The 123,772-nt window shown below is 42.0% G+C and overlaps 1 protein-coding gene across 1 annotated transcript; it reads left to right on the top strand.

The window, feature by feature from the left end:
• The first annotated feature begins 3,125 nt into the window (after positions 1-3,125).
• Positions 3,126-111,421, top strand: DCHS2 (dachsous cadherin-related 2). Its single transcript, XM_083456970.1, has 20 exons — positions 3,126-6,206; positions 56,378-56,569; positions 59,987-60,218; positions 68,356-68,592; positions 71,385-72,404; positions 74,229-74,416; positions 75,190-75,289; positions 79,265-79,422; positions 81,197-82,037; positions 82,892-83,131; positions 87,218-87,352; positions 87,639-87,848; positions 88,529-89,386; positions 96,960-97,070; positions 100,777-100,988; positions 101,802-101,953; positions 103,284-103,414; positions 105,627-105,913; positions 106,011-106,149; positions 107,172-111,421. The coding sequence occupies exons 1-20, from the start codon at positions 4,395-4,397 to the stop codon at positions 109,814-109,816; spliced, it is 9,900 nt and encodes a 3,299-aa protein (XP_083313096.1). The 5' UTR covers positions 3,126-4,394; the 3' UTR covers positions 109,817-111,421.
• Positions 111,422-123,772: the final 12,351 nt, after the last annotated feature.

Raw genomic sequence — 123,772 nt, 5'->3', positions numbered from 1 at the left:
TATAATGCTTTACAATGTCTACTGACCTTGGGAAAATATCAGATTTAGCTGTACAAGAGACAAACCGGGAGAACTGAAGGGATATAATCTTCCATCACCTGGTGGTGGGATTTGTCTTGAGGGGAAAATATGTTCTCCAACTATAAAGTAATTTTTTTACTTATATTGACTCTGTACCATCTAAAACTGATTGCCCATCTTTCTAATATAAGGACTTTATTTGCAATGCCCTCTGCCTTACAAGCTACCTGTATCTTCTGGTTAGAGTGAACCAAATAACTGCTTGCCTTTTAAAAGAGAGAGCAATCATTGCCCAGCATGCTGTGCTACAGTCTGTCAAAGTGTTTGGGCGCATCTACTCTCAGGAAGCTCTGATAGGAAAACAGGAGGCTGGCTCATTTAGCTCTGTATTGCCTGGACTGATTTGCAGCAGTTCTCCATTCGTACATACCTTATTTGGTACTTCCAGAAAGTTATCTCTGGTCAACAAAATGTGTAGGATGGATCATATTTATTTTCAATTGTTAATGAAAATAGGACAGAGTTATGCAACACACAGCATAACACACAATATTGACAAGTTGCTACAATGGATTTGCGCTACAGACGTCTGCATTTTATTTTTTATTCTCAAATTTTTTTAATTGGTTTTCACAATATTATAAACAAACAGACACATAAGACAAACAAACATAAATCATAGCCTTATTGAAAATTACACTTATTAACTTTGTTAAGTGACTTCCCCGCTTCCCCTTGGTTGAATTTCATTGCATATCCTTTTAACGGTTTTCCCAAATCACAATTCTTAAAAAAATTAACTTAAACATTAACATCCTTAAATCTTCACTTTATGAAATTAACCATATTAATTCATCACTTAACATAAATAAAATCCTAAGCCAATTAAGTATCTGCAAGCTGTTTTCAGTTAATTTAACTTACCATATTTAACTAAATAATCATTAAATTTAATCCACTCTTCCTGATACTCCTCCTCCTGCATTTTAAATCCCTACTGTACCAGGAACACTTTTCAATGACCACTTACCCCCTTGCCACCCAAACTTCAGCACATTCACTCAGCAGCAAGTCCTGCCAATGTTAACTGAATTTACTTCCCAGAAATGTGCAAAGGGCAGCAACTTTGACCTCAGTTTCCCATCTCTAAAATGGGACTACAACCTGTACTAGCAAGGCTGAATGAACTAATTACTGTAATGAAGCATCATTCACGCACTTAAGGACTACAGGGCTTGCAATGGCAGTCTAATATTACAGAACGCATAATTTTGCAATGGTGTGTTTGTACAAGTCAAGCAGAACCCTCCCCTAAAAACCCCCTCCTTTTAAAGTATTGTAATTTCCCAGCTGGGGAACATATATTCTCTTTATGTGGTTTGGACTATTATTCGGTTAACTATACTGTTATATCACACTTACCTCAGTGTGCAGTTTCGGATGCTCAGCAGGAGTTTCTCTTTCTAGGGTTTTCATAAATAAACCATGCCAATATGGGCCACATTAATCACTTAAAAGGATGGAAGAGATCTTAACTATGGGAGGGAGCTGCAGTTTGAGTCTGCTAATGGCTTTGATTTAATAAAATTTGTAAAGTGCTTTGGCTTCGATGTGGTTGAGAGGTTATATTAAAAATGCAAGATTCTTATCGTTATGGACATCCTTAGTCTGGAGGATTAGAAATCACAGACCAACTACATCTCAATGAAAGTGAGGTACCGGGGGGGGGGGGACGGGACGGGATGGGATGGGACTCAGAGACGGTTAGAAACCTTCACATAGCTAACATTAAGTGTGGCTTTTTCTCCAGCAGAATTAAGAGATGTGAGCTTAAAGCACAAATAGCCCAATCACAGGCTAAACATTTAACCTGCATCTTGTTTTTTTTTTTATGAACTGATATTTAAAGCCCTAAATGGCCTCTGTCCAGTATACCTGAAGGAGCGTCTCCACCCCCATTGTTCTGCCCGGACACTGAGGTCCAGCGCCGATGGCCTTCTGGCGGTTCCCTCACTGCGAAAAGCCAAATTACAGGGAACCAGGCAGAGGGCCTTCTTGGTAGTGGCGCCCGCCCTGTGGAACGCCCTCCCACCAGATGTCAAAGAGAACTACTACCAAACTTTTAGAAGACATCTGAAGGCAGCCCTGTTTAGGGACGCTTTTAATGTTTGATGTATTACTGTATTTTAATATTTGGTTGGAAGCTGCCCAGAGTGGCTGGGGAAGCCCAGCCAGATGGGCCAGGTATAAATAAATAAATTATTATTATTATTATTATTATTATTATTATTAGACATAGTGGAAGTCCCTGGTTCAAATGTCACCTCTGGCATGAACTCACTAGGTGGCGCTACGTCAGCCACTCTGTGAGCCTCAGTCTCCACATCCACAATATGGGGATTAATACTGTAAGAAGCTGCCTTACACCATCAGATCACAGGACCTTCTAATGCAGGATGGTCAACAATGACTGGCTGCAGTTAATCAGGGTTTCAGGCAAGGAATATCCCAAACCCTACCTGGGGATGCTAGAGATTGGACTTGAAACCTTCTGCATGTAAAATAGATGCTCTACTACTAGGCAGTGATACAACTCCCAAGGTGTAATAGGATTTTTCACATTCTTCACCGCAAAAGCAGCTGAGTATAAAGTGGTACCTTGGGTTACATATGCTTCAGGTTACAGGTTACTCCGCTAACCCAGAAATAGTACCTCGGGTTAAGAACTTTGCTTCAGGATGAGAACAGAAATTGCATGGCGGTGGCGCGGCAGCAGTGGGAGGCTCCATTAGCTAAAGTGGTGTCTGAGGTTAAGAACAGTTTCAGGTTAAGAATGGACCTCCGAAACGAATTAAGTACATAACCAGAGGTACCACTGTACAGTGGTTCCTCGGGTTACATATGCTTCAGGTTACAGACTGCGCTCACCCAGAAATAGTACCTCAGGTTAAGAACTTTGCTTCAGGATGAGAACAGAAATCGTGCAGCAGAGGCAGCAGGAGGCCCCATTAGCTAAAGTGGTGCTTCAGGTTAAGAACAGTTTCAGGTTAAGAACGGACCTCCAGAACAAATTAAGTTCTTAACCCGAGGTACCACTGTAGTTCATTAATAGAAGCTGCTCAGAGCCAGATTCTTACCTGGGGCGTCACAATATTTCTTCCCACCACTGAATGCCATATTTTGAAAACTCCTTTTCTATGAATCCCATATATTCTCCCCAAGTCAACACTGCCATCTTGGCAACAGCTCATCCAGGTTTCAGGTCAGGTTGTCTTCTAGCCTTACCTGGAGGTGCCCGGGATTGGCCAACCTTGGGACCTTCTGCATAGAAGCAGATGTTCTGTTGCTCCATGGCAGCCCATTCCCAGTATTCAATCTTATAAGAATGTAAGTATAGCTCTCCCCTCTCCCTCCTCTAAATTGGCTTACAGGGCTATTGTTAAGGCTAGTAACTAGCCAAGGCATCTAAAATGCTTTGAATCCTTGAAAGTGCTTTACAAATGTTAATAATAACGATGATTCAATGAACTGGTTGTGCACAGGAAATTCATGGAGTGTATGTACAGTGTGTGCAGAGAGGGTACATTTCTCCAGCCAGTGCGATGTACCTTCACACGCCATCATTCCCTACCTAATCCATAAGTTCCTAATGGGCTCAGGAATGACTACAGACCTACCGCTGCTTTGTTAGTATTCCACACCATTGCTTCGCAGAGAGAGCTTTCCAGGGGGGATCCGGCTCGCGTTTGCGTTGCTGTTATTATGAGCTGGGGTTTGCCTGCTCACCGGCTGGGCGCCTGCCCCCCCCCGCGCGCGCGTCACGCTGCTCCCGGCTGGGTAATTAGGGACAGCCCCCTGCTGCAAAGTGGCTGTCGCCGTTTCTCCCAGGCGCGGAGTTTGCCCTTGCCTGCTGTCACATGGGGAGGGGGTGTGTTAGCAGCTCAGAGACGCGGAGGGGAGCAGCCGGAGCAAGGCTGCAGCAGCAGCAGCAAGCAGAAGCCAGCAGCAGCAGCAGCCTGAGCAAAAAGGCAGGGAGCTGTCCTCTCTCCTGGTTGCCTCCGGCACTTGTTATTCCCAGCCTGAACTTTTATGGGTGTGCTGGAAAGGAGGGTGAGGAAGGAGGCTTCTTTCTAGAGGAGCATAAGGGCTGCAGAGCACCTGATTGCAAACGATGAGGCCGGTCGAAGCTGGGCAAGGCATAATCAAAGCGGCCAGGGAGCAAAGGAGCGCCCGGCACCGGCTGTGGTCACTGTGACTTGGCTCAGCCACAGGCGCGCCTGCCTGCTGGGAAGAAGACTCGCTGCACCCAGGAAGAAGCCACCCCCCGGGACGCTGGCTGGGTTTGCTGGTGAGACGGGCGGCGTGAGAGGAGCATGGAGCCCCGGCCACCGGCCCCCGGGGGCATAAGGGGGTGCCGGAGGAGGGCCCGGGAGTGGCTGATCCCCCTCTGGCTCTGCGTGTGCGCCGCGGGGAGCTGCAGGGGGCAGGTGTATAAGCTCAGCCTGGCGGTGGACGAAGGGCTGCCCGCGGACACGCTGGTGGGGGACATCAGCGCAGGGCTGCCCCCCGGCGAGGGGCACCCCGGCGGCTTCTTCCTCTCGGAAGGCAGCGGCGAGTCGGCCGTGTTGGCGGATTTCCACGTGCACACGGACACGGGCATCATCCGCACGGCGCGGCTGCTGGACCGAGAGCGCCGGGCGCGCTACAGCTTCGTGGCGGCCACGCTGCGGGGGGAGATGGTGCAGGTGGAGATCACGGTCAGCGACGTGAACGACCACGCGCCGCGCTTCCCGCGGGACTGGGTGCGCCTCAACATCTCCGAGCTGAGCCCGCCCGGCAGCGCCTTCCGCTTGCCCGCTGCGCGCGATCCCGACGCCGACAGCTTCGGCACGCAGGGCTACTCGCTGCTGCCGCTGGATCAGGACCAGGATCGGGAGAAAGGTCCGCTTTTCCAGCTGCGCTACGGGACCCCGCCGGATGCCCTGGACCTGGTGCTGCTGCGCCGCCTGGACCGGGAGCGGGCGGAGACGCACCGCCTGCTGGTCGAGGCTTGGGACGGCGGAAGCCCCCGTCGGAGCGGCCGCCTGCGCGTGGAGATCCAGGTGGTGGACGAGAACGACAACGCGCCCGCCTTCGGGCAGAGCGAGTACCGCGCGCGCCTGCGGGAGGACGCGCCGGTGGGCAGCTCCGTGTGCCGCGTCTGGGCCAGCGACCCGGACCTGGGCGCCAACGGCGAGGTGCGCTACAGCCTGGCCCGCCGCCAGGGCGACCCCTCGGCCGCCTCCTTCTTCGAGGTGGACGCGCGCAGCGGGCTGCTGCGCCTGCTGCGCCCTCTGGACCGCGAGGTCCGCGCCCTCCACCGCCTGGCCGTGGAAGCCCGCGACGGCGGCGCCCAGCCCGAGCTGGCCACGGCCCTGGTGGCCGTCGAGGTGCTGGACGTGAACGACAACGCGCCCACCATCCAGCTGCTCTACCTGACCGAGGGCGGCGCCAGCGTGTCCGAGGGGGCGCAGCCGGGAGACTACGTGGCCCGCGTCTCCGTCTCGGACCCGGACGAGCCGGCGGGCGGCGTGGCGCTGAGCCTGCAGGGCGGCAGCGGCGCCTTCTCGCTGCGGCCGTCGGGCGGCGGCGACGGCGGCGTCTACTTCCTGTGCGTCGAGGGGCCCCTGGACCGCGAGAGGCGCGACGCCTACGAGCTCCGCCTGGTGGCCGTCGACTCGGGCGCGCCGCCCCTCTCCTCGCAGCGGGCGCTGCTCCTCCGCGTGGCCGACCTCAACGACCAGGCGCCCGCCTTCGCGCAGCCGCGCTACCGGGCCGCCGTCTCCGAGGCCGCCTCGCCGGGCACCGTGCTGCTGCGCCTCAGCGCCGCCGACGCCGACCAGCCGGGCTCGCGCAACGCCCAGGTGCGCTACGCGCTGGGCCCCGACCAGGCGCCCGCCGCGCTCCTCTTCCAGCTCGACCCGCTCAGCGGCGCCCTCAGCGTCCGGGCGCCTCTGGACCACGAGCGCCAAGCGGCGCTGGAGCTGCTGGTGCTGGCCCGGGACCTGGGCGAGCCGCCGCTGTCCGCCTCGTGCGTCGTCAGCGTCGCCGTGGAGGATGCCAACGACAACGAGCCCGTCTTCCAGCACCAGGTCTACAACGCCAGCCTGGCCGAGCACGCCCCGGCCGGCCACTGCCTCCTGCAGGTAACGGGGCGCGCCAGCCCGCGCGAGAAAGAAAGCGGGGCCTTGGCTCCTTGGGTGTTTGGAGGGGAAGGGGGGGGGGTGCAAGGCCCTGAAGGTGCACCTGTTGAAATTCCTTCCTCTGCAAAGGAAGAGGACCTGCTGGTACAGGGCGGTATGCAAATTTAATAAATAAATGAAATACATAAAGGCCCTAAAAGTCTTGCTCAGATGCTGTGGAGAGTCCAGGGATAGAAGCCTTTCTCTCCATTGCATCTGAGCAGCCTTTGCAAGGTTGAACTCCACAAAGAAAATCTAGGGGCAGTTGTTCATAAGCAGCCAGTTGGGGCCTCAAGCGGCATGTGGCACCCAATGCCAATGGAGCTATTTGGCAGCTTGGGAAGAAAATTTCTCAGGGGCCCTGGCAATACAAAAACCACAATAAATAAATACAGTGGTGCCTCGGGTTACATACACTTCAGGTTACAGACTCTGCTAACCCATAAATAGTACCTCGGGTTAAGAACTTTGCTTCAGGATGAGAACAGAAATTGTGCTCCAGCGGCGCAGCGGCAGCAGGAGGCCCCATTAGCTAAAATGGTGCTTCAGGTTAAGAACAGTTTCAGGTTAAGAATGGACCTCCGCAACGAATTAAGTACTTAACCTGAGGTACCACTGCAACTGTTTCTGGCCCTTTCATTACACTCCAAATCAGCCTCCTGAGGTGACGTTCTGCCTCAGTCTCCCTCTTGGCAGGGCTGGCCCGCCCTTGTCATGTGCAGCAGCCATTGCAGAGCAGATTGCCCCTTTTGCATGGCAGCCCAAACTTACTTTGTCTGTGCAGGGATATGTGCAAAGTGTGATCCCATGTGTGGCAGCAGAGAAGCACAGCTGACTGGCATTTGTGTTGTGGGCCTGTGCCCCTGAGGTACCTAGCAACACTCCTGGATGAATGGTTGCAGACAGTGATGCAACAGTTTCAGCTGGATTCAAACAAAGAGGAGAAATGGTGACGTCTCCAAGGGATGATTTGGTTTGGCATGATGACAGCTTCTTTGACACTGTATGTTTAAGTAAGTGAGATAGCAGTGACCATTTCCTGGAAAAAAGATTTTTCTCTCTAGGTAGTGATGATCTTGCTGTTGGACCATGGTCTGGCCAAATAGCTTTTACCTTTTAAGTCACACAGTGATTCCTTCACTACATCCTAGTTATTTGCGTAATTTAATATTGAGTCTTCAAATAAAAAGATCATTGCTAAGGAAGAATAGTTTCCTCCGGTTATAGCTTCTGTGCTGTTCCTTTTCTTTGTGATTCCTGAATACCCTTCTCTCTTGACAAATTGTCTGACTAAGCTTAGTTATGGAGTGAGAATTGACATTCCTGCATTATCCAAAGAGCAGGTGACTTCATATTTGGGTAGGGTGGTCGCCACTTGCAGCTAATTTTATGTTATCAAAGTATCATGACTCCCTTTTCCATCTTCAAATTTTGTAAGCTCTTCAGTTGTTTCCATGCGCTGCTCTGGTTCGCCAGAAGCGGCTTAGTCATGCTGGCCACATGACCTGGAAGCTGTATGCCAGCTCCCTCGGCCAATAAAGTGAGATGAGCGCCGCAACCTCAGAGTTGGTCACGACTGGACCTAATGGTCAGGGGTCCCTTTACCTTTACAAGCTGTGAGACCATCTTATTCTATTGACAAAACCAAAGTTTCAGGGCTAAATTCTGGCCTTGCTTGTAATGTGTGTTGTAGTGGACTTTTAAATGTACAAAATGCTGAAACTGACTTAATTGCATATGAATAGCTCAGTCCCAGGGACTTGGACTGAATGAGTGAAGTTCAGTACTGTACTGGCGTTTACATTTCCCACCTCCTACAAGCTCAGGCAAACAATTTGCAAGAGATACATGCAGGTGTTAACTGTTCACTTATGTGCTCTCAGACGATTCACTGAATCCTTAGTGCATCCCTGGGGAGTCCTGTGGCTGTCAAAATGGCCCAGTTTGTTCTGCTCATATGATGATTATGATGGTGACCTACTGTTGCCTCTCTTTATTCTCCTGTTATGCACTACAGTATCAGCACTGCATACAATGTTTCGGTCCTAGCTTGTGGAAACCTCTGTTTATAAACGAAAAGTGTAGCCATCAGTTCAAGCTCAGCCTAAACTCAAATTAGGCTTTAAATGCAGTTTACAAACTGAAGTGGAGGTGTAGAGCTCAGTTCCATTTAAAAGCTCAGTGTTTAGTTCAGTGTTAAAATCTAGGGTGTGAACTTGAATAAGAGTGCATTGAGTCAGATCCTTGCATTCGCAGAGATGCTCTATGTAATTGCCATTCATTGTCCTCTGCTTTGATAAAAATCACTATCCCCACAGGACTCAGCTGACCTAAAGCCACCTTTAAATTTCTAATCACAGGTGTCAGCAGCTCAGTAGATCACACTCTTATTTTTAAACGAGGTCCTCTTAATCTAACTGGTGGTAAGCAGAGGTTGTGGGGAGGTATCCAGGGGTATAAAAGTAAGGCAAGCTTATGAGAGACTGTACTTCACTGTGCTTAAGGGAAGCAGCAGCTGACAAAGTGTCAAGGCAAACAGTTTAGCAAATGGGCAAGTTAAGGCCCTTTCCAAGAAGAGGTAGCCCACCTTACAGACCCCAACTTTGCACGTGAACAAACCTAATAAACAAACAGTTGTGAAGGTAGAAAGCAAGCACTGGGCATGAAGGCTATCCAGTGTATCTGTCTGGTGGACAGAAATTACAGGTGTGGGCTTGGTACAATGAGCTCCTGGTTCTCGGGGGACAAATTTGTTCCCTTAGATGGCCAGGAGAGGGCAATTGCCCCTTTGTCTTGCTTATGGGATTCTCAGAAGCTTCTCATTGACCACCGTGGGGAATAGGATGCTGAATTAAATAGGCTCTGTCACAATGCCAGCAGCAGTGTGATCCTAGCAGGTAAGGAACTTGTTGGACAAGATCCACATTGCAGGTGTGCATTGGCCAAGAATGTGACTTACGCTATCGATTTTGTTTTAAAATATTTTATTGAAGTTTTAAATACAGAGAAACAACTTGGGGTTTGAAGAAGCTAAACACTTGTACAGGTGACGTTACGGAACTTATTGCCATTTATTCTGCTATCAGTCTTCACTACTTTGATGGTAATGATGCTGTTTGGTTGTGGAGGTCTTCTACAGGCATTCCTATTATTGGTCGTCCCTTTGCATTGTATGCAGGTCCTATTGACTTACTCCTTGGTAAGCGTGTATCGGGTTGCTGACTTGGTCTCCCTTAATGTATGGCTATCAGATTCTTCTTCGGAATTGCCCTTAAGCTTGTGGTTGGCAAGAGGTGTGCAGGGCACTGGATCAATAGAATGGAGTAGAAACTACATCAGCAACAGCATGAATGGAGCAGATATATGTGACTGGACAGGCTCCAAACCGAGTGGAGTTATTACCACAGCAGAAAGCCAGGCCAACAATGCACTCTAAAGGAAATATTTCATCAGTAGAAGAACACATTACTTGCACAGGGAAAGTTTGAGTAATTTCTATAAGCACAGCCACATGCTAGTTGTTCTTACGCATTTTGAATGGGCCAGATATTTTCCTTGTCTGTAATTAATGAGCACCATTTGGCAGAAAGGTGGGGTGCAAATTTAACAAATAACTGATATAAACAAATACAGATGTAGTAATTGAATAATTAAGCTCTGGTGTGCTGTGAATTATGAAACAGTGTTCTCCTAATGTGTTAAGTTTGATAAGGTGGAGCACTGCTCTAAAGCAATCCAGACAAATGCGATAAGATTTTCTGATTTTGAAAGGTTTGTTGGGAGCCTCTGAATGTCATTTGAGCCTCATTTCCTTATCTTTTCAGGTGAACTGTATTGTTTGTTAGTGTGGATGTGGTGTCCTCCGTGTATGGATTCACCTACCTTAATGTAGGTCTGACGATCTTTTTAGCCTTTCCCTGAAAATCTACATATTTAGTTGCTATTGTCAGGAACTTTCTTAACATACAACCCATATCTACCTGGCTGTTAACTTCAATCTTGCTTCTTGTGCCATCAGTGAATCCAGCAATCAGTTGTTCTGTCTTCTAATATGCTTTTTATTTTTCTATAAACCAGGGGTGGGGAACCTCAGGCCTGGAGGCAAAATGTGGCTTTGCAGGCATCTCTTGGGACCTTCTCTAGGCCAGTCCTGCTCCATGCCTTCCTTGAAAACTTTTGCCTGATTGTCATGTGGTCTTGAGCTGTAGTGATGCATCTTCCTTGTTTGGGTGGAGAGAGGTGTGTGTGTGTGTATAAACCTCAGATTCATATTGTACAAAGGTAAGCGTTACATCCATCGCTCCACCTACCTCTGCCTCTGGCTTCACCAACCAATGGCGTACGGTCCCTGGAAGGTTCCCCACAAAGGAATGTTGCCCTTGGATTGAAAGAAGTTCCCTGCTGCTGCCATAAGCTGTTAGCAAATTGTTAAATATTTTCTGTGCTTAACCCCAGGCAGATCCTTCAGCTTTTTGCTTTCAGAATCACTTTGTAGATCTTTCATGACCCATAAAACTCTCTCTATGATTTAATGTACCAAGCACTTTATCCTGCTTTGTGTGAGCTGATAGAATGTTTTCTAAGTTCGCCAATGGATCCAGTGTGTTCTGTTGATGATATGTAGATAATCTTACGTTTGATTTTATGAAGTGTGTTGCCATATAGATTAATAGCGCAGTGGTGGGGAGCCCTTTTCAGCCTGAGGGCATCCTTCTATGATGGGCAACTTTCAAGGGGCTGCATGCCAGCTGTTGGGGCAGGGGGACAGCGGGAAAAGTGGATGAGGCCAGAGACGAAAGATGGGAGGGGCAACAACTGTGAGTTTTTTTATACTACGCCGCATTCCAGCTGGACAAAAGCCAGAGGTCTCTCTACCCCCCCCCATCTATCTGTGCTGTTACACAAGGCACATTGTCACAGGTTGACACATTTCCAACCAGGCAAAAGCACTTGACGAAGATGCAAAACTGGACTAGTGAGGGGTTTAGCTTGAGGAGAGTCCTGAGGGCTAAAGGGAGGGAGGCCCATAAACTGAGGTTCCTCTCCCCTGCTTATAGGTAAACTGCTAGGAATAGGAAATTAATTTACACCATCCCCAGGTCTCTAAATGCTGGATTTAGATCTATGTGTGGAAACAAAAGAATTGATGTAGATTCCAGAGATCAATATCAGTGTTGTAGATCTGAGGAGTATTGAAGCCAGTTGCTAATTTATGGTATAAGCCAGAGTTTCGGTGACTTCAGATGCTGCTGCCCACATTCATTGTCCAAAGCCGAAGTGTTGTATTTCCATGGGGAGATGTGTGTGCTACAGATGTGGAAATGCTATAAGCACAGTCCTTTATGGGGGGAGGCGGTCTCAGCTTGGGATAGCCTTAATAAGCGTGCAGAAAGGACAGTTCGCTCCTTCTCACTTTCTCTTGTTTAGAACATCTGAAGCCACGCAGGCCAGCATTTCTTGTAAGCAGACCTTGAAATCTTGTTAAGATTCAGCTCTATAACTCTAGGAAAGGAGAAGCTGCTCTGGCATCCACCCTTGTTCCTCCTATAAGAATGGAACATTTGCAGTCTGCTGAAAAAGAAGGCATGTCTTTCAGCATGAAGATAGTGTGGGGTTTTTTACCAATAGGCAGCACTCAAAGCTTCCAGCAGCACCAATGGAAATAATTTTTAAAATAAAATAAAATAAAAACATTCAAACTATGCTTAGTGCTTGCTGTTGGTGAAACCTCTGATCAGAAAAGATTCCATCTGCATGCAATTTTGATATAATCTATTTTCATTTGGGTTCCATGGTGTAAGAGATTTAAAGTACTTTTTTTCCCTTTAAAAGCAACGGGACAAACTTTTATTATTGAAAGGCTGCAAATGTTCCAGACGAGAAGGCAGGCAATTGTAGGTGGCTTTGCGCTAAAGGTATTCCTAGTCTGTCAAAACCATTATGCCCAGGCACAGCAGTAAATGTATTTCATCACCCCTACTCCTAGTGATTGGACAACTGTCCGGAGCCTCTTTGTGAGATGCATAAGAACCTGTTGAAACTCTATGACAGACAGCATAGATACAGTGGTGCCTCGCAAGACGAAAAGAATCCATTCTGTGAGTCTCTTCGTCTAGCGGTTTTTTCGTCTTGCGAAGCAAGCCCATTAGCGGATTAGCGATTTAGCGCTATTAGCGGTTTAGCGGCTATTAAAGGCTTAAGGGATTAGCGGATTAGCTGCTAAAAGGCTATTAGCAGCTTAGTGCCTTAGAAAAAGGGGGTGGGGAGCGGAAAAAAACCCCCAGGAATCGCAAGACATTTTCGTCTTGCGAAGCAAGCCCATAGAGAAATTCGTCCTGCGAAGCACCTCCAAAACGGAAACCCTTTCGTCTAGCGGGTTCTCTGTCTTGCGAGGCATTCGTCTTGCGGGGCACCACTGTACTTGTGTTTATTGCTCCTGTCATTATGCATGTGTATGTATTGGAAAGGTTTCTGAATCTGGGAGACTCAAGGAATATGAAATAGAGCCCTGGGTAACAGTTTTGCATCCTCTTTGTGCCATGCCTTTGTGCAATAAGGTTTTAATTGTACCTCTTGAACATTGCCATAGGCGTAGGGATTTCTTTTTGTTTGTAGATTTCCATAATCAAAAATTGAGCATTTTTGTTTTTGTAGTTTTTATACTTTAAAAAAACCAAGCCTTTTGGATGAATGGCAAATTTATTAATTTCCCCCTGAGCATCTCAGAATTCCATTGAACTTGCTCCATGTTATTACTATTACATTAATAATGTTAATCGGATTAATAATGAAATATCTGGGTGTTGTTTTTTTTTGCCAAACTAATGCAAATACTTAAACAGGGAGAAATCATTGATTCCAATGGGTGTGGGGCAATGCTCTGCTCATTGCTCATTCTATGCTGTGTCACTTGGTACCCTAATTTACATTTTACTGAATTTCCTGGTCCATGACTTGAATTAAGGTTCAATCAATTGGCTGCGGCAATATGACCTTCCCAAGGTCATTCTGTTTTCTGCTTACAAGCCAATCTTTTCTTGTCACCGTAGTCTTGATAAACACACATTTTGAAGTGGAATTAAAAGACAGCCAAATATATCTCATTAGCATTTCCCCCCCCTTGAAGTTAATGTGCCTTTTCAGATTTAAATAAATCTTCCACGTCTGCATTAAATCTTTCTTGTGGTGCTTTTATATGGGTACATGGACATTTGACCCATTGTTTCAGCTTGGCATTAGCGACCGTGTATTGAGGAAAAAGTGCTGAAGCTGATTCATTTTGTTTCAGGCAGTGTTCTTTTAAAAAATACAATAAATTTAATGGGAGTAGTTGTGATATGATTTCAGGTTCATTGTTACAACTTCCAGAGGGGTAGTTTGCTGCAGTAAAAACAATAAAGTCTTGTTGTACTTTAAATATTAATTACATTGCCCAGGACCCAATTTCCTGTTGAGCCACCTTTTCCTACATTAATCCACCTGTTGGTTGAAATTCTGCTACCTAAGTATGGTGGGTGGTGACCAGGCAAGGAACCTTTCTCACTTTCAGAATGGCCTTCCCAGGAAGGCCCACCAAGCTCCCTCATTACTATAATTTAGATGCCAGGAGAACACATTTCTGTTTTCCCAGCATTTTAAGTATGGTTAACATTTGCATTTTTAACTGAGAGCATCATTTATCTTTTACTATCAGTTTGAATGGACTGTTGCTATTTAGTATGCTGTATTACTATGTATTAGGGACGCAGGTGGCGCTGTGGGTTAAAGCCTCAGTGCCTAGGGCTTGCCGATCGAAAGGTCGGCGGTTCGAATCCCCGCGGCGGGGTGCGCTCCCGTTGTTCGGTCCCAGCGCCTGCCAACCTAGCAGTTCGAAAGCACCCCTGGGTGCAAGTAGATAAATAGGGACCGCTTACTAGCGGGAAGGTAAACGGCGTTTCCGTGTGTGGCTCTGGCTCGCCAGAGCAGCGATGTCATGCTGGCCACGTGACCCGGAAGTGTCTTCGGACAGCGCTGGCCCTTGGCCTCTTTGAGTGAGATGGGCGCACAACCCTAGAGTCTGTCAAGACTGGCCCTTATGGGCAGGGGTACCTTTACCTTTACCTTTATTACTATGTATTATTTATTTAATTATTTGCTATTTTTATGGTACTTCTGTTATATCTTACTACTTTGTTAGCTGTGCTGGAAACTTACGTTTATATATTCAAGAGTATTATTATTTTGCCCTATAGCTCTGCTTCATCAGATGTAACCATACCATGTTATCGTTGGTTTAGAGCAGGGGCTCATGGTCTGCAAGCCTCATGCTGGTGGTCTGTGAAGTGTCCGTGAAGAACGGTGGGAGGATCAGCAGCCCCACCATTCTAAGGTTTTACACTGTATGTTGTTGCAGGATAGAAGTAGGTTTTCATCCTCCCCACTGCAGTTGGCAGGGCGGCCTGCATTCCCCTTGTCTCATGCTGCCTTTTCTTTCTGAGTCTACTTCATTTTGGAGGCAGGGAAGATTACTGGATGTGGAAAGTCCCTGAGAGGAGCAAAAATGGTAGCAGTGTCCTTTGCCATCTAACTCTAGAAGGCAGGTAGCTGGCATTCAAGAAGGTTGCACTTACATGTTCTCTCCATGATTGTCATCTCTTCTGGTGGTTCTGGTGGCTCTTCCTTTCACTGTTGGTGCATGTGTGCCAGGGGCCTGTCAGTCAGTCATTCAGACAAGCAAGGGCTTGACAAACTGTGCTGTTAATTCCCAACTGCAACTGTGGTCGCTCCAATCTCCAAAGTGTCCTCCCTTTGTTTTGTAGCCCCCTTTAAGGTATCGTGGTTCTCCCCATGCACTTCAAAGTGGAAATCTCCTTTCTTCCTCAAGAGTCTGGATGTTCTCAATGTGAATGGTATTGTCTGCATCAAGGGACTACGATAACAAGGGATAAAACTAATGAGAGGTTTCAGAGCTGCAAACCATGATGCTTGCAAGTAAGCACTATAGAACAACTATTAGGCTTCCTTTTGAGGAAAGGTGCATGGGATCAAGCTTCTAAGGCTGCAGTCCTATACACACCTACAACTGATCTTGGTGGAGCCTACTTCCAAGTAAAAACTCATGGCATCAGTGTAACAGAATTCAGATTCTAATCCAACAAAATGCAATAGAAATAAAAGAAGCAATAAAAATTCAATTACACAGCATTCAGCACAGTGCATTACAATTGCTACAATAGACAGAAAATTCATCAAGTGGTCTGCCAACAATTTTCAAGTGGTCCATGGGCAGTGAAGGAAATCCCTGGTTTAGAGATATTACATCCTCGTCTCTAGTTTGGATTGGGGGGTAGTGAGGTCTGGGAGACTTCAGGTTGGATTGTTGGCTGCTACAGCTGGGTGTTGGCAAAAGGTTTGACAGTTTCATTTCTTGGGATGCTCTTTAAAGGAGTAATTTTTGGCAATTACTGACAACACAAGTTAGTCCAAATCTGCCTGTTTCCTGAAACTTCAGCTTTACACTTTGTAAGCTTTGCCATTATTGTCACTCCTACCGTGGCAACAAATTCATGTTAAATGTTCTCTATTTCTAAGAGCAGTGATTTAAAAAATGCAGCTTAGGGGAATGGGAAAACTGAATAGGATTCAGGATTGATCTTCAGTTTAGTTGATACTATTTTTTTACCTCTCTTTCTGTCTCTGTTTTTCATGGGCAGTAATTACTACATGGATTTGCAACAGTATTATGCTATGCTTCTGTTGATAAGCTATACAGGGCACCTTCTTAAGTCAGGTACAAATGAACACGATCAGATGCAAAATCATGGTTCAAGAGGCAGAGATAATTGTCCGCAGTACTCCATGAACCATAAACTAGGATGATCTGCACACGCATGTAATAATAATAATAAAAAAATAAAAAGAACCTGTGAAGGCTGCAGAGTAGTGGAATAAATTGTAAAATGAAAGAAAGGATACTCACAAATTCTCCACTCATGAGAATTTCACTGAATTTTCCCCTCCTCTTTGATACTTTTAAAATGCAATTTATTTGTTTACTAACAGATGCAGAATGGTTGATAGGGAGAATGTAGGATACATTTTTGGCACAATGCTACCTTCATTAATCTCCAGTTATCTCTGTTTAATCTTTACTCCAGATTGGAGAGTTCACAGGCACACAGATGGTGGGCCTCTTTTCTCCCCTCATCTTTTTCTGAGTTGATTTCTGTCCCCAGTTGATGACAACCTCTGGCTTCATCTGTCATAACCTGGGGAAAGAGAGAAGAGCCATGGGTAGATCTTTTTTTTTTTTTTTTAGTGTTTGTAGTCTGGACCATAGGTATTTGCTGGACTGGACTGATTAACAGTATGCTTCATTTAACAGAATCCATCCCTGGGTTCCTGAGCATCTTTTGTACACTGTTTATGTCCTCATTGCCTCAAGATTATTTACCTGATCCAAATCTGAGACAGGCATTCCACTTGAACATGTGTCCTTGCAACCTCTGCAGGCTTGTGTGTGAGAGAGAAGTGCTTCATTTTTTCTTCATGTGCCTGAAATAAGCTATGATAAACTTCATCCCTGAGGAAAGGAACTAAGAACAAATTAAACCCAGCACTTTAGAAGGTAAACAAACAGAAATAAAAAAGAGGAATTGGAAAAACAGCAATGGCACCAAATAATAAACAGAAATTGATGGTCTCTTGAACATTTCATGGTATGCACAGAAACAACAAATAAGACTTTATTAACATTTCTAATAAAGGCAGCTGATGTTCATAATGCTAATGTCAGCCAGGTCAGCATGGGTAATAAGTTTGCCTTTTATCTTAGAAATTTGTTATAGATTGACAGCCTGAGCAGAAACCCAAAGCTATTATTCTTTCTAAATGAGGGCTACAGAACATTTGCTGTAGCTGTTCTGCAGCTGCGGGACAGAGAGTGTATGATCAATAGGAAAACAATGTCCTTCTGGTGACTTGTTTGATGAGCACGAGGACACATTGACTGACTCAATAAGTAAGTTTGACTGTGCATCTCACCTCTATTCCTAAAGCAGGAGTAGGGAAATAGATCTGGCTGGTGGGCTGGATCCTTATCTTCCCCCATCTCCTGCAGGTCAAGTATGACAGGTGAGAGTGGCTACCTATCAATCACATGATGTCAAAACGATGTCACAAGTCGAGCATGTTAAACCAGCAAAAAAGCCACAAAATTATTTTGCTTCATTTCTAAAACAAATTTAGTAAAATAGCAAAAAAATACTTTTTTTCTTTTTTAAAATTTGAGAAAATAAATAAATTCTAAACGAAATAGCTCATGCTCACAGGTCCCCCGCCCCCATTAAGAACCAGCATCTGGGAATCTTGTTCTTCCTCCATACTCCAAAATCCTGTATGGAGTAGCTTGGTAAAATGATGTTTACTATACATTTGTAAAGTAATTTATGTACAGGCTGTGATATACTTTCACTTCTGAATAGCCTTTGAAATGTTATGAGACACAGTAAAAAGTAACATGTTTTATCTTATGCCAATAACCACTCATTCTAATGACGTATGTGGTGATGTGATAGCTTTTGTATGAAGGCAACCATAAAATGTATTGTATGACACATGGATTTTTAATACTGGTTTAGTTAATTTAAGGAATCATAAACTCTGTGATAGAATAGATGTATTATATAGGATCCAGCCCACAAAACTGTTAAAGCTGAACTATTAGCATGTGAGATCAGGACTGGAGAAATTGCCTATGAGCTGGTATAAAAATGTGGATGGGGTTAGCTCTGCTCCAGAATCTGTTTTTGATTTTTTTAAAAGGAAAATGTGTAGGCACCATCCCCGTCAAGAAAGCATGTGTTTATTTATTTAATATATTTGTATCCCACCTTTCTCCCAAGTTGGGATTCAAGGTGCCTTGCAATGTGTAAAACACAAAGCAACAAAAACAATAATTAAAATACATCAAAACACACTTAAAAATTAGCATTGCCTGACCGTAATTGTCGCAGGCCTGTCTGAATAAGAAAGTCTTAGGCTGCTGGCAGAAGGATAACCAAGAGGGAGCCATTCTAACCTCTCTTGGGAGGGAATTCCATAGTACGGGATGAGCCACAGAAGAGGCTCTCCCTTGTGTCATCACCAGCCATGCTTCTGATGTTGATGAGACTGAGAGAATGTGCTCAACGGAGGATTTTAGCACCTGGGCGGGTTTGTATAGGGAGCGATTCTAGCAGTGATTCTCCTGGTTCTCTGGCAGCAGTCTTTCCCTGGCTTACCTGGAGGCACTAAGGAGTGAACCTGGGATCTTTTGCAACCAAAACATGTGCTTTACCACAGAGCTATGGCTCTTCCCCAGCCCCACCACTAGAATTTCTTCCACTGGTATATTTCCGAATCCAATCCATTCTTAAGTTTCAGGAAGACGGAGCAATTCTCCTCTATAATAAACCTAAGATTTTTATTATTTTGGTATGATTTTCTTTTGCCAATTGTGTTTATATAGATTTTATATCAGGCATATAGAGTTTATATTAGGCATAGGCAAACTTGGCCCTCCAGATGTTTTGGGACTACAACTCCCATCACCCCTAGCTAATAGGACCAGTGGTCAGGCATGATGGGAACTGTAGTCTCAAAACACCTGGAGAGCTGAGTTTGCCTATGCCTGGTTTATATTATACATAGCTAAGGGGTTTTGTATCAGTGGTGATAAAGCCTATTGCTTAGCTGCTCTTACACTATGGTGAAGGGAGCTGAAGGCACAAGTGCCTTTTCCCATCATTTGATGGTACTTTCGCTGACCTTGGCTTATATGTGTCTCCAATAGCCAGTTAGATCCTGAATGGCTCTTCTAGAGCAGGGGGCAAAGAAAGCATTAGGCCAGGGCTGGGGAACCTATAATCACCCAGTTGTTTTCTGCCAGCATTGCCAGTGGTCAGGAATGGCAGGAGTTGTGGCCCTTCAGTTGCTATTGGACTCCCAAGTTTCCAACCCCTGTTCTAGACCATGGAAGGATTGCTTTATGCACAGTGAAGTTGTTGACATCAGCTGCTATTTTGAGGGTCCAGAAGTCAAAAAGGCCGAGCCGAAAATGGTCGGGATAAGTTAATGCATTTCTCTCACAGTTCACATAGCCCTGTTAGGTTGCCATGTTTTTCAGTTCATGCTATATGATTTGTGACTTCTGCTATGTCTGCTCATAACATAAGCACAAGGTCACTGTGCAGCCCATGTCACATGTTTTGGTGATGATGTGTTACCATTACTGTTGGCGTGCTTCTCACAAAGTAGCTTTCATACTGTTTCCCCTCTAATGCATGGCATCTAGGACACTGTTATTTATATAAATATGCTGCAAATGTGTGCACTACCAGAATGGATTCAGCAAAGTTCAGTTATTCATGAAATTAGAATGTTTTAAGAGAATTCTCTTCCTGAAAACATCGACCCAAACCCAATATTCTTTGTACTCTTCTTCCTTATCACTTCTGCTGTGCTTCTGAGAGTGCAAAGTGCTTATTTTTTTTTTTAGCAATTAGACTCTTCAGACTTTTTGGAGATGAAGGAATTCTTGAACTCATCATCATTATTATTTTTCTGCCCGCAGAAGCAAAGGACAGATAAAGCCTGAATTTGCAAAGCATATTCGTTTGTATTCCTAAGACGAAAGTTTTCAGTGTCCATTAAATATTTTGCTGACTTAGTGAATCTAGATTAATGGCTAAAAATAGAGTTTTGAGAGAAGTGGGCAGGAAAGGCTTTGATTAGGTGAAGAAGAGGAAATACGATGGATGATGAGTCTTCCACAGTTAGCGCTTAAAAAAGACAAATCTCCCTGGAGAATTCCACATTCTTTTAGTGTGCCATAAATGTCAGGCGCAGTCGAGACCACAGAAAATGGATAGTATGGAACGTTCCTAGATTTGCCTTAAAGAAAGAAGGCTGAATTCTGTAACTGAGTAACAGTGATAATATTCTTTTCCTATACTTATATTTTCCCCAAGAGGCATAATAGGCAGTCAAAAGCTGTTGGATATATATATATATATATATATATATACATTTGTAATCTTTGAGCTGGAGGGGACTCTTGAGAATCCCATGGACTGCAAGAAGACCAAACCTATCCATTCTTAAGGAAATCAGCCCTGAGTGATCACTGGAAGGACAGATCCTGAAGCTGAGGCTCCAATACTTTGGCCACCTCATGAGAAGAGAAGACTCCCTGGAAAAGACCCTGTTGTTGGGAAAGATGGAGGGCACAAGGAGAAGGGGACGACAGAGGACGAGAAGGTTGGACAGTGTTCTCGAAGCTAACAGCATGAGTTTGACCAAATTGCGGGAGGCAATGGAAGACAGGAGTGCCTGGCGTGCTTTGGTCCATGGGGTCACGAAGAGTCGGGCATGACTAAACGACTAAACAACAAATCTATGAGCTCTTAGCAACATGTACCTTAGAAGAGTTCAGGGGTGGATGAGTTCAGAGATTGTAGCAAGTATTTTATTTCTGGGGAGGGGATGGGGGTATTCAAGCCTATCTGGAGGTGCCAGTAGACTTGGTTAGGAAAAATACAGGGCTCCTTACATTAATGCTATGCTTTTAATTACCCTCCCCCCACCCATTTCCCATTAGCTCTGCAAGTGTGGGGTTTGGATCCTTTGCTCAGCCTTTAAAGTCACTCTTCTCCAGCTCAGGAATTATCCCCCTTTAATTGCCTCTCACATTTCATGGACCGAGTCAGGTACTTGCTTTGATTTAGCAGAGAAGAGTATTGGATCTCTTAAGAATTCTAACAGCACTATTTCACACGCATTTGTGTTCAGGAGGAAGTTGCTTCGGGATTTGGAATGAAGTGGCGCCATCAATATGCTGATTACATCCTGTTTTGTTTCTCTTTCTCGCTAGCTCCAGAGTTGAGAGCAATGGATATCTGATGCAGGGATCAGTGGGTCAGGAGGATGCTGTTTAACCTGTGTTGCGTGGTGGTTATATGTGATCTGTTCTGAAAAATTAGAATCGTCTTCCAGGTGCAATTTAGCATGTTAAGTTTTAACCAAAGACCTCAGATTATTTGAAGGATTGTCTGCTCCCTTTCAATCTGCCTGGTACTTAGGCCTTAAAAAATCAACAACACCCAAAGTAATTCTGATCTTTTTACCTTTTACCACCAGGCTTTAGAAGGTAAAGCAGATGTTGACAGAAGAAACCTGTAACTCACACACCCTAGGCATCTTGCCAAACAATGTTTAATTAAGGCAATGTTGCTATTATTTAATTATTTTAATGGGTTTTTTAAAATTAATATTAGTCATTTAGATGTCAAGTGAATATGGTACAATTGTATCTTCTTAATAGGGATGTGGGATTGGACCTGTTTTGTTTTATTAAAAAAAGCTGTTTTAGAAATGCCATCTTATAGCTATTTTGCCTTGTAAAGATTATGGAATTATGAAATATGCTGACCAAAAATGATGAGTAAAAGGTAAAGGACCCCTGGACGGTTAAGTCCAGTCAAAGGCGACTCTGGGGTTGCAGCTCTCATCTCGCTTTCAGGCTGAGGGAGCCGGCGTTTGTCCACAGACAGCTTTCCGGGTCATGTGGCCAGCATGACTAAACCACTTCTGGTGCACCAGAACACCGTGACAGAAACCAGAGTGCACGAAAACACCGTTTACCTTCCTGCCACAATGGTACCTATTTATCTACTTGCACTGGCATACTTTCAAACTTCTAGGTTGGCAGGAGCTGGGACAGAGCAACAGGAGCTCACTCCGTCAGGGGGATTCGAACCGCCAACCTTCCGATCGGCAAGCCCAAGAGGCTCAGTGGTTTAGACCACAGCACCACCCACTGCAATGATCAGTATAAACCAAAAGTATTTATATTCTACTGGTCTATGTACCCTGGACATATATGGTCCTTAGCACTGCAGTTTTGTCCTGGGAGATTTCTTTCCAATCTTACATTATCCTGCTATAGCAACCTTGGATTACCCGCCCCCCCTTTTTTTTGTCCAGCCATGAAAATCCTTACAGTGTTTTTCTTACTTTTGTCTATTGGAAACTTTGCCATGTAAACAACTGTTGCTGGTAGGAAACCCTTTACTTTCTTCATAGCTTTGAAGAACCATGGGTGCAACTAAATTAAGACCACTAGTTTTGAAAACTACTTCCTCTTAAGAAAAAAAAGATGTTTTTGAAAAATTGTCCCTTATCAAAGTTGAAAATGGTTGTGACCATTCATCTCTGGTTTTCTTGTCTCTTCCATTTCCTCTTTTGGGGCCAAACAAAACATTTAAAAAATGTAAACCAGACTTTGCTAATTCTTAAGATTTCTGTTGCTTACAATCCAAACTTTTCCATAAAGGTCAGAATATTTTTAGACCTGTGTACTTGAAATAGTCCCTTCACTTTGAAGTTTGGATTATTTTAAGCATGAAGCTGTTAATAGTATTGCAACTCCTTTTTTATATACAGAACAAGCAAATGTATGAATTTCCAGACCTGACACATGTCTTAGTCTCCTGGGGTGACCTTGGAAGGCTTTTCTATCATGTTTTTCTTCCCCCCTTATGTAGAGAATTGGATTGTCATGCTTGTGTCTGCTTCACTTCCAGTGACGGTACTTACATCTGGTACTTGGAAAAGGGTGATGGGAAGGGCAGTTATTTAAACCTCCTAGACATGCTAGAGACAAACAACTTGTGTATGCTTTATTGTTCTTACCAATAAAAACAAATGCATATGGTTCAATGTAATTTCCAAAGTACTGGATGTACATTTCCACGCACAGAAACTATTTAAAGCTGTTGCACATTGAGTTGTTTTTTCTGTACATTCCATTTGTCCTTTGCTTTGAAAGTGCCGATAGACCTGAAAATAGCCGTCCAGAAATTATTCTAAATAGAATTGTCTATAGCATTCACTATCATTATACCGAACTCGTAATCTGCAGTGATTTTGGGTGATACGGTGCAAGACGTAGACTGATGCAAAAAGCTCTAATTCTGTGTTGGTGCACTTTAAATCTGATGACAGGATTGGACCTGCTTTGCTGTCATGGCATGTTTCGGTAGATAGTTGAGACAGGGAGAACTATAAGCACCTGGGATTGTTGCTTAGCAACAATCTCTTGTGCTCTTTGCTGCTTGCAAGATATCTGCAAGCAGTAGGAGGAATGTGCAGGCCACGTTGTTAGGCAGTGGCCTCAAATAGCTGCATCAGGTGAGCACATGGTAAGAAAGGGACACTTTTATCTTAAAGTCTCACTTTTTTTCAAGGGCCAGATAGCTTTCAAGCATACATTTTGTTGGGAAGGAGTGAAAAGGGTTGATGGATGGCACACACCATTTGCGGCAAAGGCAGTGATGGGGAGTTTCATAAATTATTTGGTCTAGCAAGTCCCAGTCCCCTGCTTTTTCATAATAGCCTGGATTCTGCTAGGCCTTGTGGTATCTAAAAGACTTATGCTGCAAGGATAAACTCCCACCATCTACTTCTCACTGCCCTTTCTACATTTGAACACATGTCTTATAAATTATCAATGTTTTTTTAGATACCTCTTTGGACAGATGGACTGCCTGTATTTATCTATACATTTAAATGCCTATATTTTCACAGGCATTGCTATTTTATGGCTATTCCCAAAGAAGAGTTTAGGGTTGACGGAGGCAGGTAATAATGTATTTAATCAGGAGCGGGCACCAGATATCATTGTATAAGAAAAAGAATCATAAGGGCCCATTGCTGCAGTTCTGGTCTGAAACCTACAGAGGACTGATAGTCTCTAATTTTTGAGAATAATTGCTTGCTACTATCATCATAGTGATGAATACAATATGTCCTCTACAGTGGTCCCAGTTGGGGAGATGGGTTTCTTGCTTGAGGGGAGGCATGCGCTAGGCATGGAACAAGATCATGTACCATTGATCATAGTTTAGGAACCAATATGCAAAATCAGGCCAATCTGAGGCTGAGTTGTAGCACGGCAAAGTCAAACAAGTCAGAGTCCATTGAACAGGATCAGACAAAGCAGAGGTTAGATGCTAGTGAAGTCAATCAAACAAAAGCAGAGGTTAGGCCCAGATAAGCATAGCCAGGTAAAGAAGAGGTCAAAAATAAAAATAAAAAGGTGCATACATTTAAAGCATACAGCTTGCATTTGGGAATCCTGTTAAGGGTGCTGGGAATTGTAGCTCTGTGAGGTGTGAACCATGGTTCCCAGGATTCTTGGGAAGAAGCAATGTGCTTTAAATGTGTGGCATGCAACCCAAGTTAGCACCCTGGAGAGCTCCAAGTGGTGTCTAAATTGGAAGTCTGACAAGGCAGGTTTGCAAGTTGCTCCAACAGCCAGCAAACCAGACTGAGCCTTAAGCAGGTTAGCAGTTTCCTCTGATAAGCTAGCCCTGGCCTTGCTAAGTGAAGCCTCTGTTCTTAAAGGAGCTCAGCTTGTTTTAGCAGTGATTGACTCTGGTGGTGCAACAGAGACCACAGTTCTATTATGGCCTCTAAGCGGAAGTCCTTTGAGTCTGAGGAAGGCAATGCAAGCTCTTCCAGCCAGAGAAATGCTGGCAGCCTCTGATCCTAGAACTCCCAAAGAAGTGGAGATATCAAAGGTTGGATCTGAGGACAAATCACCCGCCTAGTCCAAGATGTCCTTTGTATTCATTCACTCTTCCTCTAAGGACGAAGAATTATCATCCTGGATCATGATAATTTCCTCCGCAGAAATTTCTCTGGCTTGAAGGAGCCAGCATGTTCTGCAACAGTCCTAGATGTGGACGGGGACATCAGTCTTATTGGGCTGCATGCCTCAGAAACAGGCTGCTTCTGCTTTAACTGACAGACCTCACCTGAACTCCACCAGTGAGGTAAGGCCTGGAAGATGTACCTCTCTGCAGCATTTTCCCATAAACTTCTGGAAGCTGCAGAACAAAGCTGAAACAACATTCCTTATTACCTGATCTACACCCTGCAGGTGACTTTTAGCCTTGCCTCTAGCTCCCATAAGAAGCTGTCCTAGATCCTTATGTGGAAATAACACTTCATGCCCCTTGCTGTGTAACCTGCTGAACTCTGCAACCATGTAGGGGTTACTGAGTGGATTAACTTACATTGGTATATAACTGGTAGGTAAGGCATCAATATTTCCCAGTCTGAGAAGTGTTAAGGCTATGTGCTGTTGGCACGAAACATGATGGTGAGGACTAATTTTGGGTTGGATGAGCATTATCTCGAGTCACTGCAGTATTCAGGAAACATTTATCTGATTACGTTTGGTTTAAACCATAGTCCGATGGAGGCATGTCTGCAAGTCTGTAAGTGATGCACATTTGATTTCTAGTAGCATGGAAAGCAAAGTAGAAAAACGAAAAGGAATCTAACCGCCCCCCCCCCCAATATGTAGAAACACGATGTATGCATGGAAAAAAGGGCATGAGAGCGGAAAGAAGATGTTTTCCTAAAAACTGCATAGGAGAACTAATTCATGCTGTGGTAACGTCTTTGGTCTCTCGGTTTGATTTTACACAGATAATTTCCTTCGAAGCTGTGTTTGAGCTTTTTTCGCAGTGGCTCAAAACCAAAACATTTATGCAAAACAAAAATATATTTGGTCAGTATTTTTGTTTGTTCCCTTTGATGACACTCGAGGCAAGGCTCCATTCTCCAGGATAACGTTTTTGTTTATTCATTTTCTTTTTAAAGATGCCTTTGAAGTTCCAGCCTGCAGTATTGTTTTTGCGTCACTATAGCTCCAATAATGGTTTTATGCTGCTACTAGGCTGCTTGAGCATTCTGTTTCCATTTAGCAAGTCAAAAACAAGAGAGGGCTGTGGATTTTCTAAATTAAAAACCATAGTTTTAAATGTGCATGTCATTAATGTGGTGTTGCCAGTGATCTCCCAATTTACATTGGTAGTTTAAAAAATTGCATATGGGGCGTTTTCACGCTAAATGGCTGCGACATGGAACTAAGCAACACGTGCTTCAATCTGATAAGCGGAACGCTAGGTTGCTACTCCCGTTACCTTCATGTCCTGATTTCAACGAAAGCTCATTTTGTAGGGTCTTTTGCATGGTCAGCGAAAGCACCCAGGTAACTGGAGTCTACCTAGTGTGGGTCAGGTGGTGGCAAAAGTAACCCAAGCCAAATGTAGACCATCATCTCTGTATTTACATTCCATGTTCTGTACATTAACCCAGCCCCCAGCTCCTGCTGGCTTCCATCTGCACTTGATAAGCTGTTCTAGTTGTGTGAAAGCAATCTGTCAAATGTGGAGCTGTCTAAGCCTAGATTGGTTTCTTGAGTGCCTTTTCAGATGCTGGCAGATTTGAAACCAGGTCAAATTTTGTGGGGGGTTTTAATGATTCGCCCTGGGACAAAAACTCTCCAGAACAGACCTAGAATTTGGAGAACTTCACAGATTTGAAGCTTTCGTTGCTGTGGCTGGTCTTGCTTGCACAGGTCCAGGTGCTAAAAATGTTGAGCACTTACACAAAGTCTCTGCTACTCCTACAGCCAGCAAGTATACGCAGAGTTTGTTACTGGAGCCAGGACACGGAAACTCCGAAATGGACTCTGGCATGCATTTCCAAGTTCAGCAGGATCTAGACGGGAAAACCCAGCTCTGCCAAGTTAATTCCATATTTATTACACTTAGAGGTGCCAGTCCATGCCATCACCACTGCAAAACCAACTAGGCAAAAACTTTCCTCTATAACCAGGACTTTGGCTTTTAGCAACTATCTTTAGATTGAGGCAGGATGTTTTTAATGTATTTCTTTCTCTTCTTGGTTTTAAGGTATCTGTGTGAGGTTTTCTGTCTGTCTGATTGGATGTACCGTAATTCCTGGACAAGATAAAGCGACTAACAAATTCAATTACCGTATTTTTTGCTCTATAAGACTCACTTTTTCCCTCCTAAAATGTAAGGGGAAGTGTGTGTGCGTCTTATGGAGCAAATGCAGGCTGCGCAGCTATCCCAGAAGCCAGAACAGCAAGAGGGATTGCCGCTTTCGCTGCGCAGTGATCCCTCTTACTGTTCTGGCTTCTGAGATTCAGAATATTTTTTTTCTTGTTTTCCTCCTCCAAAAACTAGGTGCGTCTTGTGGTCTGGTGCATCTTATAGAGCAAAAAATACGATAACAACAACCACCACCACCACCAGACAGAGGCTTGGTACATAAGGAAGTAGACAGTAGGTTTAAGAGGATCTTTTCATATGATATGAACCTCTTGTTGCATGACTGAAAATTGATTACAGAAATGACTCGTAGAGACTAAAACAGGGAGTATCAACCTTTTTTGGGCCTGTTTGCTCATTTGCAAATCAGAGAAACTGTTCTGGGCAGCACACACAAAGCATCCAAGCACACACTGCAGGTGATTCTGTGGCCTGCAACAGAATGTTTTTTCAAGCCTATTTTCAGCAGGGGGAGGGCATCCTCTGGGTACCAGAAAAGGCCTCTGTGGGTACATGTGCAATGCCGGGGACCATATTTCCTTCTTCCGGTGCTTTCTCCCATAAATAATTCAACCTGTAAGGAAAAGGAACCATGATCAACAATTGCCAGAATAATTTTATATATCTGAAGATTCGCTTACAGTAGCATTACTTTGCACTGTTTCTCAAAATCATGCCCACAGACATAGTGAATAATGAAGGCCTACATGAAACACTTATTGATCCTAGTTTACTGTAGCCTTTCTAAACACTAATAAGAGTTATTGATTGGATTCATGGAGCACACCATGCTTTCTCACAGAATCTGGCATTCCGCCTGGGTATCGGCATAAGTAGAAACTTTTAGAAACTGACAAGCTGGAAACCTCCAGTGACAGGTAAAAAACTGAGGGAGAACAGCTCTGCTGCTACAACTGGGAAGCTAAGTACTATTTTGGAGATCCAGAGAGTCATGGGTTTGAGTGTGTGAGAGAGTTCTCCCAGTTCTTTTATAGGAGTCTTCTGAGCTGCTTGACAAGCATCTCAGAAGTGCCAAAAGAGGTTTCTGATGCAACATAAATGTGGGTTGTGGTGAGGTGGGTAGAGAGATGTATGATGCCTCACATGCGCCCTCAGGTCTGTCAGTTTTTGTTGTTGAGCTTCTAAATGGGGGAATTAAATGAATGTTGTGACCTAATCCCTTACCTTTCCACCCTTTCCCATCTGTTGCAAAATATAGTTGAATTAAGGGTAATGCCTAACATGTGAAATGCGTTGTGCTGCTGGTGGTGGGAACCACAGCATTTTTCACCTTGGCTGCTCTTTGTCTGGTCAGTCTCTTCCTGATTTGCTTTTTGCGAGTTTCCCCACGTCACGCTGCAATTATAAACATCATAGGAGGTCATTTAAATCTGTAGGTAGGAAAGCTGTTCACTCCCTAACAAGCGAAAGGAACGGGAACTCTGGAAAAGCTTGCAGTGAAAATAATACATAAATGGATCCATTTGAATACATTATACGCAAACTGATAGTGGCCATTCTTCAGAACAGATTTTTTTTAAAAAAATAACCTGAATTAATTTATTTGCTTATTAATAGCATTTGATGAGGTTGCTATTATTAACATAGGCGATGAAGAGCCTTCTCAAGAAAGGTCTAAATTTGAATGTATATTGGTTCAATCAGCTGGGGGTTTTTTTTGCTTCACTGAATATATAATTAAATACATGCTGACAGTATTTAATATTCATAGCTGTAAACATTTTAAACTAGTGGGATTAAAAGGGAACTTTTGTAGCTGCCAAAAAAGTGTGGCAGTTTCCTAGAACAAGAAGATCGTGTTTTCTTCTCCTTATGCAAATAATTTAGCATATAAGCAAATGAGAGAGTGAGCGAGAGAGAGCAACTATCTGGGAAGCATATGTTACAATGTAAGACTTTATTTTGTTTAAATCACAACAAAATTACTGATTTCAAAGAACCGGTCATGAAGAAAAACAACCATTTGTCATAAAAACAACCCAACCACTTGTGTTGATATAAAATATTGTTGTACACATGCTGCTATAGCCTAAAGCGCTTTGAGTAGTACCTAAGATCTTGGTTCCAAAACCTATGTGAAATATAGGAGGTGAGATGTGTAACAACTAAGAAGAAGCAAACAGGCGAGTTGATCTCACTTCTGATCTCTGAGCTTAATCTGGGATAAAAGTACTTCCAGAAATGAAGTGCTGTGAGGTAAGGTGGTGGGGATGCTTTCGCCCTCCTTATTTGCGTACTTATTTCATGTAAATTTGGTACTCCCTTTGTATATAAATAGTGGAAATGTGAATAAATATATGTGGACAAACAACAGCAGATGGAAATATAGCAAAGGACAGGATCAGGAGGGGGTGGGGAATGAATAAAAGCAGATGACCAGCTAATACTGTCAGTGTAGGAGCGGAAAAATAAACCTATGCAAAACAAAGCATAAATTTGCCAAAAGCCTAGCTAGAATGTATATCTTAATCTGACAGTGGGGTGAACTTTGGGTTGGGGCCAGACAGGCATTCTGGGGCCACAGCCCTCCACACTGTAGGAGGGGTAATCAACAAGGCCTCAGCACAAACCTTTCCTGACACCCACAATGTCCCCTCCCCTCTCCTTCCTGGAATTAGGTTTCCAAGGAGCATTCTGTTTTAGCCAGTAAATTCATGTGGTGAGCGCTTGGTTCTGGTATGAGTGTGGTGCCCACAACAGTTTCTCTGGCTTGTAAATGCTCCCACAAGCCCCACATGGTTGGAGACTCCTGTTAATACAAAAAAGGCCCTGCCACTCAACCTTTGGATAGTGTGGCAGGGCAACCCGGAGGAGTGGGGAATTAGGCGGGAGAAGGCAATCCCTAAGGCAGGCCTGACCAATCTTGGCCCTCCAGCTGTTTTGGGACTACAACTCCAATCATCCCTAGCTACCAGGACCAGTAGTCAGGGATGATGGGAATTGTAGTCCCAAAACAGATAGAGGGACAGGTTTGGCCATGCCTGCCCTAAGGTAAGCAGCAGGGCCAAAGTCATTTAGGGCTTTAGATACTAGCTACTACAGCTGGAAGCAAATAGGCATCTAACGAAGATGGAAAGTAGGCTTTGTCTGGCCAGTTCTAGATAATTGTCTGCTGGCAGCATTATGATCAGTGATGGGGAATAGCTGGCTTGTGGGTGGAGACAACCTGGGGGGCTGTTGCACCTGGCCTTCCCCCTCCCTGCCTTGGTTCTATTCTGAGGTAATTAGACTTGCAGGATGTGTGTGGAGTCCTATTTATATGAATTGCGTTGTGTGGAGAGGGGTGATTATTAGAAGGATGGCAACTGGGGTGGGGAAGTTTCAAAGACAGCCCCATGTCAGTATTAGAAATTAACCAGGCCCTTGGCACTTTTCGTAATGAGCACAGGTCCAGTGGTGACCACATGGAGATCTCTGGATACCAGGTTGGCGACTGGGGAAAGCAGAATGTCGCTTAGAGAAGGATCTGAAATATTTTCCTTGAAGCTTGAATTTGTTTTATTCTGGATTGTTTTATTTGATGTTTTCATGTGTTGTAAACATCTTTGAGTTTTTTTAAATATAAAGTGATATAGAAACAACAACAATAACAACAACAACAACAACAACAGACTCCATTGTAAAAAAAGGCAGGAAAGGATGCTTAGACATTCCATCGTGGTGACTGTAACCTAGGTTTAAGGTGCTATTTGGCAATTATATATCTGAGGTTCTAGCACTGCTCCATGTGGAGCGGAAAAGACTACAAGTTGCCCAGCCTGGAGGAGGTTCCTAGTCAAGTAATGATTGTGACAATGTCAGCCCCAGGAATGACTGCAGCTTGGTAGAACCCCCAAACTCTGAGTCACACTCTCCACCAGGAACAGCTCTGGGTCTGGTACCACATGAGTGAGTTCTCAGGATTTTAAAGTACATATCTCTCTGCCCACATTTAGCAGACCCATAAGCTTTGGGGCAAAAAGGCTTTCCTGTCCCAGGAGAGCTGGTGTGGAAATGTGTGAAGGATGGAGCAACTGTCACTGTGAGATTTTTCTGATAGTACAAAGTAAAACCTAGGTGACTGGAATATTCTGGTTTTTACTTCTGAGGAATGTGCTTTTAAAAATGCAAATGGCCTCATCACACGCTTGAAATAAATATAATGGAATCATATGCAGAGGGAAAATAGAGGGTTTTGTTGGGCATAATGAATGTTAAAAAATAATAATGTTGAAAACAAAACAATGAAACCTGAAGATTTTTACCACACTAGAGAGATAATTTCAGTGGGAAATGGCTCAATTGTTTATCTCCCAAAGATTTCTGTCCTGCTCCTGTGTATATTATTGAAAGCTTCGTGAAATTCGGAGAAAGCTCTGATTCATGTAGGCAGTTGTGCAGTAATGTAGGATGATTTGAGATTTCTTTCACTTCTCAGTGAGGGATTGAGACACCATCTGAAGCCTCCATACTGAGTGCACTTTAAAGTCATGTCTTCTTAATACACATCAAGAAACTAGGGAGCCTTTCTCTTGATGGCAGCCAGCTGTGCCTCTCTACCAAGCATTTGCACCTCTCTCTTCCTGTGTGTGCAGAAGCATTGTTAAAAATCCTGCAGGATGCTGTGCAAAGGGACTAGCACATCTCCTGAGGTTGCTTTACTAAGCCACTTTAGGACAATTGGCAGTGAAAGGTGTTGGCACAAGGTTAGTAGCCTGATTGTGTTGCAGGGGACTAGGGACTTCTGAGTTGACATGCATAGGATTCAAGTGTCTGTGTGGTTGTGGTTGTTGTTGTTGTTATGCAAATTAAAGGTTACATAAAGGTAAAGGTACCCCTGACCATTAGGTCCAGTTGCAGACGACTCTGGGGTTGCGGCGCTCTGGGGTGGCCAGCATGACTAAGCCGCTTCTGGCGAACCAGAGCAGCGCACGGAATCGCCATTTACCTTCCCACCAGAGCGGTACCTATTTATCTACTTGCATTTTTGGTGTGCTTTTGAACTGCTGGGTGGGCAGGAGCTGGGACCGAGCAACGGGAGCTCACCCCATCGCAGGGATTTGAACCGCCAACCTTCTGATTTGCAAGCCCAAGAGGCTCTGTTCGTTTAGATCACAGCGTCACCTGCGTCCCAAAGGTTACATAAGCGATCTATAAATAAACAGTGAGTTGTCAGTTCTTATAACAGCACAAGCTATATGCATTTTGAAATTTGTTTTATAAATTGTGAAAGATTAATTAAAAAAATGACTAAATATTCAAAATTCCGTGCTTTTATAATGACAAATAAGACAATATATTTTTTTCCTGAATTTGCCCTGTCATTTTTGTCTTCATTTTGTGCCTTTTGAACACACTGTGTTATTACATTGAGTGGGACTGTCTAAAGTTCTATCCAGAATGAATAAACTTGCTTATGCAAACCCAGTCTTTATGTCTTCTAATAGCAGTCTTGATACTGGCACTTTTCTAATATATGAATTTCATATGCTTGCGTTACTTCAAACAAATATTTTAAACGTACGTTTGTTACTTTAGAATATATATTTTCAACTGGATTACCTTTGATTTGGCCTTTAAATCATAGCTATAATTTTGGGAAATAAAACTACCCATTTGGGCCACTGTTTTGAGCAGTGACAATGTGTGTGGCAGCATTCGTGCCATACATTTCAAAGCACACTGTAGTTTGTTAAAGGTGCTGGGAATTGTAGCTCTGGAACTACAGTTCCCAGAATTCTTGTGGGAAGTCATGTGCTTGAAACATGTGGCGGCTATGCAGTCTGTGTGTATCATAAACTGCCACCTTTTACCCAAAACCAAATTTTAACAGTGCAAGAAGCAAAACTTGGAGCTGTGTTGTTGTGTTTCTTTTTTAGGACTTGAAGCATTGTAAAAGTTTATTTTTGGCCCACAGTATAACTGCGACTCTCCTCTTCTTCCCATTCCTCTGTCTGTACAGTGCAGAAAGTGGTCAAAAGCCAACCGTGAAGGCTCATTGGGTAACATGTAAACGTAATGACTATGCAATCCCCCCAAATATAAAGTTCCACTTCAGACCCTTATGCCACCGAAGCAACCAAGGGCAGCATTATATTGCGGCATTCCATTCACTATCTTCCTGAGTGCTGCAGCTGTAGCGTGTCCAACTGCTTTCATCTGGGAAGCTCCAAAACAAACAGTTCAGGTTCTGCAGTGAAAGAGGAAACCACACAACCACTTCCATCGTAAAACAGGATACTTCACTGTGAAATTGGGGCTTGGAAGAGTCTGAGAAATTCAGCAGCTGCTTTTCCAGCCCTAAGACATTTCCCATACCACCAGGGGACTTGCAGTCGTTGGTTTTGCATGCGGAGTGGCTTGGTCATAAGATCAAAATGCCATACTCTCTTGTTTTGGTCTCCACGAGATAACCAGTTACTGGATATTGTGTAAAATGTAGCATAATAAGCACTGTATTAATGAGCAATGTTATCTTTGTTGTCCACATTACAAAAGTGAACATTTTTCTTAATTCATGGAAAGCCTGCCCCTGCTTTACTGTGCAAATGATTTTTTTTGTTCATTGTTGCGATTAGGAGCATGGCAGAAATGATTACAGTATATGACAGAATTCTGTATATATTGTTTTTTAAGCACAAAAGCCGTCAGTGTTGGCAAATTCTTGAGACAGTGTGTGTCTGACCTGCATATTGTAGCAAGTGCTTTCGTAGGATGAGCAAGCGTTGGTGCCAGTTTCTGGTTCAGACCATTCTGTTGATTGCTTGGTGCTGCCGCATGATCCTTACAAAGAACCATTTCAACGGCAAAGTAATATTTTGCTGCATAAAGTACCAGGAAGAACATATATTATGAAGCTTCATTCACCAAACTTTCTTCTGTATGTATGTATTTGGGTGCTGGGCTAAAGGATTTCACCCAGAGATTTTTAGTATCTTCAGATGAAAATTCTCTCCAAAGATTTGTGCAGCCATCTCCATCCCTGTCCCCAAGAACATCTTGTTCTGTCCCAACTTCCAATGAGAATGTTGTGAATGGCAGCCAAGCCCCCACTTCAAGAAGTGATGAAGTTCTTGAACAATTTTTGGGAGGTGTGGGCATATCTTTAAATATGAGGGAGAAACACACACACACACACACACACACACACACTTAAAGGTCTTCCTGCCTCTCCCAAGAGTTCTTTATTTTCACCTTCCCCTGAAAATTACCAGTATTCTCCATTATTTTTGTGGGTGATAAATGGTCTCCTAAAGGTGGTTGGGGAAAATATGTATTTGGACCAATCTGAACATATGTTTGTGATCCATCTTTAGGCTGTTTGAAGGGGATGGGATGTCAGAGGTGCACAGCAGATTATTTATTCCCCACTTCTTAATATTAAAACTGGGCCCAAACTAATAGAATGAAATTCAATACGGACAAATGTAAGGCTCTGCATTTACACAGGAAGAACCAGCTGCACAAATATAAGATGGAGGACACATGGGGAAAGGATTTAGGGGCTCTCAGTAGACCGCAAGCTTAACATAAGTCAACAGAGTGATGCAGCAGCAACACATCCCCATTCTATTCTAGGCTACATCAACAGAAGCATAGTGTCCTGATCAAGGGAAGTCATAGTCTTCCTCGATTCTGCCTTTGTCAGACTGCACCCAGGACATACCAACAAACTGGAATGTGTGCAGATGAGGGCAACTAACATGATAAAGGGTCTGGAAACCAGGGCTTATGAGGAACAGTTTAGGGAGCTGGATATGTTTAGCCTGGAAAAGAGGAGACAGAGAGGAGATATAATAGCCATCTTCAAATATCTTAAGGGCTGTCAGGCACATGGAAGATGGAGCAAGCTTGTTTTCTCCTGCTCTGGAGGGACTCAAACCAACGGATTCAAGTTACAAGAAAGGAGATTCTGACTAGACATCAGGAAGAACTTTCTGATGGTAAGAGCTGTTATAAACAGTGGAATGGACTCCCTTGGAAGGTGATGGATTCTGTTTCATTAGTGGTTTTTAAGCAGAGGTTGGATGACCATCTATCATGGATGCTTTAGCTGAGATTCCTGCACTGTACGGGGTTGGACTCGCTGGCCCTCAGGGTCCCTTCCGAGTTATTAATTCTATGAAATTGCCTTCTGTAAACTTTTTCAACTCTTTCTCATTTGATCCCTGCATTTCATCCTCCTCCCCACCCCCTCTCCCCGCAGTTTGGACTTTTTGAGGCACACAACTACTTTTCAAAATTTATAAGCCCCAAATGATCATTTAGATATTTCCATCCTATGCTAGAGCTGTTTCTCCAACTTCATCATGGGTCAATTTGTTACATTGTTCTTTGTTGATTCACTTAACTGCCCTTTGCATCATCAAATGTATTCACTTTCTGAAGACAGATACAAAGTCCCGTAGCAGCTGAATTCTCTGGATTGGAATCACATGTTTCGCTCATCACAGTGTTATTTGACACAGCTATTAAACAACCAGTGACACAATTTGTCATGCCGTATTTAAGATGCTGAGTGATTAGGAGTAATTAAAGGCACAGATCAAAGTTTTATCTAGCCTGTTAATAAGAGCTAATTTTGTGGTCAGTTTGAAGACAATGAAATTCCTAAGAATAAAAATAAAAGCTTAGACATATTAATTGCATTCAGTCATTTTCAATGAATGCGCAGAGTCCTCAGTTTGTTAGTAATCTATAACATGGTGCACAAAAGCAGTTACAAGAAATGCTTTATAAACTTGGGGATTGGATTCCTCTTCTTACCCCTTTAAACTTTATGTCTTAGGATTTTGCCCCACGTAAACAGGGTGTTTAGATACATACAGTGGTGCCCCGCAAGACGAATGCCTCACAAGACGGAAAACCTGCAAGACGAAAGGGTTTTCCATTTGCAGAGGCGCTTCGCAGGACGAATTTCCCTATGGGCTTGGTTCGCAAGACGAAAAATGATGAAAAAAATTGAATTTTTTTTTTGCTCCAAAACCCCTTATTCTGAATCGCTAAGCTGCTAAAAGCATTTTAGCAGCAAAACCGCTAATCCCCCCCCTAAAAAAGCCGTTTTTAGCCCTTAAATCGCCAATAGCGCTAATAGCGCTACTCCGTCAATGGGCTTGCTTTGCAAGACGAAAAAACTGCAAGACGAAAAGACCCGCGGAACGGATTCTTTTCGTCTTGCGAGGCACCACTGTATTTGGTTTTTAAAGGATGAAATCCTTTTTAAAAATGTGACATAGGATTTGTAAAAGAGAAGTGATTCCTATTTCTATTTCTCCAGCAACTGATGAAATTTATGAAAGGGGACTCATGGGGTATTTCACAGAGTAGACCCACTAATTTCAGTGGGTATGACTTAGTTAAAAACCACCTAATGATTCCAGCCAAAAAAGATCCAGCCCCCCCCACCTAGATTGTTAGTGAACTGCTTTTCAATAATGTGTCAAGTAGCATGTAGGAAATTGGTGTAAGGTGTCTGTGGGATGTTCCTGAAGTTTTGCTGGTGAAGGATATGTCAATTTGGATGTCTCTCCATTTCATATTATTCAAAACTTAAGTTCAGTCTGCCACATTTCCAGTTCTGGTTGGGATTTTTTTCCCCTTCTAAATCCACAGAAAAAATTGCCAGCATTTTAATGCACATTTTTTCCTATACATCTGTATAAGTAATTAGAATAGATTTTTAAACTTTTTTAAAGAATAGAATTAACAGAATGCATTTTTGTATGTTATTTTCACCAATTTCTGAATTTTAATGCACACTTTGACCTAATATACACTTTTTGGAGGTTGAACAGATGCGTCACAAAAATTCAGAGAAGAGCGTATTTTGAAGAATACCTACACTATGTATTAGAATGTGAACTAAACTATATTTATCCCTGATTTTTACATGTTGAAACAATTATAATTTGGACAGAAGGATCTCTGCAACCCAAAGCAATTGATTCAGGAGTTGTTGGTGTAGCGCTAGGAGCAGATGTCAAGTAAATGAATTAAATAATCCATTGTAACAGAAGAGGAAAAGATATTGAAACACAGAACAGCAGCTGGAGCTAGGAAAGCTTAAACACAACAATGTTGTATTGTTTGGCAGGCAATATATTTCAACTATTATTGTAGAACTTTTTTTTAACAATTTAGCAGTGGGTAAGTATAGTGGTAGGGACGCGGGTGGCGCTGTGGTTAAAAGCCTCAGCGCCTAGGGCTTGCCGATTGAAAGGTCGGCGGTTCGAATCCCCGCGGTGGGGTGTGCTCCCGTTGTTTGGTCCCAGCGCCTGCCAACCTAGCAGTTCGAAAGCACTCCTGGGTGCAAGTAGATAAATAGGGACCGCTTACTAGCGGAAAGGTAAACAGCGTTTCCGTGTGCGGCTCTGGCTTGCCAGAGCAGCGATGTCACGCTGGCCACGTGACCTGGAAGTGTCTCCGGACAGCGCTGGCCCCCGGCCTCTTTGAGTGAGATGGGCGCACAACCCTAGAGTCTGTCAAGACTGGCCCGTATGGGCAGGGGTACCTTTACCTTTTTTAAGTATAGTAGTAAGTATCCCCACCTGTCATGCGGGAGACCAGGGTTCGATTCCCCGATGGGGAGGCTCCAGATAATTTTCAGGGACGCGGGTGGTGCTGTGGGTAAAACCACAGAGCCTAGGACTTGCCGATCAGAAGGTTGGCGGTTCGAATCCCTGCGACGGGGTGAGCTCCCGTTGCTCAGTCCCTGCTCCTGCCAACCTAGCAGTTCGAAAGCACGTCAAAGCGCAAGTAGATAATAGGTACCGCTCTGACGGGAAGGTAAATGGCGTTTCCGTGCGCTGCTCTGGTTCGCCAGAAGCAGCTTAGTCATGCTGGCCACATGACCCGGAAGCTGTACGCCGGCTTCCTCGTCCAATAAAGCAAGATGAGCGCCGCAACCCCAGAGTCAGCCACGACTGGACCTAATGGTCAGGGGTCCCTTTACCTTTACCTAAGGCTCAAACATCCATTTGCTATTTGTCCATTTGCCACCCTTGCAGTCTTCAAGTTGGAAGATCCCTCATCCATGTGGAATGGCTGACTTCCCACAGAAATGCTTTGGAGGTTGAGCATGCATATTTCTTCCGTCTTGCTGCAGAATGCCCACAGCAGCATAGGTTTATTGAGCAGGTGCCAGTTGCACGGCCGCTGGCAGAACGTCTTGTCTGCTTGCTGCTTCATAGCCAGCGAGGAGTTGCTGCGAATCTTCTGGGGAGCCCATTGCCGCAGCTGGAGAGCTTTTAGGATGCAGCCCTGGCCTCTTCTGTGCTCTCTCATCTCACCAGTTCCTTAGGGCTGACAGCCGCTCTGGAGCCAATCCATTATACACTTAAGATGATTATGATGTCAATATGTGTTTTGCTCTTTGATCTTCTATTTGTTGCTTTCAGTTCAGGCAGTGTGGGGAACCTACAGCCCACTTGCTGAATTAAGCCTGCCAAGCCTCCTTATTTAGCCTGTCAGGCCATTTCAGCCAAACCATATCACCTGCCCCCTAGCCTTGATATGATCATATAGGACATAAGAGGTGGGTCAGATAAAGATCTGGCTCAGCTGAGTGGTGTTTGGAGGTACCCAAAGGGCTTTTGCAAGAACCAGCGACCAGCTGATTGTCAGGTCTTGCAGAGCACTTGGTGCCCAAAAAAACCCACACTTTTTTGGGCGAGTTCCCCATTTCCACTGCAGCCCACTACTACCACCACCACATACACTATTTAGAAGGGCCCCTGGCCCTCAGGTGGGGCTTCTCAGAGATGCAATAGACCTCTGTGGGCAGGAGGCCAGCAGAGATACATAAGTGGTCTCCCGCTTTCTCAAGCCAAATCAAACCTGTTTTATTACCCTTTAAAGTTAATTGATACTGAAATACTTTCTAGTATTGTCCACCGTCCTTGACTTTTCAGTCGTGTTTATGGTTATGAATATTTTCTTTGTTAAATCTGCATTTTGTTTGGACCACTTCAGAGTGTAGGTTGGGATTTACAACCAGGAGTTGAAGAGAATTTGGAGATTTGTCCTCAGACAAATCATCTGAGGTATACCTCTCCACCAAAAAGAAAGGGTCTGGCACCATTGGGCCTGGTTCAGAGGTTCCAGCTAGTGCAAACTGTAGTGGCTAGACTGCTAACATGGACCTATTATCACCAGCACATAACTCCCATGCTCAAAAGTCTGCAGTTTCTGCCCATATGCTATTGGGACATGTTCAGGTTTCTTCCATTAATTTACAAGGCCCTTAATTTGTGTCCAGCATACTTCAAGGACTACGTAATCCCTTTTATCCCTGCCCAATCACTGAAGACTTTTTTTGGGGGGGGAGGGGGAGTCACTGTAGTAATTGCAGTAATTTAAACTGTAATTGCATTTTGACTTTGTAAGCTGCTTTAGAAACTGTTGTGACTTTTGTGGTTAACAGGTATATAAATTGTTTAAATAAATAATAAAGGTTCCTGCTCAAAACGATTGCTTTGAGCAGAAGGCTAGAGAGCACTTCTCCTTGATGTCTGGGTTTCCCTTTGCAGGGCTTTTATTCATGGGGAGGAGAATTCAGTCGTAGGAGTCCCGAAATAGTACAGTCAAGAAGATAATGCTGTGAAATGAAGCTCCTTCTTCATGCTTGGCTCCAATTAATGACTTACTTTCTTTTTTTGTTTGGAACCTGTCTGGGCTTGAAGCAGGTCACTCTGAGATTAGATTGAAATTGAGTTCTGCTGTCAGGCTGAGCTGCAGTCATTTCTCGAAGCTTGCGCTTGAAATTTCCTAACGGGATGTACCTTAAGAGAATTGCCTGCAATACAGGTTTTGCAAATGTTAATGGGCTTCAAGTTAGTGATTAGGTTGTTAAGGGGATGAAACTTGCATCAATTCAGGAAAGTGAAAATGCATGCCAAAATAAAAGGTTTCTTGGTTTTAGTGTCTATTTTCTTTCTGTAGTGTCAAATATACATTTTTGTTAGTGGAATTTCAATTATTAACAGTGGCTGAAGGAAACTTTTGTGTCAATGCATTATCTTCATTAAAAATATATAGACACTATGCTTCTCCCCACCCCCCAAAAAGGTTTAAAGTCACACAGGACTTACTAATTCAGATATTTAGTCACCTTTTAGACCATGGAGAAGTTTTCTTCTCCCCTCCTTCAGGCAAGAGCAGGAAGGGCAGAAATATTGAATAAATACATACTGATAGTAAACTCTTTATACTTTGCTGATAAAGCTTTTTGAGCCTAGTAGTTTGAGTCATTGCATAATTACTGTAATCTACTATTTGGCACCAGTCCTTTGATGCTTGGCAGTGCTATTTATCTGAGCAACTGCCAAGGTGCAGTGGTTAATAAGCTGCTTTCTTCAGTAGATGCCTGCATTTCAGCCAGTACATGTGTTTTTCTATTGATGAATGAAGCATTTAGTTCTATGGACTTCCTTGCCATAAGCTTGCTTATTGACTTTCTTGTATGTGATGCCTAAAGGCACTCAGGGTTCATTTTTTATTTAACGAGGATTATATATTTATACACCGCTTAATAATAATAGTAATAACTCCCCAAATTGCTTTTTTTTGTTGTGGTCTCAGGCTGTGCTCACTTTACTGACTTAAAGGGCAGCCGGGCTGTTTTGCTGCATTTCAGATTGCATTTGCACGTTGCTGTGCACATCAGTATAGCTGGATATGTTTCCAAGTTGCCTGCTGTCTGCCTACACTAGCAGGCAGAGAGTGAGAATGGATGTCTTCATATGGTGTATGTTTTGCAATCGGATCAAAGCCAGTTTGTGGGGAAACCCATTGAAACGCAGTATTTCAGAAGCTTTGGGATACAGGTGGCATCTGGCTAGTGATGTGTGTACACAAGTTCGCTAACCAGCTGTGGGAATGTGGTGGATGGAGGCGGAGGGTATACAGGGTATATCGCGTACGCAGTGTTAATGGAAAAGGGACAGAGCTCAAATAACGCAATGTCGAACCCAAGACAAATGCAAAGATACCCCTTTCCCACCATGACAAATAATGGCAGTTTAAGAATGTGGAACAGCTGTGCAGCCTCTTATTTGTAAAGTAAGCAAAAGTATACATGTATATGGCCAAACTCTGTTCGCTTATGTTAACCCAAGAGCTACTAAAAAGCAACAACTCACAGCTATACTGTAAGTGCACAGCGCTGTTAGTTTGCTGGCATTCAGTGTTCTAATTTCACTTCGCCACCAACAGTTGCTAGCCTCAGCTTTTATATGCAGTAAAGCTGCCTTATATTTCAAGGTTTTTGAGAGCCTGACAAGCTAATGGATACAAAGTGCTTTTGAAGATTTGGTTTATCATAAATGGTGATTTGTAATGATATATATGAAGATTTAAAACAGTTTGACTTTGTAAACAGTAAATCAATCTTTCATCACATCTATTATCTCTACTGGTCTTTCTTTCTTTCTTTCTTTCTCTCTCTCTCTCTCTCTCTCTCTCTTACTTCTATTCCCCTGTTTTCTGTCTCTCTCCTTATTTGAGGGCAGAGTCTTTCACATCTCTGCCACAATTGAGGCAGGTCCTGTGGACCACTTGTCCTCTTGATCCTTGCACATCTTGGCTTGTGAGATCCAGCAGAGAGGCATTGACCAGGTAACTCCAGATGGTGGTAAATACTCTGCCAGTATGTACTGGTCTGTGCTCTGAGATGAGGGAGGGAGGCTGTGTTTGTGGTTCCTTTGACAGATTTGACCCACATAATAGTGACATTTGGCAGAGCCTTCTTGGTGGTGGTGCCCCAGTTGTGAAATTACAGCCCTGTAGAGATCAGACACAATGCTGTCATTCAGGTGACAACTTAAAGCATACAAGTTTTTTTGGCCTTTGGGATATACTTGTAATAGAGCTCAGTGTCCCAAGTATTGCTTTCTGCTGTGTTGTATTTTATTGTTGATGTTGATTTTAATTATTGAATAAATGTATTTTTATTCTTCTTGTTAACCACCCTGGTCTCTTATGGGATAAAGGGCAGCATAAAACACAATAAATAATAATAATGTAGACGAAAAATAGAACATGGGGAGGGAAGCCCTTCTTGGATTGAATGATTGCAACTTTGAGCTCTTCTCAAAGAGAATATACTGCAATGTTAATTTCAGCTCCCACTTTTATATACTAATAGCAACCTTAGGTAGTCAAAGAGAACTCAAAAATATTGTAATGGATTCTGAATACTCTGGAGGCTCCCTATCTATGCAGAAAAATGCTGAAAAAGCTATATTGCTGATATTAGAGATTGGGGGAAAACAAAGAAAATTTATAAGAACAATTCACTTGATTGCTGAACGTATGGTTTAGCAGCACATAGGCATACATCATGGTCTTGTCTTAGTATTCAGAAGATGATCAGATACGAACTAATATTGGAAACCAAAATGATGCTTTTAATTATCCAAACATACCTAAAGTGTATTGAGTTATGATTTCTAATTTATTGCCTGCTGCTAAACCGGTAATAGTAAAGCAGCCCTAAGACATGCAAGGAATGAATAAGTCAAGTCTGGCAATCTGTGCAACTAAATAAACTAACAGTGCACTCCTGTGTATGTCTACTCAGAAGTGAGCTCTGTTAAATTCTTTGGGGCTTATTCCCAGGTGATTGTGTACATAGGATTGCAACTAAGTGAACGTGATTCGTTACATGTTCCATTATACGTTGCATGTACAGCTCCCGGCAAAAGAATTGCAACAAGGTGCTTCCAGGCCAGAAAAGCCTCCTGCCATACCCTAATCTGTTTAACAATATAAGGGATGTATGAGCAGTTCATCTCAAGGGGCAAAATAAGCAGAGGGGAGCTTTGGGATTTCCCTTTCCCAAAACTCAGAATATCAAATATTACAGAACCTTGTGAACTATCTTTAGAACACAAAGGTTCTTTTTGCTTTTCCCTCTGGACTCACAAACAAGGCCTTCACTCCTGTTCCAGTCTGTTTGAAGCCCTGAACAGAAGCTCTTGGGGAGAAGGAATACCCTGCAACATTTTAGCGCAGCTCTAGTTGTAATTTGGGATTCCTTTCCACAATCAGAAAGGCAGTACAGAACATCTTGTTTGAAGTTTAAAAGCTGAATTCCTGCTTTGCAAAGACCATTCCATGTGTCTTCAGCCTCTGTGATTGATATTTATTATGATTATGATTATTTATTATTATTATTATTATTATTATTAATTGAATTTATATACTGTTACGATATTGAAGCAATGATGCTGCAAGCTGATTGCTGGGAAAAGTCATGTGATGTTGGGAGTGTCTGTGGGAAACAGACAGCACCGGAATTAGCTCAGAGTGTAATATGAGCTGCACAGGAAGTGCTTGTTGAGTCGTCTGCTGGAGGTTGATGAGAGCAGACATGCTTTTGTAACACTGCAAAGACAGAAATAAATAGCCATGTAAATACGTTTCTGTCTTATCTCTTTCCCCTGCCGGGGGGGGCAGGAAAGAGTGGTGTGTTCTTCTCACGCTGAGAAGGATCGCCTATCGCGACCTCTGCCTGGTCCTTGCCGGGAGAGCAGACCGGGAGGTCAACAGGAGACCGAGCCGGGTGCCTGGGAGAGATGCCAGTTTCTCCTGATAAATGCTCGGAAACCAACATCTGGTAGCAGAATCCGATGGTTTCATTCCATGAAAGCAGCGAAAGAGGTTGGTGGATCGTAACTTCATCCTCTGCTTGAAGATAAGGGAAGATATGGTAGCGGGCGGATGGAATCTGCAAGACCGGCAGAGCACCGAAGGAATCAGTTTTGCTGATAAGGAAACGAGCAACGGAACCCCCAAGGTATGCTGATTTTATGGGCTAAAAGGGTGAACGCAGATTGAAGATTCTCTGGTTCACGAGAGCTGTTTTCTTGGATTAGAAACGGCACTGAGAGAGAGCCACATACTTCGCATACCAGGGCCCAGATAAAAAGCTTGTTGTTCAAGTTTGGAATGTCCAGTTGCTAAGCAACGAGACGTCAATCTTTTCAGCTACTTCGGAGATAGCTAGCTAGAAAAGGAAGTAGAAAATCACTGGCCAACCGGAAGAGGCTGGGACTGTGAAGAGGTTGGAAAAACACTGGGTAAACATTCCAGCGTTTGTTTTGACTTATCTCACTACTCTTGGAAGGGATTTTCCAGAGCTGCCTGCGTTTAGCTGCCAGGTGCAAAAAGGCAGTAAACAATCCAACAGACTCTTGGATTTTAACAGGCTCGAGAGAGAGAGCTGAGGCTTGGATTCAAAATGGATACCAAGAAGGGGGGAGGCTTACCTTACCCACCTCCACTGACTAATGACAATTATGCCTCATGGTCTGTAAAGATGAAAGCCCTGCTACAGAATCAGAGGGTTTTTGCGGTGATTGATAACCCCATCCCTGCTGCACCAACGCCAGGTTGGAATTCACAGAATGTCAGAGCCAGGACGGCCATAATTCTGTGTGTCTCAGATGATCAGCTCGTGCATGTTCAGGATTTGGAATACGCACGTGAGATTTGGGAAACGCTGCGTAGAATACATCAAAGAGATGCTGGTTCTTCAGCGTTGCTGCATTTTGAAAAGCTGACCAATCTAAGGCTAGCGCCTGATGGAGATGTGCAAGCGCATTTGACAGAGATGAAATTCTTACGCCAGCAGATGGCGCAACGCAATTTCCCTCTACAGGAAGAGATATTCTGCTTCATGATTATTAACAGCCTTAATCGGACTTATAAAACCGTTGCAAGTCAGCTTGGTTCGCTACCAGCGGCCGATTTAACGGTGGAAAGAATCTGTTCAGTCGTTCTGAACGAAAGAGACAGACTTGCTGCAATAGATGTCAAAGACAGGGGGAGAGAAGTTCGGAATCCTGACACCCCCACTGCTATTGCAAGTGAAGAAAAGGCTGTTGCTTTGAACGTTGTCCGTTGTTTCAATTGTGGACAGACTGGGCATCTTCAGCGGAACTGTAAGAAGCCACGTCAACAGAAAGGAGCTAAGGGGAGCTCTGCAAAGCCTGAGGCGTCAGGCAAAAGTCGTACCAAGTCCCAGATGAAACCTGAAAAGGCATTGCTGTCAACGAAAGCCGAAATTTCAATGGAGAACGCTTTTGTTATTGACACGGGTTGCACGCAACACATGACGTCGCGCCGAGGACTGTTTTCAACGTTTAAGAAGCAAAGCTTCACTGTGAAACTGGCCAATGGCCAGGAGCTGAAAGCGATCGGGTTTGGGACTGTGTATCTTGAAAGTCTGAACTTGACTATAAACAATGTGTACTTGGTTCCTGATTTAAAGTACAATCTGCTGAGTGTTTCGCAGATCACAAAGAAAGGACTGAAATTGTCCTATGATGAAGAAAGCTGCAAAATCTTCAAAGATGGAGAACTGTATCTTTCTGCCAGAGAGAAAGATGGACTGTATTTGTTGACTTTTGATGAAAGTGATTGCATAAAATGTAATGCTTCTGAATCTAACATGATCTCTCTTGCAGGTACGACGAAGACTACGAGAGTAACCAAAGCTTTTCAGCGAGTGTATGCTGATGTGATTGGTCCTCTAGCACCGTCTAGAGGCAATGCAAGATTTTATCTTGTGTGTGTGGATCATTTTTCTCATTACGTGTGGTTATTCATGTTGAACAGACCACAAGAAGCCTTAGAAAGGTTTAAAGAGTTTTGTGGCAAGGTTAAGGATATTCATGATGCTAACATTGATTGTCTTTTCACAGATGAAAAGCCAGTATTTCTTTTACAGGATTTTCAGGATTTCCTGCATAAGAAAGGAATAAGGCACAAGGTTGCTGTTTCAGCAGATGCATGGAACAGAAGTGTCTGTGTACAAGTGAACAAAGAATTGCAAAATGGGATGAAGGCGCAATTGCTGAGTTCACATTTGCCACATGAGTTTTGGGCTGAGGCTCTATCATGTTATTGTTACTGTTGGGTGAGAAAGGTTTCCAAAGGTATGGAATGTTCTCCTTTTGAGAAGCTGTTCCACAGAAAACCTTCTGTCGCGCATTTTAAGGTTTTTGGATCACAAATCAGGACAGAAACTCCAGATGGAGTGAAGAATGCCAGAGGCATTTTTGTAGGTTATGAAAAGGGTCTCTACAGAGTAATTTTGTCTGAATCTGGTCAGGTGATTCTCACAAAATTTCTAGAGAGTGCTCCTGAACAGGAGAGAGTAATTGTTCACACATTTCCCACTGAGGACGATTCAGATGATGATGATGATTTTACTGATTACAGTGGTACTGAGAGTGATAGTGATAGCTCGAAGAGCTCAGTTGACACAGTCATTGAGAGGAAATCTCACACAATGGCTAGACCTTCACAGGTGGAGGACGAACCACTGTTTACTATTGGAACTGGTTCTCCAAAGAGTCCTGAGTTTGCTAACTCAGCGGTAGCATGTGTTACTATTGTTGACAACTCAAGACAGGTTAAAGCTGTGTCTAAGTCAGAGACAGAGACACAACAGGGAGTTGCTAAGCGTAACACTAAATTCCCTAGCCAAGGAAATGCAGATGCACTCATTCCTTGGAAATCAGACAACCAGAGAGGTACACTGGGGAAACCAGTGGCGGGTAGTTCCAAGGGTGGAACTGAAACAACAGGGGAGTGTTATATGTATAACAACTGTTTGTTTTCTTCTCTGGATCTCGCAGCACACATTGAATCAAATGGGGGAGTATGTTACGATATTGAAGCAATGATGCTGCAAGCTGATTGCTGGGAAAAGTCATGTGATGTTGGGAGTGTCTGTGGGAAACAGACAGCACCGGAATTAGCTCAGAGTGTAATATGAGCTGCACAGGAAGTGCTTGTTGAGTCGTCTGCTGGAGGTTGATGAGAGCAGACATGCTTTTGTAACACTGCAAAGACAGAAATAAATAGCCATGTAAATACGTTTCTGTCTTATCTCTTTCCCCTGCCGGGGGGGCAGGAAAGAGTGGTGTGTTCTTCTCACGCTGAGAAGGATCGCCTATCGCGACCTCTGCCTGGTCCTTGCCGGGAGAGCAGACCGGGAGGTCAACAGGAGACCGAGCCGGGTGCCTGGGAGAGATGCCAGTTTCTCCTGATAAATGCTCGGAATCCAACATATACCACCCTATACCCAGAGGTCTCAGGGCAGCTCATAGAATAAAATCAAAATATAAAACCACAAAATACACAATCAAAATAAAAACAACCACCCACCCACCCCCCAAAAAACCCCCACATTTTAAAAGGGCATAGGATATCAATCAAATCAACCAAAGGCCTGGTTAAAAAGTAACATTTTTGCCTCGCACCTAAAGGTGTATAATGAAGGTGCCAGGTGAATTTCCCTGGGGAGAGCACTCCACAAACAGGGAACCACTGCAGAGAAGGCTCGTTCTCGTGTTGCCACCCTCCGGACCTCTTGAGGAGAAGGCATTTGAAGAAGGGCCTCAGAAGATGATCTCAGGGTCTGGGTAGGCTCATATGGAAATAGGTGGTCTTTATCGTTATGGCTTGATGAGAAAAATAGCTATAGCAAGATCCTATCCCACCCCCAAGTCTTATTTGACCATGGCTATTCTATGTCCACAGCCACAGGTAAAGGTAAAGGTACCCTGACCATTAGGTCCAGTCACAGACAACTCTGGGGTTGTGTGCTCATCCCGCTCTATAGGCCAAGAGAGCCAGCATTTGTCTGCAGACAGCTTCCGGGTCATGTAGCCAGCATGACTAAGCCGCTTCTGGCGAACCAGAGCAGCGCACGGAAACACTGTTTATCTTCCTGCTGGAGCGGTACCTATTTATCTACTTTCACTTGACGTGCTTTTGAACTGCCAGGTGGGCAGGAGCAGGGACCGAACAACGGGAGCTCACCCCTTCGCGGGGATTCGAACCGCCGACCTTCTGATCGGCAAGCCCTAGGCTCTGTGGTTTAGACCACAGCGCCACCTGCGTCCCTACAGCCACAGGTAAATTACAGCAAATGTCTTTTATTCTGCTGGTTGTCAGTAAAGGAGGTGCACATGGACCTTTTCCCATAGTTGCCTTCTTTTCAGGTTTTGCAGTTGTGTGTTTTCTCTTCTTGGACTTTTTTTTATATATAAGAGAATTGGGTTTTGACAGCTTGAGCCAGCAAGTCGCATTCATCTTCAGTTAATCTGAGTTCCCTTGAATAAACAATTTTTCATTTCTGCTAAAGAAGCACCACACTCATTCGTTTTATTGAAAGCATGCTCTTCTGAAGACTTCTGCTTCTAGTGGAAGCGTGAGAATCTGGGATCTGCCGCTTGCGTGCTACAGGAAGCTTCACAGAGATAAACTTTGGTTTAGAAGCAGAAGTGAAGGGTGGCTTTGTGACACATCCAGAGCTTTCTTCATTCCCTGCTTGATTATGAAGAACAGTCCCATCCAGAAAAAGAGGCTGACAGCTCCACATTCTTTGACAGAATGTGCGTGATGCTTGGTCAGGGCAAATGTAGGTAAAGTTTGTCATGGGGGGAAGGGGCAAGGAAAATGAATCTATATGATTACAAGATGTCTTGGAAGAAATATCATCTGTTGCCAACTGCATTATTATTTATGTTGAGAAAATGGGAGAGCTTTTTAAAAAGCAGTTTGCATAAATGAGACAAGCTGTGAGGTTGGCCATGTTTTAAATTTTCCATACACCCTGGCAAAAAAGATTAACCCAAACAGCCTGTGCTTTATGACACACTTGATTTCTTAGTGTAATTATGGCTGTGATTTACAGACTCTGTATTTTTTTACAACTCATCTGCTTCTATTGCAGGTACAAATGTGGTTCTCTTTTTCACTTTCAAATATTAAATCTAACTACAAAAGAGTGATAGTGGCAGGAGACTTAATAAAGCATTACTTGTTGTTTTTATAAATTATTGCTGTTTTCCTATACAAAAGTATCAATACATGCAGAAGGCCATATCTCTTAAGGCTCATCAAAGTAGCTATCCGCCTCAAATCTTTTTAGAACTGCTAAATCTTTCTGTATTTTTCTTTAAATCTTTCTCTGCAATTTGACATCAATTGCTAATAAACAAATATGGATATTTCAGCAGATAGTTACAGAATCACATTTGAGAAGCACTTGGTCTAGCCTGAATGTCATCCTGAGCAAAACCATGGCTTCATATGAGTATGCAGGCTCTTCCTTGTTGTTCATTTGTTGTGTTGAGCTAAAATGTGTCATCCAAACCCAAGCTTGTGGTTTAGCTCTCCTGCACAAAACACAAGCTGTAAACCATAGGAACAGACCTTGGTTCCATGTTGCATTTAGCCTGGAGAGAGCTAACACATGAGACCAGGCTTGGATGACACACTAAGCCTGGGGAAGTTGCTCCCAATACCAGTCACCATACGGAAGCTGAGAAAGGTTCAGATAGTTTACCGCTGCGGAAGATAAGGCTCAGTAAAACAGTTCTAGATGTAGATATATATAGCTTGTAGATTTTGGCAGATAGAGATATACAGATACATGCAAGTACAAAGTATCTCTGTTGCTCTACACAAGTTCAGCAATTTAAGACATAACACCAGACAAGTAACACAGACAGACTGACACACTGAGCTGACATGCATTAATCACACATATAGTCAGGGCACTGGACCATTACCATAGCAACCGGCTTAGCTGACCTTGCACCTGCAATTTGCTCATCCATGGGGTGAGGTAATTTACACTCATGAAGGAAATTAACCCTTTATCATGTCCAGTTACTCCAACAAGCCAAACTCTGTTAATTCAGTGCAGCTGCAGAAAGCTGGGGAGGAGCAGAGCAGCCACTATCTCCTCGTGAGGAGCCTGCATGCTCATGCATTTGCACTAAGCCATGGCTTGGCTTCACATGACATGTGACCAAGCCTGTAAATATTAGTAATTAGTAAAGACAGGATGCATATAAATTCCATAAAGCTTGAGTATCACATATTACAGGAAAAGCTCTACATTCCCCTCTCCTCAATTCAGGATTACACTTCAAGCATCTGATGAAGCGGCTTGTGCTATAAAAAATGCATTGGTCTTTAAGGTAGAGAGTTGGAGTTTGAGCAAGGAGGTTTTGAGGGTGCCATTGTGGGGTTTGCAGGCTTTACCTATGGTGTTTCAAATATACTGGATTTCACTGTGTGCAGTGCTTTGGAAAGTAACCCCTGCATAAATGGGAAGTTGCCTGTATTATGTTTCCCTCCCCACTTCGTACTAACATATATAGTGGTGCCCCGCAAGACGAATGCCTCGCAAGACGGAAAACCCGCTAGACGAAAGGGTTTTCCGTTTTTCAATGCGCTTTGCAGGACGAATTTCTCTATGGGCTTGCTTTGCAAGACAAAAATGTCTTGCGATTCTTGCGATTTTTTTTCGCTCCCCACCCCCTTTTTCTAAGGCACTAAGCTGCTAATAGCCTTTTAGCAGCTAATCTGCCAATCCCTTAAGCCTTTAATAGCCGCTAATAGCCGCTACACCGCTAATAGCACTAATCCACTAATAGCGTTGCTTCGCAAGACGAAAAAACCGCTAGACGAAGAGACTCGCAGAACGGATTCTTTTCGTCTTGCGAGGCACCACTGTATATGCAGACTTTTGCATGTGTTTTTGCAGCTAGAAAAGTACTAAAGTATACTATATTGTATAATCTATTTTGGATCACAGGATCTGTGAATTCCTATGTGTTGTTAGAATAGATAAGCGGGGAGAAAGCACCCAACTGGCTATGGGTGATCATGTCATTGTCAAGGCCTTCCAGTGATGGTACGAGACCATCATAGACCGATTCAACTAGATTCTCAGCATCTGCTTAAATATTGATCTTCCTGATGTTTGCACATGGGTTGTGTATTCCTCCAGGATTTATACTGAATAAATCAATGGATAATACGTTCCAACAGCTTCTGTCAGCGTAGCAAGAGTCACATCCTACTTGGTATTCAGTACTAGGCAGACACATGCACTGCTTATAATTTACACATGATTAGCTATAGTGTATTGTGTATCACTCTCTAAATGCAATAATGGCTTCAGTTCTTTTAAGCAAAACATTCTAATTGTCCTAATTAACTTCAGCAGCCACACTGGTGTTTGTAGAAAACAAAAACCAGTTCTGACTTTTTTTTAAAAAAAGGAATGCCAAGGAGGAAAATGTGATTAATGGGAGCCATATGTTGCTTTTACACGTTTGTCCTGCAGTGGTTTGTAAGTCTGTAGCACTTCTAAACTAAAGCAAGTGGTCATCATATTGGAAAAGTGTCAGCACTTACATTTCCTGATACTTAGCCATATTTCGAAGAACAATGCAGATGACTGCTTCACCACAATACAGATGTTGTGTGCTTACACTAGTACTGGACCCACTTCAAGGTATTGCTCTTAGCCCTAAAAAGTTTGCGACCCAAGTATCTGTTGGTGCTTCTCTTCCAATACCAATCTCCCCAGTCTAACATTCTGCAGGAGGTGATCTGCTTGTGTGGCGGGTGTGTGTGTGTGTGTGTGCTTGAGAGAGAGAAAAAACACTTTCTGTGGTGCCACCCCATTTGTGAAATGCCCTCCCAGGAAACTTCCAGATGGTCAAATCATTTAAATGCCAACTGATGACTTGATTGCTTATCCATGCCTTTTGATGTGTATTGACAATAGAGTTTGTGTTAAGTCCCCTGTGGGTACTTTCTATTTGACTTACTGCTCTTTTAATTTTTAATTTTTTTATGTGGGAAAACTAGTTTGTACCACATGTGAGATTCTTGTTTGTTAACTACTGATGGTTGCTACATCAGTTTTCTCTAATCAGAAGCAATAGAAAACTGCTATTTGTTCGAACCTGCAGTCAGTAGCGTTCTGTTTCCACTCCTCACATGCGAAAAGGGAAGGGTGAATTGTGTGAGCTCTAGTCTTGCTGTAGCATGCTGTTTTAACACATATCCATGATTCAGTTTTGTATCTGTTGTCAAAGGAGCACAAAACAGCCTGTCCAGCCATATAGCCAGGATATGGCCTTCTATGCAATGCAGCCCATATATAAAGCATGTGATACCATGACCTGCTTCCAGTCTCTTAAGAATGGTTAAGAGGATTATGTCTGCACTCACCCTGTTGCCTAAGACAATAAAGCAGTGACTCTGGAGTCATTACTGTAAAATATTATAGTTCAAAGGCTTCATGCATAATTGAAAACAGGCAAAATTATAATATATTTATGTAGCTATTTGAAGCATTGACATCTGGGTATATATAGGCTAGTGCGGTATAAGCATACAGAATATAATTCTATCCTTCCAACGAGCTATTGTCTGTCCAAATATATTATGCAAAATGTGGGACAAACTACGGTACTAAAAGTTAGCAGAATAAAGTTATTTTTCCAGCAGGCAACTTCTTGGTTCAGTTATTTTAAGGGTCGGACTTGGGGCAAACATTGGTGTGGCAAACTTAACTTAGAAATGTAACTTGAGTGTCTGTACTTTATATATTTCATTCTCATTCTCTTCCTCCCACCCCCTGCCCAGCTGAAAGGGAAACCTTGAGTTTAACCCCATTATTTTCCTGCAATACAATACTTCCATCCTTGTCCAAACCGTTTAGATGAAAGGTATGTGATAGAATCCATCTTCCCCCCACGTCTCAAAGTGCAGTTGACTTTTCTGCTCTATTGCCCATACACCTGCAAGCCTGCCCTTCATTTCCTCTTGTGTCGACCACAGTACAGTAATTTATTATTGAGACCAAACTCAAGATCACTTAACATGGATTAGTTATCCTCTAACAGCCATGAACTTTCTGGTTGTATTCAACAAGACTCATGCCACTTTTAATACTTCCTCTCTTGCTCCAGGCTGAAGCCCCCAGTGGTGTAATAGCAAAACATGCAAGAGTTCAGGGTAATAAGCATGTGGTGAGGTCTGCTGACAGCTCACAGTGTGGCTGGATGCAAGATAGTCAGATGTAAGACCAGCTGTTAAGTAGAGAGCTTGGAGCGTTGCTTCAGCGCTGGCCTGGAGCCAAAGGAGAAAACTGCTCAGAATTGAAGGGGCTGCATAGCCAGCCTGGAAAATATACTTACTATATGACAGCAGACAGTGCTCTCCCAAGCTGCAATTGATCTTTAAGAAGGTCATTTGAAGCAGAGGATAAGGTCCAGGAAACCTCTTCAGGCACACAGAGGGTGGAGGTATTGTTCCTCTTGAAGGTCTTCTACCTCCTCCATGGAAGTCTCTAGCAAGGTGGTGACTTCAGAAGTTGTCTTCTGAACCAGTTCTTCCATGTTGTTGGAACCGTTTTTTGGTTGGAGTGGCGGCAGCTAAGATTTGGGATGGATGCTTATGGATGTACTGAAGGATTCTAATCTGGTTCAGCTATTCTGAACTTGGAACCAGGGGTTTGCTAGTTCTGGTTAACCTAAAGTACACGGGGGGTAATCTTCTCAGTATTTCCTTAGTGGTAAACTCTTGCTTTTTCCACGCCCTTATTAAGCTAAGCTAAGGTAAAAGCTTAATAGCAGCATGAGGTCAGTTGCCATGGCAATCGCAAAGGAGGGGAGATTTCTCTAGCTGAGGAATTACATGTGTGCAGGGGAATATGCACAATGGCCATTGGTTATGCACATTAACCACTCTACATTACCCTTAAGATACCTAAAAGGTAGTTTTCCCATTTTTGAGAAAAAATGTATGCCTATGGATTTGCTTATTCCTTTCAATGCATAATAAAACACTAATTTGTAACATACAAAAGGTTGCATAACTATATTAATTTCCTTGTCGATGGCATGCCTTTTGTAGTGTGTTTTAGAGACAATATTTCAAATGCAGTTAATTGGCAAGTAAGCTGATAAGCATACAGTAGTCTTACTGTGAGTTGCCATCTGTTATACTGCAGACAGAAAGTATCACAATATTTATTACAATATTTTTATATAATGTATGGAACTTCTTACTTCATTTATCTTCACAGCAGTTTTAGGAGGGAAGTTCTCCTTTCAAAAGATGGAGATTTCATACCTTAAAAGAGTAGGAGATTCAGAATGAACCTCTGGAGAGTTGTACTAAGTTAAGCTTTGGACACTTTTGAAAGAGCTGCAATGGCTCTTGGGGGGATATTAGAAAGGGTTCATAGTTTATCTCTATGGATTTAAAAGTCAGAAAAAGTAGCTCAGGTCTAAAGTTTTACGCATAGCTGCAAAAGCTTCCTGAGGAGTATTTCATTGACCATTTTGCTGTTTAGTAATTTCAGTTCTAAATCCTGGTATGTTGGTGGGACAGGTTACCTGCCACACATTCAGGGTCCCATATATATTGGTGTGAACCTGAAGGACATGTGTACATTGGTGCATGCAATTGCTGCTGTCAGGGAGTAGCACACTCTTGATTTTGGCAATTGCATGTAGCTAAATATCTCTTTAGATCTATACCATGGGTAGGCCAGATCCTGCTCAATCGCCTTCTAAATACGGCCCGTGGACCATCCTGGAGTCAGCATGTTTTTACATGAGTAGAATGTGTGCTTTTATTTAAAATGCATCTCTTGGTTATTTGTGGGGCATAGGAATTCATTCATCCCCCTCCCCCAAAAAATATAGTCCGGCCCCCCACAAGGTCTGAGGGACAGTGGACTGGCCCCGTGCTGAAAAATTTGCTGACCCCTGATCTATACCCTCCCCCACATGGTATACCAGGAATGTGCTGGGAGGAAGTGTCTTCCCTTCGCCTTCTCCATAACTTGTTTTCTTCCATCAAACAGGCAGTTCTTGTCTGCATTCGGAAGCGGTGTAGTGCTAATGCTGGTTGACTTTACCACATGCTTTTCTCCACGTGCTTTTCCTAACAGTGGCTATCAGCCCTTCCTAATGGAGAGGGATCTAGTAGAAGATTAGTTAATTGCATTTCAAGGACTGCAGTGAGGAATTAAGAGTAATCAATGGGCACACATATATCCATTATTTCCTACCTTGAGTTTGTATGCCAAAAAGTGCTATAGAAATTATCATTTATAATCTTAATTATTAAACGATTTGCCATTAATGTGCCCGAGCTTTAGCATAGTTATTAACTGCTTCTGTGTAACTGCATGTGCCCCTAAGCTTCTTTTAGGTATTAATGATTTTAAGAGATAAAGATTACAGCACATAAGAATGGAGAGAGAGCATGGAAGAGTAACACAGCTGATGGTGTGCCTTGTGGAATAACTAAGAAGTATTCCTCTAGTTGCACTATTATAGTTATTAAGGTAAATCCTTCAGTTTTATGCCAACAACTTGAGGAAATCTCTCTCTCCCTTCCTTCCTTCCAGACACTTCCTTGTGTATTGGGGAGTGAAAGGGAAGCTGACTGTCTAGATTGCCTTACCCCAAGCAACATGCACTGCTCTGCTATGACCGCTCCCCTTCCCTGGGGGTGTGGCATTGCTGGCAGACATCCAGGACCTCACAGTGACCCAGGAGTGGGTGGAGGGATGCTGCCCACATCATTAGGGCTCCCGGTCATGTCATGGCCCCCCCCGGCTGACCAATCGGGTTAGCCGGGGGCGTTGCCGCTTGCCGTTTAATCCACGGAGGGGAGGTTGTTGCCTCCACCTGCCCCTCTTTGTAAAGGGTATCCCATTAAAGGGATCCTGGGGTGTGGTTCCTGTCCAAAGCCTGGGCATGGGCTAGGGCCATGCCACGACCCCATCGGTGACCCGGGGGGGATGCTCTTAATTGATGTATATCATAGGGCTCCCCCTATCGGTGGTTGACCCTTGAAAGACTTCTTGCAAACAGGCAGGAGAGTCAGGATGTAGTCTGGCTTCACCTAAATGCCTAAGCCAAACCACTCACATCTGTAACCAATAAAGTGGTGGCCTAATTTATCCCATTAACCCAACATACTTGTGTCTGTGTGTTTATTTCTGAGGGGAACTGCGGTGTCCGGGGCCTCGCCAAGCAAGACTGTATACCATTCAGCCAGCCTAGGCCTGTAAATGGTAGTCTTTTCAGTCTCAGTACTAGAGCACTGTTCAAATTTTCATCATGATACTTTTGAAAATAAACAGCGTAATCCTAGACATACCTATTCAGGAAAGAAGTCCTATTGGGTTCAGCGAGACTTGGACCATAATAAGTATATATAGGATTGCAGACTAAGTCATGATGGAAAAAATATACATCTTATTTGAAAAACAATGAATTTGTGGGATCTATCAATAATAATGAAATAATTAATGGATTTTTATCCGTTGTGCTACTGCAGGTCAAGGCTACAGACAGAGATTCAGGGAATTTTGGGCATATTGAGTATTTTCTATATGATGGATTCCATAACTATGAAAAATCAAAAGCGTTCCAGATTGACCCGAGCAGCGGCCACATATGTGTCTCACAGGATATTGACAGGGAAGAAGACCCATCCACATATGATCTCCTGGTGAAAGCGGTAGATGGGGTAAGTTTCACACTTGGATAATTCCACTTTAGCAACCATTTGTTGTTTGTCAGGTGTGAAGGTAATACTCACTGTTTGTCACTACATCTGGTAACCTAGATCAGTTGTATTAATGCAGTCGTGTTAATAAACTATAAATCCCGGGCCGTGTTCTAACGATCAACTTAAAATATAGTTTAGTGAGCCATTGTTTATAAACCATAGCTTAGGGTTACATGTGAACCAGGCCACTTTCTGTGACTACATCTCGCAACAGGGAGTTCCCTAGGTCAGCTGTATTATATAAGGATTTACCTCAGTAGCAGTGAGTTCGTGGGACTTCTGCAGGGGATTTTGACAGGTGTGTGGGACAAACCTACTGTCATTTGTGTGACACCATAGAGACATAATAACATCAAGCGATCAACAGGTGGGCAGCTCTACACACCTTCCAAATTTGGCCCGCAACACTGATCTTGATAAGGATCTGATCTGTGGAGCCATTAAGTTTCACCCCTTATTCCTTAGTGTGGAGCAGTGGACAATTCATACAGTATTTATGGTTTAAACGTTTGGAGATAGACATACTTTTTCACAGGGTTTCTTTTTAAAGTTTGTGAAACCTTGTTAGACCTTGCAAAAGGACTTAATCACCCCCCGAGTTCCATTTAAGTACATTTATTTAAGCATTTAGCGGAGAGATTTAAAAACGGAAAGTTTCTTTTAAAAGAACATAAAACACATAATTAACTAGCTACATTTTCCTTATCAGGATAGCTAACATTTGGTTACTGACATTTCCAAGCAGCTTGCAATTGAGGGCAAATGGACACTTACCTTGTTTTTTGTAGAAACAGAGCCAGGCTTTGATTCTTCACTGATGGCATGAAAGCCAAAGAGAATCTGGCAATCTAGATTCTGGCAAGGTGTTTCTAGGGAGCGCAGTAGACTATAGACTAATAAACAGGAGGTGGGAATTCACACGCTGCAATCGGATAGGTTGAAGTGACCATGTGTCTTTAAGGTGTTTCCTACATTTTCGTTAATTAATAGTTTGCTGAGTCTTTGTGTGAGAGAAGTGGAGGGTAGTCCACAAACATTTGAATGTGGAATGAGGCTCTACTGGCTGTCAGTTCCTAGGCTTGAGGTATTAAAGAAGGAGGAAGGAGGTCGTTTTTCATTGCATTCACCCATTCTCCTGAAAACACATTTCTTTCTTTGGCATCGTTTTTCATCCCATTCCCAACTCCAAAAATCATCTGGAAAAGCAAACACCAAACACTTTGGACCAGCGATGTAAAGCACTGCATCTGACTAGTGTTGATGGGAAAGGTTTACAACTCCCAAGAATTAGGCTTTTAGCAGTAGTGGTCACTTCTTTTGGGAGAAAGGAAATAACATCGTTTTCCTTCTTCCTTCACGTGTTAAACAAACTTTTCTGTGAAGCCCAGCACCGAATATATTCATAGCATGCACAGACTCAAGTTGCCTTCATTGTACATTAATTCCCTTTATTTCTTCCCAGGCATTTCATGATGCTGTCTTGTAACTGCAGCATGACAATCTCGGTGCCAGCCTAAATAGACAATACAGCCATATGAGCTATTCTTGGGAGAAATGAAAGGCTCATTGAGAAATAATGTTGATGGATGCTTCAACTCCACAGCAATCACTGCTCAAGATGTGCAAACAATAAACAAAAGACCCAGTATAATTTTCTGGGTGATGTTGCTTTATACAGTAGATTTTGTATGAAGTCCTCTGCTTGAGTAGTAGGGCAGAGGTTCATGGTTGAGAGTAATGAGAAGCAGTTTCAACTCTTGTAGCAGAACCTCAATGCTAAGTTGTAGAAGAACTGCGTATCTGAGGATGGTAGAACTCTACTCTCTTACAGCAATTAGGCATCAATCCTAAACACTCCTGCAAGGCTGTTTAACATAGTCAGTCTTACTTCCAAGTTGACATCTGTAGGAGAAATGACACTTTGTGTATACAGTCATACCTCGGGTTAAATATGCTTCGAGTTGAGCACGTTCGAGTTGTGCTCCTCAGCAACCCGGAAGTAACAGAGCGCATTACTTCCGGGTTTCACCGCTTGCGCATGTGCAGACGCTCAAAATGACATCACGCGCATGCGCAGAAGCGGCGAAAAGCAATGCGTGCATGCGCAGACGTGCCGTCGCTAGTTACGTTTACCTCTAGATGCGAACGGGGCTCCGGAACGGATCCCGTTCATATCTAGAGGTACCACTGTATTGAAGAGTTTTGAAGCAGGAATGATGCAAGATCGTGGCAGAGTCAAAACATGATTGGTTGTCACCGTTCATGGCAGAGATGAAGTATCTACTGAATTGCGATAAGGGACATTCCCAAATAAGCAATGGTATAATTTATTGATTTTATGAGTGGCTGGCCGCTTAGCTTTGCAAACTTACAGTTAATTGATATTGAACTGCAAGTCTGCAAGTGGGAGAATCTCTGTCCATTCCCCATGTGGCAGGAAAATTGATTGGTGTGTCCTCCAAGTTCCTGCATTATAAATGTGGGTTCTAGCTGTACTTGCTCTGATCTTCGTATGGAGATGAGAGCTTTATGTCTGCTTGACACAGTGAAAGACTGAAGGAGACATATATATTTTCAGAATATATAATTTTTTTTTTTACTATAATGATGTTTTTTCTGCTTTTATTGTTCTTTGCCTACTGATAAACTGTAAAAATGAAAAAAAAATATATGTTAGGATCCTTTCAGTAAAGCAGCTACTAGTTCTGACTCTATCAAACAAAGGAAAAAGTAAATGAAATTTATAATTATTATCTGAACAAATTTAAATCTACCAGACATGATAAATTACTGGTTATCTAAGTTATACATAGTACTTGTTATGTTCCTAAAGTAACAAAGTGACCTTCAAACTGAAAGGGATGCAGAAAAATAATTTAAAAGTGTATATTTTCAATTCTTCCTTCCTTTGAATTTTGCCCGTGTGAAAACATGCCTCAGCTCTAGCTTCAAGCTGATGAAGAGGGTTGGTCTTTCCTTTGGCTCTGTGCTTCCAGAGAACTCCAAGTGCTTTGACACCACCAAGTCCCCCAGATCAGATGTGGGACTTCCTTTGACATAGCTGAAATAGTCCCCAGCCAGTTGATCTAGAAAGCACAGCATGATCAGAACTCAGAGTAACTTGAAATTAACAAGTGGTTATGATGGCTTCTTTAGTGACAAGATACATTAAAGTAAACAGCTGTATAATTTTTATACTGTTCAGTTACATTACATTGCTATCCAGAGGTCCTTTAAGTCTGTACACTTTCCCTTCGGCTATCTTGGGATTGGCTGAGCTCCAGCAAGGTGAAACAGGTCTAATTGCATTCATGCCTTCAGTGCTTTGTTATAACTGACGATTTGACTTGGCATTTGTTGTGATTCATTCAATAGGGTGGCCTGAGTGCTCAAGCTTTCGTCCGCATAGAGATAGAAGACATTAACGACAATCACCCTGTCTTCGACCCAGCGACTTACACGACAAGCATCAGCAGTCATACGCAGCCAGGAACAGAAATAATCAGTGTCGTTGCTACGGACAAGGATTCTGGAATATATGGAGTTGTGACTTACGAATTGCTGCCGGGCGACTTCTCTTCCCTGTTCACAGTGGATACATCTACAGGTATGATACAAGGTGCATGAGACCCACAATTTAAAATCATATTCTGCTGGTACAGATCAGGATAACTCCCAGAACACTGCGCAAAGGGAGGAGAGGGCTGATGGTTTTGCTGGGCAAGCTGAAATGGTCTCTGATGGGACCATATCGCTACATGGAATTCCACGCTTAGTGTTCGTATCCAATGATGTCTTTGGAATATACACTTTTTGTGAGAACAACCTACTCCGCACTACCCTCCCACTGAAGACAATGTCAGTATTTAACACTGCCTTAATTGACTATTTCAAATGACATAGAATGTATTTCAGTAGAATGCCTTTCATGAAGAGGAACCTAGACCGTGAAAACCTGGGCTTTAATAAATCTTGTTACAGTGCTTACTCTTCTGTTACTGCTGCTTTCTACAAGGCTTCCTTCCAGTTAAGTGTGCATAGGAGTGTGACTTTAGGCCTAAACCCAACGCAGAATTAGGTGTGCTTAATCTTGTCAGTTTCAGTGGGGTTAAGCAAGTTAAATTCTGTGTTGGATGAAGTCTGTCTTCAAGGTGCTGTCTCTCCTCACCCCACCATGTCCTATTGAACATTGTTTCTTCATCAAGTGAAAAATCATGTTCTCCCTATGCATTTATGCAGCATATAAATGGATTTTCCCTGGGTTTTGTGAGGAGACAGTTGGTCTGCTGAAATCGTAACATATGCTAAAGATGAGCTTGTGAAAGTACACACAGAATATGAAGAGTGCAGCCATGAATATGGCAAAGATATTTTGAGTGATTCCTTTGTTTATCTTTGTAGCTAATCTTCTCCAGTAAAGCATTTAACTTGCTTGGAAATTCCTGCATGTGGGTCATGACTGCTTCCATGTAACATGCAGCTTGTTGCTTGTTCCAGCTTGGATTTCTGAAATCATTTCAGAAGAGCTTGCTTCAGGACAGTTTTTGGTGTTTAAAGTGGTAAAACATTCTGGATATAAGGTATTATTTGTGGCCCATCATGGTTTACTTCAGTCGTAGTGGCTGGTATCATTGGCTCTGCTTAGCAAAGCAAACATTTGGTGTAGAAGACCTGTTCTGTCACAGGTTTTGACAAATGCAGCAGTAAAATAACATTGGATTGTGTGTTTTCTTTTTTTAATCCCAATTTGACTGTGAATGTGATTTTGTCTTACTCTTTATTACAGGAAGAATTAATCTATTTTAATTTCTAAACTGCACATGGCATTTTTATATGGTGTGTAACAAAGCAAAATCAATGCACACATGAAAGGGTTGACATGAGTAAAGACAGATTGTGAGATTGAAATCGTTTATTTTGGAACATTCTGAAACCACATCCTTTTGAAGAAAGCCTTCCTTAGTTTTTTGTCCAATCTGCATAAGTAATTGATAGCACATTGAGACCACTGAAAGTAAATGGGAGTAGGTTAATGCGTTTGGCTTTGACCTTTTGAGAACCAGTTGTTCAGTAACGGAAATCCTATTCGTGGTCTGAACTTAGCCACTAATGGATTCATGCCTCTGTTAAAAAGCACCACAGAATTTAACCTAAGTAAGATTGAGTGGAACTTTCAGGTATGGAGAATACTGGGAACAATTAGGGTTTAAAATGGCTCAGGGGGGAATTTGCAGTAGAAGTTTCTGGAACTAATCCAAAGCACTTTTGTGTATGAGAGTTATTCACTGAGTACTGGCTAGAACCTGACCCAGTAACTGAGCACCTTGGAGGATGGGGACTTGTTCTGATGATCCAATAGCTCGCCTAACTGACTGAGCAAATCACAGCTCAAAACCCTTCAGAAAATGTGTACTGCTACCCTTCTTTCTGCTAGCTTAGGATTCCTCAAGAATGATTTTGCGCTCTCTCTCTCTCTCAGTCCTTTCTCTAAGCATGGAGCAAATTATGGGACACTGCATTTGTATCGCTGAACAACAACAACAACAACAACATTTTATTATTTGTACTCCATCCATCTGGCTGGGTTGGCCCAGCCACTCTGTGCAACTTCCAACATATATCAAAACATAATAAAACACTACACATTAAAACAAGGTTTTCATCACCCTTATGGCTTTAGTATCTGTGTGTTTCCTCCATTTTGCAGTTTTCCTGAATCCAAGCACAGTTATACTAATATTAAGTATGTTAATATCAAATGTTAAGCAGTAAGAACAAATGTCGGTAGTTTCCAGATTGGCATCTCCTTTTCAAAAACCAGACTTCCTGTATAAATAGATGCCTTTGATGACTCTCTGGAAACTGCAGTTGCTTCAGAATACAGGTAGCCAAGTGAGACTGGTGATTAGGAACACATCTCACCAATGTTCAAAGAATTTCACTGGAGAGTGGTTTTCTTCCAAACACAATTCAGAGTTTTGGTGCCTACCTTTAAAGCTTCACGTGACTCAGGGCTCAGTTACCTGAAGAGCAGCTGCTTCCACAACAGCCTACCTGTGCATTAGGATCACTGGTATATTCTTCAGAAGCTGTCTGGAGGGCTCCTTCTGTCTAAATTAAGTGGGTTATGATTGGAGGAGAGCCTTCTCGGTGGTGGCACCCTGTTTGTGGAATTCCTTCCCCAGGAAGGCTCTCTTCCTTTTGCCATCAGGTAAAACTTTTTTTATGCTTTTGGCCTTTAAAAATGTGATTATTTTAATGGCTGTTTATGTTTTCAATATTTTGTTTTCTATCATTTAATTGTTATGCAATCTGCCCTGGAATGACAGCATACATTATTTTAAATAAATAAGTGAATACATAAAGTAGCCAGTTCAAGGAATGTTTCACATAGAGGCCAATGACTCCTGAGATAGGTGGAAGGAAAAGCATTTGACCTTTTGTATAGAAATTGCTGGGATTGATCAATACAGTGGTACCTTGAGTTACAAACGCCTCAGGTTACAAACTCTTCAGGTTTCAAACTCCGCTAACCTGGAAGAGTTACCTCGAGTTGAGAACTTTGCCCCAGGATGAGAACGGAAATCATGTGCTGGCGGCCCATTGGCAGCAAGAGGCCCCATTAGAGAAAGTATGCCTCTAGTTAAGAACAGTTTCAGGTTAAGAACGGACCTCCAGAACAAATTAAGTTCGTAACTAGAGGTACCACTGTATATCAATTACTACAAATGTGTGAGATGATTTAATATTTTGATGTACATATTCCATTCCTTTATTATTAAATTTGGACATCATGCCAAACCATGATATGAGCTTCCAAGTATAGAGGCTTAGTACCACTTGTCTACTTTAAATTTGTGTCTACACAGCACTCCAACCACTTGACTCAGTAGCCTACAGAGTTGGAACATTGTCTGTATATAGGAATAACAAAAGTGTTTTTGTTGAGTCAGGCTATTGGTCCATCTATCTAGCCCAGTATTGTCTAGTCAGGCAGCAGCTCCTCAGCGTCTCAGAGACATTTCCCATCACTTGTTACCTGCGCCTTTTAGTAGGAATGCCAGGGATTGAACCCAGTACATTTGGTGTACAGTGGTACCTTGGGTTACAGACGCTTCAGGTTACAGACGCTTAAGGTTACAGATTCCACTAACCCAGAAATAGTACCTCGAGTTAAGAACTTTGTTTTAGGATGAGAACAGAAATCGTGCAGCAGTGGTGCTGTGGCAGCAGCGGGAGGCCCTATTAGCTAAAGTGGTACCTCAGGTTAAGAACGGTTTCAGTTTAAGAACGGACCTCCAGAACAAATTAAGTTCTTAACCCAAGGTACCACTATACAAAGCATCTACATGATCGCTAATCTGTGGATCCCCTTGGTCTGCCAGTTCAGACATCAGTCAAACTATAGTTAACACAAACCATAATTTACCAACTGAGAACTCCTATTTATGGTGTGCAAACCAATATGCTAATAGGTAGATGAGCTTCCTTAACCATGAGTTTGGCTTGTTGTCTGAACGGAACTATCTTACTGGGTTGTGTCTGCCATAAGAAAGAGAGGTAAAGCAGGATTTTTGTAACATTCAAGAACACAAAAAGCTTCTGTTCTGTATTCTTTGTCCAGGCTTTTTCTATGTGTTGCTGTGGTTACCATCAGGAAAAGCGGCCTTAGTCAATCCAGTGCATAAGGTCGTAAAGGTAACAGGCAGCAAAAATCCAGTAAACCAAGATAAGCTGCCCTTCCGGTGATGTACAACATAAAATATACAATCAGTAATTAAAGCATTAATAAATTGCAACGCTAAAAAACAGTACACCAACGCAGCATAATAACAGAACTGGATTAAAGGCTTTGTGCATCGCTGACTCATGTTTCTCAAGAGACTGAAGTTTTTGTACTTAATTCTTAGTTCATAGATCAGACAAATAGGCAGGTTGGAGAAAAATTCATTCTGAATAGGTCACTGGAAATGAGCATTGACCTGCCTGAGTGTTAAGTTGCTTCAGCTGCCAGATTTGAAGGTGAGTTTGGGTGACGAACTGTGCATACCTTTTTAGCCATCTGCCTGCTGTCTGAGTTGGCTGTCAAATCGTATTAGTTGGAAGCCATCTGGGTATAGTTAATCTATATTTTTCCTCTTAATAGCTTATTTTTTCAAAAACACACACACAACCCCCCCCCCCAACTACACTCAGTGTAGGTTTGCTCTACTGCAGGTGATTACTAATTGAAAGAGCCTAGAAATCCGGAAAATTATACCTTTAAATGGTTAGAAGTAAACCAGTCCATTTGAATGATCTACTTCATTCTACCTGCTGCTGTTGACTACTAACAAATGCATACTTCACACATGCTTTAGTTACCTGTAGTTAAAGAGCTGTGTATCAGAAATGTTAAATAAATTGCCAGAACAAGCAAGTCAACCAATTAGAAGCTGCAGGCAGATGGCCACTGTTTTGCACCATGCAGCTGATTGAAAGCAAATCCTGAATGCCCAGAATGCAATGCTGCATGATGCAGGGTGGTGGGCAGAGCAGGCACAGATGAATTTGAGGTTTGCAGTAAGTTTGGTTTCCAGCCAGCCACAGGGCTGCTGGCCAGAGGATGCTGTAAATTAGTTTCTTCTGGAACAGCAAGAATGGTAAAAATGAATCAAAGTTCTACGCAAGGGGTGGGGATCTGGTGGGTGGGCTGGATCGCTAATCTGCCTTCCCTGTGAGCCAGCTGAGAGTCTCACCCACCAGTCAAGCACCTGAAGAATCTTCCCCAGTTATGGCTTGGGTGTACCTCATAGTTTATTCTTGGTTTCTGTACCAGGAAGGAACTGATGAGTTGCCTGCTCAGAACTAAGGTGATCTGTGCCCTTCATTGTATTAATTGCTGGTGGCAAAGTAGAAGCCATCTGTCAGCTTGCCTCATGCTGGGAAATGTGGGCTGTGGTTTCTGCATTTACTCAAAGGTCAGGTTACCAGTACTTAACTTAGTATAGCAATCAGCATGTTACTTACCTGGAGGTAAGCGGATTTGTATCCAGGTAAATGCAAGCCTATGCCTAACAAAGGCTACAGGTAATTCCGTTGATTCGCTCTAATCCACCCTACAGTTTGAACCAGAAAGAAGCACATCGGGGGCTGTGCATGTACCATAGGGTAAAATCTCATTTTCTGTGCAGCAGGTGCTGCAAAAATAATAATATATGCACTGAGAGTAATCCTATTATTAGTATAGGGTTTCTCTGATTACTTGCAGCTGAATATGAAATATAAGTTTCCCATTCTGAGTGAAAGATCTATGTAGATCTTGTTTAACAGATCTAATTCCTTCAAGATTATACACTCAAGAAAACCCCTCACCTTCAAACATCCTCATGAACAAGACAGATGTGCTCAGTAGTACCAATGTGCAAATGGAGCTATTTATATGCCACAGCTTTCTCCTTACCTTCAGAATGGAAGTTGTTCTGCTACTGAAGTGAATGTGGAAGTCTCAGTAGAGCAGGGTGTGCCACGCTTTGGTTCATGGGCCACCAGTGGTCTGTGAGCTTCATTGAGGTGGTTCACTGTCTGTGGATTTGTAGTTGAAGATGGGAGACAGCACATCCATTGCATTCAATAGACTGATTTTAGTTGCTCATATTATCTATTTTATTGTATTGCTGTTTGAATTCCATGGAGTACAATGAAATGCAATATATAAGAAATAAAAGAAGCAATACAAATACAATAAAAAAACCATACAGCATCTGACGCAGCACGTTACTATTGTTGCTGCAACAGGCAGAAAAATAGTTAAGTGCTCCACCAAGATGCTCAGCAATTTTCAAGTGGTCGATGGGGTGGGGAGAGGGGAACCTTAGGAACCAGGGCAGCAGAAGATCTCTGAGATTCCCTTATAAAATGAGTGGCAGAAGCAGCAAAGGCTGTAGGTGTTGAGGTCACATCTTGGCAGGAGCAAGAGAGCCATTGGGCACACCTGCGCCTTAGCTGACATGCCTCTTCCATGGTTTAGTAGACTAGATGCAGAATGACACAAATACACTAGCAGTATGTGTACTGTAGTGTCCACTACAGTTTTGGATGGTGCACTAGGTGAAAGAATCAATTGAAGCCAAACTGGGTAGTATTACCTACTGGTTGGGGGTACCATATTGGGGGTGGGATGTTATCCTCAAAGTGCAAAGTCCCTCTTCAGCTTACCTTCCCTTTGTTGCACATGCCGCTCAGGGGTTTTTCTGCTACTCTCCAAGGCATGGAAAAGCAAAGGTAGCCGTGTTTTTTTACTCCATCTCTGCTGAATTACTGCAGTGTTTTTTCATGCTGGGTAAACAATATTTGCTGTTTTCTGTGTTTGCTATAAAACACACACACACACACACACACTTAAAGTGATCAAGAGGCAGTTTGTTTTTGTAGTGGTCTGGCAGTGTAAAATGGAAATTTTGTGAACTGCACCTTTTGGTTGTCTGTAAGTATTTATCTGCTTCATCTGTTTTCCATTCTCCTCCTTAACGCTTTATCCCAAATTAGTCATTCAGCTGATTAAACAATTCTACATTGTTAAGTCAGATCTTGTTATTCACCATTCTTCCTACTCCTGTCTGAAATGCTGGAACTGCTGTCAGTCAGTATAGAAAATACTGATGGTCTGACTGCATGAGGCATATGAAGTGGTCTTGATCTCCAGCGAGTACATATAGGGTGGCTTCCTCCTCCTCCTCCTCCTCCTCCTCTTCTTCATTACACCTGATCCTTCATGGAATTTCCATGCCTTCTATTGCCCTACATTCTCTGTTGAAAAGCTGTGCTTTGCTATTGGAGAGAAGCACTTGTGAGCATCTTGCCTCCTTGAGTTGCACTAAACTTTAATAAATGAAGTCATTGGTCCTGTGCCTCAGTCTATAACAGATGAGAATTAAAGGTAATAGGTTGGTTCCAGAAGTGCCCTTTCAGATGTTGAAGGCATCTCCCACTCATGGATGGGCTGCTTGCGCAAGTAGAGCCTAGCTGAAATATGTTCTTCCCTTGCACATTCCCTTGCACAGACAGAAGTGTGAGAACTTGCCTATTCTAGCACAGGGTGAACTCGAACCGCCAACCTTCTGATCGGCAAGCCCAAGAGGCTCAGTGGTTTAGACTACAGCACCACCCTTGTCCCATGGATAGGGTATTGGAAAATGGAGGAAGTGGATTTAAATCACTGCTCACATATCCAAAATGGAAATAATGGCAAGGCTTCTTTGGAAGGGCAAAGAAGCTGAAGGCTGCATTGCAGATTCTTTTATGGTTAGGAGGCTTGGAAGAATCTGGACAATTGTTAAAGACATGAGCAAGTAGGCAGAGCTAGATTTGATTGCCTTCTTCTAGGCCAGGATGGAGAACCATTTTCAGTGGGTTGGGCAAGAGGCAAAAGTGTGCAGAACAGTGAATGTAAAATTTACTCTGTAGGCTTGTTTCTACATTCAAACACCCCACTCTATCCTGATGCTTGAACTCAGGAACCATTGTGCGAAATTTGGTCATACTATCCCAAGAGGTGTCCAAATCCACAGCAAACAGAAACTGTGTTCCAAAATATATAAATGATATAGGTGAACTTTCGTTTTTCTACTCTTGCAGTAGTGCTGTTGACACATTTTTATTTTTAAGTACACATCAGTTCTGTGGCTAACACTTCTGAACTTCAGAAATGACAGGGAGAGATAATTTTCTTGTCCCATTTGCTCACCTTTTCTTCTTCTTTACAGGAATTGTCTACCTGATAGCATCTCTCAGTAACGTGGAACATACCAGTGTGCTGTTGGCTGTTTCTGCCCGGGATGGAGGTGGCCTTGGTTCCACTGTTAATGCAGTTGTGACTGTGAAGATCCTGCAGACAGCTGTGGCTCCTGCTGTTTTTGAGAGATCACGTTACACTTTTTCCATCCCCGAAGATGCCCCTGAAGGGAGTGCCGTCGGAACAGTGAAAGCAAGGGAGCCCTTGAGTAAGTGGCCTTGGAAGACATTCAGACAGATTCCAGCGCCCCCTGATTTGTTACAGGCTACAGACATATGCAGCCAATATTGTGTTAAATGTTATTTTTATTCTTTCAGTGGAGAAAAGTACACAACTAAATGTGAAACTAGGTTTTGAATTAGTGTAATAGTAAGAAACTAATGGGACACCAGTGGCTCTGTGGGTTAAACCACAGAGCCTAGGGCTTGCCGATCAGAAGGTTGGCAGTTCGAATCCCCGCGACGGGGTGAGCTCCCATTGCTTGGTCCCTGCTCCTGCCAACCTAGCAGTTTGAAAGCACATCAAAGTGCAAGTAGATAAATAGGTACCACTCTGGCGGGAAGGTAAACAGCATTTCTATGCACTGCTCTGGTTCACCAGAAGCGGCTTAGTCATGCTGGCCACATGACCCAGAAGCTGTATGCCGGCTTCCTCGTCCAATAAAGCAAGATGAGCGCCGCAACCCCAGAGTTGGCCATGACTGGACCTAATGGTCAGGGGTCCCTTTACCTTTAAGAAACTAGTGCATTTTCCCACATTTGAGTGTTTCCTTGTGGTTTCTTGGGAACCGATATTAAAAGAGATATAAACAAACACATATACATACATACATACAGTATGTTTAAAAAATAAGTACTCCCATTATAACAGTTAAACTTTACAAGGTACACTGGGCTCATTGATTGTTTCCTCACCCGCACACATGGAGAGTCATGCAGCCATATCAAGGTAGGATATTGCTAGGTCGAGATGGGGAGGCTCACAGGCCCCCTTCCTCCATGCTTCCTAATGCGCTGTCATGCTGTATGTGTGCATGGTTTAGGAGAGGAGGGGAGGAGGCTTTATTGGAATCCTCAGTGTGTGAGCTCTGTAACTAGCATGCAAAATGTGCCCTATGTGTGTATTCCTTAATGGACTAGGAGAAATTGTGGTAGTGAAAAATGAGTATTGTTTATATGTAGGCAAAGTTGCTTGAAACAATTAGTGTTCAAATACTAGTGGTTGGCACTGTGGTCTAAACCACAGAGCCTAGGGTAGGGCTTGCCAATCAGAAGGTCGGCGGTTCGAATCCCTGCAACGGGATGAGCTCCTGTTGCTCAGTCCCTGCTCCTGCCAACCTAGCAGTTTGAAAGCACGTCACAGTGCAAGTAGATAAATAGGTACCGCTCCGGCAGGAAGGTAAACGGTGTTTCCGTGCACTGCTCTGGTTCACCAGAAGTGACTTAGTCATGCTGGCCACATGACCCGGAAGCTGTATGCTGGCTCCCTCGGCCAATAAAGCAAGATGAGCACTACTACCCCAGAGTCATTCTCAACTGGACCTAACAGTCAGGGGACCCTTTACCTTTTATGGCATATATGACAATTGGGGGAAATGAGTCTGAATGTTTAAAGGAATTTCTGTCACAAAACAGCTGCAGTCACACGTAAAACTAAGCTGCAGTTCGTTCAGTAAACAATAAGTTGCCTCACAGATGAGCACACAAAACCATGCCTTGCTTTTCCAAAGCTCAGTTAGTTTTCTTTCTGTTCCTGCCTCATGTCTTTGTGGCTTGGCAATCAACTGGACCAGGGTGTCCAAACAAACCATGATGAAGCAAGGCTGTTTTCCAACAAAACACGAAACTATAGTTAAAAAATTCCATGGTTGATAAGCCAAAAAAACAAACCGTGGGTTTGTGCTATGGTTTAATGCCAGAAAACAAACCATGGTTAGTCTGCTGGGCTGGGTTAACACTTTCGAACAAACCTAAATCAGACTCCCCAATCTGGAACCTTCCCGATGCTTTGGACTATAACTACTATTATCACAGGCCAGCATGACTAGTGGTCAGGGTTGATGGGAGTTGTAGTCTAAAACACCAGGTTGGCAAAGACTGAGCTGATAAACGGCGGCTTAGTGTTATGTTCAAACAAGCCTGTTAAAACTGAATTGAAGAGTTGAGCTGAAATAGCAGCTTTTAGCAATAAATTTGTGGGTATTTAAGGTGCCATGGGATTCCTGTTCTTTTTTAAGCAGCTTGAACATATATATATTGAGAAGCACAGTGAGAGACTAAAGATGCATCTGTGGCTTCACATATTCTGCCATTCTCCTCTACATAAGCAAACGCTTTAATTACTTAATACATTGCAACACTTACAGGATGTGGCCTGGCAGTGGCCTAGGAAGGTTTGATACTGACTCTCCATGGTTTCCTGGGAAAAGTCAATTTCCCTAGGCTTTGAGAGCCTCTCCTTCCCCCACTCCGTGCGTGCTCTCTATATGTTACAGCTTCCTGGTTTGTGCAGTGGGTTGAGGTTTTGACCCTTAGTTCTCACAACAGTTATACTAGAGTCTTAAAATTAGGCTATACTGGAATGTTTATGTGTCTGCTTAGAGTGGAATTCCTCTGTTCAACCTGACCTAGTTGGAAAGAGTTCCTGTATAATTTTAAATGTGAGAAATGATATTTATTTCTTCATAAAATTTAATCACACCTATGGGGTGAAAATACAGATCTCGTAAATGGACTTACTGCGTGCCTTTAAGTTGGTCTGCACAGCATCCATTTTTTTCTACTACACCCTAGAGATTACAGCAAAAAAGAAAGAAAGAAAACGCAAAAACTTAGGAAACAAACATCCAGAGAGGCGTTTAAACTGTTCAACTCACTTAGCACTGCTGTGCCATACATTTCTCAAATGCTCTAGAGCATATTCAGCTAAGTGGATCTTCTAACAAATTGGATGCCTCTTCTTTGACACGGGGGTGTGTTTTGTTTTTAATCTTCTTTACAGATTTATTGGAAACGATTTCCTACAGAATTTCCTCCGGTGATCCCTACGGAAGGTTTTCCATTGACCCGCAGTATGGAATCATCCGCACTAAGAAGCAGCTCGACCATGAAGCCCATTATCACACCCTTCTCACAGTCCAGTCACAGTTGGGAAGCTCCCCTGTCTACAGCAGTGCCCAGGTCAACATAACCGTGATTGACGTCAATGACAACCCTCCAGTGTTTGTGTCGGAATCTGACCAGATTAATATATCGCGAAGCATGGTGCCTGGCGCAGCTCTTTACATCGCTCATGCGGAGGACAAAGACAGTGGGCTAAATGGTGCAGTCCGGTACGCCATTGTAAGCAATCGATCAAGTATTTTTACCATTGATCCCGTTCTCGGGGTACTGTACCTTGCCAGAACTTTGGATAGTGATAAACAGCATGAACACACGGAGGTGCACATTGCAGCAGAAGATCATGGAAGTCCTCCCTTGAGTTCTCTGTTGATCCTACGAGTGGTAATCGATGAGCATAAGGGATGCCCCACATTGACTTTTGAAAATTTGGTGTATCAGGTGGAAGTCAGTGAAGCAGCACCCATAGGTGTCAGAATTCTGCAAATCCAAGCCCGGAAGTTAGATCCCCAGCGTACCCCTGGGAATGTTGTGTACTCCTTGGAGCATAACATGGATTCTGCTTCATTTAGAATTGATCCAGAAGCAGGTGTGATCTACCTACGGAATCCTTTAGATTATGAACTTACACAAATGCATAGTTTTAGAGCCTTTGTTACTAGCACAGCAGATAAGTCAGGGCAGAATGCAAGTACAACAGTGATAGTTAACGTAATGGATGAAAATGACAATTCTCCTGTGTTTTTGCGTGATGCCTATTTTTTTGACGTGGAGGAGAGTTCGTTAGCCCAAGGTGTGGTTGGCACAATAGCCGCAGTTGACAAGGACTCTGGAAGAAATGCGCAGCTCTCCTATTTCCTCTTATCAGATGGAAAATATTTCAAAATCAATTCCAATACAGGTAATAAGTTTTAATAATCTTCCCTGTTCTCCTTGCGGGATGTTAAGCTTTCTGCTAAACTAGAGTGTTTGTCCTCTCTCTCTCTCTCCTCTCTCTCTCTCTCTCTCTGTGTGTGTGTGTGTGTGTGAATGAATATAATTTGCATGTCCAAATTCAGGGTGAAAACAGTGGGACATAACAGGCAGACAAAAGAGAGAACAACTGAATTCTCTCCACTGGTGGATCTAGCTTCTGCATACACTCAAAACTCATGATAGGCTTTGCAAAGTGAATTGTCAGTATATTAAAAAGTCAGAAATGTAAATAATATTACCTGCACGTCACTTGGTAGTATTCTTTCTTTCTCTCTCTTTCTTTCTTTCTTTCTTTCTTTCTTTCTTTCTTTCTTTCTTTCTTTTACCTTTGAGCTATTATTGAGCAGTGATCAGCAGCTCAAAGGAACAAGCATGGTCCTGCTGATGCCATCACAAGTACCTGTGAAAACTGCTAGCAAAGATGGTTACAGATCACTGTCGGGGATAACACTCAAACCCCTGCAAAAGTGCAAAGTTGGATGGCAAGCAGTTCCACCATTCCACACATACATTACATACGGTCTGAGCAGATGACTTCCAGGACAGATGCTGGTCAGACTTACCAGTCTGATACCTTCATACTTTTTTCATGCCCATCTCTGAATCTTAACACATTTGCAATCTTCCATTTGTATCTTCCCAGGCCTGCCCTGGGACCTGCCTTTTCCTAATACTATCCCATCCTTACCATACCTGACATCTCTTCTCCTTTAACTGATCCACTGGCTTTCAGTTTGTTGTGTTGCTATCAGCTGACTTTCCATTGTTCTTCCTGGTGAAGGATCTACCCTGATCTCAATTTATACCTACTGCTTGCTCCCTTCCACTGTACTATATCTGTAGCTGGAACTCTTGCGGCTTTGGACACAATTCAAGGACATTGGTGTGAAAATGTTTAATAATTTTGTATCACAACTCTATGTGAAATGTAGGATTAGCATTTGAGGAGGTGAAGGTCGCTGGATGAATCGAATGCCAAAACCCAGGATAAACAAAGACAGGTATTTTAACAAGATAAAATGAAACGTTGAAAATCAATCAGAAGGGATTGTGTAATAAAAAGTCAGGCACGAGCGACAGAGCTAGCTGGCGGGAGAGGCCTTGTACTACACAGATGTGGAATCTGAGACTACTCTCCACTGCTTGCTGTCTGGAAAATGAGGAAAGCAGAATGGCTAATATAGCCGGGTTTAGAGAGATAGTGTGAGATCAAAGAAATACAGCACAGTTCCATAGGAATGGATTTCTTACGAAGCACCCAAAATCCTGCGATAAAGAAGGCCAGCTGGTCGTGGTAAGGGGCTGCAGGGCTGCAGAATATCCTCAGCTCCTACAGCAAAGTGAAGAAAATGCTTGCTGGTCCCCCCAAAGGGTCTTTGATGAGAAGTCCCTGGTATATGATGTCTCGTCCAGCTGGCTAACAACTAAAATCATTTTTGCTCTTTTCTGCTGGCTGGAAGAAGGAAATATTTTGGCTTCTTTAGAGCAGCCATCTGGCTTTAAAGTTAGCTGTTTCTGTGTGAAGTGGAGTCACTTGGAGTCCAGCGAAGTTATAATGACCCCAGGGTACACAAATATATGCTGAGTGACAGGATCTCTCTTGGCTTTCTGTAGTATGCAGTGTGCATATCAAGTGACTGACGTGGTTAAGGCAGAGTGTGCTATAAAGCGTGCGCAGCTTGTTAAAACCTGTTATATGCAGCCCATAATTCTCTTTTTTTTATCACTGTTTCCCCCAACCCCCCACCAGGTGAAATTATAAACTGGGTTGCATTAGACTATGAACAGCAGGCTCACCACTACCTGATTGCTCTGGTGACTGACCACGGGGTCCCGCAACATAATGCCACAATAACAGTCTATATCTCTGTTACCGATCTCAATGACAACCCCCCATGCTTCCCGCAGCTTCTGTCTGGAGCAGAGCTACATGTCAAGGTTTGAACAGATTGAAATCCCTTTCTTTCTCATCCATGTGTAACTTGAAGAAGCACCTTTGTGTCACGTATGAATGCTATTAATGTGTGACAGAATGTGAAAGAGTTGTTTTTAAATGAAACGCATGTTCCAACCAGTGTAGGTGTTAAATTTGCGTTTTACAGACCATTGTAAGCAAAAAGGCCTTTTAAACCACAGAGTGTCTTACTGCAGCACACAATAATTTTTAAAAATTTGTTTTGAGCACCATCTTGTGGTTAGAATATGGGGAAACGGCTGAAAAGCACAGTTGGCACATAATCAGGGTAAGCATGATTCTAATATATCAAACTACTGAGATAAAATCTGTTTAAACTTAATTTTCAGTTTACTGTAGCCTACATTTGCTGCACATGCTACTAGTCCATAGACATGTTGGTTATATGCAGCTGCTTATCCCACACAATGGGAATGCTTGATCAGGGTCCGTGGGACCCAGACTACTTAATTTACTTTTCACATTTTTATCAATTAGTTCTTCACATTGCCTAACGTAATGCAACTTCTGCATGACTTGGAATTTTGAACTGCCCAAATGTTCTTTTTGAACTGCCCATTCCCCCACCCTCTAAAAGCCCATTTTTTGGGTCTGGATGCCCATTAAAAAGCCTTTCCTTTTGCACTCTGCCAGTCCTTCTTAGCGCTTTAGTTTTGAACCTTCCTTTAATGTATATTAATTTAGTTGGTCTTTCTTCTGTGGAAAGTCTAATTTTAATCAATCTGCTTGCTATTAGGTTTTGGAAGGGCAACCAGCAGGAACCCTGGTTGCCACCATGTTTGCTAAGGACCTTGATTCTGGGAACAGTGGGATCGTGTTATATTCATTGTCCTCAGGTAAAAAAATCCTTACTTCTCAAGTACAGATAAGAAAGTGCACGATATCCAGATACATTGGGCAAAGTTGTAACCGTACAACATAAACTGAGGGCAAAGATCTGTTCTTGGCTGCTCTTGGAAACTTCTCTTTTCTGAATCAAACACTGATTCAAGTTTATTAAGTGAAATTCCCACATCTCTCCATCGCATGTGGCATGCTGCCTGTTTATTATGAGGTATATTCAGTTTTAAATGTGAGAGTTGCAAAAATGTCCGATTTTCAAACTTATTGACATGTCTCTCTTCATGCATTCATGATCTTTGTAATATCGGGAGTAGCTCTCTTTACCTTTTTATCCTTCCACGCTTGTTTTTGTTGCGTTTAGCATTCTTAATCGAAAGCTCTGACTTAGTATTACCAACTTAATCCTGGGTGTGCTAAGTAAAATATGTTCAGTATAGTTTAGGATTTCATCTGTTATAGGCAGATGCTTTCACCGTCCCAGTGGGAAAATGACCTTTCCTTTCCCATGACTAACTGGAAATCTTCTTCCTATAGGAATTGACCATGACAGTCTGGGACAGGGATCAAAAGATAATGGGAGCAAACAATGGGGGCTTGTGTAGATCCTATTTCATCCTTTGTTGGGTCGAATGTTTGCTGGAGAGAATTCTGCAGCAAAACTGTATTTGCAGTCATGTCCTGCTCATTGGCTTCCCACAGTCTTCTGGTTGGTCACTTTGAGAACAGGACACTGGACTCTGAAAGCAGTATGCTGGTCTAATCCTGAAGTGTTCTTATCTTTCCTTTTACTAGGTCCTAGTTTTGGCTTATTTATTAAAAAAAAAATTAAATTGCAGGTCTAAAATGACCCTCTCTAGTGCTAACGTTCTGTGATCATGCACTGCACATTTATTCTGGAGTCATTGAACAGAAAACAGTGACAGAGCCTCCAGCTTTTTACAGTCCTTATTAAAAAGAGCAAAAGGAGGAAGCTTAAAAAAAAAAGTCCCATGGAAACCTAACAGACCAATATTTTATTGCTGTCTTATGAGTTAGGCTATAGCCTATTAAAATTCATGCCTAGATACCAGTGCTCGAAACTCTCATTGTTCTAGGTGCATTTTGCAGCAGGGAATTTCATTAGTGTGAGCAGTTTCTGAGCTCTGAGTGCACTAGTACGCCTAAGATTTTGGATTAAAACTGCAGAGTGGAAGGAAAGGAGGAGCTTTTTCTGCCTCTCCACTTCCAGCTACTCTCTGAAGACTGGAGAAGAGACACTCTGAAGAATATTAGGGGGATGGGCAGCGAAAGGACCAGACCATGTGAAAAATGAACATAACATTTTAGCTGCAGTTCATTCATTTTAGCTTTGTATTCTTGCTATAAAAAAGTTTGCCTAGACATTCTGTTGTTGTGCCCATAACTTAGGTTTGAGGTGCCATTTAGCTCCTAGCTTTCATATCTCAGTTTCTAATGCTGCTTGATACATTAATAGTAGTCTTTGAAACATGACTATTCACTTTTGCAACATAAAACAAATGGCCGAACTTCATTTTTGAAACAACCATTTTTTACACTATTCACATTCAACTATCATTGCTATTTATCCTTAAATGTTGGCTTTTTTTTCTTAGCAAAGTTGTGATTATTAGCCCATTTGAATCGAGAATAACTCGTGTCACTAAATTTAAAACTGGTAGAGAATAATGCAATCTTAATACAGATGAATTTTACATTTCTCAACTGCTATGCTTCAACATAGCTCCAATTTGCATCCCAGAGTCAGCTTATACTTGTCATAATTATTTGTTGGTGAATGAACTCAAACTAAAGTACCATGAAGACCAAATTACCTCTTTTCCTTAACAGAGAAAGAACAGTTACTACTTCCTAAAGTCCTCCCAGGAAGTCTTGTAGCCTAACATACTTTCACATACTGCATGTGATATCTTGGGGGAAAGCAAGAAATCCAGACTTCACTAACCCCACAATGACTAGCTCATTCATTCCTAATTGTGAGAAACTGGATACGTGAAACCTGTTTTCTGGGCCTCTCCATGGAAGTAAACCATGGAAGTTGGAGACTGCCTTCCTGAACCACTAGGGTTAGGGTATGCTAGAAAATAGAGACTACAGCTGGTGCAGAGCATTATTGTTTGGCTCCTGAGGGAATGGGCTGTCAGATCCTGGTGCTGCTTCTTCCTGTTTTTATTCTTGGGTGCAGGCGTCAAGAAATCCCTCTGGCCCTTAGGTTAAAAAAGGGGGAAATACCCATTGTTCTTCATGATAAACTTAACTCACTGACAATTACCATTCACTTTTCCTTCTGATTTGGACTCTGGGTTAGGCGAGTAAAATGGTTTTGACTTAGGCATGTGTTGCAGAGTCCTTGGGCAGTAGGATGTTATTATTATTATTATCATTATTTATTAAATTTGTATACCAGCCTTCATCCATAGATCTCAGGGTGCTTCACAGCATTAAAATTTCAAGATAAAAAACACAAAAGACATAATTAAAACAAAAATAAATACCTCCCCCCCCCCACCACTCTCATAACACATTTAAAAGAGTATCAGGTGTTAATCAGCCAAAAGGTTGGCTGAAGAGGAACGTTTTTGCCTAGAACTTAAAAGGTTTATAATGAAGGCCTCCCTCAGGCATCCTGTGTGCTCTTCAGGCCATGTCCCTTAATATTTGGTAAGGCCAACAAAGCTGTTACCTCATCCTCTGTGTTTCCAGAGGGCCTAAAATCCATATAGATGCTACACAAGTATTTTGGAGTGGCTCTTATAGTGCCTTTGCAGGGACAAATGCAACCACACCTTGTTGCAGCAGCTCTGGATTATTTCTATGTGTGTTCTACAGCTGTGATCCTTGCGTCTTGTCCATTGAACTGTGCATGTACAGTGGTGCCTCGCAAGACGAAATTAATTCGTTCTGCGAGTTTTTTCGTCTTGTGAATTTTTCGTCTTGCAAAGCACGGTTTCCCATAGGAAATACATTGATGGTTTCCCATAGGAATGCATTGACGTTTTCGTCTTGCAAAGCAAGCCCATAGGGAAATTCGTCTTGCGAAGCAACTCAAAAAACAAAAAACTCTTTCGTCTTGTGAGTTTTTCGTCTTGTGAGGCATTCAACTTGCGAGGTACCACTGTACTTGCTATTAGGACAAGAGACAGAAGTACTGTACTTCCATAAGGTGCTTGGGGGAAAGTTCAGTTCACTCTAGCTTTTGCAGCCAGTGGCTTTCAGAACATGCTGCACTGGTTTACTGGCTCCCATCTCTTGTTTAGTGGAGGTTTTCTGACAAGAATTGTTCCTTTGCAGACTGAATAAAAGTTGTAGGTGTCAGCTGATGCCGATAGCCGAAACTCAGCATTTAGCAGGAGATTATTTATGAAAATATTTAATAGTGCAGAATCAATATTTGGGAATTGTTGTAAAATGTAGTCAAGTGCAGAATGGTTGCATTAAATTATATTTTATCCCCATTGTCAGGTTTTTTTGTTCTGCTCTGGTTACCACTTGAAATAATTCCAAAGCAACAGAAACTATTTTGTGCCAATTTTTCACCAAAATTGTTTCTCATCTTGTTTTATGGTCCGTAAGTATACACATGGGCATTTATATTGATAGTTATGCAGTGTAACCAATCTGTTCTATCTTCAGTATACACCCAATGTTTATTGAAGTCATCTGTTGCAGTCACTCAGGATTGTATTAGACAAAGTAGTTCTGTGATAGAAGTTCTCCCGCTACTTTTCTCCCCCTCCCCAGATCTGCTCTGGCTCAGGGAACCCCCATAACATGTCTATGGGATGCATATGGAGGGGAATATGAGGGGCAGTTCCACTGTGCAGCCAGAAATCGAACTAATGGGACTACTTTGTTGATACCACCTCAGGACTTAAGTTTGTTCTGTGATGTGCTGTTTCTATAGCACTTCTTAATGTGCAAGTATATTAATAGTGATGTATCTTTTTCAGGAGAAAGTTTAGGCCATTTCCAGATTGACAGCAGCAGTGGTGAGTTAAGGACCACTGAAGCTCTTTTCTACAATTGGCGTTCAAGCTACCAAATGGCAATCACTGCAGCTGATCAGGGAGTCCCTCCTCTTCAAGGACGAGTAGTCATCACTGTGGAGGTATTGATTTGAAACAGACATTGTTTTCTTGAAGTACCGTATTTTTCGCTCTATAAGACACACCAGACCACAAGACGCACCTAGTTTTTGGAGGAGGAAAACAAGAAAAAAGATATTCTGAATCTCAGAAGCCAGAACAGCAAGAGGGTTCGCTACGCAGTGAAAGCAGCAATCCCTCTTGCTGTTCTGGCTTCTGGGATAGCTGTGCAGCCTGCATTCGCTCCATAAGACGCACACACATTTCCCCTTACTTTTTAGGAGGGAAAAAGTGAGTCTTATAGAGCAAAAAATATGGTATATGGAGCACAAACCAGTTAGAACATGCCTGGAGCACCCTCTCCCCCACAATCCATATATTTCTCTGCTGAGACAATACTGGAAAGGGAAAATGTTTCACTCAATTTTAAATATAGGAACTGCAAATTTTGTTCCAAACATTTCTGCCTCATTAAGGGGAAGCCATCAGCAAGAGTGAGAAAGGCAATACACTTTTTAAAAAAGAGAAATTAGTGGGAAACTTGCAAACACTCTGAAACACACACACACATACACACGTGTGTGTGTCTTGATTGCAAACTAAGTTAGTTGCACTTGGGTCCCATTGAAAGCAATGTGAAATAAATTTCATTGTAATCAATTACAGCTTGTGATCAGTGGGACCTAATTATGAATAATTTAGACGGGATCCAACTCTCTGTCTTTATCAGATTGTTCCTTTGCCTGACACTGTTGGCCTGATCAGAGACTTTTTAAAGAGAACTTACTGTCCTCTGAACCAAACCCTGGGAACCTCCTGAGATTGCTTTTCTGAATACACTCACTTATCATCACTGTTGTTGGTTTGTGCCATTATGACCAAACAAAAGTGACAAATTGGAATTGTGCAAATGCAGGCAGTGTTGAGCATGATTTAACCTGGTGCATTTCAAACCACAGTTGCTATTCTGTCAGGGGATATACTTACTGATTAGCTTCAGTAAAGGAGACTTGCTGGCCCCTGTGTAGAAAGACCATACCTTACAAAGTTTGAATAAATACCTTTAAGTTTTTTAGTAGGAGCACTGTAATACACACACACACACACACACACACACTGTGTTGAGATAACATTTGTGGTTTGCACAGTGAGTACTGTGCAAGTTATGCACAAGATTGCATATATTAAGGAGATTTGCACCTTTTGTAGTTTGCCACTTTTAATTTGTTTTTGAAATGGTGCAGCCTCCTTTTCCCAATATTCCTTCCTCAATTATGGGCCTTCATCAAGACCTCTGTTGCCAGATAAATATAAGATTCATAGCACATTGCCAAAAAGAAGGTAACTTTAGTTAGTTTTAAAGAATCCTCTAGTAGTTTTTCCTGATTATGCGACTGTTGGGTTATGATTCTTGGAAGTGCTTGAGACTGTTAGAAAGATTTGCACCAAAGCAATTCCTGCTGTGATTTGATAACCTTTCTGCAAAATCAATTGATAGATTAAACCATTTATCGTGTTTTGTGTGGGCTGTATTCTTACAAGCACAGGAACTCTTTCGGCTATTAGGGAATGATAAATTTGTGGCTGAGGAATAGGCGTCGGCAAGAAGCCTCTTCTAAGTGTAAACACTTGTGCTGCTTGTTGAATTCCTGAGGTATATTAGCATTAGCTGAAGTACATGCGCTCAGGCTGTGAACAATGAATGTCCTAGAAAAAGTAAAGTATATTTTCAATAAATAAGAGCAGTATTAGTGCTGTTTGCTTGTTTGCTTTTCAAACTTTGTTCTTTTGTTTCAGGTAATCCCACTTCCCCAAGGAAGATCTGTTCCCTCTCCAAACATCAGACATTTTGTTCTACCAGAAAATTTTAGGCCTGCGCAAATGCTGGGTTCTCTAAAATTGCCTCATCAGCACCCATATTCCAACAGAAAACAGCATTTTAGCATATTTGAAGAAGATTCTGATGCTCCATTTGAAATCGACAGTGCTACTGGGGATCTGTTTCTTTCCAAGGAACTTGATTATGAAACAGTATCTCACTACTTCCTTAGAGTTGTTGTGAATGAATACCCAAATAGTTCTCCACAGAATAATACTTTTTTCCTCAGTATTGATGTCAAAGATGAAAACGACCACTCACCATCTTTCCAGGATGACTTTGTTGTAATTGGGATAGAGGAGAATGTGCCCGTTGGCACCTTGGTGTACACGTTTAATGCAAAAGATGGAGATGGAAGTTTCTTAAACAGCAACCTTCAGTATTCTATACACGGGAATGACTTCACTGAAAATCCATTTCTCATTCACCCCTCTTATGGTAGCTTAATCACAGCAGTTCCTCTTGACCGAGAGATGACTCCATTTGTTGTCCTGACAGTATCGGCAACAGATCAGGCTGCAAACATGACTGATCGCAGGCAGAGTTCATTGACAGCAAAAGTCATCATTTTAGATGTCAACGATAACCACCCTAGCTTCGTCTCATCTCCTCTTTCTTATGTTAGAGAAGACGCAGAGGTAGGCTCATTAGTGCATCACATACTTGCACGAGATCTAGACCAAGGAAGGAATGGACAAGTCACATACCATCTTCTCTCAAATAACGAAGACCATCCATTTGTAATAGATAAAACTGCAGGTAAGGGTAACAAGGGCCAAGTTAGCCCCATAGAAGTCACACTGGGGATTCTTTCCATCTCCTTTTTAAAAATTGAACTCTTGAAAGCAACTTTTTGATTGAACATAGAGCAAAAGTGTTGTGGAAACTTGTAAACATTCACCAGCTTCCACAGAATTTAACATACTGTATTTTTTGCTCCATGACTCACTTTTTCTCTCCTAAAAAGTAAGGAGAAATGTGTGTGGGTCTTATGGAGTGAATGCAGGCTACGCAGCTATCCCAGAAGCCAGAACAGCAAGAGGGATTGCTGCTTTCACTGCGCAGTGATCCCTCTTGCTGTTCTGGCTTCTGAGATTCAGAATATTTTTTTCTTGTTTTCCTCCTCCAAAAACTAGTTGCGTCTTGTGGTCTTATGGAGCGAAAAATATGGTATATTAAAGGACTGTAGAAATGCATGGTCCAATTGAGTGTATCGCACAGGGTGTGTGAAAATAAGGCATAGGTGTTTGTTCCCTTGAGGCCAGCTTTTCCAGCTGACCTGGAGAAGTTGAGGCAGAAAGTCTTATGTAATATCTCTTCTGCTGCAGTGGAGAATGAGTGGCTCAAGGAAGGGGGGTGTCATTTTGATGAAAATGATCCCTTAAAGGGGACTTTTCCCTTGTGGATATAGCAGGCAAAGGCAAATCTTCTTTATGGTAATGTTTTCTCTGTACTTTAGCAACTCAGACCTTGGTTTGGCATCTGAACTATAGTTTGCACAAACCATCGATTTGACACGAGAGCTGAACTGAGCCATAGCAAAGCTTTACTGAAACACCAACTTCATTAGGAGAAATTTTATATCCTTACGACAATTTTCCCTCTTACAACAGGACTGCTAACTACTGCCTTTGCTTTGGATCATGAACACCAAGAATATTACAACCTGACCATTGTGGCCCTTGATAATGGTACCCCAGCTCTGTCTGCAACTCAGAGTCTGACAATAATTGTTGTCGATGTGAATGACGAAGTTCCAGTGTTTACCAGATCTCTATATGAATCTTTCATCTGTGAAAATGAAGATCCAGGAGCAGTTGTCATTAAAGTTGAAGCCATAGATAAAGATTCAGGTAGTTTGCTTTCTACAATAAAATAAAATAAAAATGACAAATTCACATTATTTTGACATCAACCTTTGAATCTGAAACAATGCCAACAATCCTGTGCTTTGATAAATGCACTCACAAGCTCCTAAGTTGAAGATTGATTCCCCCCATTTATTGCCTGCCGTGATCAGCAGTGGTTCTCAAGGATCTCAGGTTTTTCTTATCACCTGCTGTCTGATTCTTTTTTAACTAGTGATGCAAATAATCAAAGATTGAGCCTTCTGCATGCAAAATATGCTTTCCGTTTTGCTATAGCCTATCCTTTAGGGCCTGTAGTTGTTAAACTACAGGCCAGGCATTTGTGGAAAGGAGTAAATGAAGAAGAGTGGGATGATCTGGAGGACGGTTTTGTCTTTTATCCACCAGTAGCCCAGCTTTATTGGGACGTGGGTGGCGCTGTGGGTTAAACCACAGAGCCTAGGACTTGCTGATCAGAAGGTCAGCAGTACGAATCCCCACGACAGGGTAAGCTCCCATTGCTCGGTCCCTGCTCCTGCCAACCTAGCAGTTCAAAAGCACGTCAAAGTGCAAGTAGATAAATAGGTACCGCTCCAGTGGGAAGGTAAATGGCGTTTCCAAGTGCTGTTCTGGTTCGCCAGAAGCGGCTTAGTCATGCTGGCCACATGACCCGGAAGCTGTACGCTGGTTCCCTTGGCTAATAAAGTGAGATGAGCGCCGCAACCCCAGAGTCAGTCACGACTGGACCTAATGGTCAGGGGTCCCTTTACCTTTACCTACCCAAGCTTTGGATGGATTGAATGCCTCCAGCAGTTGAGTACTAGTGAGCCACACTAAATTTCCGAGCATAACTAGGTATTTAGTGTTTTGAGGAGCACTCTTCTTGGCCATTTATTTTCTTCTATCTCAAAAGCATTTTTTTTTAAAAAAAAAAGGGGACACATTTAATATAAATTGGAAACATGCATTAATATCATTTGGCCAGAGTGGGGCACTGTAATCCCAGCATCTGTTTTTCTCTCCATTACAGCTGAAAAGAGATTGTGACCTACAGGAGCAAACCTTTTCTAAACATAAAAAGTAACAGCACAAACGCTTCCTTTGCATTTTAATGTTCCCCAAATGCTAACGTTAGAAGTAAAAGGAGAGGTTCAGCTCCTGTGGAATTTTCCCTAAGCAAAAATACTTCCAAAATTCTAGGGTATAGGATCGGTTGCATCTGTTAATGTTCCATGGATTTTAGTGAGATTTAAGTTTACCTAGCTGGGCATGCAATGACAGTGATGGCAGAGCATCCACTGGTCTTGTAAAGAAGCTTGAGTGACAGAGGACTTGATAGGAAATTGGCTATAGGTGTTCATAATTCCTGAATAAATCAAGCTAAAGAGGAAGGTATTTGCCTCTCTGCTCCTCTCCTGTCCGGTAAGCTTCATGTCTAATATTACCGTTTCTGCTGAAGAATGCTTTTGTAATTTCCCCCACAGAAGCATGCACCTGAAAACATTATATTGGAATTAGCGGTCCATGAAAATGTTTGTGTGGTGATGCTATTACAAGAATCCAGGAAGGACCTAGGGACTTGCTCTTGGGGTTCCATGAAATAGCACTACCCATGAAGAGTTCCTAAGTCATGTTTTTCATATGTATGCTTGCAGAGATAACAGAAAAATTTGCACCACAACTTTATACATAGACTTGGATCGTAAGTTATGTACAAGTAAACTTAAAGTGGAACAGCTACCTGGTGGACCTGTGTGGTTCCAGATCATCATATTGCATTGTTTTTAATGTTGATGTTAACTACAGCACTATAAGCAAGACTACTTAAAAGATGGAGGCTTGAGTACAAAGAGATGCATTTTCTGGTGGTTACATCAGGGCAAGATTTTGGACAGGTCTCCAGGGTCTCACTTAAAAGAATAGGCAGGTTCCAGACACAGCATTGCTGACTTACCAGTTTTTGAGTGAGGCATTAACTTCCAAAGAAGTTCCTCTTTGGAACTTCCTCTTTGGAAATTAACTTCCAAAGAGGAACCCCTACCATACCAATAAGCTGCATTGAATCCAGAATCTAAAATGGCCTAATTGTGCCATTTTGTACTTTGCGAGAGGTGGGGTTTCTCAGTATCTCCCTTGGAAAACCTCCTCCAACCCAGTGTAGCATTCAGCAAGCTGGTCCCCAAACTGAATCTGTCTGTCTGTATCTGTAATACAGACAGATATTTAACTTTTACCTAGCTGCAAGTCATATACAATAACCTGAGATGCATACTTGTTATCCTCTCTGCAAAATGTAGGATTAAATCCATTATACTTAATAGCACCAGTTATTTTGCTGTATAACACGTTATGAAAATGGTGCCATGCTTTCCTCGGGAGAGCACTGAAACCACAAGAAATATGGGAACAATTTATTCTGAAGCAATAAAGGATGCGAATGGGAAACAGAGTTCCCACTACAGAAGGCATACAGCTATAGCAAGAAGCAAACAGCTGCTAAAGTTCATAAACAACATTTTCTCCCGCAGCACTGAGGAGAGTGGTATTGATTTTGCATGGTAACGAAGTATTACAGAACGCCATATAAACTGTAGTTGCAGCTACCCCATTCTTAAGTAAGGTGCACGAATAACAGTCAAGAAGGCGGGGTTCTCAAGTAGCGAAACACACCTCCTTTAGGTGGCTGGGCATTTGCTGGATGGTGACAAGGGCATTCTAGATCAGAGTTATCAGTCTTTTCATGCTGAGGTCCATGTGTAGGGTGAAAGACTGAATCTGTAGTGGAATTGAGGGGGCAAGATTAAATGAGGGGAGAACCACCTTGAGCTCCTTGGAGCAATAAATAAGTGCAATCAGTCAATCAAACAAACACGTTCTAAACGCAGCATAAGGGGTCTTTATAGTATAGTGTATTTTAAAATGGGGTTTTAGAGTTTTTAGGGGTTTTTGAATGTTTTATGTAGTTTTGTAGTAGTTTTGTGGTAGTTTTATGTAGTTTTTCAATTTCATTGATCTGCATGGGACAATGACAGTAAAGATATCGTATAACAAACAAACAAACAAACAAACAAACAAACAAACAAACAAACGGTATGTTTGGCTTCTGGTTCTTATTGTAGTTGCCAACACCATGTGTTCCATAGCCAATTTTCAGTTGGTTTCACCACAAAGTAGTTAAAAATATCACTTTGTAATGTGATAAGAATAGTGTATTTAAACTACCCTATTTTTAATATGAGGTTGTTTGTTTTATTAAGGCTACGTCTGCTGCTTGTGGGCAATGCAGAAATACAGGGGCTACGTGTCCATAACGACTTGGAAAACTGTTGTATACAGAGTTGGTCGCCTAGCCCAATATTGGCCGCCTAGCCCAATATGGCTTCTCTGAGTGGCTGCAGCTGAATTTAGGCAGAGATCATTCACCTCCTTATCTACCTGATGCTTTTTAAATAGAGGTCCTGGGAATTCATGCAAAACATGTGCTCTATCTCAGAGCTACAGTTTCCTCCATTAAGAGATAAACGAGACTTGTATGAATTCCCTCTTACTTTCTTAAATTGGTTAGGGCATACACATAAATGTTCTCCTTACTGGGTACTTCTGACTTACTGAGATTTGTTGATTACTAGATCTTGTACACCAGAAACCCTGTGTTGTTTACAGTATTCTGGTTTGTATTGCATAAAACTACAACATTGGCTCTGCCTGATTAGGTAGAGGTTTCTTAGATGGTCACCTGGGGAGCTACATGGCAAGCACCTTTTAATATTTGGAGAATTAGGAATGATGTCTAATGCAGTATAACTTGGCAAGAAAAAACTTGCACTAGACTCACACAAGTCCTTGGTGCGAGCCAGCAAGAATTCTCCAGATTTTTATAAATAGGATTATGTTTGTCTTTCAGTTCATTGCTAAAGCTGTGCTGAGCTTTTTTGTTTTATACAAGGGATTCTATACAAGTAATAATGAATTCAGTTACCTTTGTACGAAAATATTTCCATAGGAAAATAGCTAGTAAGCCAGTACCTGGACTATTAATACTGAGGTTTGATACACTTAGATGATTTATTGGTTTTCCCATTGTATTTTAAGGAATCAATTCTCTACTCCAGTATGAAATTTTACCAGGTCCTGGATATGAAACTTTTCAAATAAACCCAGATACTGGAGAGATTACAACAGTCACCTCGCTTGACAGGGAGGCTCAAGATAAATTCACTATTAAAGGTAAGAATCTGCTTCAGTTTAATGGGTGTTGCACAAAATTTTGCAAGTAAATCGGTGGTTGTTTTTTTAAAAAACTGAGATTTTAATAGAAGTTGTTACTTATTGTCTCTACGCCAGGGCAACAAAATTTAATGAAACAAAAGCAGTGTAGTGTGTTCAGAAACATAAAGTTGTGTTGTGTCTTAGGAGGAACAGCATGCAAAGTTTGTTGTTCTCACGTTGTTGGCAGGCAGTCTACTGTAACTTGCTTTTGTATACTAGCTTTCAAATGTGCTTTTCTATTTAGTGCTGGTTCAAGACAGTGGAACTCCCATTTTATCCAGTACAGCGACAATAATCTTCAGAGTACTGGATGAAAATGACCACACTCCCAAGTTCGTCCTTCCAGTTTCTGAGATCCAAATTATGGAGAACCAAGAGCCTTCAACAGTATCAACTGTGTTGGCTGTAGACAAGGATGCTGGTGGTAATGGGACTGTGCAATATCACATCATTGGTAGGCTGAATTGCTTTATACTCTGAATATTAAAAATGTCGCAGTGTAATATTTTCTGATCTCTTTAGAGGTTTTAATTTATTTTATTATTTAAATTGTTTTGCACTTGGTGTTTATCTTGCAATGGCATGGTTAAACAAAATGGGAAACAGGCCTGCAACAAGTAGGGGTGGTGTTCTTCTTGTCTGGATAAGGGAAAATAACTATAAGGGTCCCTAGTAGCCAAAGCATAAACAGTAACAACCCAGAATATAAGAAACGATAGATATAGATATTACAACACTAAACATCTTTGCTTCCCATAGGTAAACTTTGGGTAGAGTAGCAAGTCAAAATAACTCCTTTTGCTTAACAATTTTTGTAGGTTCCGTTGTGTAACTGAAGTTGGCAAAAGAGTACTTTGCTCAGCAGCAATAGATCTTGCAAGTTTGATTTGAGGAGGACAGAGGGGAAGAGAATCCATTTGGCAGAATAGTTGCTATTTAAATTCAGGTGGTGCTTTGGATCTACTACCGTGACCTGATTTAAATGAAATGCAGGTATCAGGAAACCATACCTGGGGCCCATAGTTGCAAAAATTTTACTATAAGGTGGATTGGTGTTGTTTTTTTTAAGTGGTCCTTTAAAGAGAATGCTCAACCAAAGTGTTCTTTTTCTTTAATGTTTGCTCCATTTTAAAGGTGGAAATGTTAGAGGATACTTTGCATTACACAAAACGTCAGGAGACCTCTTCACCACTTGCAGCTTAGACAGAGAAACTGACAGCAACTTTACCCTGGTTATTGAGTGTTTCGACTTGGGCAGTCCACCAAAAAGCTCGGTGACCCAACTGCATATCAAAGTCCTGGATGAAAATGACAACAGTCCCTTGTTTGCAAGAAACCAGTATCAAGTGTCAGTGAGAGAAGATCTCGGAGAACGGTCAGCAGTTCTTGAACTTTTTGCAGCAGATGCAGATGAGGGTCCCAATGGTGAGGTCACATACTCTCTCACAGAGGACATCCTTGGAGCCTTCACCATTGACAGGATTACTGGTGTGATATTTACTACCAAACCGCTGGACAGGGAATTAAAATCTCAGTATGTATTTAAGGCTTTGGCAACAGACTCTGGCATCCTCGGACCAAGAAGCACGAGTGTTACTGTAATTGTGCACATTGAGGATCTCAATGACAATAGTCCCTTTTTCCTACAGAATCCTGTCATAGTTCATGTATCTTCTCACACACCTATAAATCAGACATTGGCTACTGTGAGAGCCAGCGATGTTGACCTAGGACTAAATGGAGTTGTGAATTTTAGGTTCCTGAAACCACAAACCATGTTTCAGATGGGCCCAAGCACGGGAGAAATTTTTCTTCGACAACCTGTACCTCATGAAGGCCTCGTTTCACACCTCCTGATAGTGGCTTCTGATCAAGGAGTCCCAGCTAGAACAGCGACTGCACTTTTGGCCATCTATTCAGAAGCACAGGCAGAGATTATTTCGTTCAGCCGTACTGAGTATGAAACAGCAGTTCCTGAAAATAGTGAAATAGGTGGGTACCTAGTCATGATCTTTGCTTTTGTTCTACAGCCAAAAATGTGTTATTGTGGGGGTTTGTGTAAGGGACTTGAAGACATCTTACAGCAAATGCAGTCATGAGTTAATTGTTGATATTTGAATAGGAACTTTATGTTCTTAAAGGCTGAGTCTGAATGGAATCATGCCTGAGTTGTTGCTCAGGTATCTTATCTTATTTTTCTGTTCTCTGTGTGTGTACTGTTCATTCTAGATGAAGAAAGGTGTCGCATCAGACACAGACTCCAATTTTAAGTACTGAACATGGGGGGAGTTGTGTTCGTACAAACCAGGTTAGAAATAAATTAGGCTGCATAACTGCCTGAGATCACGCAATCATGGTTTAATGTTACTATGTACCAGTAATCAGTAGGTGTACCTATGAACAAAAAAAGTGGGTGGGTCGTGTATTATTTAAATAACCTAGTTGATAGGAGGTACAATTTTTATCGTGCCTTTTGCTGTGTAAGTTTTAGCACTTGGGAAAATTATTTGCTCAGTGTCTTTCCATTGACAGCTTGTCTAAGCAGCTTTAATTGGAGCTAATAGTGTTGGTCATCTAGAAAAGTGGTAGTCACTGAAGGCCCTTCTTATGATTTCTAGTTTGCAAATATATTTCACTTTCTCTGTTAAATGCAGTAATTTTGTTTTGCATTTCTATACATCAGTTGAGCACAATATTTGCTTCATTACCTTACCTGCCTGAATCAGCAGATTGTCTGTGAGTTTGTTCATTTTGAAACAAGGTGCTGTTAACTGGGATTTCCAACTTCTTGATTGCAGGGATCTGTGGTTCTTTAATCTCTGTGCATGTGTGTGGTGAAAATGTATGGTGCTTTCCTAAGCTCAATGCTAGCAGCATTCTCTCACAAATGATTTTTTTTCATCTTTCATGGGTTTTTTAAAAACAAGGCTCTTAGTAAATATGCATGTGATTATTAAAATTCAATGAGATAATCTGTTATTGAAATGGTCTGTTACAAATATGGCTTTGTAAGGGGTGTAGTTTGACATTATGGAAATTCCCTAAGGCGTTGTGGTAAGAGAATAGAAACAGCCTGCTGCTAAATAGTAATAAACATAAATAAGAATAAATTTGGATAGTTTTGGTTAAAGCACACTGAAGGAATATTTAGAGTGGAAATGTCGGAGTCTGCCTGCTTTAACTTGGGAATTGGCTCTTGGAGAGAAACAATTTGCAGGATAGGATCCAGAGGTTCTTCTGAAGAGATTTAGACTTTTTATTTGCTCTGTTTTGAACTTGGTTTGCCCTCATTCATATGGGCAACCAAAAGGGAGAAAGTCAGCAATTAAGAAAATCATTCTTTATACCTTTTCCCACACATGGCAAACTGTGTTCATGGGAATGTGTACTGTAGTGGGGTAGGCAGTATCATCCCAGTCCGACATGCATTCATTTATTTTTACCACCACTCCTTCTAATGCTGAGCTTGATCTCAAATGGGGCCACTGAACAACAAGAAGGAAGTAGCCAGCATGCTTGAGGGAAACAAAGATACTTGCAGAAGAACAGGTTCAGAAACTGAACCTGAGAGAGTCAAACAAACAAACAAACAAACAGCCTCATAAGGGTTGAGCTGTTTAGTAGCTATGGAACACTGAGCATCTGCTGGAGGAGAAAGGAGAGATGAAATTGGGCAGTTGAATGGACAAGATGCATAGTCGCAGCCTCCTGGTAATCTTCAAGATGCCAGCAGCCTAGCTGAAAGAAAAGGCAAGAAGCCCAAAGAAGAGAGTCGAAACAGCAAAAGAGGGCGGAGAAAGAGATGCATTAGATATTTTAAAAAAGCAAAGAGAACTATCTCATTATTTAGAGAAGTAATTTCTGGGTACACATATTTTAAAATTTCTCTAGGAACAGAAGTGAGGCCTGTCTATAAGAAATCAGTGGAGAAATGCAAGATTTTAAATGTAGCTTTGGAAGATGATGGATGAGGCATAGCTCAAGTGAGAGAGGAAAGACAAAGATGCAAAAGGAGGGGAAGAAAAAGCAAAAACCAAGAGCAGAGGTGGCGGGGAGGAAGCGTCTCCACCTGCATCATCCAGCCCGGACACTGAGGTCCAGCGCCGAGGGCCTTCTGGCAGTTCCCTCGCTGCGAGAAGTGAGGTTACAGGGAACCAGGCAGAGGGCCTTCTCGGTAGTGGCACCTGTGGAATGCCCTCCCAGCAGATGTCAAGGCAATAAACAACTATTCTACTTTTAAAAGACAACTGTTTAGGGAAGTTTTTAATGTCTGATGCTGTATTGTTTTTAATATTCAGTTGGAAGCTGCCCAGAGTGGCTGGGGAAACCCAGCCAGATGTGCAGGGTATAAATAATAAATTATTATTATTATTATTATTATTAATTATTATTATTATTATTATTATTAAGGTTGGATGGGCAGCAGAGGAGATGGGGGGGGGAGAGAGACTACAGCTTTTCTGAGCAAACCAGAACCTTAGTCAAAAAGGCACACTTTAACCATGGGAGAAGCCAGAAGAAGACGTACAAGATGCCATCCAACCATCTTAGAGACTCCACTCTGGATATGTGTAGGGTTTACTCCTTAGGCTTTTCTTCTCCCAAATATATCCAGCATGGAAATTCTCAGGCAGGGCAACATTAGGAAAATGGCCTTACCATCAGCCTGACAAAGACCGGCATTCTGGGTGAGAGTGTCGCCAGCACTCCATTCATCAGCATTAGTGGCCAGACGCTTGAGATGGTAGGTGATTTTGTTTACCTGGGCTCCACCATAACCTGCAACATCTCCATTGATGCTGAGCTAGAAAAGCGCATCGACAAGGCAGCTGTGGCAATGGCTCAGCTCTCTAGAAGGGTATGGGGAAATGTGATGCTAATGTCCAATACCAAGATGAAGGTCTACCAGGCTTGCGTGTTTAGCTCACTGCTTTATGGAAGTGAGCCGTAGGCAACTTACAGCCATCAGGCACGGCACCTCAATGCCTTCCAAATGTCCTATGGCAGGAGGATTTTGGGTATCACATGGCAGGGCAGAGTTTCAAACAAATATGTGCTTTCCCAAGGCCGTATTGCCCAGCATGTTCACACAACTGTCTCAGCAACATCTATTCAGGCTTGGTCATGTCCACAGAATGGAAGATGGCAGGATCCCCAAGGATGTGCTCTATGGGAAGCCAGCTTCAGGCACCAGGCCCATTGGCAGACCAACTCTGTATTACAAAGATGTGACAACATCTACCCTGCCATGTCTGAATCCCTTGCAGACAACAGCAGTGCCTGCAGACAGACAGTCAGGCCATGTAGCCGTAGCAGTGACCAAAGGAGGAATGACCGCTGGGAGGCGTCCAGAGAGAAGAAACGCCGTGGTTCATCTGCAGCAGCACAACCAGATGCCTTCATCTGCCCCAGCTGCAACAAAACATGTCTACAGCCACAGCAGGTGCTGCCACCTTCCAACAGTTGGACCTCACTCCCAACTCCTCCATTGTCTCCCAAGACAGACGGATGCCAACATGTGATCTTTCACACAACATAAAAGTCACTTCTGGAAAACTAGAAGAATCCAGCAGGTTATTTGCTTCCAGGAAAAAACATTGCAACCCCATTAACCTGGAAAAACTGCATGCATTGTAATTTCATGTGATGACATTTAAATTTAGTGTGACATCATGATATATTGATCAAAAAGCCACTGTTTTACAACACAACAGGTGATGCAGCTTAAAAGGAACATTTGAATCTGGGATAAAAGCACTAGTATTATTAGGAAAATGATTTAATCACCACATCTGAATGTACCCTTTTTCATTTTTGTCTGAAAGTTTCTATTATGTGATAGTGCGAGACTCTAAGAATGTAGTTATGATGACTCTGACCAGCAATCAGAACTCTTGTTCCCATGATTACTGTATTTTTCGCTCTATAACACGCACCTGACCATAACACACACCTAGTTTTTAGAGGAGGAAAACAAGAAAAAAAAATATTCTAAATGAAACAGTGGGTGTATGATTTTTGTGGTTCATGCTGTGGCCACAGACATGTGATCTGACAGTGAGTTTGGAATAGCCCAATGCAAAAATCCTGAGGATCCATGTGGATCCATGCCTTGTAACCACGTTTTTGCACCACTGCGGCCCCAGGCAACAGTGGGTGCGTGATTTTTTTGGTGCAAGATGTAGCCATGGACCATGTTATGTGATCTGATGGTGAATTTGGGGTGACCCAGTGCAAAAATCCTGAGGATCCATGTGGATCCGTGCTTTGTAACCACGTTTTAAGTGGGGAGGGAAGGAAAAGCACTCAAGGGACAAGGAGAAGGATGCTGCTAATAATGCAGAAGAGAAACCCCTCTTAACGGGACAAGGAGCATGCATGGGGTGGGTGGAGAAGGATGCTGCTAATAATGAAGAAGAGGGGTATAAGGGGAGAAGGCTCCTCTCCTCTCCCACTTTGCTCCTTTAAAGCAAGCAGGCTCTGCTTTTCTCCCTCCTTCCCGCTCATCCCCGGCTTAGCGAGCTGAAAAACTTTGCTGCTATTTAGCGAGCTGAGTGGGGAGGAGAGAGGGACAGAGAGCCTGCTTGCTTTAAAGGAACCAACCGGACAGGAGCCACTTACACTTGTGTAAGCGGGTCCTGTCCTCTCCCGCTTTGCTCCTTTAAAGCAAGCAGGCTCTCTGTCCCTCTCCTCCCCGCTCAGCGGCTCTTCTCCCGCTTTGCTGTTTCAAAGTGAGCCACGGAGGAGGGAAGGAAGGGAAACCATGGATCCTCTGCTCACGACTGCAGCAGATTCCCCCCCCCCCGCCACCCGTAGGCATTCCCTCCATAACACGCACAGACATTTCCCCTTACTTTCTAGGAGGAAAAAAGTGAGTGTTATGGTGCAAAAAATACGGTAATTTCGGCTTTTGCATACCTGTCAGTTCCACCTTTTTACTTCTGTAGAACTTCAAATCATTCCTGCTTTGTTTGGAACTTCCCAGAAGCAGCTGAGCCCTTGCGATAACATCATGTGTAGTTTCTATGTGGATATTGTTGCTTCTGTGGCCAGGTAGGCAGCAAATAACAAGGCAGTTAACATTGCCTTTGTTCCTGTTTTTAGAAATTACAGTGTAAAGTATAAACATGAGAATTTTGTACTAGCATCAAGCCAAACTATAGAGATGGTATGTTCCTGACCCCTGGGTCTGTTTGTATTTACAGAATGTTTCCTGTAATATAATAAAATCTCATTTGGTAAAGGTCAATATACAGTAACCTGAATCCATCACAACTGATTAAAATCAATTGCCATGTTACAGAATTGGTTTCACAAGTGGCTAAAATTCCCATAGCTTTAATCTTGTTAGATCTTGAGGAAACCTTAACAACAAAAACCTATGTTGGTAACTCTTTTCTAAACTTAATCACAGTTAGATGTGATGTGTTTGGTTAGGATAATGCCTCGTGTTTTGTTTGTTCTTCCTACTTTTGCTACAAACAGAATGGTTGTTTATTTCATGCCTTTTGCTATGATAGATCAGTTCTCTTCTGGATTCGGGATCTCAATGAACAACGGTATACTCTCTTTGATGTTAATAACAAACTGTGCAAATCTTTGTGAAACATCTTGAGGCTAATTCTTGCAACACTAAAAAACGTGTAACCCACTGAAATGTTTGACTTTTTTCTTTGACCAGCTTGAACACCCCTTTCACCCAAAACGTATCACAAAATGACTTTGAAATACCTCATTTTCAAAAGGCATTTGCCATGTGGTATATGGTGGTGGGGGTCTTCTGTTTGGGAGAAACTTAAGTAAATGTGTTTAGTTTGGTTCTTTGAAACATGACTATATTTTGGTTTTTTTAATTGTTTGTTTATTTGGGTTTTTCCTTTCTTTTCCTCAGTAGTGCTGTGAGAAACATTTTCTTTCTTTTAAGAAAGAAAGCATAGGGCTGCTTAAGAAATCAGGGGCTGCAAGCTTCCTTCAAAAGAACCAGTTAGTCTTATTAACGTTGTAGCAGACGCTATGTTGCACAAAGTAGGTGACAGTAAATTTTTGAAGAGAAGAACAAGCTGGATTTGAAGCAAACGCCAGAAAACAAGCAAGATCAGGTTGTTTAGAACATCATACAAATTTTGCTCTATATTTTTTATTCTAAATGACCTGGTCTTGCTTGTGGATCATCACTAGCTCATGGTGAAACTACCATTCTTTCATATTGATTTTGGAACATTCCCTCTACTCTACTGGTACATTCGCATGCATTGATTGAACATGGTACAAAATGGAAATCTTCGTCTGATCATTACCTTGTGCCCTCGTGTGTTCCTCTATCCCTACAATCATGTGTTTCAACATACTGTCTTTCATCACAGGATGCTTGTACATACTCACAAAGAGAAGGGAGGCAAGGACAAATGAAAGGAAATAAATCTGCAACAAACTGGGGATGTGAATTCATTTTAGCACTTCCCCATTTTAAATTGGAAAGAAGGAAGATAAGCAGAATACAGGGCCAGATGAACTCACAGATCAACAGAGGAATAGATCCAGGGAAATAGACCCATTCCTGCTGCTTATGTACTGTAATTTGAGGGTGGGGGAATGCTATTATGACATCCTTGTCCAAATTTCTGTCTAAAGTTTTGGCTGCTGCACCTCAAAAAGGATATTGTAGAACTGGGAAAGGTTCAGGAATGAGCAGCCAAAATGATAAAGGGGGCTAGAGCATCTCACGTATATGACAAAAGGTTACAAAGTTTGAGGTTTATGGAAAAGGTAAAGGGGAGCATGATAGTGCTTTATAAAATTATGCATGGTGTGGATAAAGTAGATAAAGAGGACCCCCCCCCCATTTTTTTTCTCATGATAAAAGAACCAGTGGTCTTCCAATGAAACTTAACCTTGGGAGACCCAGGACAGACAAAGTGAAGACCTGATTCATGCAGCGCAGTTAAACTATGGGATGTTGGGATAGCCACCAACATGGGTGTCTTTACAGAGGGGTTAGACAAATTCATGACTTTTAATGGCTACTAGTCGTGGTGTCTATATTGTACGTAGTATCAGATGCCATATGTCTCTGAATACCACTTCATGAAGATCATGAGTAGGAGCATGCTGTTGTGCTAATGTCCTGCTTGTGGCCACTTTGACTGACCACTGTGAGAAGAGAGTGCTGAATGAGATAGGCCTCTGGCTCTCATTAAGTTCTTAAGCATAACTGTGTCCTTAGAATAAATGAGTTCCACACCCCTTTGCAATATTTGATGCTCTCCAATGTCTTCTGCAGTTTTTAGACCACTTTCTTACATGGTCCAAATGTGGATTGGTAATGTTCATGAATTAGTGTGATGAATAGGTTTGACCGGTTGGTGAGGCTGACAAGAGTTGTTCTAGAGAACCGAATAATACCTGTTGTTATTATATGACTATATAAACAACGTGCAAAAATTCTCCAGATAGGAGACGGATGGCTAAACTTTCATAGTTCTACCTCACATGGAATAAATTAATAACTGGTTAAGATAAAATCTTTCCAAGTTTTAGTCACTGCAACATATTCTTGTTTTTCTAGGCACCTCTGTTTTCACTGTGGCTGCATATGACCGTAGTCTGATGGGAAAGAATTTAAAACACACAATCATCGGTGAACATGGAGATATTTTCTACATCCATCCCATCACGGGTAAATCAGCCTATCTATCTGCATCTGTTCTAAAACCATTTGAGGCTTTTGTAAAATATTTTCCACACTTGAATTATGATTGCTTTTGTATAAACATTATCTCAGTGGTTAGTGTTAGTTTATTTAAGTGCCAGTGGAAGCTGGCTTTTGGCCTTTAAATTTAACAAAGATGTGTTTGCTAAAATCAAACTTTCTTAGGATTGCTTTTCTACAAAATGAATTCAGGGCCTGATTCATTCTTCCATGGTAATATTAGCGGCGAAACTGAGATCTGAAACATTATTTACTTGCCCTAGGTGAGAAAATGATCAGAATAGATTTTCACAAAGCTATCCTCTGAAACAAGGTTCATTTTTGCTAATAGTAATACACTTTGTTGTTTAGTCATTTAGTCGTGTCCGACTCTTCGTGACCCCCATGGACCAGAGCACGCCAGGCACCCCTGTCCTCCACCGCCTCCCGCAACTTGCTCAAACTCATGCTGGTAGCCTCAAGAACACCGTCCAACCATCTGCCGTCCCCTTCTCCTTGTGCCCTCAATCTTTCCCAGCATCAGGGTCTTTTCCAGGGAGTCTTCTCTTCTCATGAGGTGGCCAAAGTATTTGGAGCCTCAGATTCAGATCTGTCCTTCCAGTGAGCACTCAGGCTGATTTCCTTCAGAATGGATAGGTTTGATCTTCTTGCAGTCCATGGGACTCTCAAGAGTCTCCTCCAGCACCATAATTCAAAAGCATCAATTCTTCGGCAATCAACCTTCTTTATGGTCCAGCTCTCACTTCCATACATCACTACTGGGAAAGCCATAGCTTTAACTATGTAACTTTAGCTGTTACAGAATAATAGCCAATTGTTAGTCTTCAGGTGTCATCCTTTCTATCACCTAGGGGTAGGAAACCTCAGGCCCAGGACAAATGCAGCCCTCCAGGCATCCTCTGTCTGACCCTCAGGATCCTCACTTGGTTATGTTCCCTCCCCAAGCTACATCCCCTACTGGTCCTGCCTGCTCTGCAACTCCTCAAATGTTTTTGCCTGACTGGAATATGGCCTTGATCTGTGATAATACCAGCTGTTTTCCTGGGTGGATGTTGCAGTTTAGGTTCGCTATGTTTCTCATTAAAATAATCAGAAAGTAAATTCATCGAACATCAATTGTGATCAGGCAAAGTGATTGCAAACTTCCCATCAATTTTAATTAGCCAGCTTGAATGTGACATATTTCATATTTAACTTCAACAGTGTTGCAAATATGGATGTGAAAAGGGCTGTAAACATTTTTGTATATTTGTGGAAAATCCATTGAAACATGAAAGTATGTATTTTTAAAAGATTTTTACATAAACCATCCACTGGCTAGATTTTATGAGTAAAGTCGCTGTGTGCTAAATGAATACCATCTGATAGCTGAAAAGAACTTCCTTCTGGCTGTGGAAAGAGATCTACTGCTTAGTTAAACCTCAAGTATGTTTTTAATAATCAATTATTTTATTAACATGACTGTCTCATTTAATCTCAATCAAGTACGCATTTGGGAACGTTTACATAAGATGTTTTCAACAACTGGATTGTTAATAGAGGAGAGTCAAGCTATATGTCTGTCTCTCTGTGTGTACACATATGTTTACTTGTGCTGGCAGAATAATCATAGCCAACCCAAGATCCGTTTCCATTGGGATGATTCTGAGGCATGATTAGAGAGATGGGAGCTTATAGGTGCTCAGTGCCACTATTTACACGCATATACAGCCTCATCCTGTACTTTGCTGTGCAGTAAAGCCTTGATTAGCATGTGGCACCAGGGTACCAGCATGTGTACTATAGGAACATAACTGAATTCTTCTTGACTTAGTGTCCTTGATACTGCTGTGCCTGCACTCCAGCACAGGGAAGCCCCTGTTGGAGATTCATTCCCCGTGTCTGCAGTCATAGGATTGTTGTCTACCACATGTCAGTGTATGTTTTCATTCCACAGTGTGGGAAGTGACAGAGACAGGATGTTTGTGTTACTGTGTTCCATGAAGTGGGACTATTGTCCTTTGTTCTCTCTCTGAAGTCTGAGGAGGAGGAGCGAAGTCAGAGTGCTCCGAGTGTATTATATGTAAATAAATGTAAATTAGCCAAAATGCTGTGCTATTGGTTCTGTTACGCGAACTGCGAATACTCTGCAGATCCGTAAGTGTGCATCAGTCGCTGTGATGTTCGGGTTAGAGAAAGCTTTTGAAGCTCCCAAATGACCGATCAGGAGGGAGAGAACATGCCAGTTGGGCATGTGTCTCTACCAGGTCCTACACAAGAGTAGGGCGCTTCTAACAGCCCCCAGCATCCAAGTGGTTTTTCAGGGCAGGTGGGAGAGAAGAGGCACAGCCACAGAAATCCTAAGTTCATTCTTGCATTTCAGCTGGCAGAACTTAGTGGCAAGGTTTATCGGAGTTCTTTATAAGTACTCTGCCTTTTTAGGATGTTCCTTTAGGAAGCCTCTGCTTATTGGAGTAAGATCAAGCTATCCAGCCCCAATTCTCTGTTTGATTGCTCCAGGAAGTAAACTTGTCAGCAAGTTTTTCTTGTAATGTATAAACCTAGTGGGCCAATATTTTAAAGTTCTGTTCCTTTTCTCACCTGTAGTCTGATGTGGCACAGCCCATAGTTTTATTACCATGGTGAGAAGTAGGCCTAAAAGCCAGGTCAAATACAAAATTCATGCTGCAGATGTTGGCTAGTGGAAACATATCAGTAGCTGCAGAGTATGATACCTGGGTCCAAGGTTATGGTCTAAAGCAGCCTTTCTCGACTTGTGGGTCCCCAGATGTTGTTGAACTACAACTCCCATCACCCCTAGCTAGCAAGGCCAGAGCTCAGGGATGATGGGAGTTGTAGTCCAACAACATCTGGGGACTCACAGGTTGAGAACTGCTGGAAGCATGACAGGTTTTGCAGAAGCTTAGCAGGACTGGGTTTGGTCCATTTCCCAGATGGGAGTCCTTTGTTATACCACCTTGAATATCATGCTGGAATAAATGCAGTACATAAATAAGGAGTTTTCTTCAAATACCCATTGTGCAACCTTGATGCAGGGGTAATATAGAAAAGAATGTGCAAATGATAAAATAAGACATCAGAAAAACTGGTAGTGGGTCATTAATTAGGTCTTTGAAGCGCTGCCTCCTTCACAGAGAGAGCTCTAAACTGTACCCATTGCATTGGTAGTGGCATAGACAAATATTTGTGGCAGAAGGGTAGGATTGTCCTGCCTTGTAAATGTTGGCTTCTTGGGTAGTAAGAATTCACCAAGATAAGTGTGTGCCACCAGCCCTCATCTGGACCTCTTCCATTAGCCTTTCTTTGGCTGCTGTGAATCCTGAATTGGACTAATAAAAAGCAGATGCAATCCCACTTTAATGTAGATTGCTTGGTTAGATTACTTTTATTAAGGTTCTCTAAAAAATAAAAATTCCTTTTTGCCAAATTGCCATTATGGTTTTCATTTTTTCTGCACTTTTTAGAGAGTGATTGAAGTGAAGGAAGAAATTCTAGATCTACAATTTAAAGTGGTTAAAATAATAATCAGGCATACAGTTGTCTTCTCTTTCATTCACAAATTTCTTTACCTTGTTTACTTATTTTTTTATGTAGAATGCACTGCCGTTTTAACTATGTATATATATTCCTGAATATATAGCAGTCATCTGTTTGTTTTCATCAAACAAAACAGGTGACATCACAGTAAAACGAGCTGAATTTCTTGACTATGAAGTGAGGAAAAAAGTACATTTTGCAGTCTTAGCTGGAAATGGCTTAACTTCAGCGGTGTGTGGGGTGACAGTATTTATACAGGATGTGAATGATAATGCACCTCGATTTGAGCAAAACTATTTCAAAACATCAGTGTGGGAAGGTCAAGTCTACAACACATACATCATGCAGGTAACCTCAAACTTGTGTTTAAGCTATATTTGTCTGAAGTGTCCCTTCTTAATGAATACTGTATTTTTTTCCGTCCACTTTTATCATCATTACAAACCAGTCATTACAAAGCAGTTAATTTATCTAATCAAACTACAGATTGACAGGACCATTTGAAATACCTATTTTGGATTACTCCTCTCAATTTTTTAATGCATCCTTTCTCACAAGGGTCCCCGGTGGCTGAATACTCTTGGGGCAGGAGGAGAGAGGGGGGGCACTCGTCTTGATGGGACAAAAAGAGGAAATGTAGATCTTGTAAAGAAAATGAATGTAAATTTCAGTTCTGAAGTATGCAGCACTGATCTGCAACAAGGAGCAATAAAAAGAACTGTGGTTACTACAAAATTAAGAAAGCCATATGCTGAACATGGGTCTTACTTGAATGCAAAACTGGAACCAGCATTTAGGAAGCCATGGGACTGCCTGCACACACTCACTACCAACACTTGTAATTTGCCCTGCTGTTCTAAGTATTCAGATCCTTCCCCATATCCAAGGCAAGCTACTGCAGTCTTAAGCATGAGGGGACATTACCCATGTATGGATTATCCCACACTGAGAATAAGTTTCATTGGCTGTAATCCAACACCTTCTGAACTCTACATGCACCTATTGTCACATACGTGGGAAAATAATACATTCGGCCAATAGAAGCAAAGTTGCAACACAAAAAAACTGCAGCAAGCACCACATGTGCATCCAAGATCCATTTCTGCTGCAGGATGTAGAGCTAAGTGCCTTAGCATAAGGATGGCTTTTCTCTCCATACAGATCTACGCGACAGACGATGACGCTGGACTTAACGGAGAAATTGAATATTCAATTTTATCTGGCAACACAAATGAAGCATTTCTTATTGATTCAGCACAAGGAATTATATCAACGAATGCAATCCTAGACCGTGAAGGCATTCCATCATATAGGTTTGTTTATAACAAATACAAGATCTATAGCTGGTGTGAGTTTTGTTTGGGGGGGGGAGGAAGGGGTTGTTGGGTCAAGTTAGCCGTATAAAATTCATATGCTGTCAGTGGGTTCTTGTTGTTATCTTGTTGGGCTGTTTATGTAATGAAGGGGAAGCACACAGGGGTGAAGGTGTCCTCCTTTAATTTGTCCTCCTTTAATTTAGTTTCAGTTTGTTGGTTAGCTTTTCTAGTAAGGCTGTGTCCCATACAGTTTGGTACCAGTGGTCCATGTTCACTCCTGACAAGTCCCTCCAGTTTCTAGCTATGATGCTCCTAGCTTCTGAGAAAAGGGGGTTATAAGCTCTTTGTAGTGTGAGTGTGCATTATGGTCTTGGAAAATATTCAGTCGAGCTATGAACTTTGCTTTATCAAAGTTCAAATGATCTTCTCTTTGACCTAAACAATATACTTGGGTGGAAATGTTAAATGTTAAGAGCTTCAGAGGGAACTGCTGACAGAAGCTTAAATTTGAATGCCTTGAATTGGGGTTTTTTTTAATGAAAGTTGGTGTGTGTGGATGTGTGTGTGTGTATGTTTGCACACTGAAGCTTAAGAAACCGATTATTTTAGTAAATATCTCCATGTGTACCTTCTTGATATATGTTCTAGACAAAATATGAAATTATGCATGTTTACAAACTTTGAATGCAAGTCTGTAATTCAAGTAATGTGTTCTGACAATTTTGAAGCCACAAAAACTCGAGAGCAGAACTGGTGTGGTAGATGAATGGCATTAGACTCCACATATCCAATTGCAGCTTTTTGTGTTCAGCGCCGTCATGTGAATAATGGGAAACAATGCTGTTTGTCACTTTTGAAAGGAAGTTATTGTGTCAGAGATGAAAGAGAAGATGAATTCTGCATATTTATTTAACAAATGTATATTCCGCCCTTTCCCAAGCTTTGAAGTGGATTATAATGACATTCACTACAAAATACATACTTCCAAAGGGAGATAGAGAAAAATACTGCTTACCAATTTAAACCTATTTACAATATGTAAAACACATGACATCCGTGAAGCGTTAATGCCAGCCCTGAGTCCTGCTCCTTTTGTTCTAGTTCCCATTTAACCCTCTGTCGTTCTTGAACTGAATCCCTTCCTCACATGTTAAAAAAGAAGTGTTATGTAAATGATAAAAAATTAAAGTTACAAGGTTTCTCCCCCACCACATTTTCAGAAGGATAATTTTGGAAATAGTTTATCATTTTTGGTGTAACTTTTAATTAGATATAAAGTCATGGTTTACAAATACGGAACATGTCTTTGACTCTCTCTTTTTATCAGGTTAGTTGTGCAAGCTGTTGACAGAGGAAGCCCCAGGCTATCTGCTACAAGCACAATAGAGATACAAGTTGTGGATATCAATGACAATGCTCCAATTCTCCAGCCGTTCGGCGTCGTTGAACTCCCTGAAAGTAAGAATGGCAAACACCAAGCAAAGAGATTGTGCTGGTTTGGACCTAATCCTGCTAAACCATAGTTTACTGCAGCTTTCCCCAACCCAGTGCCCTTCAGATGTTTGGACTACAGGCAGCTGGGATGGTCAGGAGTAATTGGAGTCATACTCCAAGACATCTGTAGGGCACCTAGTTAGAAAATGCTAGCTCATGCTTACATGAATAAACCACAGGGAGCTTTGTGCTCACACATTTTCCCCTCTCCTCTCCTCCCTCTCATTCAAGGGCTTTCTCTTATGTTTTAAACTAACTACAGCATGTAGTTAATTTTAGCTATGGTTTATTGAAAGTCAACTTCATGCCGTAGTTTTAAAGGGTGGCTTGTTTCAACAAACCATAGTTACAGTTAACCACAGTGTAAGGCTCAGAAGTATCACAAGATGTGGCCAACCAAAATTAGAATCAGAATTTGAACTTGCAGCCATGCCATAGAATGAGATGGGAGGGAGGAGCATTTGATCCTGGGCCACGCTGCGGTTTGTCATGTCAAGCCATGGTTTAGAGTTCTGTGCAAATGGGGCCACTGTCTTTTTATGCCTTTCTAATAAAAAGGAGGGAAATTTCTCAGATGGGAAATGTTTTTGGGTTTTTTTTATGAGTATCACATATTTTGTGGCATATTTCTGCTGGCTGGGAAGCTTATATTTGTGAGCAACTTAAAAACAGCATATAAAAGAATGCCGTCTGGTGCATTAAATCTCAAAACATTGGTAAAAGACCCTGCTGTGAGGTTCAGATGTCAAATTCCTAAGATTTATTTTCAATTTCTATTTCCCTTTTGGAGAAAGAAACACAGTTCTTAAGCCAGAGTTCCCAACAGTTAACTTTTCAATTCTATTGTTATTGACTAAAGTAGCACTTCACAGTGAATCAACTGAAGCTGTTGGCTTGTGTTGGAATGTTCAGCAATTTTGTTCCAGTGCTTCGTCCTCCTTCTGATGTTACATTTTGTGGCACAGTAGCTATTCCAAGGGCCTCTTTTTCTACCACATGTTTGAGATCACATGGAATGGCTCTTCCTCCATGCCAGCATCTTCACTTTGGGGAACCGAGAGAAGGACAGTTTCCATGTGACTTGGAACTGCTGCCTCTAAAGAGCAGCACAAGAAGGAGTTATGACACATCGGCCATTAAAAATAAAGTCCATTTTGAGATTTCTTCCTGTGTTTCGATTTTTCACTCACAGCGGTGATGCGTGTCACTCCCAGAAGTGGAAAACATTTATGCATTTGCCACCCACCAGCCAGACATGGGGTTGCCAATAATCCAGAAATAGCTTGGCTTATCCGTATCTGGTTTATGTAGCTATTCCTCTAGAATTATAGTTTCACTCAGGCAAATTGACCTTGAAGAACACACCTGGATGAAAATTGTCAATCGACTGGGAGATGAACTTTAGACCTTAAAATCTGCAATTTGCATGCCAGATATTCATTACTGTACTCAGGCGTCAAACAAGGACCAGTTTTGAAACATCTGGACAAAATTATATTCTTCCAAAATAACTCCTGACATAAGAAGAAAGTAGTTCTATCCAGTAAGCTATTAACTTCCTTCTCTTTTTTTGGCTTTTCATTCCTACTAGTTCCCCTTTCCTCCTTTTAATGGTGGTCTCATATGAACCCCAAACATACATGGGAGTATTTGTGTTGTCAGTATATTGTTAAAGGTCTGGCTTTTCATTTGCTGTGACCAAGATTGCAAAGGGTAAGAGATGTGTGCCCTGCCCTGGAATAGCTTTGAGTAGTCTAAATACAAAAACACTGGGAAGAGCTAGCATGTATTTTATTTATTAAATTTGTATACCACTGTATATCCGTAGATCTCCGGGCAGTTCACAACATAAACTTTTAGGTAATCAGCCACCTTTTTAACTGTTATTTTATGAAGTCAGGGGAGATTATGCCATTTATTTCTTGAGCAAATCTGTTTTCTTATTTGCAGTGTGGGGATGGGATTCTTGCAAAACTTTTCTAGAGGATTTAACAGCATATACACAGTTTAGTACTGTCATCCACATTATCTTTAACCTTACCCTTAAAATATTCCTAAGATTTCTGCCAACTATGTTTTTTTGGGGTACACATAATGTTTGTTGATGAAAATTTCTGGAGGGCTTGCAAGAACAACAGTGATAAATAAGTCTTACTCTTAAATATGATGGTTGTAGATGCTCCACTTGGCACCCTGGTGATGCAAGTATTGGCAGATGATGCGGACCTTGGACCACCCCTTCACTACAGTTTTGCTGAGAATGGAAATCCTGGAATGAAATTTGCAATTGACCAATGCCATGGAACAATCACATTGGTGAAAGCATTAGATTTTGAAGAAATCACTCAGCTTGAACTGTTGGTCAGAGTTTTGGATTCTGTGCACGCAACTACAGAACAACTTCTGATATTTGTATCTGATATTAATGATAACCCGCCAATATTTACTCAGGATGCATATCAGGTAAGAAAAGAAACTTTAAGTAATTTAAAGCTTTTGTTGTGAAGATATCTCTTCATGTGACCTTGAGATGCTGTGGACTTTCCCCACCCCCTTTCAGGTGATGATACCAGAACGTAGGCCTGTAGCTACTGCTCTTTTGACTGTCTATGCCACAGACAGAGATTCAGAGTACAATGGAAAGCTAACCTACAGAATTCTTCCCCCCTCTGATGAATTTTCTGTTGATCCACAGAATGGTGAGTTTGTTGTATGTTTAATAATTTGCAGTGTGGAACACACAGTATAAAGTGCTTTGTCTGGGATGCCTATTGAAGCTTCTTGTCATCCACACATCAAACACAGCCAAAATTGTCATCCATATCTGTAATACAATTGCATTGACAGCACTGAGAGAGCGGGTGATGGGAAGATTTAAGTGATGAACAGAGGGCATGTATTGAGCATCTAGCAGTCTGTTTATTTACCTGTTTGTTGAACATGCAATGCTATTACTTACTTCAAGAGTTCAAATGAGAAAATCATTAAATTACAGCATACCTTTAGGCATTCAAGTAGAAACAGGATTTCCCAGAAATATAAAGAATAAAGAAATCTGCCACATTTAATAATTTTGCAAAAGAATTTACACACACTTTTTGGGAAGCCCACTAGAGCAGGGTTTCCCAAACTCTGGTCCCTGGCATGTCTGTAGATTTGTAATTAAAGATGGCAGACAGCACATCCATTGCGTTAAATGTTCATATTGATTTTGAAATGTAGTTTTATTGTTTCTCTTATTTCTTATATTGTATTTTATTGTATTACAACTTGAATTTCTATGAAATTCAAATTGTAATACAACAAAAAAGTATAAGAAATAAAAGAAACAATAAAAGTACAGTTCAGATTCATACAGTACTTAGCACAGTGGATTACAATTCTCACAGTGAGCAGAAAAAGCATTAAATGGCCTGCCAAGACCCTCAGTAATTTTGAAGAGATCCACGGGGAAGAAAGTTTGGGAACAACTACGCTATAGCCTAGGTATGCTCCAACTGGAAAAGAAAATTTTCAGCCTTGCAGAATTAGGTGACATGTTGCTATTGTTTTAAACTCTTGTGGTTTACTCCCAGTTGGGTATAGGATTGTTGCCTTAAAATCATTTCAAATGATGACTGTTTCTTTTAGGAAATGCTGGAGGGGGGATTTTAACTGAACCATTATGCTTCTATTACTGAAAGTTTGTTTTGAAATGTGTTTTTCTAAAACTTTATTTTAGGCTCACTATATCTGGTTAAGACAGTGACATACCAGGAAAAGAATCCAGTTATTCGACTCCATGTAGAAGCCAGTGACAGTGGGACTCCTCCTTTGACTGCTGTTGCTTCAGTGCTCATACAGATCCAGGATGTGAATAATTACATCCCTCAATTTACTGTGCCATCATATAATCTCAGTATCAGTGAAAATGTCTCTATTGGAGAGATGCTGCTAACATTCTCAGCTCTTGACAATGACAGGACACATGACAGCACCTATGTTGAATATGCCATTATTGGTGGTAATGGTAGTAATAAGTTCCAGGTGGAAAAATGCATCGTTGGGCCAGAATCTCCAAGTAAAATGGCCGGAAACCTTGTGTTGAGAAGCGTTCTCGATCGCGAGAGCAGTTCATCTTACCAGCTGTTAATTCTTGTATCTGACCGTGGGACTCCTCCTTTAAATGCCACAGCGACAGTGTCAATCACTGTTTTGGATATTAATGATAACCCACCTGTATTTACCAGTTTTGAGTATAAAGTTCATGTCAGGGAAAATTTCCCTGTAGGCAGCCATGTTACTGCTGTCTCAGCTAGTGATTGCGATGCTGGACCTAATGGAGACGTCACGTACAGTATCACCTCTGGAAATGACAAGGGGCACTTCCGTTTAGATGGGAAAACCGGCTCCCTTGATCTGGTCAGAGCTTTGGATTATGAAGAAACAATGAATTTCAGTCTCACCATTCAAGCTTCTGATGGAGGAGTTGGCATAAAAAATGTGGCCTTCGCTGTAGTTTTTATCAGCATCCTCGATGCTAACGATTACGTCCCAATATTTGTATTTCCCACCCAGGACTGCAGAATCCATGAAAATCTGCCTGCTTTTTCTTTTGTCTGCAGAATTTCTGCACTGGATTTTGATACCGGCCCCTACGGTCACCTTTCGTATTCCATCCAGTCATCATGTTTGTCTGGTCATGAAACTCCTGGAGATCATGACATGTTTTTCATAGATCCTCTGACTGGAGAGATCCGCAGCAAGCAGGTGCTTGATTTTGAAGACCAGGACAAGTATTGCTTCATAGCTCAGGCCAAAGACAGAAGCGACTCAACAGCCACTATCACCATTCAAGTGGAGGTCGAGGGAGCAGATGAATTTGACCCTGTCTTTAACCAAGACCAATATCTTTTTGATTTCCCTGAAAGGAATGAAGCAGGGCAGTTGATTGGCAAAGTCACAGCATCAGATTATGATGGAGGATTGGATGGTGTTGTTCACTACACTTTGCTAAAACAGTCACCCTTCTTTTCTGTGAACCACAGCAGTGGGGCCCTCTACTTGACCAGACCTTTCCACAGGAAGAGAATCGGCATGAAGAGAGCAGGCGATACTCTTGAGCTGCTTGTAAAAGCTCATAGCCCAAAGCTGGACTCGAAGTCTAGCACGTGCACAATTCTGGTGAATGTTTCTAAAGCTCCAGAGACTTATTCCATGTTGCCGGTGGAAACAGTGTCCATTAGCATTGCCGCTTCTACTGTAGCATTCCTGTTTCTGGCCATCAGTCTTGCTGTGCTTATTGTTAGATTTAGGCGAAAAGACACTGCAAACTCCAGCATGAAGAAAGAGATGCCATGTCCCTCATCTGCTGATTTGAAATTAGACCATGAGAATAGTGCTCCTAAAGACGTCCGGAAATCCCAAATCCATGCAACCGGTAACCTTCCAGTAGGCACCATAGCAGAGTGGCTAAGTTTGGTAGGCATCAGAGAGAGAAGGGACATGGGCAATCATTGTAGGCATTCGGACTCCAGCGGCCATGGCTCTGCAGAAGGAGAAACTGCAGAAGATGAGGAAATAAAGAGGATCAATGAGCATCCCTGCAGGAAGGGTTCCGGATCAGCTTTAAGTGACCGAGGCTCGCGTATACCCGACTCAGGAATTCCTAGAGACTCTGACCAGCTTTCGTGTCAGTCTGAGGAGACTGATGTCGTGGCCATTTCTCAAAGCATAGAGGCTGCCCACCCTTTCCAAGATGGAAGTGGAGGAGAGGGAAGAGAATGTGATGCAAAGTATGCTTGCAATAAAACGCTGTCCGAAACACTTCACAGCCTGGGGATGAAGGAAAAAGACATCATGACAGACATCACGAGAGAATATATCTTCATACCTGATGATCAGAACTCCCATTATGGATCTCTTGCTACCCTAGTTGACTCTGATGAGGATCTCAGAGGCAGCTATAACTGGGATTACTTGCTTAATTGGGAACCCAGATTTAAGCCTCTCGCATCCGTGTTCAGTGATATTGCAGAACTGGAGGATGAAAGCTTAAAAATGCATAGCTTTCCTAAGGAGAAGAAATCTTTTATCTTTCCTCCTCCTCTAATTACTTCTGTAGCTCAGCCTGGTTTAAAGACAGTCCCCCCGCGAATTCCAAATCTGTTGCCTGGTCAGGCATTTAAGAAATACCCCCGTTCACCCCTCATCCATCACCTGAGGTATCCTCCATCTGCTATGACTCCCAGTTTTTCACCTTCTCTGTCTCTGCTTACCACGCAGACCCCTACAGCATCTCCAGTGGCCTCCCATCCTAACCTGAAGGGGATATGCCCTGGTGGGGCAAAGTGTGAACTTTCAGCAGATGAAGAAGTTCAAGTATAGATTATTTATCATTGACTTAAAGTATTACATGAACGTTTGGCTAAATGTTTTTGCCATATTCCTTAACGAGCATTGCATGTCATGTCTATATCGGTAAGAGGGAGAAAAATATTTTTTACAAGTTAAACATTTTACCTGCCTAATTAATTCACTGCAGGATGTACTCCAGATCTGTTAGGGACCTCCTTGATCATTCATTATGAACTTACCTACATTAGCTGTTTGTGTTCTGTATGTTCTAGACATCTAGGGGGGAAATCACAGGTGGAACAGAACTTTCACGCAATGCTTACTCTTAAACTCAGGTGAATAGTTGAGGATGTGTAGAACTTGCTGGATGTCCATGCAGCATACAGAGTTGCTATTTTAGCTGGTCTAACATGTGCTCTGGTGCTGCTAGTAAGGCACAACAGGCATTGCCATTTTTGTCCCTTCCCCCAAACTACTCTTGATACCTGAGCCAAGCACACTTCAGCTGCAGTAAAGAAAAGAAAAGAAAAAAGTTGGTGCTACGTAATAGTCAGTGCATGTAGAAGTATATTTACAGACACGCACACATTTCGGAGTGTGCATATTTGTTGTATCAAATCAGCATATAGTTACCAATATTTTTACAGCTTTCTTTTGCTTCAGTATATAAGTAAATGTCTTTGCACCTTCGTTTACATTACCTCGAATGAAACCAGGATGTTAGAATTGGCCTTTTGTGAATACGAAAAGGCCCTACTAAGGTTTGGTCCACGCCCCCCCCCCCGTCTCATCTAGAACAAGCAATGGAATGAAATGCTTGCTAGACTGACCCTCTGAGCTCACATTTAACGACTGCTTATTCTGAATGACTGTGCTCAAGGTTCAAAATATCTTGATCCTCTTTACTTCTGTGTAGAAGTGACACCACTAAAGGCTGGAGGAATAAAAAAGCAGAATTAACATTGTTTCCAGATAACACTGGAAGTAAATGGTAGAATCACAGAGATTCAGAATGGCAAAACAAATCAAAGATACATTCCTAGTGGATGTAGAATGACTACTGCATCTGGTATTTTTGCCTTTGATTTCAGTGAATCTCCAATGCAGTTTACACTGAGATTGTCTGAAAGAAGTATTCGGTGTCGCTGGAGTGCCTTCTTTCAGGCCCCTGACCTGTGCAATTCTACATTCCCTTGGACCTCTTTGAAAAGTGACAGAGTGACATTTATCTGATATATGAGTGCAGCCAGGATTTTCTGGCTTTTGGGGATACACTGGCTTGTACTCATGGTTCTTTGCTTTCCATACCCACAGTGGGATCCCTCTACTTGTGTGGTTTATTGGATTATAGCCAGGACCTTTTGCTCTAACTTCTGACTTGCTATAGGAAGCATGAAAGCTTATCAAGATCTGCCACACTAGTTCCCTCACATAGCAGAGTTGTTTTCCCATGATAGGAAAGCATACCAAACAAAAGAAAGGAAATGGGCGATGTTAATTTATTAATTCTGTATTTGCAAAATACATACATGTATATAACAAAGTATAACCAAAAATGTAAAGTCACGGCAGTGACTTGTATAATTGCATAACTAAATAATGTAACAGTATTTTAAATATAATTTTTATATTTTTTCTACTGTGAAAACTTTGTTTTTATTTTTCTTGGTTTTAATGTACAAAAGGTACTAAACCATAAGGATGCCCAGGGCTTTGGATTTCTGTGCATTTCCTGACCCAGCCCTACTAAAGGAAGCAGTTGAGGAAGAAGACTGTGGTAAGAGAGGAAGATGGTCCTGAATTCTCCTGACTGGAAACTGATTTTAGAGAATTGACACATTTTGCATTTCTAAGCAAGGCCTGGTTCCAGTCACAGCTTATCCCCAGACCTACTCTTTTAAATACATATATATATATGTAGTTTAGGTCACCTAGTAGCTACCATTGGAAGATCTCTGCGCAGCTGGAATGTGCCATACTGAAATAATCACCCTCTGTAGATTATTTAGCAATTTGATTTCTAGAGACATGTTCTAACCACCACCACCACCCCAAAAAAAGAGAAGGGGAAGGAAACCTAGGTGCTTGGACATGGATTTATTTATTTTTAAAAATGCAACCATTTTATAGATGCCTGATGCATTTTGATCATTTCTTCTAGACCTCATTACTTCTAAGGCTTGCTGAAGACCTTTTCATTTCATTTTTTATTTTTTAATATTTTTTATTAATTTTTCATTAATAACAATCCAATCCACATTAATACCATACCAAATCATACCAAATCATAATACAGTCAAAAGAGCCAATTAATCGGTTCCGAATTCAACATTTTTTGATGACTTCTCATGTTCCGGCTATCAGGAGTTGATGTTATTCCTTGGTCCTGCACCTTTTCTCTTAATTAGTCCAAATACAACAATTCCGTTCTTGATCCTTTATTTTAACAGCCCCTGGTGTGATGACTTTCGTTTGTATTTAGCAAATCCATATCCATTAACTTGCAAAGGGAATTTATTTCTTGCAGTTTTACGTGTGAAATATTTGTTTACATTCTTCTTTTCCTTCATGATCCTTCATGATCAGTCCTCTTCAACATTGCCCCTCCCTCGAGGACTTAATTCTCATTATGCCACAGCTTCCATTTTGCCTTTCCAAAACCAAAAGTATTCCAGCATCCGGCCGTGACTCCTGGCTTACTTTCACATTTATCTCCTTTAGTCCTTTCCAATCTATTAACAAGCTGGTGTTTCGCCAAAACAAGAAATAAATCAGAGCCCTCTTTAGTAAGCAATGTCACAAATCATCACAGTATTTCACAGTCTATTCTTTCCAGTACTCCGTAAAGAAAATTATAGTTCTTGTTGAATCCCTCTTGCATTCTATATATAGTTGTAATTCATTAGTAATTTTATTCCATTAGGAATTAATTAATTCTTCAGTGAAGGCTTGCCAAATCATAGCAAAGCAAATATAATGTAAAAAGAGAACAAAGCAATTTACATAGCAATCCAATTACTACAAGAGTCCACTCCAGATCAAAACCTTGGCACTAAGTGTCCGATTCATTTAGCAGGTTATCTTTCTCTTTCAGAGCATGTCTGTTTCTTAAGTCCAAATTCAGATCTATCTTAAAAGAAACAGAAGTAGCTCCGTTCATGGTGACCATGTTGGGGGCTTTCCAATACATGCAGTACTGTGCCCTCTGCATCCCTGCCCCTGCATTCCATTGGACAATCTGCTAGTGAAAGCTCTCTCCCCCCCCCCAACCCAGGGGGAGGGGGCTTGCAAGGATAATTACTCCCAGATTATCCTTAATTAACTGCACAGCTGGCATCTGCTATCATGGGATCTGCAGTTCGCCATGATGGCAGTGCCGGGTGTCCTAAGACCTTTTCATTTTATCAGTCATTTTCAGTAAGGTCCTCTGATTTTTATGGTTATTTTCAGCATATTTCTTATAATTTTTTTAAATCTTTTGTTACTTGATAGTACACTGCTTAGAGACTGCAAAGCTGTTCAGCTGTATGTACATTGCTGAAATAAATAATAAAATAATAAAATAAATTAACCTTCCATCTGCAAACAGTCAGTCGTGACAAGTGCTAGAAACCTCACCGGACACCTAAGATGTTATTGGATCTTTTGAATGAACAAATCTTATCCCAGCACCTTGGGTTTTGCACCTCTCTTTTCCACTATCATCGTCTCCCTTTTTGCATTCTGAATACCAGTGTGGATGCACTGTCCCCGAGATCTTCTCTGTCGTGTGAACACATGAGGATGAAACCAGAAACAAACCAGTTCTTATATACAGAAGATGTCAATAGAACATCATATGCCATTGTCATATCCAGGCACGTTTGTCAGGAATCAGTGAGTGATTTCACCCATGCTCTTTTTGTTTCCCAGAATTACCATGCTGTGATCCTCAAAAATCTGATTTATAGAATAGGGTGGAAAACTGATACGACAAGGCTAAAGGTTCGTTGTTCTCCCTTTCAGGTAGATGTTCTAGATTAGTATTTGCAGGTGATAGTACAGTAAACAATGGACTTATCCAGTCATCTTCATCACAAAATGACCATTTTCTGTATCGGCCAACAAGGCATTGGTGCCCCTTGCAGTCTGCCTCCTGACTTTGAATCTAGTTGTCATTGTTGCATTCCTTTTTGAAAACATTAGCTGTAAGCCGATTCCCCCCTTTTTAGCAAATATATGCCACACTCTGCATGGGATAATCAGACTTAAGAAACTTTGTTCCGTCAAGGTTTTTTTTATTTCATTTTTCTTTTTAATATATATATTTACTAATTCTGTGTCCAAAACTGTGAACTACATTAAGCAGATGTATTTCTGTCTCATGTGTGGCTGGACTGAAAAATGTGAATATACAAGGAAAGAGTCTGCAGTAAATCATATGTCAGCTCTTTTCACCTCACTTTTTTATTCTCTGTGTAAACAATGTAATTTGTTTAAGTTATTGTGAGTTTAGTTTTCACTTGCCTGAAAAAGTCTATTGTCTGATCAGTGGAGGGAGAGAGAAAAGATCAGTATATACTAGTGATGGAGGAGCAGGATTTGTTAGTGGAAAAATATATTAAGCCCAAAGTGCAAAAACTATAAAATAAGATGGTTTGCTGGGGTTTTTGGCGGGTTGCCACTCTGAATTGACTTGCTTAACAGCCAGTGAATTATAGTTGTGTAATTCAGGGCCAAATGAATAGAAAATGTGATCTATTGGTCATAATATTTTTTTTGCACAAAGAAAAACATATCGCTGATCTAGAGAAAGTTGGTTATGTCTAAGGCAGTGAAGTGAGCCTGTGAGTATGCCAAACTTTAATTCATAGTTAGCCTATGTAGGCTTGTGCTGCACATTTCGTTAATTCCTAAAGGACATAGGTAGGGTAAACCTTTTCTAGAGCACTACCAATAGCCACAGGGATTTCCCTATATATAGCCTGTATAGGATAAATTCTAAACCTAAATAAGTTGTGTTCTGCTTCAAATAAAGAATTTAGCTGCATTTATTGCATTTCAGATTTAAATGCACTGTCATTTCCAAAGAGTTGCTTGCAGCATAATGTACATGTGGCACTTAGAGACTCAGTAATTTATTGCAGCAAAGGCTTTTGTGGGCCAGAACCCACTTCATCCGATGTGCAAATTGGTTTCCAAACTGAATGAGTATTTCACAGTGTTCTGCTTAGTACAGTGGCATACATACAGCTTTTCTTTTATTTATTTTACATTGCTTATCCTTTTGGCCTCAATTAAAAATATACATTTCTCATTTTCTTCTTTCTAATATATTAACCTAATTCAAGTGATATTTTATGCGTCTAATACATGAGCTCTGCCTCACAAAAATATACACCATAATAATAAATCTGTTGGGTAGTGTTTCAACTAAATTTTACTCAGAGTGGAGCCATTGAAATTAATGGACCTGACTTAGTCATTAATTTTAATGCATCTACTCTGAGCAAAACTTAGTTGAATTTCACCTGTTAAGGATAAGATCGGAAAACGAGAAGGCTTCAGACTCATTCTTGACATATGAATTGTTAGCAGCATTTTGTGCTGGTCTTACACTAAGAGTGCCAACCCTCTAGGTGATGGCTGTAGAATCAACTAGTCCCATAGCTACTCACTGATTACTTATTCCTGTGCATATTTTATTGACCATAAACATTTAGGTTTTGTTTGGTAGGGGTTTGTTTAGTAAGTTCATGTGCTGCAAAACATGAGTGCATTGCATCCTTCTTCTCTCCTTGCAAAAGTTTGGGTAGCAGAATGTTCATAGTAATTATCTCTCCCCTTGTCCCTGAACCAGGCTGGGCTTCCTTACTCCAGGTTTAGGGGGTTCTGCCTGTTGAGAGTAAAGAATCTGTATTTTGTTTTGAGGAAAATGTCTTCACTGATTATTATTTTTTAAGTAATATAGAAAAATATGTTTTACATAAACTTACTTAAACTTGCTGCATCTTTAAAGGCTAAATGGCCACATTTCTCCAGAATCTTCTCTCAAAGAAACTTGAAGATTGATTCAAATCAAAGAACAGAATAGTGTTGTGGCTTGAACCAACCCTGCCAGGACAAATAGGCTGCAGGAGGACTTGGATTCAGCCCATACGCAGCACCTGGAAGAAACAGAGTACCAGTGATGTAATTGGCAACACTGAAATGATTCCCTTCAGTGTAGTGGATATAAAACAGCAGGGAATGTGTTTCAGAAGAAGAGACATCAAGAACCTGGAATCTAACACAGAAAAATGTGAGTGTGCGTGCGCATTTGTATGCCAAGATTGGAGTGAATTTCCTTATGATTTAGCAAGAATCTCTTGCAGGATAAGGCATCGGACTTCCCATGCCCAAACCCATATAAATAACAGGGTTTTGGGTAAAAACAGTCCACAGCTTTATTGACTACAGATGAAAAAGGTTAGGCTTGGGCATGGGGCACTCTAAATACTTCCGGCCCACCTGCCAGAAGTGACGCAGGGGTTCCTAAAACTTACACCAAATAGGGTGACCCCCGCAGGGGCAGTTGTCTGGGGGAGTGCCTTTGGCCCTGGCCCCCCTGGGCACGCAGACATGGCCACTCCCCCAGGATCCCTTTGATGGGATACCCCAGTGTTTGGAGGGGCAGGCGGGGGGCTACAACCTTCCTTCCATGGGAAACAAGGGATTGCCCGAGTGCTCAACCAGTTGTGACGAATTGCTATGAGGTAGGCAGAACCACCAGGTCAGTGCCAATTAGCCTGGTGGGCAAATTCCTACCCGGCCCAGTAAGAACGACGACCACTGTGGCCACAGCAAAGTCATTGCCTATCAGTGTAAACTGTGGGTGGGTGGGATGGGGTGGGGGAACCCAGCGCAGGAACACACAGGCGGTGCCCCAGGTGTGGGCTGCTTAAATGGGCAGGGGGCTGATCCGAGGGAAGCCCACCATTTACTCTATTGGCTCTGCCCAAGTCCCAGCCTGCATCCCCATTCGCCAGTGCAGGGGGCAAGCTAAGATCGAGCTCCTGATAGGCGGCGGGGGCCATATGCCCCCTCTGCCTATCAGGAAGGGCACTGCCGTTTGAATTCCACCATCAGGGCCCCAGTGAAGCCTCTTCTGACCAGCAACATCGCCGCACCAAGAGAGGTGAGCGCACTTGGTTCATTTTTCAAATGCAGGCAGACATTCAGAGGGAAAGAACTGTAGTTTCGATCTAATTTTTAATACACCAACGACCTTTAATATTCAATTTATGTCCCTGTTTACTATTGTAGGGATGGGGAACCTCTGACCCTCCAGATGTTGAACTACAGCTCCCATCATCCTTGACTATTGGCCAGGCTGGCTGGGGCTGATGGGAATCCAGCAACATTGGGAAGGCTGCAGGTTCCACATCGCTACACTCTCCAGGTCGCACCAGTGCCATATATTTTGAACTCCCCTGTTAACAGTCATGGCTCCCCCAAAGAATCATGGGAAAGGTGGTTTAAAGTGTTGAGAGTTGTTAGAAGATCCCTTACAGAGCTACTACAGTGGTACCTCGGGTTAAGTACTTAATTAGTTCCGGAGGTCCGTTCTTAACCTGAAAATGTTCTTAATCTGAAGCACCACTTTAACTAATGGGGCCTCCTGCTGCCGCTGCACCGCCACTGCATGATATCTGTTCTCATCTTGAAGCAAAGTTCTTAACTCAAGGTACTGTTTCTGGGTTAGCGGAGTCTGTAACCTGAAGCGTATTTACCCTGAAGTGTATGTAACCTGAAGTACCACTGTATTTCAAGCACCTTTGACAAAACTGCAGGTGCCTCCAAGATTCTTTGGAGGAAGCCAGGATTGTTAAAATGGTATAAGAGTCTTTTGACTTTATAGCATGGATGTGACCTCTGTATGTATACTGATACAGAAAGTGCCCAACTGGGAGTCATCTAGAATAGGGTCTCCACTAATAATAACAACCCACCTTTGCCCCCCAAATAAAATTGCATATGGTAGCCATGTGCACTTTTATCAAGCCACCTTGCTTCAAAATAGGTTTCAAACACAACATCAAAAGGTTTTTCCTCAGTGCAGTGAGAACAGAAATGCAGTTGGTGCAGAGTATTTCCATAGATTTAGTGGCCTTTGGGTGAGACTTCTAACAATAAAGCATATTCTATAGGAATCAGAATAAGTGCCATAGAGACAACTTCATTGTAATTCAGTTTGGAGTGGGCTTTTATTTTGCTGGATTTGTTATCCCCCTATGACTATGCAGAAAAGTCTTGCTTCATATATAATTGGAAAATTGCATTCTTTTCTTAATTCCAGTAACTTGATCCTCTTCTTTTTGGTCTTCAGACCTTGCTTATTTAGCTTCCAACTCCTTCATTTCCTTTTCTGTCTCTTCTAATCTGTCATTCAGCTGTCCTTTTTAGCTGATGCCACAGAGGTAATTTGCTTCTTATTATAGTCTTTAAATGAGTCCCATACATTCAAAGCTGAACTATGATTGCTATTCTTTTCTGAAAGGCCCACCAGTCCTGAATCAGGTATATATTTCTTGCTTGAATTCCAGTGTTCAGCATCTTCTTGACTGAGTTAATAACTGATTGCTGGAGTGTGGTCACACATGGGAGATATATGATAAAGTAAATAAATAACATAAATTGCCTGCTTTGCCATTTCTAACATTTGCATTGCATGCTTTGAAAAATCTTAAGACTCTGAATATAAGAGTTTGAAAGTTCTGTGCTGGTATTTAAAGCTGCAGCCCTAAATGCACTTACAAGGAATACACCCCATTGAGCATTGTTTTGGGAATAGTATATTTCTTTTACTTCATAAATAAATATGATACTCACCTTTCATTGTGTGAACTGATCACAAACTGGGACATAATGGTAGTAAAGCTCAATAAAATTATACTACCAATTGATAAGCAGTAAACCAGGCAAGAGTTCATACTCAAATAACTATTTACAAAGTTCAAACAATTTACAAAGATTTCATTCATTGTTTATTAAGTTCATATTCAATGTGAGTCTGAAGAGTCCATCCCATACTGTAGAAATCAGTTTTTGTTATTGGCTTGCTAATTACATCAGGAATCTCATCATCATCGTATATGATGATTAAATATCATTTAAGTTTGATTTCTTGGCATATACAAATGCCAAAATGAGGGTCAGGCATGCTTTGATTGGTCATAGAGGACAACCACAGTCACACTGGAATTACTCAAATTGAAAACCTTGTGACTTTGGGGGGGTCATCCTCCCCCGCTTTGCAATTCCTCGTTACCCACCCAAATTTAAACTGTAATTCAGTTGGATCTAGAGATCTGAATATGTTCACAAACACCCAAGTTATTAGAAAGACTTCGCTAAGTGGAGAATGCTAAAATATGTTAGCATCATTTCCCAAGATGAGACTGTGATATGAGACCAATAATCTTTCTATCTCCTAAAAAACTTACTGGGATCTGTCTCTTCCTCATAGGATGGCAGGATAGTCTGCTGGATCTTGGCCAGCAAGCATTTGAGAGGAGAGAGATAGGCAGAAGAGCGAAGTACTGCTCAGGTTATACAGGCATACATTTGGTGAGACTGGGATGCAGGAGCAGTACTGCTGAGCAGTAGAAGTTTATAAAGAGCTCAAAAAAATGTCACTGTCCATAAAACTACAAAACTGTTCTATGATGATATGGCAGCAAATGTTTTCCTGGTGGAAGTAAAGATTATTAAATTGTTTAAGGAAATAATATTTTTTATTTAAAAATGTAATTCAAACTGACTTAGATGGGGAATGATAGCTAAAATAGCTTCAATGGAAAATAGTCAATGTGTTGACCTGGTGGTTTCTGGTAGGGAAAACCCGTGATGGACAGGCAAACTATACTCCTGGGATTCATGGCTTGCCAATTCTGGGCTCTGTCCACAAAACTGTCTAGGTTCATCAGCGCAGCTTCAGGACATGTAAGTATGGTGCTCGTTTTATTCCAAAACTTTCATTTTGAGAAATATACTCCCAGGGATAATTCATTTTGCAAAACAGATTTCCATATGTGCCCACATTGGAGTAATCAACCCCTGGGACACTTCTTCCGAATGGTAAAAAAATGGTAGTAGTGTCAACTGCCAGAAAATTCAGGAAGACTATTCTGTAAATTAAAGATAGCTGGAAATAAGTGTTAAGCACAGACCTTAAGCATAGGGTTTAACGACTGTCAAAGCCAAGAGCTGAATTATGCAGGCTTCAAAGAAGGAGTTGTCAGCATGGCTAGTGGTCAGGGATTATGGGAGCTGTAGTTCTAGAACATCTGGGGACCCAAGGTTGAGAAAGGCTGGTTTGGCATAGCAAAACGAATCGCCGGTGCCCAGAAATAATTCGGCTCCAAAACTTTGCTAAGGTGGTCAGATGTTCCAAAGGGCTACACAAACTAAAGAGAGGTTCCACAGAAGCAAGTTCCTCATCTATTTGCTATAACTGGGAAAAGTGTAATCTACTCATCTCTGTTTCACTGAGCTGACAAAGGCCAATGATCTTTGCTTAAGATGGTGTCTGGAAATGTACATGGAAGATACTTGGAATTTGGAAAGGACCTATGCAGTCATGTAGTCCAACCTTGGACAGGGTCTGCAATACAGGGTTTAGTTTTACAATTTATATACTACTTAATTAGTCTTTAAACAATGCACAAAAACACATACTGCTGCTCATCATTTGCTTAAAACAGCTCCAGCAAGGGAGAGCGTACTGCTTGCCATGGTAGCCCTTACAATATCTGATGAGCTATCATATCTGCCCATTATCATCTTCTGTCATACTGCTCAACCCTGGTTCTTCTCCTTTGGATGTTCTGGTTTGTCAATGTTCTCCTTAAAACAACGTGCCTGGAACTGGACACAGTACTCCATATGTGACCTGTCCAGTGAAGAATAGAGTGGAAGTATTTTTTTTCATGGTCTGGATACTATGCTTTTGCTCATGCAGCCAAATATTGCATTAGCCTTTCCAGCAGCTGCATTGCAATGCTGGCTCCCAATTTCTTCTGGCTTGTAATCAACTAAGATATCTAGACCATTTTCACATTTACTGCTGCCAAGCCATGTCTCCACGGAGCATTTGCATACATGCCCTATAAATATTTGGTAGCACCATAGAAATATGCATGCCAGTGGGACATTTGTTGCCACAGGAAGCTGTGTGTACACAGCAAAGTTCCACAACATCTAGGAAATAAACATATTGGGAGGCCCTTTCTATAGACAGGAATGGTGAAGCTATTATTACTATCTTAGGGATCTGTGTGGCTCTAAATATTGGGCTAATATAAAATTCATGTTTTCAGACTTTCACACCATGAGTTCTTTTCTTTCTTTTCTACTTTAACAATACCCCAAGACCTTTTACAGTCAGGTTTTGGGTTGTTTGTACAGATGGTTAAAACATCCTGAAGAAGAAAAACTGCCAAGAATCTGTAACTACACGGAGTTTGATGACAGGCTTCAGTTTAGTTCAAATCCTACTGATATCTTCAAGGCTGGGGCCTATGTAAAGAGATGAGGGTCGCCACAGAGGCATTTTCTTTTCCAAGCTATGCTGATAGGCTCTTTGCAGTAAATTTGACGAATAGAACTAAGAGGCAAGGACAGTAAGAGGAGACTCTGTATCCTGTTTCTCTTTCATCAGCAGCTTCCCAAGACTACTTGCCAAGGGCAAGCAATTGATAGAAAAATGTGAATTTGATCTTGGTGCGGAAAAGCGTTTTGCATACCTTCTGTAACCATCTCCAATATTAACAAAATTGCTTCTTATGCCATAGGAAGCCCATTTAGCAGCAAGATGGTCTGCTACTTTTTCTTGGGAACACGTCTCAGATGGCGAACATGAATAGGTTCTGAGTGTTATTGAAAATAAACTTGGGTTTCTTTGAGGCAAGCAAAAGTATTTTATCCACCAAATTAAAACACCATGTCAATTCTCTGTTTCTAATATATGGTGTCCGTGAAACTGATACATTGTATTATCTTGATTTTCATGCTTATTGTCCCCTTTGCAAAATAGTCGGCATCAATAGCACTTTATTTGCTCACATTGTTTATATGATTTCACATTTAGCAGGCCCATTGAATCTTTGTCAAGAAACACATAGTCAGATCTTCCTTTCTGGCAAAGGCTTCTTGTTTGCAGCAAACACTGACATACAGACTCCAGTATTTCTCTTGTTGTTGCATCAAATGTTATGCATACTTCAACCTCCCCTAAAAAAGTAGTTTTGGCATAAAGTTGTGCTCAGAGAAAAATCTTCAAACATTTTCTCTTTTTCTCTCCATCCTTCTTTGTAATGGTAGCTTTCTCACTTGGAAGAAGCCTAACCATGTATTCTAATGTCTTTTATATGAAATGCTCAGCAGCTGATAAGAAAGTATCCACTTCATAATGCCCTGTTCTAAAGACCAGATCCTAACAACCAACATCAACACAGGTCACAGTGCCAGGGTAGTTGACATCTCTTGTGCCTTTGACCTAGAATCAGTCCTGATTCACTTCCACTTCCTTCAAGGGTTGACCACAGGCAGAAGAAGCTCCTTCACACATATCTAAAGATACAAAACAAATAAAAAATACTTCCATAGGTGTTATGGATATACAAAATTACGGTACTGTAGAGGAACTGAATTATGGAACCGTTCATATTCAATCTCAAAGTCAAACATGCAACCAAAGAGGAGTATCTTTCAAGATAGATTGAGGCTGCAATCCTAACTCCTCCTAAAGCCCAATTGAATTCAGGGAAACTTACTTCTGAGTAGACAGGATTAGACTTGCAGCCAGAGTGACTTAAATCAAAGTGCAGAGAAGACAGACAGTAGTTCTCTTGTATAGTATCTTCAAGTAGTATCTTATTTAAGAGGCTGTGTTCGGTGACAGATTTACTAACCTCTGAGGTATAGTCCAAAAGCTGAAGTGACTTCTTTGCTGCAACAAAACTAACAGACAAAACCAGAAGAACCCCTGAGTGGGTTTCATTTGGAGCATGGAAAGGCACAAAAATATTTACATAAGCTGGCATGGACTCGTGAAGAGAAGAGTCTTGTAAAGAGAAGGAGCTCATGTTGGCCTGTTGTAGTTATAAACAGCTCCTAAAACAGAAGAAGATGGCATTCATCAAGTAATCGTAGAAGAATTAGAAATGGCAGCCAAATTGCATGACTTAACAAAATTCTGGCATATAAGATCCTCGATTTATGACATAGATATAGGAAGAACATTTTGGACAAAAGTTTAGTTTGAACTAGACACAGCATCTAAATTTAATGTCCCTATTTTCCCCATTGGCCTTAAAAGACCCAGAAATATGACCGTCACTTGTTCCATCTGAGATCTCAGAGGTTGCTGTACTAAATCCATAGAAATAAATCAGAGTTATGTTATGAAATACCTGAGACATAAGTATCTTAAAGTTGGTAAGGAACATTTTTGTGTGGCATCCACAATCTTAAACTGGCATTGCCAGAAAAGAAAAAATACTATGTTGCAAAAGGACAAATTCATGAGAAGATAGATTGTGTCTCTTAGCTGTGATGGCTGTACAGAACTTCCAGTTTCAAAGGCAATGAACCTCTGAGCAACAGTTGCTGGGGAGCAAACAGTAGGGAAGGGGCTGTGGTCTTCCTAGAAGCATCTCTCTGGCCACTATTGGAAAGTGGATCTTGAACTATAGGGAGCCAGATCCATCAGGGTGGTACTCATAGCCTCTCAACTCCATCTTATTTGGCAGGTAAATCCCACAGCTACAGAGCTTCCTTGAAGGTTCTTTTTCTTGGTGAGAAGCTCCTGAAAAGCCAGAGGACAACTCTGACAAATGAACTGCCTTTCCAAACAACCATGTGAGGGTTGCAGTATGCAAGACACATGTTTGCTTAGCTCACTGCTTTTCTTTGTCTCTGAATAAAGAAATATGTCACCTAATATTTTATGAAGCAATGCACACA

Source organism: Podarcis tiliguerta, assembly GCF_965153285.1.
Source record: "Podarcis tiliguerta genome assembly, chromosome: 9".
In the NCBI taxonomy this organism is placed as follows: domain Eukaryota; kingdom Metazoa; phylum Chordata; class Lepidosauria; order Squamata; family Lacertidae; genus Podarcis; species Podarcis tiliguerta.
Note: the sequence above shows the minus strand (reverse complement) of the source record. Positions and strands in the feature narration are given on the sequence as shown.

Coding starts and splice junctions, on each gene's coding strand:
- DCHS2 (XM_083456970.1), top strand. CDS start 4,395: ATGGAGCCCCGGCCACCGGCCCCCGGGGGCATAAGGGGGTGCCGGAGG. Junction 87,353..87,638: donor AGATAAATTCACTATTAAAG/GTAAGAATCTGC, acceptor TTTTCTATTTAG/TGCTGGTTCAAGACAGTGGA. Junction 87,849..88,528: donor TGTGCAATATCACATCATTG/GTAGGCTGAATT, acceptor TCCATTTTAAAG/GTGGAAATGTTAGAGGATAC.